The following is a 141460-nucleotide window of genomic DNA, read 5'->3' as shown; positions in this document are numbered from 1 at the left end:
AGAAGTTTTACTAGCTAAAACAAGCTACAAGTCATAAAAAAACATAATAATTACCGCACCACTAAACTAAATCAAACCTTAGAACTTGTGTTAATAAATATCACCACTTATTTATTAAATTAAATTTTGACTTTTTATTAAATCAAATTTTGACCTATATATCCCAATTCCGACTTGACTTGCCGCTTAAAGCTTGAAACCTCGAGCTGGTGTCGAACTAGGTTAGCTCCACCCCAACTACAAGCTATCTATTTAATTGACATATGACCTTAGCTAACTCCTCCCTTTTTCAAGTGTGTATATCCAAGGATAAAGCTTAGTACTTCACAAGAAATAATCACAAAAAACAGAACCGAAATATGATTTACTATTAAACACAAACCAAATTCAAAAGTTACACAAAATACATAATACATAACCAAAAATAAATAAATATATATATATATATATATATATATATATATATATATATATTTATATCATAACCTATTTTTTAGTACTTCATTTTCACATTTTTCCCAGTTGAATCGTTAGCTTCAACTTCAGTAATATTGCCTTCAACATCCATTCTTCCGACGTCGTTGAATGTCTGGCCGGTCATCTGATCGGCCAGTTTCAACGTCGTCGCAGTCTTACCTGCCCGAGTATCGTCCATGTCCACCACGATTTTCGATCCTCCTCCTCCGGTAGTAGTCTCATCGGTGGTATGTTTTGGTGCTAATATGCTTCCGAGCGCACCGAAAATACCACCGGTAGCAACTTTTTTATCATGATCATCACCTTCATGTATTTTCATTTCATCCATTTTTCTTCTTGTTGCTTCTTCAGTCTCATAATACTTCTCCTGCATTTGAGACTATCAACCATTTACGTGTTTATTAAAATTTAGAATTTCAATTTTCCAAGTGACATATTTAATTCTTCTAAACATAAACAAATTAAAATAAACTGAGCAAATTAAAATAAACTTAAGTATCATTTAATGTTTCCAAATTTGGTGCAACATTTTATTGATGGAATCCAAAAATCTACAACAAAGTGCATGCCATGGATTATTTCATTCTTATTCTAAATTTTAAAAAGAAAACTAAGCAAGAAGGCTATAAACGGCTAACCTTAGCAGCTCCCGCCGTTTCACTTGCCTTCTCTTTAGCCGCTTCCGCGGTTTCACTTGTCTTCTGTTTAGCCGCTTCAGCCGTTTCCGCAGCCTTATGCTGAGTTTCCTCCTTTTTACCCGTAAGCATATCCATCGCCCGCCTCGCGGCGTCAGCCGCACTGTCCTTCAGATCAGTCAATTTCCCCACCGTCGTATCTTTCCCTTCTTTAGCTTTTTCAGCCGTATAATCCTTATACTCTACGGTTTTCTGCATCGTCGTGTTCTTCGCTTCCTTTGCTTTGTCCTCTGCATACTCCTCGTACTCTACTGCTTTACGAGTTGCACTTTCTTTCGCTTCTTTTGCCTTATCTGCAGTGTAATCTTTGTACTCTCCCATTTTCCCTACTGTTTTATCCTTCGCCTCCTTCACCTTCTCCGCTGCATAATCCTTCGTTTCCTTTGCCTTTTCTACAGTCGAATCTTCGTACTCACCTGCTTTGTCTTTGGCTTCTTGTGCTTTATCTGAAACAAATGCTTTAGTGGCCTTACCCTTCTGTAAAGTCACATCTTTCGCTTGATTTGCTTTGTCTGAAGCAGATGCTTTAGTCGCCTTACCCTTTTCTACTGTCATATCAGCATACTCGCCCATTTTACCAGCTGCAGCGTCTTTAGACCGTCTCACATTTTCCGAAGTTGTGTCGGCGGTTTCCTGGGCTTTTCCAGTGACGGCATCCTTAGCATGACCAAGAGTACCTTGAACGGATTTGATTATGCTGCCAATTACACCGGGATTTTGCTCAACATCTCCTTGATTTTGACCCCTTCGTTCCTTATTCACGTCGCTTAGTTCATCTGCTGCTCTTTTTGCAGCAGCTTCTGCTCTTTCTTCCTTCACTGCTTGCCTTGACTCCATTTTTTTTTTCTTCTAACAAAATTAAACACCTTTTAATTTTATTTTTTTGCACTTATAGGATTTAAAGAGAGTGATGAATGGGAATGAAATTGGGGATGGTATATATGTAAAGGTGGTTAAGAAAAATGGATGGACACGTGGAAGAAAGGAGAGTTATGAGGTGACACGTGGATGGTGTTGTGGGTGTTTGACACGTTGTAATTGAGAGGTGTCCTTGTGATGTGTAAGGAGAAAGCTTAACGAGTAGGAAATGGTTCATTATTCGAGGTGAGTGGATAATAATAGAAGTTTATGGCTTACTAATCGATTAAAAGGTTAATTAACTCGCTAGCTCCTTAGTTTATTCTCAGTACTCCCAAGTCCTAAATCCTAACTTACAATATATAAACACGATTATGGGTATTGAAAGAATAAAGATTTTCTACATTAGTTGACAACTAAATAAGATTTATAATAGATAAAAATGCTTCTGTAATCCTTAAATCATGAATATCTAAATTATAGATTTTAAAAAATAATTAGTCATCCACTTTGTAAGAATATGCTGATTATTGTAGCTTATTCAAATTTCACTACATAAAAACTTGTAAATCTCTTAAACTAAAATGTGGAAGGAGATGACATAATAAATAAATATGATTCTTAATTTGGATTTATTCGGTAATGACCTTTTATTTTGTTAGTGCATAAGTAAACAATTTAACTTCTATAAAATTGAACTAATAGACATATTCATTCTATGTGACGTCCTACATGGTAATTTCATATCCTTAGTAGCGTTCTTATGTATTATGCCATGTAGGATTCGTGTGTCTCCTTGTTAAGTTTTTATACAAATTTAAGTGTCTACTTGTGCACACAAAATTAGAGGGCATAATTACCATCTGAAATCAAATTAAAGGGTATATTTATGTATTATGCTCGAAGAAAATTGACTTCATGTTCTATTGGGCTATACAAAATCGATCCATTGGCTTGAGGGCTGAAATGCTCACGAGGTGTATTGTTTGTTAATAGGCCCAATAATAAGATAAGGAGCCCAAGAGAGTTTGGGCCGGAGGGGAGTCCAACTCCCAAAGAGCGAAAGGGCATGAATAGCTAATTCTAGGGGGCGAAGTGCGCAAATATTTGTTTTTAGGATCCTCATTTAATTTAGAGATAAGTGTCAAAAACACATCTAAACTATCAAGTGATAGTTTATGTATGAAACTCACACTCCCAATAGTATAGGTATGAAACTCAAAAAAAGGGGATAATTTAGGTGTGTTTTTGACACTAATCTTTTTAATTTGTATTGAATGCCTTTTTTTTGTTTTTTCAAGTTAATCCATTTAGAGAATAACTTTAATATGTGATTAAAGTTGAAATTCACGTTTACCTTTGGATATATTTGTTTGTAATGTGATATTGCGAAGGTTTAACCTTGAATATTTTTGCCTAAAGTTTATTATAGTTTGTCAAGATCAATTTTAAATATTTTTGATTGAAGTGGATTCGACAAAATCAAATTTCAGACATTTGTTTATTGAAGTTTAGTATGACTTGTGGGTTATGGATACTCATTTGGATTTGTGAATAACATCTTTATTTTTTGACTTGATTAACGAGTCATATTGATTTAATATTGTTTGCTTTAGCTTACTCACTTAATATTGATGTAAATTGCCACGTCTCATCCCATTTTGGGGCTTGACATGAACTGCAGTTCCTTTTCGGGCGGCCTATAGGTGGTAGGGTAGGGTGGGTGGTACCGCTCTGCGGCCAATCTTCCTAATTGTGCATGAGTGGGGTTTAGAGCGCGCGAAACTCATCACTATTTTGTAAGGGCGTTGAGACCATAGCATGTTACACGAAAGCGTCGTTTTCTCTGTAGTGTTGTCACACAACTGCCCATCTAGAAGAGCAATTCGCTCTGTAGTGTTGTCACACAAGATAAGCACGCCGCCCGCTTGCTGGCCGGGTGAATCGAAGTTATCTTCTGGTCAACTGTCCACCCAGTTAAGTGCAAAAAACACAGTAGAATCACATTTATGCTTAAACTTCTAAGTAATTTTTATATAGATTTTTACTTAAAGTAAATGACCTAAAAATTATTATTCTATTTTTTCTTATATGTCGATTTAATTTTTTGTAGCTGTAATCAGTGTGCTTAACAATTATTTACTTTGTGTCTAAACTTCATAATTAGTGGCACTTGACAATTAATTTTGGAACTTTGGCGCCTTAATTATATTGTCAATTTCACTCTTGCACATTTTACATTCTATCTTATAGTGCATTTTCTCTCATTAACAAACGGCATAGTTCAACTCGATCTGTTTTTATTATTTAATTTTCTATATAATTTATTTAATTACTTAATACTTTATTTTAAAAACAATTATGATTATATATAATATATTACTTAAAAATACATCTCTTAAAAGAATACTTTTATAAAATTTCTCATGATTCAATTTAATTTAATTACATATTAATCTAATTTTTAAATGAGTTAAATTGGACCCATCAAAATGAAACCCGTTAAACTGTTAATAATTGAGTGGTCGACGTGCCCATAGTTGATTGAGTTAGATATGCCATGTTTTCATGGACAACTTTGGCCACCCTTAATTTGTTTCTTTCACGTGTTAAACCAATTGAAGAAAATAGTGAAATACTTGACAAATTACAAATTAACATAAATTTGGAAATACAAAACATCTGAAAGAAAAAAAAAAGCAACTTCATCAAGTATTTGAATTGTGATAGCTCCATTTAGATATTCCAATTCAAATTCTTGATCTACCCACAAGTAAATAATAGTACTATAGTAATAAACATCAAAAAGTAATAAATTACAAAGACTCATATGATTTGAACCGCGCTTGGTGAAGTAAGTGTGCCCGGGCTAAAAAGTATAGAAGAACACCATGCAAAAGAAGCCGGTGATAGAGGAAAATTAGCCAACGGACTATACGATCCAAAATAATTTTCTGATGGAATTTGAGGCGTTATATGTGATCTTTCTTGTTCTTCAAACGTTGTTGAATCAACACACATCTCAAATTGGTTGTTTGTAGAAGAACAAGGGCCAAGGAACTCGCTCCATTGTGCAACAATATTATTATTATTATTATTATTATTATTATTGTTGTTGTTATTATTATTATTGTTGTTGTTGTTGATGTCGTCGTTACTTCTTTGTAATGAAACTGGTAAGAGATCAAGTGGAGGAGGAGCAATATCTTGTAAACGCCTCGAATTAAAAGAATTAGAGCCAGAGATAAAGCCAGAGCCAGAACCAGAATCAGAGCCACAGCCAGAACCAGAGTCAAAACTAGAGATAGAATTATTAGAGATGGATTGGAACTCGGGAGATGAAGTGAGCATATGGACAACTTCCTTGAAATTCTTAGGATCAACTGTATAGATTTTAAGAGGTGTTGGTGGCAATGGTGCAATTGGTAGTTTAGTCATTGGTTTTGATGGGAGCCTTCTAACTCCATGAAGTGAGGAATGATATGAGGCTAATTTTTTATTTTTCTTCACTTTTTGTGGATATGTGGAAGAAGAATTAGAATTAGAAGAAGAAGAAATAGCATATGAATAAGAATCCATTTCACCTTTTCTATGTTGCAACTTGAAAGTTTGTCTTAATAGGAAATTGTACTAAGAAGAATACATTTGGGGCTTTAATTAATTGCTTGCTTCTATATATAGAGAGAAAGGTGACAAACTTTAGCAACTTGTCTTAAAGTAATAATACTTTTTTCCATCGAATTTATGTGATATATTTTTCTGGTTAGTCTTTCCTATTAAAACAAAATATTTGTATATTTAGATATAGTTTAGCTTAAAATTTTTACTTTGACTTAAATAAAATAATTTATAATCACATAAATTACTTAAATTTCATTTAGAATTATAAATTTTAAAAGTCATATTTTTTTCTTAAATTTCGTATCAAAGAGTAGTGATGAAATTTGTTTTTACCGTCGGCTATAGATGAATATGATGTAACATTACAACTTGCTATGTCTAGTAAACTTTATTAAGAAAGCTGTTCCACTATATTTGACCTCTATTATAAAGTTGCCTCCAATTTTGTTTAATACTTCCATAAAGTCACCAATTGTTAATTCAACCAAAAAATAATAATTATGCGCATTATTTTTTTCAGCAAATATGTGGGAGGTGTTTATTGATGATAGTGTAAGCTTATTTTCTTCCTACTAAGTGAAATTAATAACAAGAAAAAATTACAATTCCCATAAATATATATTTTGATTGAATCAGTAAAAAAAATTTAATATTTTTCTATAAAAAAATTAGAAAGTTTTTTACTATATCAATGAGAATATTTTTTTACTATATATTTTTTAAATGAATTGATTTGATAAAGAAAAATTATATTTATAATACAAATTTCTTACCAATTCGCGATGAAAAAGATATATTTTTTTTAGTAGTGAACTTTCTTGGATGATTGCTTCTACATTACTTGTATTGACAGTTCAAAAATTGTAAACAGCCAAAATAAATAAGCTTTCAACCTGTTGACTAAATCAAACATAGTCATTTTCCCTTGACCAAAGACTCAAGAGAATGCTTAATTAATTAAATTATTGTTCATGTTGCGTCTCATAAATATATATTGCAAATCAGTAAAAAAAATAATGGCTGCGAATTTTTTAAAAAATATTTAAAAAATAGTATTTCTATTGTACGATTATTCACATATTAGGGTATTTTGATTTAAGACCATTTGTGATGCGTAGTAATTTTTGGATATATAATGAGAGAGTGCGTCGACGTTCTAGTGAGGAGGTGTGAGAGGTTGGATTGGTACATCGAGGGGTAGGGGTAGGACGCTAAGATATTGGGGAGAGGTGATTAGATCACATGATATGGCGCAACTTCATATTATCAAAGACATGACTTTAAATATGAAGAAGTGGATGTAGGCTAGTAAGGACATAAGGGTAAAGCGTTGTCTTGCCGAGTGGATGTTTAGTGTCTGTCATACGACTAGTCATGTCATATGTTGTTTATCACTTTATTTTGCCGTTGTTACTGTTTTCTCTCTTATGTTGTCTCCATTATTTTCTTTTTCTTTTTCTTTTATCGGAATTTAATACACTTAAACTGAAGATTTTTCGAAAAGAGCTTATCAAAACGGATTAAATTAATAAAATTTAACTACTAAATTTGTCTTTATTTTTAGCTGACGGCTAAACATATCACCCAGTCACTTCATGCATTAAATTTTATGACGTCTCAGATATAATTGTTAGTATAATTAGTTTCTAGTTGTATAAGTAGTTAATGTTCTTCAAATCTATGTTTCTATGACATCTAAATTATGAATATATATTATAGTTATATATTGCACATGGGACCAAGTCTTTCAATATTCAAACTTGATTATAATTATTCAAACAAAGAACAATATTAGTGACTTTAGGTGAGCTTGAAATAATCCTAAAATCTTTCTAAAATCTTGTTATATATTATTTTATATTAATTCAAATATGTGACGACCCATTAAAGTGCAAATAAATTTGTGACAAAATAAAAATAAAAATAAATTTATGTTAAAGGAGTGATAGTGGTGACTAGTTCAATATTTAATTAGGCATCAATAAATGTTGTAGCGGACTAATCATTGAAATTTCTCCCAAGAAAATTTTGTTGAAAGTGTTTAGGATCAAACGCTTACCTATGATAAAAACTATCAGTGATAGCCTAATTTTTGGTATAGCGCCATGTTATGTTCGATTATGACTCCGACCCGGATCATTCTAGTCCCTCATGGGCATTGTCATAGGTAGAATATGACATTACTCAACAATCCTCCTCTCAACATCCGCCTCATGCAGAGCATGTTGCACTTAGGAATTGAACCCATGATCTTGATTCTGATATCACTTGTTAGGATCAAACGCTTATCATTATATCAAAAATTATAATCGATGACAAATCCATAATTTTTATTTCTTAACTAAATTCATGTTAAATTCATCGTGCGAGGCGGCTAGTTTTGTCCGTTTATCACGTAACTCAATTTGTTTTCAAGCTAAACTTGAATTTGTTGTACAAACCAAATCGTGGGCACACGTGAACTGATGTTCACAATTTCTCTTAGCTCATTTTTTTTAATGATCAATATATCTTAAATTTATTCGCACATAATATCGTACAATTTTATAGAAAGTTGATAATTTTATATCATGTGAGGGTTTGAAAATTTAATTCAAATATTTTAAATATTGCAAGACCTTAATAAATATGTTTTCATCATGGTGTAAAATTCACTCAATAATGTGATTTTTTTATCAGTATATAACATAAATTCTTTATAAAATAATCACACATTTAATTTGGATGCTTAATTATATGAGACATGATGTAATAAGATCGTCTTTATTTCAAAGTTAATTAATTATCAACAAATGGACCATCATATCCTCAATATTTATGATATAACAATAATGGTAGATAACATTAATATACCATTTTTAATTTCGTACTTAATATTTTTAGTTAGTCAAAGTAGAGAACTTTCACTATCATATTAATTACTTCAATCTTTTGAACAAATTACACCAAAAGACTTCCAGAATATTTCATAACAATTGAACAAAGAAAACTTTTTCTTTAAAATTTATCTACCGCAAAATATCATATATTCCAAAGTCCTAATTGTTGAAATTCAATTTTGATCAATTCATAACTATTTTTCGAATTGCTATCTTAATAGATAAATATTTCTCAAAAATATTTATTTATTAAGTAAGTGACTTTATATTTACTTTAACCAATAAATCGTATATTTTGGCATTCATAGTTTATAATATTTTTGCTATTTATTAATATTATTACTATTATCTTTATTATTATTATTATTATTATTATTATTATTATTATTATTATTATTATTATTATTAAATAACAAGCTTCATAAGTTCAAACATTTTTACATGACTATTTGTATATATTATGTATATGTATGCATTTTCTTTATATGAAAAAAATATATTACTTAATTAAGTTTATTTTATAATTTACTTATTTATATATATGTATGTATATCTATTTTAATACATCTTATGCACGTGTGCATATAAAAAGTTATTGCTTAATAAAGTTTATTATATATTTTACTTAATTATAGTAATATATGTATTATACATCTATTTTAGTATGTATTATATATATATATTTACATGATATATACATAAGTATTTACTTTATATATAAAAATTATTACTTGATAAAGTTTATGATTTTACTTATTCAATATATATATTATGGTTATTAATTAGATATCAATTTATTCAATTTTCCTCCATTTTATTTTAAGCATAGTCTTCTTTATCCGATTTATTAAAATTCTAATCAATCTGCTTCCAATTCATTTCAATTCTAGCCTAATTGAATTCTGAGTCAGGAAAAGTGTAGGGTGATCATGTGAATGATAGGAGGTCAAATATCAAATTTGATTGGATAGACTGATAGCCAAGATGATACGGAGCATTTACGGTTTTGCGGAATCGCATTCGGACGAGTAAAACTTTCAGAATAGAATTTAGCATGAATGGTATATTTTAATACATTTTGGGAAGAGGATATGCTGTTAAATGAGGGCTTGAAGCTCAAACTCCGAGCTCTTTGTTTCCACGCAACCCTCCAGGGTGGGGAAGACGTAACTTAAGTCGGGAAAAAATCCAAAATGGTCTTTTTCTGCAAAAACAATTCCTAAGACTTCAGGAGGCGACGTAGGGCAATTTTTATTGATTTCCCTCGGATTTTCACGCTTAAGATAAGGATTATACTCCCTAAATTCATTATTTGATTCCTAGAACCTAGAAACTATGGTTGGTAATCATTGGGGAGGGTTTGAACTTAAAATTAATGGTGGAAAATAGCCCTAGGCTGGGGTTAGGATCATGGGTTTGGCCTAGGATATGAATTGTGTTATATTTCATGATAGTTAGGCCATTGTGTTGATCCTTCATATGTATTTACTGTTTTCTAGACCAAGAACGAATCCGAAAAGGGAAGGCTCTTGCATTGTAAAGTTGTTGAAGCTTGAATTTGAGGTAGGTGATGGTTTAGTTTTCCGTATGTGTTTCATATGCTTGTTAAATTGCTTCATGATATGCATATGTGTATATGTGTAGGAAAACATGCTAGAGTATGTGTGAAATGATCACTTGCTGACCTGTTTTGTGATGAACCCGTTCTTGGTGTTATAACGTTGTAACTATTGAATGTGTTTGTGATTGTGGTATGTTTGGATCGGATGTCACGTTCCTACACATATTTGGATCGAGTGTCACGTTTCGATACAAATTTGGATCGGGTGTCATGTTCCGACACAGAGTTGATATTTTGAAGGTCCCTTGAGAGGACTCTAGTGTGAAATTATAGCATGTGGAAGATTTTGAGTTGTAATATTGCTGAATATGGTTGAACTTGAGATTAGTTGACTTATTCTATATATATATATATATGCCTATTTTGTTGAATTTACTCGTCTATGATCCACTTACTGGCTAACCGCGTGATCCTACCAGTACACCGTTGTTTTGTATATATATATATGCCTTTTGTTATGTACAGAGAATATTCAGTCGACTGAAGAGAGACATCATTTAGAAGAGTAGAAGCTTGTTCAAAGTCCAAGGGTGAGTTATTCTATCATGCTGCCGTGGGCTTTCCCATTGTCTAGTATTATGACTTCTTTATGGGAGTGTTTCCCCTTCTTATATTGACATGTGGTTAGAGTTTTGGTGCGGACGACTTGCAGTGCCTAGAATGTGTTACTTCCGCATATTTTGGATTGATAACTAGTTGGTTTCTGAGTTTATGGGAACTCAACATTTATTTGGATTTAAACCCCCTTCCGCATCCGTAAGCTTGTGTATACTTTGCGATTATTGTTGTTGGGCTGTTTAGAATGGTTCTCCCACTGAAGAGTTAGAGTGGGTGCCAGTCACGGCGTGTCGGGGTCGTGATAGTTTTGCGTTAAGCATGAGCATGTTAGATGAACTACATAGAGATGACAATTGGACAGGTTGGGTCAAATTTGGGCGATTCATAACCCAGACAACAAATGGATCAAGACCCAATCCTAACTGAATTTGCTTGGGTCAAAATGGGATGGCTCAAAACGGGTCAGGTAACGGGTCATAGAACGGGTCAAGACCCAATTTAGCCCAATTTTTACTAAGTTGAATTATTTATTTGTTTTTTAAAAATATTTTAGTACCTAATAGTTTTTTTTTCTTTATTATGACTATATATAACATATTAAACTTTAAAAAATGTTTTTTCAAAAAGATTTTGATAAGATTTTTTATGAGTCAATTTGGATTATATATCAACCCATGAAAAATTGGATTGAAATAGATTGGGTTAAAATAAGTTGAGCTAATAATGCAAATCAAAATTATATCATAATGCAAATGCAAAATCAAAATTATATTTATATACCTATATATTAAAAGATGTTGAATCTTTTTAACTTTTTCATATATTTATATATATATATTCAACCTCTTTAATAAAAATTCTGTCTCCGTTACTATTTACATATACTTATATGGAGATTATTCCTCCTCTTTGTTTCTGAAATGTGCCGGGAGTTTTGTTCATTCAAATGATTGGAGCAAAGAATCTAGAACCTAATGATTAAAGTTTCTATTTTGACTCGAAATATTTTGAGAACATACATGAACCAAATTGAATGCTGTCATTATCTAGCCATGCCAAGGCAATAAATATTGAGAATATGCTTTTATCTCAATCAATTTATATAATGACTCTTTGATGTATGTATCCAAAGTGAAAATTAATTGCATTTTACTTAATAGTGAAGGGAAGTGGTGAATTTATAGCCTAACTCTAAGTAACATTCTCCTTATTTCTACGGTTAAAACGTTATGTATGTGGTGTTATTCTTATTGAGCTGGATCTGATTAGATTTTGATTGTCATGTGTCACCTTTTGATACATTCAAATAATGTCAAATCCGCATTTTTATCCATACACAATTAATTCTATTTTATACTTGGAAAATAATTGTCAATTTTAACCTAATTAAGGTGACAATTATCTTGGAATAAATTTGTTTAATTAAAGTGACTCTTAATTTTTTATGAGGAGTAAGAAATTGTGAACAACATGAGTTCTCACTTGTGCACATGATTTGGTTTTCAATAAAGTCAAGCTAATTAGTTTGAAAATAGCTTTGATCATGTAATTATAAAACCAGCCGCCTAGAGGCTAGATTTGATTAGTCACTCAATTAGCACGGACTAAAAAGACTAAATAGCTAAAAAGTGTAAGAGAAGTAGATAAAATTCTAAATATATTACGTGTGTACTGACATATTTTCAAATAAATAAAAATGATTACACAAATCTCATAGTGTTAAAAGTTAATTTTTTTCTATCCCTATTCTTTTTCAAATTACAAAAATCCCTTAAATTTGATGGAATCCGGATACATTTCAAAATGTCTCGATAAATCGCGTAAAGTGATGTATCCGAGATTATATGAGAGAGTAGGGATTTTTGTAATTTTTTCAAATGGTGGAAATTTTAGCAAATATAGTAAAATATGTTGTGTATTTAGGTAATTTTTTCTAAAAATAATATTTACTTTCTGTGTCCCAATTTATATGACTATCTTTTTTATTAGTTAGCCTTAAAAAGAATGACACATTTCTATATTTAATAACAATTTAATTTTAAAAATACTCATTCTACCCTTAGCGTCAGACAAATTTAATAGCTAAATAACAAAAATTATCGTTAATTCTGTTTACCAACAATTTTTCATAAAAAAATGATTATCTGTGAAAAATTTAATGATGAAATCGCGATGAAATTCGTAACTAATTTCAATACTTCAATAATTTAAATCAAACTTGAAAATTGCACGACTTGGTCCCATTTGCTACATCATAACTATATATCTACAAAACTTTGACCTCATAGAAGCATAGAATTGAAGATCATTAAATACTTCTACAACTAGAAACTTATAAATTTAATGCAAGAGTTAAAAGGTAAATATTTGGCTGACTTTCGAAAAAATGGAGTGTTGCGCAAATCTTATTCTTATATTTTGAAAATAAAAAAACTATTTTTATTAGATTCTTTACTCAAGTTATGCATATTTAAAAAATGTGAAAACATCGCAATCAAATAAAAAAGTTGTTTATTTCCAAATAATAATAGTGTACTTATTTGTGGGATGGTCACATGAAATAAGTACAAACAGTTATCCAATAAAATTCATTTTAAATAAACTAATGAAGGTTCATTGTACCTTATCATAAAATTCAAATATATGCGGTTAACGTCAACCAATTGATTCTAAACTTATTGATCGACTATATACATGAATATGTTGCTTTCCCAACCCATTTAAGACATTGTTCTTCAGTTTATCTTTATAAGTTTCGAACTTCAGAATATGATAACTTTCACTTTTATAAGCTCGAACTCGAAATCTATTATGTTGAAATTTCAATTTGCAACCCTAAAAGTCGACCTAAGTTTAAATACAATGTATAAAATATATTTTTTGAATTTAAGTCGAAGAAGTTTCATCCCAAATTGGAAATTTGAATTTTTCAAGGACTAAAACGAACACCAAGTCATAATTTGAACCATCAAATGAAAACTTCTAAATAATTTATGAATTTTGATTTTCCCCAAATTATACCTAGCGCGCTTAAGCAATCAGCTACTACCATCCCCGTAATCACCTCCCACATAATTACGAAAAACATAAGAAATTTTAATGTCAATCCTACGCTAGGATGATTCTTCTTTTCTGATGAAATTTCTAAACAAATGTACACTGCTCTAAATTCTAATATTGCATGACACAGTGATATGAAAGTAGCCTTGTTATCATACAACAAAATTGATTCTGCACCAAAACCCTCCGCGACCCTCTAAGAGAGGCTGACAAAGAGCAAAGAACCCTAACGCCAACAACTTAGGTATTTCTAACGTCAAGCTAGTCTGTCGAAAATCGCAAGAATTGTATGGGAGTCGCCCTCGGAGGGACTTCCCGAATGACATGTAATTTTTGTTTGCTCTAATCTTAATAAGTATTGAAGCGTGTAATCATTCAAATATTTAATGCCTTAATTATTTTATATATATAATAACTTATCATGTTAGTCCCCTTCCTACTCCATCTATTGGAAAATATACATAAAAAATTATATCCTGAATTAATAACACATTATATTGTGACTTAATAATACAGAGAGAATAGAGCCATTCAAAGGGACTATATATATGTATGAAATAATTAAACAAAAATAGAGGTAATTTAATAATAGAGGTCAAATAAGAATATGGCAACTTGTAATGTTACGTCATATTCAGCCATAGCCGACGCATTAGACGAATTTCATTCCTTCGAACTCATATTCTCGCTCAGAGGTGGAGCTAGAGTTCTAATTCCAGATTCGATAAAACTCAGCAATTTTGATCAAAATATTCTTTTGATATTAAGAAATTCACTTATACGTATAAATAATTTATCCAAAATCAGTAAACTACTTTCGAACTTAAAAACTCAAAATTTTGAAGTTGCAAGCCTCTATATTGAGATATCCTAATTTTAAGACAAGTTGCTCTATTTATATAAGCAAAAACCAAGAGCAAAAGCAGCAACTTAATTTCTTTGTTTAGACAAACTTGCAACATACAAAAATAAAATGGATTCTTATTCATATGTAGCTATTTCTTCTTCTAATTCTTTTTCCACATATCCACAACCAGAACAAAAGAAAAATAAAAAACTAGCCTCATATCATTCCTCACTTCATGGAGTTAAAAGACTTCCAACAAAACCAATGACTAAACTACCAATTGCACCTTTGCCACCAACACCTCCAAAAATCTATAGAGTTGAACCTGTTAATTTCAAGGAAGTTGTCCAAATGCTCACTAGATCTCCCGAGTTTCAATCCGTCTCTAATAATTCTATCTGTAGTTTTGACTCTGATTCTGGCTCTGGCTCTGACTCTGTCTCTGGTTCTTTCAATTCGAAGCGTTTACAAAATATCGCTCCTCCTCCACTTGATCTCTCACCTGTTTCGTTACAAAGAAGTAACAACAACAATAATAATAAAATTGATGCACAATGGTTCGAGTTCCTTCATCCTTCTTCTTCCTCTAACAACCAATTAGTTGAATCAATCGAGTGCATTGATTCAACGACGTATGAAGAACAAGAAAGATCACATGTAACGCCTCGAATCCCATTAGAAAATTATTTTGGATCATGTAGTCCATTGGCTAATTTTCCTCTATCGCCGGCTTCTTTTGAATGGTGTTCTTCTATTCTTCTCAGCCCTAGCACGCTTACTTCACCAAGCGCGGTTCAAATCATATGAGTGTTTGTAACTTATTATTATAATCCTCATGGTTTAAAAAATGAGGACTACTACCTTATCCATCATTTTTATTGTTATCTATTGTTTCTTTTGCTTCGAGTATCGGATTATTTTTGTCGCTATTGCTCTCTTCTACTTTGATTTTACCATGACTTATTCATTACTCTATTTTCTTTTATACCTTATGTTGATATGCTTTACTCTCTACCTTCATGAGACAAGAATGAGACTTCGTACATACTACCCAGCTTCTCACATTCCACACGTGGAATTACACTAAATATATGTTATTGTTAATATATATATATATATATATATTAATTAGATTTACAATCTCAATAATATAAAAATCATTTCCTCCTATCACATTTTCTTCCCAACTACTAATTAAGACACAATCAATGCCCCTGCAGAAATTTAAAAAGAAAAATAATGTCTTGTCAGCAGCAGACGTTGCTTTTTAAAATTTAACTTTGAATCAACAATTAATAAGATATGGTTCTGAACAGGTGGAAGATCGGGATTGGCCTGGCCCACTAAACACTTAAACCAACTGGTAAAGAGTCCATTTTTGGTTTAATTCATAATCAAATTTCTCTAGCTAAATTAAACTTTCATTTTTATTGATTTACTTTCAAATTGAATTTAACCCATTTTCTAGCATATATAACTATGTTAAGTAAATAAAAGTGTATTTTTCCTAATAGTGTTGGTCATACACTTTAAAGTGGAAGTAGAATAAATACAAATATTGCAACCCTTCTAAAATAAATCTCGTATTTAGCTCATGAAAAATAATCAGACTATCACATGATGAAGAGACATATTGAAAATACAATCAATGAATCAAGTAAATATAATTATGATTTTTCTAACAACTTAAATTTCTAACTGAGATGATTATACACTTTAACAATATTAAACTTAAACTTTTGTATATGAGATGGTTATATATAGACTTCAATAATATTAAAAATTATACTTTTAAATGAAACAATTACACATTTGAACGACAATTACATTTTATTATATGAGAAATTTGTACAAAATTTCCAAAAATATCAAAGGATTTAATTTCAAATATAGTAAATGACAAATGTATTTTCATGTCTTATTTTTTTTAAAACATTCTAATATGTCACCTCACGTGGGGCTAGTCTTCAATATCCACTTGTCCTTTGGAAAGTGGAAAGTCTAGTGTGGGTGGCACAAAAAGCCATGGAAAATATCCAATTAAAGGATTCGTTTAACTTTGTTCGCTGGTTAACTTGCTTGTACTATTGTTCGCTTGCTCGATACAGTTTTTTTAGGTAGCTTGTTGTCGACGAAAGGGTTAAAAGGATGTATTTGTGATAATCCAAAAGTTGTGCAAGATTCACTTAATTTTGCTTACATTATCGATGTTAATATTGTTCGCTTGCTCATTCTATTTTCTGGCTAGCTTAGCTTTTTATTGACTAAAGAGTCAAAAATCATGTTTGTGATAATTCAAAAAACTATGCAAGATTCATTTAACTCCACCCTTATCGCGTGTTAACTTACTTGTACTATTGTTGGTTGCTCGACCTACTTTTTGGGTAGGTTATTGATGACGAAAAGGTCAAAAGGTTATGTTTGCGGTAATTCAAAAATTGTGCAAAATTCGCTAGCTTAACTTCATTTATGTTGCATGTTAACTTGTTTGTAATATTACTTAGTTTACTCGACCTGCTTTCTGGCTAGCTTTTTCTATGCAAACGCTCTGTACCCTAATCTAGCTATTTGTTCTAAAATCTTCTAGAAAGTCTTTACATCCTTCAAATGATTGAAGTAATTACTAATTAGGATATTAAGTCAAATAGTGGAAGTTCTTGCTTTTGACTCAAAATATTTGATACATTTACCAAGTTGAATGCTGTCATTATCTCGCCGCCAGGGCAACTAATTAATTGCATCGTTTTTTTATGTATCTCGATTAATTTTACGAGATATTTATTATTTTTTATTAATAGGTATCAGATAATTTTGTTCATTAAAACTAAGATAAATAAAAAGAAATCAGTTAATTTAAAATATGTCATAATACTGAGGATGTGATGACCTATTTAATTTCTTGATAATTGAATTTGAGACCAAATTCATAAGGGTATCCGAATTGATTGAACAGGTGAGCTCTCGTATAAAATAGAAGTTTAAGATTTGAAACCTTTTGTATATTTTTTCAATCGAACTTATCGTATAGGGCTTGTCTAATATAACTTGACTCTCATATATGACTTGCGAGCTATTATACTAAAGACGAATTCATCTCGTACGGTTGGATTCCTAAGAAACATGGGGGAAAAAATTGAGACAAATTAAAGACGTTACATCAAGTTATATAATGTCTCTTATTTAGGCGTCCAAGTGTGAATATTTGTATTCTTTTTTAAAAAAATATTTGTATTCTATTTATAGTCATATTTACACACAGAATCTTTTCATTCAAATATGAATAGTTGAATTCGATCCATATTATATAGTACTGTTTAGAAAAAACAAGCTAAACTTACATATAGTATTAATAAAGTGTTAATCGAGTGAAATTTTTGAAGACGTGAATAACATGATTTGATCATGGAGAAGTGGGAACTATAAGAAATACTCCCTCCAATCCATTTTAATTGTTGTATTTTATTAAAAATAACTCAAAATAATTATTATATTATAAAATTAAGATATAATTAAATACTTCGATCCCTTTAGTTCTCAAATTATCTATCGTAATTTTTTAAAAATAATTATCTCAAATTGTTTATCATTTTAAAAAGTCAAGATAAAAAAAGTCGATTTGCTTTATAAAAAGAAGATATCAATGAGCTTCTATAAAATGGTTTTACGGGATTCAGCCAATTGTCTTGATCGTGGAATATCATTGAGAAATAGAAATCCTGGTTATCAAAGGATTTCGATTATTTCTTTTTTATATCTTTATCTTTAGTAGTAATTGTTCTTGAAGCCAATCAGAAAGACCTCAATAATTAGTAAATATTAAAAAAAAGAAATTATATCTTAGGACATAAATGATGTATTAAAACAAAGTAAACCTCCTAATTAATTTTTCTTTAAGAAGAAGATAAAAGAGAAGTACGATAAATAATTTAAGATAAATAAATTAATAACTTTGAAAGAAAAAAACATTTTTATTAATAATCTCTTAAAAACGTGTAAAATAAAAACACCACAATTAAAATGAACCGAATTGGTTTGTAATAATTAAACTCAATAAGCTTAGTAAGAATTATTAAATTTTAAAATATATGCGCAACGCATAACGTATACTATTACGTAATAAAACAACAAGACCAACCGCCTACAGATTTTTTTTATTAATTAGTCTTATATATATACCTCATTCAATTAGCACTATTTATAAGAAAAAGAAAAGGACCAAAAAAATTAAATTAAAAAAAACAACTTGTAAATATATTACGTGGGTGCTGACATATTTTCACATAAAAATAATTTTTAACAATATTTTTGAAAAAAATTTAGGATTTCAATTACAAAAATTCAAGTAATTAATAAACTCCTATATAGATATCATCCCTACGTTATAATTATGTCATAATTATTGAGAATGTGATAGTCTGTTTCTTGAATAATTGACTAACTAAAAAACAGTTACCGTCCGTAGTTAAATAGAAAAATCAATCATTAATTTTATTTAGTGACAAATTATATTTAATTGGCTAGAAGCAATTTAGCTATAGATTAACGAAATTTGTAACTTTTTTTTTAGTGATATAATTATATTAAATTTGAGACAAAGATGGCTAATAGTGTCTAGTATAGTTTTTTGTGTTGCATATTTAAGAATTCAATGCGACTTTCTTTATTTATAATTGATTTTTTTCCCGTCAAACCTACCGACATAATACAAAAAATGTTTTACAGAAATTAATAGAGTTAATTTTTAACAAATTTAAAGGATCAAAATTGTTAAGCACATATTTAAGGAACTATTATAAGCCTACTCTCAAACATAAGCGTTATTTTTATCACTTTCTCAGATTAAATTAGTCCAATAAATGTGTTGTTGTAACTAAAAAGGTTAAACAAAATATTAAAGAATGTAGAGAAGAAGTAGAGATAAACTTATAATTATATTACGTGAGTGCTGACGTATTTTCACATAAAAATAATGTTAACAAGATCTTTGAAGGATTTCAGTTACAAAAAAAAATAAAAAAAATAATTGTTCTTTGTTTGAATAACTTATCCTATATATATAATCCAATTTCAATATTGAAAGGCTTGGTCCCATTAATAACTACTTTCAAGATGAAAAACATACTTACAATCATAGACTTGAACATTAAATACTTTTACAACTAGAAATTTATATCAACTAATTGGGGAAGATATGAGAAGTGAAAATATGGAATAGAAATATAAAACAGATTGAACAATGTGGTATAATTAACGTGTATAACTGTTAATTGTTATAGAGTTACAGTCATATTAGAACTGGGCTATTAAAAGTTGACTAGGTTGTTATGACTTGTACTAGAAGTCGATTAGAATAAGTTATATTTATAATAGTAACAGTCAATTCTTATTCTTGTAAATTATATATTTGTATTGTAGTAGAACTCAACAATAGTAAGCCTAAGACTCTACAATTCACTCTTATATAAGACGCTTATATAAGGAGCATGTACTTGTTTTTAATTATCAATACATCCTTAATTTTTTCTTAATTTCTTTAAGTGAAAGTTCTATAATCTTGAAGATAAGAGAAGCGGAAGATATGAAATAGAAGTAGTTCACACTTATGCACATTGTACCACGTTGTTCAATACTAATTATATCTTGAATTATATCTTGGACGTCACAAAAATTTAATGCATGCTTTGATGGTAAATATTGATATATGTATATTGGTGGTAAAATTAGTTCATAAAAATATAATATATTTAAATCTTTTGAATTGATATTCTATCGGAAATAACTTTTCTACCTCATAAAAATAAGATTAAAATTATCCGAAACCCTATTTAAAGAATTATATTGATTTGTTGTTGTTGTGTTAATAATGCAAGTATTGAATCTTATCCACTATAACACTATCACTACTTAGATTGTATAATCTTTTTAAACTATATTTCCAGCAAACATCTATATATATATGAAGTAACAAAAAAATTCTCTTATCATAGAAAAAGATAGTTCGATGAATAAAGCATCTTGCATTAACAAGAGTCGAAAAAAGATGGCACCTCAAAGGGGCAAACATTAATAATTACTTTCATGATTCAAAAATATAATTTATATATTATATGAAAATAATTTTATCGTTACTTCAAAACTTTCGACATATTATCATTAATTAACATATGAAAATTTGCAACCCTATTCATTAGAGAGGGATCTGGCGGCTAAGCAGTCAGCTTACCAACAGTAAACACCTCCCACATAATTGCTAAAAGTTAATTAAATGTATATAAAAACAATTAGATGTTGAATCAAATTGCAACTAAAAAAAGGAGTTTGACTCAGTGTATATCTTGACAAATTAGATTATAAACACTGTTTTTTTTTATTACTATTTAGGTGTTTAATAAATATAAAAAATGTTTAAAAGTGAAGGGCTTATAAGTCATAACTCAATCGCTTCGACCTTATGTTATATAGCCTGTAAGCATTTTTAATTTGACCATATCATTTATGAATTTAATTATCTCAAAACATGTAACTGATATTTATAAAATCAATTTCAATACTTAAAAGAGTATTTTTCAGCACTATATGCTAATTAGATATATGTTTAATCAATTAAATTAAGCGAGTTCTAAATATAAATATATGGAACAAATTAAAGGGTGGATGGAATCTTTTTAATTTGCTCTTAATTAAAGGTCTTTGAATAAAACCTCGAAAACTAGAAAAATTCTCCGCAATGAGCATTTCTCTCTTAAATAATTCCTATAGGATATGATTTTAAATCAATTAATCAGTAAATTTGATATTAAAACAAAAACAAAAACAAAGGGAAAAAGAAACAAATAGAAGATAGCTATTCAAAAGGACTATAAATGTAAGAAAGAAACAATAATGGAGGCAATTTTATAATAGAAGTCAAATATGAGCAGTAGTACAAGACAGACATGGCAAGTTGTAATTAACATTTAATTATATATGTAACCTTAACATACTCTTAATACAGATCACAGATATGTGGAACAAAAAGTACCTAACTAGAAATGTGGAATGGATGTGATCATTTTAATTTATTCTTAATCAGAGATATTATATTCAAATCTCGAAAATAGAGAGCTTCTATTAGAGTCCGAGAGTAATTTTTCCTTAAATGAACCCAATATTGCACAAATCTAAATTAGTCTATGAGTGGATTCCCGATACCATATAGATGGAGCATACTATTTGATGAAATTTTGCATAGTTGTTCAGTGAAACAACGGTAAAGTTATCTTCATGTGACCTATAAATTATAGATTCAAGTCATAAAAGAAACGACTTATGCTTGCATTAAGATAGGTTGTTTGTCTACATCACACCTCTCGAGAATATAACCCTTTCTCGAATTCTACGTAAATACGAAATACTTTATACATCAGACACCTTTTATTCAATTAATTCAAAGGGACCATACATGTAAGAAAAAAACAATAATGGAAGCAATTTTAAACAGAGGTCAAATATATGTGCATTCATCTTATGGACAGGCATTACAACTTGTAATGTAACACTGATTATATATATATATATATATATTAAACCAAAGCCGACGCTTAAAGACAAAATTCATTTTTAATTATTTTAATCACATCTATCTTTTTCAAGTTTCCTTTTTATAATTAATCTTCTTTCTCTCTTTATATATAAGCAAATGCAAAACCAATAAAATGTATTCTTACTAAAGTTTCTTGCTAAGACAAACTTACCACAAAAAAAAATTAATATGGATATTTTTTCATATACTATTTCTTCTTCTTCTTCTTCTAATTCTTCTTCCACATATCCACAACAAGAAGTGAAGAAAAATAAAAAATTACCCTCATATCATTCTTCACTTCATGGAGTTAAAAGGCTTCCAACAAAACCAATGACTAAACTACCAATTGCACCATTGCCACCAACACCTCCCAAAATCTATAGAGTTGAACCTATTAATTTCAAGGAAGTTGTCCAAATGCTAACTTCATCTCCGGAGTTTCAATCCGTCTCTAATAATTCTATCATTAGTTCAGATACTGGTTCTGACTTTGGCTCTGATTCTTTCAATTCGAGGCGTTTACAAGATGTGGCTCCTCCACCACTTGATCTCTCACCGATTTCATTACAAAGAAGTAACGACAACAACAATAATAATAATAATGATATTGTTGCACAATGGCGTGAGTTCCTTCATCCTTCTTCTTCCTCTAAAAATCAATTAGGTGAATCAATCGAAACATGCATTGACTCGACAAATAATGAAGCACAAGAAAGATCACACGTAGCACCACGAATTCCATTGGAAAATTATTTTGGATCGTGTAGTCCATTGGCTAATTTCCCTCTATCGCCCGCCTCTTTTGTATGGTGTTCTTCTATTCTTCTTAGCCCTGGCACTCTTACTTCACCAAGCGCGGTTCTTTAGCTCCCTTTGCCATTGCCTCAACCACTATGAAAAACAGGATTTTCACTGAAGAGGTTCAACATTTGTTATATATACATAAAGAAAAATAGCTAGCTCGGTCGCTAGCCTCAACTCATTTGAGAGTTTGTAACTTATTATGCTTCATTGATGAGAAAATGAGGTAGATATTCAAGAGTTTGAATTGGAACTACAAGATAACACAATTCAAACACTTGAAGCTGTTTTTTTTTTTGTTGTTGTTGTTATTGTTTTGTTTCATTTTCACTTTTACTTCCTACTGCAAATATTTGGTATTATTAATCCACAAGTATGGTTTGTATGTAATTAATTTGTAGCATTGACATTTTACTGTTTATTGATTCCCAAAAATGATCAAACTGATAACAGACTTTTTAAACAAGAAAGAGTAAATGTAACTTTTAAGGTAAGGTTTTTTAAAGCAGAATTATGTTATTCTTATTAATTTAACGGGGTTATGATATTTTTCCTCAACGATCAACTTGTAGAGAAATATGGGCTGAAATTTATTTGATGATTTTATGTTAGCTCTAAAGTAAGGAGACCAATAATAAACCCTAACTGGATAAAGAAAAGATATGGAGAAGGTTAAGTCATCACTTTCGTATATTCCCACTCCATGGCATGGCATGACACCTTTCGTTCATCCATTTTATTTGTTCAGACATGGCGTTCTTTCTAATTATCATTTATTGTCTTTTCTTTCTTCTCAACTATACACACATAAAGTAGTCGTCATATGTAGGCTCGACTTTGATTGTCAATGTTATAATAGGTAAATAATCCTCCTCCAAGAAGAATTGCGCTAGACACCCCACCCCTCCCCTCCCTACCAATCTTTATAGAACAAAAGAGCTGCAAGGTAATTTCTATGTTGCAGCAGGTCTAGTCGTTAACTCCTTGATTATAATATTATTTTACACTAATTAGGTTTACGGTTTCAATATACTAAAATACATTTCTTCTAATAGTCTTTCCAACTTCTCATCAAAGAAATTTAAAATAAAAATAATGTCTTGACAGCATACAAAACCCTTTTTTTCTAAAATTAATCATCAATATTATATTCAACTTTGAATGAAAAAATATTTTTAGTTAAACATCCATATATATATTCAACTTTGAATCAAGAAGCAAAACAAGGAACATTAATTATATGACTATTCTTTAAAAGAGCAAATTAATTATATGACTATTCTTTAAAAGAGCACAAATTTGTCCTTGTGTTATAGAATAATTAGTGCCGTGTTTGCTCTTGTGTTCTAACATAATAGACTCTTATTCTTGCCTCTATCTGCATACATCTTATCTTTCTCAAACTCACTTGTGAAATTATATTGGGTATATATGTTATTATTGTTTACGATTTTTCCAATGACGAAAATATGAAAAAACAATTGTCAACTAGTTGCGAAGTTAGGTATTTTACTTGTGTCAAGAGTAATTTTGAGGTCACTACTAGAATATCAACAAAATTAAAATATTTCTTAAGGGGGCAAATTATCCGAGCCCTAACCAACGTGGGACTCAACATTTCCAACACCAAGAATCGTGAATGAGATTTGTCCACCTTTAATCAAAAGTCTTAGATTCAAGCTCTGAAAGTGAAGAACTCAATGAGAAGCGCTTCCCCTTCAATATACCCTACGCATGCACAAATTTGAATAAGTCGAGCTAACTGAATTTCAAATATCAGGTAATCATATAGAAAAAAGGGCACAAAACTTACATTTTTATAATTTATGGTCTTCAATATCCAGTTGTCATTTGAAAGTTGAAAGTCTTGTGTTCGTGCACACCATGTAATAGAGTCTAAAAATGTCTTTTGAATACATCCTAGGTGGTGGTGTCCTATTATTTATTAATTAACAAGACATATTATTTGACTGATCAATTAGGATTGTAATGAAGTAGTAAGTAGTAATTTTTTATTCTTCACTAGACATATATCTCGGAGTCAAATTCTGAGTATAGAATCACATCTGTTAAGAAATATTTTACCTCAATATAAGATTTCTCAAAATTTCGAGTCAAGTACCAGAGATTGGGTGAGAAACTAAAAGAAAAAGAAATCGTTTGAATGCAACAGTATACTATATGGTTTGAGCATGTCTTAAGGTTGGATATTAATTATTATAGTGTTATATTATATAAATTATAACTAGCCTGGATAATTTTGCAAAATTCCCAATAATGGGACTTTTAGTATTTTAATGAAGTGTGTTGACATTTAAGTAATTTCATTAGGTAAATGGATGAAAAAAGGTACTTCAATATATATATATATGTACAAAGTATTTCGCATTTGTAGGATTCAGAGAAAAATCGCATTCCAAAAAATGTAATATAAACGGTCTATTTGTTAAAATAGTTGACTATATAAATATTACAGTCTATTTGTTAAAATAGTTGACTATATAAATAAAGACTACATCCAAATGTACATGTAGTCTGTATATATAATTTGGATGATCGTAAAAAATTAGATATATCAGTGTTATACAAAACTTAAACTCATTAAATAATTGTCTTTTAAAAAATAAGTAAGCGTTTCTAAATGTCATACTTATTCTAATAAAATATATTATTTCTTCCGTCTATTTTTACTTGTCCACTATATAATTTTGGGATGTCCAACAATATTTGTTCAATTTATAAATCAATAAATAATTTATCATGATGTGTCTATTTTATCCTTATTTTTAAATACTATTTATTTTTTAATATTTATATAACTTGTATTTAATAAGGATAATTTGATAAAATTATCCCTATCATTTACTGCTTCTATATATCCGTGGACAACTATTGTCTGACAAGAGAGTAATACTCTTAAGTAAATCTTGAGATAGATTCATAGAATAAAATCCCTACATTTTTCAAAGTTATCTTAAAGATGTGTTATTTATTGAGACATATTTGGCACTGGTCACCTTCTCATCATCTTTGATAAAATCAAGTCCATCACGACGATATAGAGTTTATTAAAAACAAATACAGTAAAGAAAATGAAGGGTTCGATCGATTTTGAACCATTGACCTCTTGATTTGATCGCTGAAGATATTTATAAACAGCTTTATCATAATTTTTAACGTAATAACCCTAATTTAGATGAAGTAGTACATCCAAGCAAAGGTTTGGATCACCCGCCAATGCTCTTAAACGACCGCTCAGTGATAAAAGAGGCAGAGGTGCAGACACTCAACATCATTTACAACTGTTTTTTATTCCTTTCTATAGATTTATCTGGTGCATCAAGACAGGCATTCAAGGGCGAAATTAGAAGATTGGAATTCAGACAAATTGTATATTTATATTTAAAAATTTATTAAATATATATATGAATATTAAATTCAAAATTTGATATTATTATTCTAAAATTTGAATCTATAAAGTTTAAATCTTGATTTCAGATATGCAAGCATTATAATAATTTGATGTATAACTTCAGGACAAAAGAAGAGTCAAGAGTCCCACAAAAAGGGAAGACAATTTTTTTTAAAGAAAAAGATAATGACCCCCACCCTACCCCCACAAATGGAATTGGCAATAGGCCAGTCTGGCAAGTCCATCTATATTGAGGTCAATCTGGGACAACAGAATATAAAACCAAATTAAGATATCATGTACCTTAAGTAGGCCCATTTTATGTTTTGACCACAAAAAAGAAGTAACAACAGTGATAATATTTTTTTATTCTTAACGAAAGTTTCAAGTTCGAATCTTATGAAGTCGTCTTTATTAGAAAATATTTTGCCCACCCTCACCCACCCCCAAACCCAATGTGACACTTCTCAAGTTGAATTCGAAGACTGAGTGGGAAACCAAAACGGAAAAACTCTCCCGCCTTCCATATTAAGCACATATCAACTCTCCCAATTTATACATCATGAACGTCTCAAGAAACACTAGGTGATTTCTTTACATTTGTCTTAGCCTTAATAAATAGAGTTATCTAATATATGTTGTTAATGAGAAATGACAAATATCTCGTGAAATTCAGTTGAAGTGTGCAAAAACTGACTCAAACACCACTATTCTACTAATAATATTTATTTATTTATACAAGTTTCAAGAATTCAAATACATGTTTTAACTTATTCAATTTTAACATTTTGATATAACACTCTTCTAAGTTTTCAATTGTTATTTTGGTGTGTTTTATTCACAACTACTGCTATAATACCCAAATCAAACTAGCGTCTTAGCTAGGGGTGTTCATGGTTCGGTTTGGGTCGGTTATTGATTAAAACCATAATCAAACCAATTTAATCGATTATTAAATATCTAAAACCATAACCAAATCAAGTAAAATAATAACCACGGGTTTGGTTATTATCGGTTTAGTTCGATTTGATTCGGTTATTCGGTTTATGACTAGCCGAGATAATTCAAATATTCTCTCTCTACATTCTTCAAATTCTTATGAAGCTCTTTTTTCCTCACGACCCACAGAGGTTCAAAACAGAAAAGGAAACAACTTAAACATTCGGAAAAAAAAGAAAACAACTTAAAATCAATTTAAAATTTAAAAAACTCCTTACAAACCTTCTCAAAATTTGACAATCTTATACTTTGGGTTGAGGAGTTGAGGTTGCTCTTGAGCCTTCACTGTTAGTCTATGACTGTGAGTCTGTGACTTTGTGAGAAACCAACGTGAGAGGAACAAAAATGTAAAAGGAAAACAGATACTAGGATTTTAAAGTTTTAACTTTTACTTTATGTTGCTGTCTGCTGCTCAAGTGCTTAGTGTTTATTAGAAATTTAAGATTTAGAATTGAGGATTTAGAATTGGGCTTGAGAGTTGGGCTAATGGGCTTGGATTGTTGAATTTGGACCGCTGTTTAGAGACTATTAGAATTTATAATTGGGCTTGAGAGTTGGGTTTGGATTGTTGGGCCTTAAAAATAAGTAGATTAATATTAAATTAATAATTAAAAGATATAAAATATCTTTAATTATTTATGAAAAACTAATATTATACATATAAATAATTATAAATTTTATGTATATAATTATCGATTTGATTCGGTTATTTATTCGGTTATTTTTTTCTATAACCATAACCAAACCAAATATTATCGGTTATTCAAATTTAAAACCAAACCAAACCGAATGTCGGTTTTTTATTCGGTTTGGTTAAATTTTCAGTTTGGTTTTGATTTTAACCAAAACTGTGAACAGCCCTAGTCTTAGCTTCCAATCAAAAGGTGTCAATGGAAGAGAAGTACTCCCTCTTTTCTAATTTATTACGTAGCATCGTTTAATTTGACACAAAATTTAAAAAGAAAAAAAAAGATTTTTGAAAATTGTGATCCGAAATACTCCTTCAACCATATGTGTAACCATAAATCATTTCATTAAGAATAAAAGAAAATTTTAAAATCAAGTTGCTTCTAATTATAGAAAAGCAACATTTTCTTTGAGACAGACTAAAAGAAAAAACGTGTCACATAAATTGGAACGCATGGAATAATACTTAATAGCAACCGACTAAGGAATACTCGTGTGAAGATAGACTTGCCTACATCACAATTCACACACCCACGGATTGCTTTATGCACCGAGCTACCTTCTCTGTCTTTATCCACAAACTAGGTATCATCAATCAGAACATCACACTAATACTTTTTGGCCTTCTATTCCTAAGTGTTGAATAATACCAAAAATAAGCTGTGTTTTAACTGACCAAATTACTCCACAAAAAGCAATTTAACATCTAAGGAAAGATGAGTAGATATGAACAATAACATTGTGCATAGAGCATTCTTCCTTCCTCGTTTTCATTTTTGGGGATAATCGTGGTATCTAGACCAGTTTGAGTATCCTTAGAGCAGTAAGAAAACTTAATCCATCTTCTGACATGGATATAAGAAATTATTATCAGGGCTAACTTCTATATTTCAAAAAGGAAATTTTCTATATAGCACCATTACATTATATTGCACTAGAATAAACATCATAGGCAACAACGACAACTAAAGGAACGACGATAAATGAAGGCACGAACATTACAAGCAGGTAACATATGAAAGTTACAAGCAGGCTGGTAATACATTTTATCATTGTGCGCGGGAAGAATTTTCATTTCATCGTGAAATAGTGTCATGAGTTCCATTTGACTATGCTCATCACCTCTAAGGAACCAAAAGATCAATATCATGGTAAATTTCAAGATCCTGGATAAGTATCTTACCTCACAAATAACACGGATGCTTTAGTTGAGCTACTCATTGTTCCAATAGTTTCGCAGCTGTGACATATGTAGAAGTAGCTCGTCCCTGCCCAAACCAGAGACACTACTAGTCATTATCCATGGAGGTTGATGATTGTAATTCTGCCTGATTAGCTCTTGGAAATCTCTAATATTTTGATCGGGCCTTTTTGCCTTCCCTCCTTTCATTTTGTCACACTTCGTGAAAACAAACGTAATTGGTATCTGTGAATGTGTTGCGTGAAAGTCAGTTATCAGGGGAAAAAGAGAAATATGTAGTATGAAAGTCAATAATGGTACGAAATAACTTACTTCATAAGTAGCAAATGGAATAAATGACTTCAATTAACGACATGAAAAGAATGGAATTGCTAACAAAGACCACGAAGATCAGCAAATCAGAAGCATACCTTATTGCGTCCAAGCCAATTAGCACAATCAAGGTCAATCTTCTGAGGAGGTACACTAGCATCAATTAAAAGCAGAACCGACACCAAGGTATCTCGATTCAAAAAGTAACCTTTTGTGAAGGAGGACCAATCCATTCTAGCAGCTTCAGAAGCATTAGCAAAACTGAAACAAGTAACAAGAAATACTTAGAAGTAGTCAAAATAATTGATTTCCATAAGTGATGGAAAAGCATAACTAAAAAAAACTAGTGGACAGAGGAAATAGGAGAGGGTGCAAACTCGCTACATACAGAGGGCTTCTACAACTATGCTCAAGTCAGAAAAGGGGAAGATAAAGGAGAAGGAATCAGATTCAATTACTTTAATACCCTTCTGGTTATTTTATAGGAGTCGAAAATGAAAAGGCAGAAGGAGATCCCTTCTCTTGCACATCTCCTCTAAACAAGGGAAATGATTACTTTCACTTCCATCGTCATTTATTCCTTACCAACCAAAATAACTCTTACTCCTCCACTGTTACTCCACTCCTCCCAACATTTTCTCCTTCTCCACCTAGCCAAAAACCAAAAACTCATAAAGTAGGCTCATCTAGGGTCAGGTTCTAGTTTCTACAGACTTGTAATTCATAAACAGTGGGAAGCCTATCGAGATCTATAAAAAGAACAAAATATGAAGCAAATACAGTCTTGGCCACCATTTGGCTGGTAGATTTGTAACTTCACAACATTTTATTTTACTTCAATACATCTTCAAATAAATGTTACAACAGAATAATCTCAACTGCTTTATCAAGATGTGCACATGAATGGACATGTCTAATTTTTTGGTTTAGCATTTACAACACTTCCACTGAATTAGGTTGATGCCAGCTGAACTGATTTGTATAGCCCATAGTATACTAAGTTACTAACTGTAAACTGAGTCTTGCTCTTCGGATCTTATCAAATATGCTAATTTCTCCCTCAGGCACTGTCTGAAACCATCTACTCTGCTGTCTAAAGGCTGTAAAAGTAATGTTTGACAGCAGCTTTCTCCTTCCTTTTACATATATTAGAGTTACCTCTGATAGCAGTTTATGTATGATCCCTGCTCTGTCTCAAACAAAGGGTAACTATGGAAAGTTATCTCTATGACCTGGTTTTTTGCTCCAGCAACTATGGCGACAAGGTATACTCAATTGTTTAGTGGAATAACATCACATGGTCAGAGAGAAGAAATTACAGCTTCTTGAATTGAAAACTTTAAAAAGACATAATTGGGCATTTGCACCGTGACGCTTTTATTGGGAAGAATGAATGATACTATTTCCAGGTAAGGTTGGAACCGTGATGCTTTTATTTGGAACAGCAGTAAAAACAGTAACATTCAAATAAATAGTAGCAAGTAAGCAATGCAAAAGAAAAGAACATAGGGCTTGTTTGTATTGCAAATCTATTGTTCATCCTTGGATAAGGCTGCAATGTGCTTTATGAGTGCTAGAACAGGTATATCTGAAAGTAAAGAAATGACACTCAATGTTCGACCACTGCAAGTTTTCTGAAATGTTAACAGTCTATGTGGTTGTAACTCCAACATGATGACGAAGACAAAATTAGATGGCTAGGATCAAGATGAGGTTTTTCTCATTTGAAGCTTTTTACAAAGATTCTGAAATTAAAAAAAGGGCAGTCTGGTGCACTAAAACTCCTGATATGTGCAGGGCCCGGAGAAGGGTAGGACCACAAGGGTCTATTGTACGCAGCCTTACCCTGCATTCCTGCAAAAGGCTGTTTCGACAACTAGAAACAAAGATTCTCAAATTCCTGGTGGAAAGTACTCTTTTTTCAAAATCCATCAAGGTTGTTCTGTTGTAGGGAAAGTAGTGGTTTCTCTTCCCTCTTTTTTTCTTTTTTTTATGTGCTGCTTGTAGTATCATCACCCTGCTCCCCATACAAACTAAAAGTTCATTGAAAAAAAACAGTTTAGTTGCTAGGAATGACAAATTGAAAGTAGCAGGACCAAAAGAGCACAATTCCTTCAACTTAACAAAGTAAATCACGTAGTTTACCCCAACTAGTTTGGTTTTGAGGCCCAGTTTATTGCATAATGAAACATTCAGTAGCAATTTATCATACCAAGTGAAGTCGTGCTACTACGTTCAAATAGAAGCATCAAGTGCGGTAAGCATTTAGTTGAGCTTACCATTATAGCCTACTAGCAGGGGCGGAGGTAGTCACCCATACTCGGTTCAGCTGAACCAGTAGCTTTTACTTAAAAAGTGTCTGTGTTAAAAAAAAAATCATTAAATATGTACACATATTAATTTTAGAAGCCAGTTATTAGCATTGAAATCATTGTTCTAAATTCCAAAACCCATAAAGTTGAAATCTTGCCTCCGCCTCAGCCTACTAGTCACCTACCAGCTAAGTGCAAACACTTTCTAAACTAGTTTTACCCAACACTTCTCATCGTAATGGTAAAACAGCTTCACCTATCAAAGGTTACTGACAACAGCAAAATCAAGAAAGGCTTACCCATAACCAGGCAAATCCACAATGTACCAACTCTTGTTCACCAAAAAATGATTAATCAACTGAGTTTTCCCTGTACATTTAAACATATTAACATCAGAATCCACCTCTAATCCATAGAAGTACCAAGTAAATACTAAAATCCAGCTACAACACTCAGAGAAAGCCATCTATTCTTACTTTGATGGATATGTTCATCCAACACACATACTGGTAGACTATAACCAGGGGAGCTAGCTGGGCGGAGCTATAAGCTACAAAACTCAGTAGCTTTAGCCCATGTCGTGTATTTGTTTTAAGAAATCCTCTTGACATATATATAAATAATTTATCCAAAACCTAATAAGTTGTCTCAAAATCCTAGCTTCACCTCGGGAAGCTAGGATGACACAAGTGTTGGGAAAAACGCAGACTAACACAAAAATATATATGATCAAAATAGTGAAAATAAAATGAAAAAATAATGACATCAAGAATTTTACGTGGAAACCCTTTTAAATAAGGAAAAAACCACGGGCCAAGAGGAGCAACTGATATTACTATAGTAAGGAATTTTACACCGTGTAGTCACGAGTACAATACTCAAAATGACTACTACACACTCAAAAGGAATAACACTCTTTTGATTTACCACCTTACTAAAATATCGCTCACACTTTATTTTTCTTCACACTCTATTTACTTATATATAGTCTATGAAAACCTCAAAGCTCTCTAAATATTTTTCTCTATGTGAATTGGTGTATTTATATGATGAAGAAGAAGTTCTCTAATTATAGAGAAATTTTCAATAAGTTGAGCCAATCAAAAGGATTGGTTAATTGCAATTTGCAACTACAAATTGCAACGTTCAATATTTGCTTGCAGCTATTGTCCATTCAATATTTGCTGCAATGTTTTAAATTCAACATTTGCTTTTGACAATTCTTGCAGCAATTGTTGACTAAAAATTTCAGCTGCGCTTTTGACAACAATTACAGTAGCAATTGTTGACTAAAAAATCCATAGGATGGGCCCCAAAAATGTCCCCCTTCAGTCTCATGCACCAAAAGGAGGTATCTTCATCTTCTCAGAGAGAGCTCATGCCTACAAATTCTTTGCAAAAATCAAACTTGTCCTTTGTTACCACTTTTGTCAGCATATTTGCAGGATTCTAATTTATAGAAATCTTTTCAACCTGCATAGATTCGTCTTCTATCTTTTCTCGAATCCAGTGATAACTCACGTCTATGTGTTTTGTCCTTGCATGGTACATGGAGTTCTTGCTCAAGTCTATTGCACTTTGACTGTCACAATAGACGACATACTCCTCTTGATGCAAGCCAAGCTCCTGAAGAAATTGCTTGAGCCATATCATCTCCTTGCCAACTTCAGTAGCCGCAATATACTCAGTTTTAGTTGTAGACAGTGCCACACACTTCTGCAACAATGACTGCCATGATATAGCTCCCCTTGGAAAAGTAAACATATATTCAATAGTGGATTTTCTGTTATCAAGGTCACCTACCATATCAGCATCTGTATAGCCCTTCAATATTAGATTTGATCCTCCAAAACACAAACATTTATCTGAGTTTCCTCTCAGATACTTGGGTATCCACTTTATAGCTTCCCAATGCTGTTTTCCTAGATTGTCGAGAAACTTGCTGACAACACCAACTGCGTGAGCAATATCAGGTCTAGTGCATACCATTGCATACATTAGATTTCCGACGACGGAGGAATATGAAATTTTGGCCATGCTCTTTTTTTCCTCTCTAGTTGTAGGACATATTTTCTTGCTTAACTTCATATGACCAGTAAGAGGTGTGCTAACAGACTTAGCATTCTTCATGTTGAAGTACTCTAATACACGTTCAATGTACTTATCTTATGACAGATAAATCTTCCTTTCATCTCTAAGACGAGTAATCCTCATGTCCAAAATTTGTTTGGCATGACCCAAGTCTTTCATAGCAAAAAACTTACACAACTCTTTCTTCAACTCGTCAATCTTGCAAATATTCTTGCCCACAATCAACAGATCATCCACATATAGTAAGAGGATGATAAAATCATTGTCAGAAAATTTTTGTACAAAAACACAGTGATCTGAGGAAGTCTTTTTGTAGCCTTGCTCCCCCATAATAGATTCAAACTTCTTGTACCACTGTCTAGGAGCTTGCTTTAACCCGTGAAGACTAGAGACTCATTTTGAGCTTGCACACAAAATTTATTTACTATTTACTTTGAAGCCCTTAGGTTGTTCTATATAAATCTCCTCTTCTGGGTCACCATGAAGAAAAGTCATCTACACATCCATCTGCTCAATCTCTAAATTAAAACTAGTAGCCAAACCAAGAACTGTACGAATGGAGAACATTTTTACGACAGGAGAAAATATTTCGTCAAAGTCAATACCTTTCTTTGACTAAATCCCTTAACAACCAATATAGCTTTGTACCTGGGCTTCAAGCTGTGTTCTTCAACTTTAACTTTGAACACCCACTTGTTCTTCAAAGCTCTCATGCCCTTAGGCAATTTTACCAACTCATAAGTGTGGTTCTCGTGAAAGGATTTCATCTTATCTTGCATGGCTTCAATCCATTGATCCTTATGCTCATATTCCATGGCCTCCTCATAACACTCTGGTTCACCTCCGTCAGTGAGTAGCACATACTTATTAGGTGAATAGCGAGAGGAAGGAATACGCTATCTTGTGGACCTCCTAGGAGAAATATTTGATTCATCCACAACTTCATGAGTAGGAGTATCATCAACAACAACATCATTGTTATTATCAACATCAACATGTTGATCTGGGATTTGATTCTGAGCATTACCATAATCATCAAGCCCAACAACGTCCTACACACTTTTATGAGGAACTTGATCAAGATGGACGAGTCCATCTGAACTCGAAGATTTTAGCTTCTCCGCTTTGTCAATATCCTCAATGGTTTGATTTTCCATGAAGACGATATTGTGGCTTCTCACAAGCTTTTTTTCAATTGGATCATATAGCCTGTAACCAAATTCATCAAGGTCATATTCAATAAAGATGCACTGCCTTGTCTTGGCATCTAACTTTCACTTCTCATTTTTTGGCATATGTACAAAAGCTTTGCAACCAAATACTCTTAAATGTGTGGGGTCCATCCCATGAATTTTTTAGTCAATAATTGCAGTAGCAATTGTTATCAAAAGCGCAGCTGAAATTTTTCATCAACAATTGCTTCAAGAATTGTTAAAAGTAAATGTTGAATTTGAAACATTACAGCAAACATTGAATGAACAATAGATGCAAGCAAATATTGAACGGTGCAATTTGTAGGTGCAAATTGAAACTAATGAATCCTTCTGATTGGCTCAACTTGTTGGAAATTTCTCTATAAATAGAGAACTTCTTCATCATAAATACACTAATTCATAGAGAGAAAAATATTTAGAGAATTGTGAGGTTCCCATAGACTATATATAAGAAAATAATTTGTGAAAAAAATAGTGTGAGCGATATTTTAGTAAGGTGGTAAATCAAAAGAGTGTTATTCCTTTTGAGTGTGTAAGTCATTTTGAGTATTGTACTCGTGACTACACGGTGTAAAATTTCTTACTAATATCAGTTGCTCCTCTTGGCCCATCGTTTTTTTCTTATTTAAAAGGACTTTCACGTAAAATTCTTGATGTCATTATTTTTTCATCGTATTTCCACTATTGCAGCAGCAATTATTGACTAAAAAATTCATGGGATGGACCCCACAACAAGGGTTTGTCTAAACCCCCTTCGTCGAAAAATTATGGTGTATTATTTATTTTTTATATTTTGAATCCCTTTAGTGAAAATTCTAGTTCTGCTAACTATAACAAGCTCAGTAATTTAACCAACAACAACAAGATACCCAATGAAATCCCAAAAAAGTGGAGTTCAGGGAGGGTTGAGTATGCACAAACCTTACCCCTACCTCGTGGAGGTAGAGAGGTTGTTTCTAAAAGACTCTTAGCTCAACTACAGCAAATCAAAGTATTTATGATAAAAGGGAATACGAAAGTAAAGAAAACATGTCAATTAACAAGCAGAGCAGTACGGAGCATCAAAAAAGAACACTAACAACGCTAAATAATGCAGTAACTTAAACACAATAGACAACAGATAGTAACATATATCTAAACCAAGACACTACATGTATAAGACTAGTACTATGACATACACGATGCTCCCAAACTCCCACCAAGCCTAATCCTACCGAAAAGCAAATCAAACTCAACTACCTAATAACTTTCTATCATGGTAGAGTTACGTCCTGTAACGTCTAATCACCTATATTCAATACTTCTACAGTTTACCTCCAGCTCTCCTCATACCCACTATATCCAACTAGCTTTTGCGAAGATACATACCACCTCCCACTATATCTAAGCTGAGTAATTCAAAAGATCCACAAAACTATAAAACTAAAGAGTATATTTTCAAATTATTCAAACCTGGTTTCTTAGAAGTAAGAGCAACTTCTTTCTTCTTAACCAAAGCATTAATAAGTGATGATTTCCCAACATTAGACCGACCCAACATAGCAAATTCAGGTCTTTCATCTTTAGGACAATCCTTAGGCTTATTACTACTCTTCACAAACTCAACCTCTTTAATCTTTGCATCACCCGCATAGGGTCCGACAACTATATTGGATCCGGGTAGAATCATATCTTCCTTAATATCTTCTGGTTCAACTCCAGGAGCCATAAAAAGTACTTTCTTGGCCAATATTGAAGCAGAAGAAGAAAAAGAAGAGTTAAAGGTTCTTGAAGATGATGCATAAATACTGAATTGGGGATTTTTGGGGATTTGGGGGTAAAAGGGGATTTTGGGTTTGATGAACTGAGGGGAAATGGAGAAGAAATGGAGATTGAAAAGGCGGCATTTTGATACTACTTGCATTTTTTGTTGATGATTTTGAGCTTTACTTCAATGGCTGCTCTGGTTCGAGGCTACGCTTTATCGCTCCCTATTTAGTTTTAGCTTAATTCTAAAATTGGAGTAGTTTTTCCGGAATGTTTTGAACTATTTGTTTTTAATCGAGGATTTGTTAGAAATATTATTTGTATCTTTTTTTATGATAGAAATAAAGTATGTATAATTATTTTTTTAGTCACTTTATGAAATTAAATTCTATATGTTGTTGTTGTAATTTGTAAGATTGGTAAAATACATTATCTAAGTACTTATTGGACGATTTTGAAATTAAAAGCTTGGAAATTTGATTTATCACATTACAATTTTTAAAAATATAAAGTTGTGTTTAAATATATATGTGGGGGGGGGGGGGGGGGGGAGATTTGTGTGAATCTATTTATGAAAATTTGAAAATAGAATGAAATTTCATGATCAAATAGATATAAAAAAGTAATTTTTTAAAATTTAATCTAAATTTTATGATCAAATGCTAGCGAACTTATTTAGACACTCGAAAACATCATATTTGAAACTTTTTTTAAAAAAAATAAATTAATATATATTAGATAGATAGATAGATAGATAGATAGATAGATAGATAGATAGATAGATAAATTATCACGATCCAAACTACACCTTAGTCGTGACATGGCGAATACAATTCCGAAAAATCCTCTAAAAGCCAATTGAAATATGCACAATGCTAAGATGAACAACGTAAGCAAATAATTTGAAAAGCAGAAGATAAGTCTTGACATAGTCAGATATAGCATAATAGGAATATCAAACACAACTCAATATACGCGGAACCATCTAATGTTTGAAAGCCTCTATCATAGACGAGAAGATAGAACATGTCTGTAGTTATCTCTAACATAAGAAAAATTGAATAAAAGTCTGAATAGAGTCTAATACGAATGTCCTCGAAGCATGAGAACTTGTCAATACTGTGAAAGCTGATAGGAGTTTGTACTAACCACAGGCCTGATAAGAAGCGTCGTGACCTATATTATAAAAAAATATAGGCAAAAGTATGTCAGTACTCGGAATGTATTGAGCATGAGGAAAGATGCATGAACATGAAAACATAGCATAATGTGTTTGAAAACATGATAATGCAATGACCAAGCTAAAAAAATGTCATAATCTGATGAATCCGAGTTAAAAGCATAATACATGGTCAATGCAATAATCATAAAAGAATCATGGTCATAACATAAATGAAAATCATAAGTCTTTGTAAGAGGTACTGTTAACCGACATAAACCATATGAGCTATAACATGGAGTCCAGTATCTTTCTCACACCAAAAAGAGATTATCCTACTTGCCAGGTGAGGACCATAAACATGAGTTATTGTGGATCCACTAAGCTTAAGATGATTTGTCCAATTGGGGCATTCTACAGGGGCACGTAGTTATGGAATAAGGGGACTGCTTCTAAAGAACTCCATCTCTACTAACGGGTGAACCTTCATTCAAAGTCCACTTGGTGCTAGGTAAACTCTCAATGAAATATTATACATAAACATATCAGTCTTTGAAAATAGTAAGAATCTAGTATTACCAAATTCATCATAAAATACTTAAAATTATAAGAATAACTCCTTTCAACATATCACGGTTCATAACATAATCAATTTATAAAAGACACTTATCTAAAGTATTTTAATCATGATAATCTTTTCATAGAAAATCACACTTCAATAGGAAGTGGCTAAACATGGAAATCTTTCATAATGAGAATACCTCAATTCGAAGCAACCTTGTTTTCATAAAAATCATATTGATACTTTATCTAAAAACCTTAAATCATAGTTTCTTCAATCATGATGCATACATAATCTCAAAACATAATTCATAGAGATAAGTGTCAAAAATACACCTAAACTATTGAAAGTGTGTGTTTCATACCTAAACTATCACTTATTAATTTGAGAAACACACCTCAGTGGCGTGTGTAGTACACTCTCTCTAATTTTTTGTATAAATCTTGTTAAATGACATTCCACATGGATAAAATATTCTACCTTGACAAAAATTAAATTAACTATTAATATTAATTAAAAGTTAAAGACTAAAATATTTTTATCCCTAAAGAAAAAAATATTTTTTAAAAAAATAAAATTTAAAATATTTTTCTCACCCACTCCACCACCTCCCCCATCCCCCCCCCCCCCACAATCCATGTCCTTTTATATTTTTTTAAAATTTCTTATATAAAATATTTTTTAAAAAAATTATACCTCACCTCCTCTCCCACTCCTTTCTAAAAGTATGTTATTATTTTTCTTTTTTTTCAAAAAAATAAAAATTATACTCACCCCATTTAACCCTCTGCTCTTAATTTATTTTTCTTATTTTTTTAATATTTTTCTCGTTTTGAGTTAGATATGTACATATATTTTTTCTACTTGCGTATCACATATAACAGAAATAAAATTTGTATTTTAAGAAAAGTCTTGCAGCAAGTAAAAAATACTTTTCTAAAATCATATGTATATATTTGACATAAAATAAGAAAATTTTCTGAAGGTGGGGCGGGGTAGAATTTTTTTTAAAAAAAATTAAAATAATATCTAGATTATTATTTGAAGGAGGGATGAAGTAAAAAAAATTAAAACTTTTATAAAAGAAATTTTAAAAATTAAAAATAAAACTAAAAAATTGGGGGGGGGAGATGTTATGATGAGAGAAAATGGTGGAGTGGGATAAGAAAAATATTTTATATTTTATTTTATAATTATTTTTTTAGGGAGGAATAGTAATACTTTAATCTTTAATTTTAACTTCTAATAATTTATTTAATTTTTGTCAAGGTGAAATATTTTGTCCATGTGGAGTGTGATGTGGTAATTTTTTTAAAATGAAAGAGAGTGTAGTATACACAACATGATAAGAGTGGAATAAAAGAGAGAGATGTGTTTCTCAAACTAATAAGTGATAGTTTATGTATGAAACTCACACTCTCAATAGTTTAGAATTGAAACTCAAAAAAAGTGAATAGTTTAGGTGTATTTTTGATACTTATCTCTAGTTCATAATTATAAAATAGACATAATGCATGGGTCATGAGAAAATCATTGAAACATGTAATTTAGATCGAATCATGCATAATAAGATCAAATAAGATGACTTTAGTCATAAACAATTGAAAGAAATGGTAGCTCGGTGCACTAAAGCTCCCGCTATGCGCAGGGTCCAGGGAAGGGCCCGACCATAAGGGTCTATCATAAACAATTGAACTCATAAGAAATTGCCAAAACTCTAGAAATTTGGATTTGGAAATCATGGAAGAAAGTAGAGAAACCTTTGGGACTTAATGGATGAAAATAATCCATTGATGAATTCTCACATACCTTGACTCAAAGCCCTAAGATAGCTCTTCATTGAAGAGTTAAAGCTTGAAGAACCCTAGCTTGCCTTGGGAGAGAACTTTGGAGAAGAGGAAATCAGGTTTAGAGTGAATGAGGAGGATTTTGGGTCTTAAAAACGGTTATATGACTTAAGAATATACCTAAAACGATATAGTTTACAAGTTAAAACAGTAGGAAAAGACCCAAATAGCCCTAAAAAATAACTATCAGAGGTAATCTACGGATCGTCCGTACGTAGATCACTTACTGAGACCAAACTTTCCAATCCAAACCATGAACCCACTCTACGGGCCACAGACTCTCTCGTCCTGTCGAAACCTGGAAATCCAACTCTCTGAATTTCTTCTACAAGCTCTTCTACAAGTCATATAACCCATCTATGAACTATCTTACTGGTCTGTAGCAAATCTTTTGAGACTTAACATTTTTCAACCTTTAGGACCTCATCTATCACTGATTTCTACGGACCGTAGGATCTTGTACGGTCCGTAAATCGGCTCGTACAAACTGGCATCAACAATTTTTTTAACTTTTTATTTTAATCAAACTTTTTAGCTTTCGAGGTGTTACAGGTGTTACATAGATAAATTGTTATTGATATAGTCTCGACTTAAATAAAGCATTTTTAATCAATTTGAAAAAATATATATATAAATGAGAGCAGTAACAATAATAAAATAATGCAAAATGAAAAATAATACACAACACAAACTTTTATTGAGTTATAAAGAGATTTTATTGACATTGAATGCAATCTTCTTTTTAAAAAGAAAAAGTTAATTTAGTCAAAACCTCTTTATAACAATTTTGTTAATTTTGTTTGTATGAGATTTTTTGTCTTTTATAGTAATTAATTGTTATATACCTGTAAATTTGATACTTAAATTTTATTTAGTTGTTATATTTATATCCCATTGACTTTTAAGTATTGATCTCTTATTTCTAATCATTTTTATTTTACATTTTCTTGTTTTAATTTATATTTTTTCTAATAAAAGCAAGATATATAACGAGCACCTTCTACGCTATTGACTGTCTTCAATCTACATGCACAAAGCCACTGGCCAATATGACATAAATATGTACACCTTTTTATTTATTTATTTATTATTATTATTATTATTTTTAATGAGTATTATTTTATTATTAATATAATAATGATCGAAATGTACAATTCTTCACAGAATTCCTCAATTTGTTGGCTTCCAAATCCGTGATGCAATGACCAACACCAAATTGGAATTTGTAATTTTAAAATATATGTACGGAAGTATTTTCAAAACGTCAATTTCCTCTAAAGTCTACAACAATTCCATTTAATTGTTACAAAACGTGGTAAACCATAAACACACACACAAAAAAGATACATACAAACTAATAAAAGGCAGTTCGATCTTCCACTAAGTGTATCAGGTTCAAAGAAGGCTGAACCACGGGGATCTATCGTACATGAAACCTCTCATAGGTCACAAATATTCAAGACCATGAAGCCTCATATTCAATCTTCTAAGCCAAACAGAATGAAGTATCATGTGGAACACATCATATCTTTTTGGAGTCTTGTTAACTTCAAAATGCCTCCTCACTTGTTTACCTCTTCTTTGCAACCTTATATATTGCCTTGTTGAAATCCCAGCTAGAATTTTCTTCAAGTCTTGAATTCGATCGATGGGGACTTCAACTGAGAACGATTTCCAGTTCAAAACGTCGCTAAATGGTGGCACGTAATGGTCCTTAAGGAGGACAGGGACACATCCCGTGTAGAGTGCTTCAACCATTCGCGGACTAGCAACTTCGTAACCACTAGGACAAAGGCAAAACTTGCTATTCCTTAGCATACCATAGTACGAGACGCCTTTTGGTAGGTACCTATGGACTTGGATGTCATCGTCTTTGTTCTCCCAATGCTCGAGAAGTATTGGGCGTATAGGTCCATGAAGCCCTCCTGCGAAAAACGCCAAGATTGATCGACGTGATGGAGATGGACCGCCAATTAGGCCATCCATCGTACCTCTCGGGAGGAGGATCTCCGGGAAGGATACATCTTTAGAAGGCCTGAATCCTTCCGAGGTATTAGCATTGCATAATGCTCGAATTGAGTTCTTGAATAGCTCCGGAACAGCCTTTGAAATTTCAGGCCCCTACAAAATTAACACATTTCATAACAATCATCATTCTGGTAAACAATTTTTTAGTAAGTTGCTAATTATGAATTATGATACACGAAAGACGGTCAATGTACGTAGTAGCTAGGAGAGGATGTAAGATTCTTACCCAATCATGGCAAGCGAGCATGAAATGATCTGCGCCAAGGCTTCGATTCCAATAAGGATATTTCCCAGAAACAAGTTTAATGTAATCCGAAAGCGTTTGTTTCATCGGATTCCAATGTTCTCTGGAGTTTCTATCATATATGAAGTGAACTATTGACGTCACACTGATAGGTAGGAAGAACACATGAGCTTTCTCAGGGTCTCTGGTCCGGAATTTGGTCGTCTCCATTTGATAAATAAAGTTTCCCTCCATCGCGTATATGCTTTTACATGGACCATTGTGAAAAATTGGCTGTTCTCCTTCTTCATACACGAATACCTTGAATTGCTTTTCCATTTCCAAGTAACTCCTGAAGTTAGAATCAAAATCTTACTGAATAATATACATAGCAGACTAATTTGACTCTGTTTTTGCTTTTAAATTATACGCGACAACATACTTAGTGCATCAACATTTAACATGACAAGGTCGACGATTTTTTTCTATTGCAAGAAGGCAAAATGAGAATATTCTAACATAACTATTAGTTAAAGCGACAACGACTAAACATACTTCCACCAAACGTCATGGCAAACAGTAGAATTTTATTCCATTTATATGTCCCCCTCAAGAGAATTATCTATCATAAAGAAGGAAAAATATAGTACCAAACGATCATATCAGACAAAAACAAAATAGACTTATCGATAACGAGGTGCCAAGTAGATTACCAAAAAAAAATCATGTTATATTAATGATCGAAAAAACAGAGCCACACCTATGAAAAGCATTGGCATTCCAGTACATTGAACCGGTTGGAACGTCTGGACTAAACATATTTCCACCAATATTTGTTATGACAACGACTAGAATACTATTTCATAACATGTCTACCTCAACAGAATTATCTAAACGCATATCACAACGACGGAAAAATATAGGACCAAACTATCATCTCGAACCAACAAAAAAAAAGCAGAAGACTTCTCGGCAACCAATTAAAACAGAGCCATATCTATGAAAGTATTAGCATTCCGATACATCGGATTATTGGAACATATTTACAACATGGCAACGACTAGAATACTATTCCATTAACATGTCTACCTCAACAGAATTATCAGAACACATATCACAATGACGGAAAAATACAGGACCAAGCAAACGATCATATGATTGAAAAACAGTCCCATACCTATGAAAAGCATTGGGATTCCAATACATTGGACCGGTTGGAATATCTGAACTAATCATATTTTAGCAATGTTATGACAATGAATGGAGTACTATTCCATTAACATGTCTAGCTCAACAGAATTATCTAAACGCATTACAACGAAAAATATAGGACCAAACGATCATATCCGACCAAAAAAAAAAGTAGAAAACTTCTCCACAACCAATAAAAATAGAGCCATACCTATGAAAAGCTTTGGCATTCCAATACATTGGACCGGATGGAACATAGTCGGAATCATCCGTTTGATTTCCAAATGTAGTGACTTCTTTGATGGCGGCTCGAGCTTTACCCAATTTGACTTCTAGCCTCCTCAAATTAGGAAACTTTTTCTTGATTTTGGGTTCAATTGGAAGAGCATGAGTTTCATTCAAAGAAGGCAACTCATGTTGTTTCTCCAATGAAATGTTAAAAGTTTCATTCTTTTGTGTAATAACCTACTTAAAAGATGCATCTATATTAATTATCGATCAATCTTCGATCCAAAAAAGGGGAAGATTCGTCCATGATGATCACTACAAAATTACCAAATTACAGAACTTGAACTAGCTCATCAAAAAGTAAACAATAATTGGTTTGTTCATGCAAATTATTTCCACACTAATATTAAGTACTAGTATTAATTAATAGTAATATTTGCTTTAAATTATGAAATCACTTCAAAATAAGGTAAAGTCAACAAAAATAAAAAGAAAAAGAAAGTAATCAAATTTGGCTTTTCTTCTTTTCTTTTCCCCGATCATGGTATAAAAACTAATACTTCTAACTGCCTGTTTGGACGAGCTAAAGTCAATCGCTATAAGTTAGAATTTCTATCAAAACACTTTTTAATCCGCTCCAAATACGGCACAAGTGCTGAAAAACTATTTTGACTTTAAAACGCCTAAAATAAGCCAATTCAAACCAACTCTTAAGTTTTAACCTCTCGATGAAATAGTAAAAAGTACATATTACCCTCCCTAGACACCACCGAGGAACTACACTACCTATGTTATTGTTATTTAAGAAAAACTCTGATTTCAGGCTCTACCTTTTTCAAAAAAAGAAATTCGTCAAAGTGAAACCAAAAAATTCCTCTAAAACATTAAAAATGGAAAACATAGAGGGAAAAAAAGTCATCACAGAGTGAAACCAAAAAACAGGTACATGCATATAATAAAAGAAAATTCTTCTAAAACATTAAAAGTAAGAAGAAAAAATATTAAAAAGCATCACACACAAAAAAAAGACACATGCAAAAAAAAAAAAAAATCCCCACAAATTCTTCTAATTAAAACACTAAAAATATTTTTATTTTTAAAAAAAAAACTTACTGGTTTCTCATTTTGTTGAAATTCTTCTTCAGATTCTTGATTAGCTTCAGCAGTAAGTGGAGAAAAACTATTACTAATATTAAACTTATAATCTTCCAAAATAGCCTCTTCACGGTCAGCGCCACTGTTGACCACCACCGCCACCAACTCCGGCCGCTCACCGCTGCCGTCGCCGGAATTACTTTTGCCTATTTGAAGAAAAAAAAACAGAAATAATTACCAAAATAACCTTTAAAACATTATTATACCACTTAAAAAAACATCAATATTGAACTAATAATAATAATATTAACCTGAACTGAAAAACCAAGTTGAAGTAGAAAAAGATGAATTCTTTAAATTCCCAAATGCAAAAAAAATAGAAACCAAAATAAATGGAATCATAATACACAAAAGTCTTGTTGATGCTGATTTAGTACACCATAATGAACAAATCTTCATTTTTTTTAAAACAAAAATAAAATAAAATTACTAACTAGGAAAACTATAGTACTAATAATTATAATTACAATCTTCCTTATATATCTATTGAAATTAAAATTATATATGTTGTGTATTTATTTTCTTGGGGAAAAGTGAAGAGAAAGAAAAAAAAGAGAAGAGTCAATTGGTGAGAAATGGTTGCAATATTCTCTGCCAAGCGTCTTATATAGTTTTATTAAGCCTTTATTTTCGAGTTCTTCATGCAAAAATACATTATTGTTTTTCCTTTTTTTTTTAACAAATTTTGTCTTTTTCCTTATTTATTTCCCAGAAAATAATGCATATTAATGGGCTTTTTGGTTTTGGGTTTTATAATTAAAACAAATTTCCAAGTTCATCACCGTCCCCTCTATTAAAATTCGTCATATTTTAAAGTTATTATTTATTTATCATAATAATAAAATTTTATTAATAAATTTATGTTTTGCGTTATAAATGTTATGTTTGGATGAACTTGGTACATATCATGACTTTGAATTCGTCTAGAATTGTACTACATCATTTTTCGATCTCTCTTATACTTTATTTTAGTGTTTTAAGTTCTATGTATATGGTATATTTATATAATTAAATCACTTAAAGGTAAATCTAAGCAAATTATTTAGTAATATTGATTAGTAATCTAAAATAGATTTAAGCAATATTTTCTCTAGTCTATATTAAGTGAATTTGTGAGTCAATATATATCTATTAAGAAAAATAGTTTAGGGCATAAATTAAATATCGTTTTCCACTTTTATTTTTTTGTTATTGTCAAACTATTCTTGAAAATAAAAATAATTAAAAGTAAAATCATAAATATCAGCAATTAACTCTCTAGAACTTATCACCTAAAAAATATTTAAAAAAGGCAAAAATAGAAAATATTCAAACATTGAACTTTTTGAACAATTTATTTATTTGGAATTATGAAAAAAAATCAAAATTCATTTAATAGGAAATAGTGGGAGTAACTTCTTGCAATACATTGCATAAATCTTGACTAATTTATTGAATTAACTGGATACACAATATTTCTATTAGCACAAGTATTAATTCATCTTCTTTATCATATCTAAACAAATAAAGAAAGAAATTACCTATTTTTCTTGTTTGAGGTGGCTATTTAATTATTCACTCTGTTTCATATTAGTTGATTATTATATTAAAAATAATTGTCTCATATTAATTGCCCACTTTATTAAATCAAGAAAGCATTCATTACTTTTTTTCTATATATTATTCTTGCAATTAATTCATTTTTAAAGCGTTCACATTTGTTTGTAAAGTTTCAAGAAGTTTTTAAATGTGTAAATTAGTAAAATTATCTTTTTATTTAAGATTTCTAAAGCATTGTATAAAATGAAAAGTGATCAACTAATATGAGTCGGAGGAAGTAATAGAGGTTAGTGAAGGGATGAATGTGAAGTTATTTAATGAGTATAATTTTTTGAATTTTTGAAAAATGGTATTAATAAGTTAATGGGGGTAATTAATAGATTCGTTTTTTTTAATGGGGGTAATTAATAGATTCGTTTTTTTTCTTTTGGAACCTGAAATGTGTAATTAGATCTCCATAATTGCAATTAATTGTTGTCATTAATTAGGTTATGACAAGAAAGTAGAGTATTTATTTAGGATGGGGCTACTCATATGACTAGGAAAGTAGTTTTAGTTTTCAAGATTTGCATTGAAGTATTTTGTTAAAAGTATGAAAAATCCAATTTACTACTACTAAAATTTTATAGGACATGTATCATGACATTTTTTTATCATTGACTATTTTGTTTTCCTTTTTCATACAAGGTAGTTGGGCCATGTTTATGTCCTCTATAATATGGTTCTACTTCACTTATCAAATTTCTTCAAATTTTGGTGTTTTTTTTCCTAAGAAGAGAAAGTTAGTGGTTTGGTTGTAAATTTGTAATTATAAGGAGTAATATCATGAGGTAATTATAGGAAGGCGTTAGCTTACCTTTAAAAAAATAATTATCCTTCGTAGAAAAAATAATAGACCTAATAAACCTTTCAACTTTTGCAAAAGAACGACTTATACGGTTAACTAACAAAAAAAATTATTTTATCGTATTAAAGCTTTATAAAAAGCATTTGACTCTTATCTAATTGAAAATGATCTTTAGCTCCAACGAATATTTGTCGATTGATATTATAAAAAATATCAAATATCGTTGCTCAAAATAAATTTAACTAGATAATCTGTAACCTTATTAGCCTCTGTGAAACCATGTGAAACAATGTTTATTAGCTATAGTATATAATTAGTTACAAAAAAAGTGAATATTATATAAATTTATTTTCTCTTTTGGTTTGTTTATTTATTAATTACATGGTTATGACCTTATTGAGAGGACTTGTAGAAGATAGGAATGAGGTCTTAATCACCATATAATTCTGTTAGTTAATATTTCGAATATAACATTTTGTTAAAATAATTATACGTCATCTGAATATAGTTAAACAGAAAAAAAAAGTACGATGAAGACTGGTATTAATGATAAATTAATTAATTAATTGGAGAATTTTAAATAGTTATCAATATAGTAAATCTTATGGAAGATAATCTTAATCCAATCATTCAAAAATAGTCATATACTTCTTTTATTCAATTTGTGTAGCACCGTTTAAATTTCAAACGTCAAATCTTTTAATTATCATAATAAATTAAATACATATATTGAAACGAAATATATATATATATATATACACTTTTCAACTAAAGCTAAAAGAGAGACTATAAATTTACAATAATTAAAATACTTTCAAAAACATATAAATATAATTAACTCTTAAAATTTGAAATGAGACGGACAAAATAAAACACACACATATATATATATATATAGTATGGTATATGATGTACATATTAAATATTTTTGATATTCGATATAGTATTTGATATTTAGAAATAACATACCGAAATATTGAACATTATATTGAAATATATAGTTACATAAATAACATATATATTATTAAAATACTAACAATATATGCAACCTAGTATTAGTATAAACTAAATGTTTAGAACTAGAAATTTTGACTACTCTATTTTGATTGAAAAATATTTAAAATGTAATTGATTAACAAAAGGAGTTATTTGTACTTTCTTTTGAATATATATTTCTACATGTGTAATGTGTTAGTATGATACAATTGAAACATTTATTTAAAGGAAAAATAACCTAATTACACTTCTTTATTTATCATATTTTCATTACTCCCATCCATTTCAAAATATTTCAAAAATCCCTTATTTTCATCCGAATACATTAATTCGGTAATTCGGATATATTAATTCTGATTCATAAATTATTTCTATGTTCAATGCATCATGCTTTAAATGTTATCTGCTGATACATAAAACTCTAATTAATGTATCCGAATTACTGAATTAATGTATCCGAATTATCATGTTTAATTTTAAGGGGATTTCTGTAAATTGAAAAAGAGTACAAAAAATGGTAATTAACCCTCTATACTATGTGATTCCTAAAAAATCTATTTATTTAAATTGTCGAAGTCATAATACTCTATTATACGAGTATATATTAGTCAAAATTGAACAAATTACAATTATCGATTTACCATATCGTAAATTACCGAGATTAAATTTTAAAATATCAAATTAAATTAATATGATAATAATATATAAAATTTAAAAATCTACTATTAAAATTTCCATACCAAAATTTTAAATACCGCACGGTACCATACCATACCCAACCTTACTTCCTTCGGTAAAAGCCAAAAGAAATGATATCTCATTATTTTATTTCGTTTTAACATTCGAAATAATATCGGTGGCACTAAAACAATACCGTCCATAGAATAAATGAAGTCTTACAGAAGCAGTCATATTACGTGTCAAATTTTAGTTCTTCTTTGATTGCCACCTATCACTTCCAAAACTTTTTTTAAAAAAAAAATATTCTCTCGATTTCAATTTATTTATTCTATTTTTAATTTGATATAAATTTAAAAAAATAAAGAAAATAAATTTTATAATTTTATTAAGGATATATAAATATTATAATCTTAAATATGACAACAACAATCCAGTGAAATTCCACAGCGTGAGGTCTGGGGAGAGTAAAGTGCACGCAGACCTGACTCCTACCAAGGTAGGACGACTGTTTCCGAAAAACCCTCGGCTCAATAAAAGCATAAAAGAGGCTAGATAAGGCATATATGAAAAAGCAAATAACGAGAACAACAGGAATAAAATAGAGTAATCAAAGTATAGAAAATAATAGATAATAACAGAAATCAGAGCACAAGAAATTATAATCTTAAATATGACACGTAAAAAATTATTTAAAAAATATTTTTATTAAATAAAAATTTAAAATAAAAACAAATAAATTAACACGAAGATAATAATAATAATAATAATAATCAAAATTTGTATCCAACAATTTGAGATGACGAATCATCTGCTTTCTTTATTACTACTCAATTCTAGCTGTTACGTCTTTTATTTTTGCTTTATACGTTTTCTGTCACCACTAAAAACAGGAAGAAAAAAAAAAGTTGAGGATTTTAATTTTAAATAATAAATGTGTCAACTTCTAAAACAATATCACTTTGCTGAATTCCGATTATTTTTTTTCAGGTATATTAGCTATGTGGAAATTACATTTTCAAAATGACTCTTTGTTATTTTTCGTTGTGTTTCAACTATTCGTAATTTAGAAGATTATATTCACTTATTTAAATTAAAATAACATGAGTTATTGACGACTTGTTAAATATTTTTTGATAAGTGCACAATAATCTCAATAGATAGATCATATATAAGAGAAAAGTAATAGGTTTTGAGGAAATAATGTCTTATAAGTAGTTGAAATTTGATATTTTTGAAACAAAAAGTTCTTTTATTTTATTAAAAGATCTCTTGTGAAAAAAAGTTATAAATTTTAAAAAATATTTTATAATAGATACTTTCAATAATTGAATTATGAATATGATAAATTGGGCCTTTTTCTATTTGGGCATATGTATGTGAAATGGGCTGTTGTTTCTCCAAATTGGGCCATAACCAAGGTAAAAGCCTGCAAAAGAAAGTGTTGGGCCAGTGGTTACGATTGTGGAAACGGCTACTCCCTTACTTTCATATCTCTTTGTTTTTAACTGTTAATTCATGTTTACTATTTGATACATCGGAATATATATACATATATACTCTAATGTTATCAAAGAGGAAGAAACAATTTTTCTGTGAAAACACAATTCAGTTACTCCTTGATACCATTGTAGTATACATATAACACGCAGTGTCTCAATGAAAAGATTGTTCAATTATTGTTTGATATAATTAGAGTATATAGACACCATTATATCAAAGATAAAAAAAATAGTGGTTTAGTGAATAGAACAATGGGGCAATTGCGTAAATAGTTTAGGTCGTGGGTCTAATCAGGGTAAATAGTTTGAGTTGGGTATAATGTGAATAAATATTTTGCCTAATAGGTCCAATTTATGCAGTTTTTCCTTAAAATTGATATGCCATTACTTTGAGTCGTGTTTAAATAAAATAAAATAACGATATATATTTTTTTTCTATAAGTTTATGCAAATAGTGGTGGAATTAGGACTTTCACTTAGAAGGTTCAAAATATATAAGATAAACATATAAAGAAATTAAAGAGGAATCAATATCTAGTATATATACACTAAAAAATAATTTTAATTATGCAAATGGATGAACTTTCTACAATTTTATGTAAAAAGTTTCTTAGTGTCCATTTGGATTGGTTATTTTAGGTGTTTTAAGTCAAAATAACTTTCAAGCAGTTTTTGAAGTATTTGGATAAAGTTAGAAAGTGAATATAAACATTTATTTTAAGTCAAAACGATAAAAATATGCCAAAAATCAATCAAAACATGCTCTTACTTTTAAGTTTAATCTCCTATTTAATATATAGTCGTCCCTTAATTTTTTAATCTAAGTTTATAAAATGTGATAAAAAATATCATAATCAAACAAGTAAAAGGTTTCTAATTAGATTTTTCGACCTAATTTAAATCACATCATTATGTGTTTGAGTCGTGTAGTGCTTTAATTCTAGCAATAAAGTTTATAAGAAAAAAAGGCTTCTTTTTTCACTTTTTTTTTTGTTTCCTTGCTTTGATTTGACAAAATGTCAAACGGAGGCTCAACTTTCATAAGGTTCTAAAGTATTTATTGTTAAGATCTCCCCAATTTTATTTGTTTAATTTAGAAAATTAAAAATAATTTATTATTTTATATGTATGTTATTTGTAACTTGCATTTGAACATGTGAAGTCGTGATTTTAAAATAATACGTGGACAAGCAATTTATAATCACAACTTCAAATCTAAACTTCCAAAAAAATATGATTTAAAATTTCAAATAATGATTTATTTTTTTTTTAAAAAATGTAAATTTTGCTTCTATTTATATTTGGGATAATTATTGTTATACCTCAAAAAGAAAAACTATTTATCATTGGATACTCCATTACCTTCATGCCCCAAAAAGGAGTTCGCGCGCATCATCAAGGAAAAAACACTGCAGCAAAAGACACTGCTCAATTACTTCTTGATACCATCAGAGTATATATATACTCTGACAGTATCATGAAGGTATCAAAGTTTGAATAACACTGCAGTGAAAATGTTTAATTGTCCTTGATACCTTCAGAGTATATATATATATATATATATATATATATTGTATTGTTATCAAAGAGCAAAAAATAACTAATTATTGGATAAACTTTCCAATTACTTCTTGATACCATCAGAGTATATATGCACTCATATATACTCTAATAGTATCATGAAGGAAAAAATACTGCAGTAAAAACATTGCTCAATTATTTTTTGATACGATCATAGTATATATATATATACCCTGACAATATCATGAAGGTCACGCGAAGACGGAAATGGGCCTGGTCACTCGAAGAAAGGGCGGGGCAGTGCTGTAATTACTTTAAGCCTTTGGTCCAATCAGGATAAATAAGTTGGGTAGGTACGGTTTAAAAAATAAATAGTTTACTCTCTTAGTCTATTTTGTATAGTTTTTTCTTTATATTTTGTAAAAAAAATACCATCATTTTAAATTTTACATTAAAAAAACTTATGTTTGATGTGAATAAATTATTCAAACTATTAAAGTATTAGTTACTAAAAATTGTTGACTAGTGAATCGTTATAAAATTATGTGTATTTAAAAATTTGTATTCACAACATTTTTATTTATAGAAAGAACATTCATATATGTGATTTATTAAGACGGCGTAGTAGGATATTCCGATATCTTATTTATAAATTATGATTTGCTCAGTTAATAAGATTGTATAAAAATTGAGAAAAATTTATTTGTATTCACAATTTGTGAGATTTTAATATTTATGAAAAAATACACTATTTTAAAAAATTCAAATTACATATCTAAACAAAATTTCAATTTCAAATTAATCTAGTTTCAATTATGCTTCTATATCACATATCCAAATGAGCCCTTATTATTAATATTTTTAATCAATATTAAATAAATTATGATAATTATCAGTAATAAATAAAATTATTATTTCATTATCATATGAATTTGTCGATTAAACATGAACAAATAAAGACCAACAGGTATTTATTATACCCCTTCTAGAAATGATAAGAGAGTATAAAAAATGCATTTTCTGTTAGGAATCGGGTCAATAATAAAACCCGCTAAACCAATTACTATCATATTCCCCATTATTCTCAATTCATCTCACGATTTGCCTCAGAAGTTAATACGCCATGAGCGAACCTCGAAAGAATCAGGTTCTTCTATATAAGCACAATCATCATCATTGTTGTTGTTGTTGTTGTTGTTGTTTATTGTTATCCTTTTCGGCGAATTTGATCAAATTGATCGTTTTTTTTTGCATGATTTGGTTGAATTTTTGTTGTCCGTTTTGATCAGGTTTCGTTGCGAGGTTCAAGTGCGAAAGAGATTTCGAGGGATGTGCTTTTGGAAAAAGTTTCACAAGAGAGAGCGTTGAGGAATTTTACTCGGCGAGCTACTGCTGCCGCGCTCTTAATTCAGGTCAGTGAATTGGGATTTATTAGCTTAAAAATTAGAAGATTTTGTTTTATTTGATTTGATTGTGAAGTATGACTTCATTTTAGGATACTGTATATTGGATGTGTTATTTTTAAGTAGAAGTTTTCCGTGCTTGTAAAGTGCTAACGACATGTTTTGAAAAGTTGGAGATGATCATATAATTATAAGCTAAATTTAGTGGCTTTTTCAGTGACACTGTTAAATTACTGTGTCAAAAGCACCTTAAAACCTCAAATAAGTTGGAGATGATCGTATGATTATAAGCTAAATATAGTGGATTTTCATTTTCACAACTCACAATAGTTAAATTACTGTGTCAAAAAGTGTTCTGAGAAGCGAGAAGCAGAAAAAAGCGCTATTTAGTATAAAAATAAAAAAATATTAAATATGCATAGATAAATAATCAAGTAGTCAATAGAGGTAACATATTAAGCAAATTTTTCAATTTTTTGATTAAAAAGTAACTAGATAGTCAATAATCCCCATAAGTCATAACATATAAAGTAAATGCATAAACAAATCACAAAGGGAGCAATCATTGGAGTTCCATACACCCAAGCTGGATCCCTTTTTTGTGCTATCGAATAAGAATGTACAACTTACTAAAATAAAAAACAGAACAGTAACTCAGTCACAGAACAACAAAAAAACAAAAGGAAAAAAATAGAGACAGAACAAAGCAGCAAAACAAAAAAAAAAGAAGAAAAAAGCAGAGCATGGCAGTAGCATCAGAAACAGGCATACACAGTAACTGAAAATCTAAAATCAGAAAAAAAAAAGAACAGAGTAAAGCTACTTAAGTAGCATTACAAACAGAAAATTGAAAAGAAGATAAGAGAAGAAGAAGACAGAAGAGAAACATACGTAGCAGCGAAACAAAAAGAGAAGGAGAAGAGAAGAGGAACTAACCTTAGCAGCAGTAGCGCAGTCACAACAGTTGATAAAGGAGGGAAAATATTTTGGAAAAATTGAAGTATTTTTACTGAAATTAAAAAAAAACACCTAGCTAGCGTTTATCTTGCTTAAGCGAACCTTTTCTCACTTTTATCAAAAGCGCGCTTCTCGCTTCTTGGACAGAAGCGCTTGCTTCTTCAATATCACCTCGCTTCAAGGCAGTAAAACGCAACCCTGTCGCTTCGCTTCGCTTCGCTTCGCTTCGCTTCGCTTCGCTTCGCTTCTCTCTTTAAGCGACGAAGCGCTCGCTTTTAATAACACTGTCAAATGCACCTTAAAACCTCGAATAAGTTGGAGATGATCATATAATTCTAAGCTAAACTTAGTGGATTTCCATTGTCACAATAGTTAAATTACTGTGTCAAAAGCACCTTAAAACATCAAATAAGTTGGAGATGATCATATAATTATAAGCTAAACTTAGTGGATTTTTTTGTTGTCACAATAGTTAAATTACTATGTCAAGAGCACCTTAAAGCCTCGATTAAGTTGGAGATGATCATATAATTATAAGCTAAACTTAGTGGATTTTTCACTGTCACAATAGTTAAATTACTGTCTCAAAAGCACCTTAAAACCTCAAATAAGTTGGAGATGAGGGTGATGAGTTTGATCAAAGAAATATTGGTGAGAGATGATTCGGTAAGACAAGAAATAGTTGCAGTTTATCAAGGACATAACCTTAGATAACAAGGTGTGGAGGACACGAATTATGGTAGAAGATTAGTATGTAGGAGTGCATCCTACTAGCAGGTAGGAGTGCTTTGTCTTGTTCCCTTACTAGTAGTCGTAGGGTTACTCTTGTAGTTTCTTGTTCTTCGATTCCTGTGACTATCTATTATTTCATGTAGTTTGTTTGTAGTACTATTTTGTTATAGTATTGTTATGTTACTGTCTGTTCTTTTGTTACTATTTATTATGTATTGTACTTCCATTATGTCTTTTCCTAGTTTGCCTGTCTTGAGCTGGGGGTCTATTGGAAACACCCTCTACATCACCTTTGAGGTAGAGGTAAGGTCTGCATACACAATACCCTCTCTAGACCCCACTGTGTGGGACTACACTGAGTATGTTGTTGTTGTATGAGGGTGATGAGTTGAGATCCTTTTAAGGCGGGGGCACACGGTTATGGTCTTGTTACCTTATGTTTCAGAGTCAATTGATCCTAGTCCTAACTAGAAATATCTTAAGAGACCAGCTTTTGTTTGAGCTTTACTCTCCTTGAATTAATAACAAGCAAAGGAGTTATTATGCCCTGATATTAATGTATATTTTTTGCTTATAATATTTGTGAAGTCACCTAGGAAAGAAAAGAAAAGGCAGAAGGAAAAAGTTCATTTTGATGAGGTCTATAGTTTTTCCTAAGGGGTTAATGTACCTTAGTATTGATAGCAATCAAATGCAGATAATCGGGGGTTGAAAACTTGGGGAATCCAAGTCAATAATCGGGAGAAAGAGGAAGGCTATTTAATATTATTTGTTGACTATCTTTTTGCTTTTAGCATTTGATATGTATTTAGCTATTTGGATGAACTTCAAAAGTAAAATTAAAGCTTGAAAAATATGCTATCACAATGGACTAGCAAGAACTAATAGATACTCGGAATCTGTAATCTCTTTCTAATCTCAAACACAATAAATCTTTTTGTGGCTCTGTGGTTTGAAGGTTTATCATTTGTTGATATGCACACACATCACAAAATTTTTATTTGTTGAGTTCACTTTTTTGTAATACAGCAGAACTAGTCTTGTGCTTTCTTTCATTATGAACCTTTTGTTTTTTAAAGTTTCTTTATAAACCAGTAACATGCTGAAAGCCTTACAAGAAAACAATGTCATGATCTCATCTTCAAGTGTGATTTCTATGAACACGACTTCTTAAAATATGTGCAGAGAGCTTGGCAGCGGTACAATGTTAAAAAACGTATATCCCTGGAGTTTCAGCAGCAGTGGGAATCATTGATAAAGAGTCATCTTGCTCCTCTAAAGAAATTGTCTATATCCAGCCAAGTTCTGAGGCCTTTTCTTTTCTTTACTACATTCTTGTTGGCGCGATATCCAAGAATCCAACCCAGAGAAAAAGATTGCATCAGGAGTTGCTTTAAAGTTATCCTGGAGAGCATAAACTCAACCAGTATGCTATTCTTAAAATGTTCATGTCTCTAAGTTTCTATGCAACTTTTATAGTCATGATTGTCTTGCTATAAAATTGTGTTTTGCAAGTCTTGGCAAGAAAAATATTCCATGTCTCGACATCTCGTTCTACATTTTATGGATTCATATGTAATACAGCATAAGTTGACTTTCTCTGTATAATTCTTTGCTTTTTAGATCCTGATGAAAACTTTTGCTCAATGGCTACTGGAACAGTGGAAGAGAGAAAAGTTTGGAATTATCAAGCAAAGAAGTTGATTACCATTTGCTTGTTTATTTTAACAGAATATGATAATTCTTGTCACAAGAGTAATGATGTTTTACTCGCATCATTGGCAATGCGCTTGGCAGTAATTCTGACCGACGTGAAAGGTTGGAAGTGCATCAGCAATACCAATATACAGGGTGCATTAATGGCTGTTAGGGATTTAGTTCAGTTCATGGGAAGTATTAGAAGTGGACTATACAATTCTGTAAGGAAGTACATATGTAAACTTGAGGCTCCTAGTTCCTTTCAGTCGACTTTGTCTTCTCAGACAGATGAGCAGTTATTGATAACTGCAAGTGCAATTACTTTAGCACTACGGCCATTTCATATCGCAAACCTAGTTGCGGATAATAAAAATGAATTACTAGAAGTTCAGAGTGCTGCTGAGCAATACTGTATTTATCTACTCACAATACCTTGGTTTGCTCAACGGTTACCAGTGGTGTTGATTCCGCCTTTGAAACACAAGTCTGTGTTAACACCTTGCTTGAGGATCCTATTGGTAAGTTTGGCATAGTAAAGGGAATAATTTACTGTTTCACTGTTGCAACTAACTATATGAGTGTATATGCCTTACATAATTTTAAGGCAATGTGTGTCTATGGGACGATATTATTTTTTTTAATTTTACTGATATTTATTTTGAATTTTGGGATAGCATTGTTTCTGTTTGCAACTTATACGCCTAAAGTATGAGGTGCTTGTATTACCCCCTTGAACTTCCCTTTTTTTCACACTAACCACATGAACTGTTTAAACACATGGCATCTTTTAAGAATTAAATAATTTTTTCTTTTTAAACTAGTGACTTTTTACTGATACATTGTTTGTTTAAGTGGTTATTGGAATCCATTTTCCCCATCAGATCTGTGAAAAGCTTGGATGCGGTTCTATTTCATTTGGATCAGATCCAGCATCCTAATAAAATAAAATAAATAAATGAGAGAAGTAAACAAGAAAAAGCAAGAAAAAATACACAGTTGGAACAAATAGTTGTTACCATGTGACATTTACTTCTTTTTATTAAATTTCTTTGCTCTCGTGTGCCACACAAGAGTTGAAACCACTTTATGCCACTTGGCACTTCAAGGTGTTAATAGATAGGTAAAAAGGAAGTTCAGGGGGTAATATAAACACTGGATAGTTTAGGTGTGTAAGTTGCAAATGGGGCCAAATTTAGAGAAGTTTTTATGTATTATTCCTTGAATTTATGATGACTCACATTATCTAAATTGCTGATTCAGCCTGCATTTAAACTTACCAATTTCATTTTGGTGATCATCTCTATATCTACAATTACTTTGTGCAAATTCCTATATTGATACCTTTCCAGAATTGAATTAGCAATCCATATTTTGCGTTATTTCTAATGCACTTATGTATATTAGAATGCGAAGGGACTGATCAAACTGTGACAGGTGATGGCAGATGTCAAAGGAGCAAATTCTAAAGGATATGTCAGATATGGATCAGATGACAAATTTTTCTCACAACAGGGTGATGCCACCAGTTGGTTGGGCTCTTGGAAACTTTATATACCTTGCTGCAGGCAGTGAAAGCAATATCTTAGATTCTGGAAAGTTAGTGTCTGGTTTAGACCGTCAATCCTATGTTCGTGTAGTGATTATGCTGGCGGAGAAATTGTTGTCTCAGATAGAAAGGGCTGGATGGGTGAGAAAAGAGAACCAAGAAGTTCAAGGTGACGGAAATTCTGTTGAAGCCGAGACAACTTTTGGATCCTTGAAGATGTCATATATGGGCCTCTTTAAGCCTGTTTGGCTGCAGAGGCACCTGATGGAACTTTTAGTGTTGGAGAAAGATGGTCTCTTTCAGAAAGCTGAAAGTCTACCCTCATGCGGAGCGGAATCTTCTGGGAGCTGTGAATTGCTTGATGTTGCTTACTACTATTCATGGATGCTCAGAATATTTTCTATTTTGAATCCGGTGCTAGGGGCAATGCCAGTCCTCAACATGCTATCTTTTACTCCTGGGTTTCTTTCTAACCTGTGGGGAACCCTCGATGAATCACTTTTTCAAGGAAAGAATCTTGTCAGTAGGGGCAAATATTTGGATGAAAGTACAGTTTCTGAAAACAAGATTCTTGAAGTTTCTGAGAGAAAGCAAAAGCATTCTTCTAAAGATATAGGCAGCAAATGGGCTAGTGTATTTCAAAAGATTACTGGGAAATCACAAACTGAGTTCAAAAGTGTGGATCCAGTTGGTGGAAAATCAAATACAGTGCACATTGACGAGCATTATTCTGATATGTGGGACATTGAACTGCTAAGGCAGGGCCCTGATGGCCTATCACAAGATTTGTCTTGCTTACTACATCTGTTTTGCGCTAGTTATTCACACCTGTTGTTAGTTCTTGATGACCTGGAGTTTTATGAGAAGCAGGTCAGATTTCTCTTAAACTTAAATTGTTCATGCTATATTTGATTTTCCAATGTCATTAGAATGATATTAATTTGTACTAAAAGTAAGAGTTATGTGAATGTAGGTCCCCTTTACATTGGAGCAGCAGCAGAAAATTGTGTCGGTGCTGAATACATTGGTTTATAATACAATGTCGCACAGTATTGGTCCTAAAAGTAGACCTCTGACGGATTCTGCTATCAAATGTCTTCATTTATTGTATGAAAGGGATTGCAGGCACCAATTTTGCCCTCCTACTTTGTGGCTTTCACCAGGTAGAAATAATCGGCCGCCCATCGCTGTAGCTGCTAGGACTCATGAAGTTTTATCAGCTACTTCAAACGGTGATGATGCCTCAACCTCTCCGTGCATGGGCTCCATCATTACTGTTATTCCACACATCTTCCCTTTTGAAGAAAGGTAGTTTTGACATGAAAAACTCATCATTAGCTGTAATATTCATCATTCATTTACCTTTAAGTTTATTCTGACAGTTTTTAATGTCTAGAGTTTGTCCAAATGCTCCTTTCCTGTGCTTGACATTGACAGATCATGGGTTTTGTCTGCGACTCTCTGTGCCTTTCGTCTTTTGTTGTTCGGGCGAGTTATATAAGATTCTTAACTGTTTGTTCATATTTTTGTTTTAGTATTGCTCGTCCACGTTAAGATATATGGTACTCCCGCCGTCCCAATTTATGTGCTGCTGTTTGACTGGGCACTGAGTTTTAAGAAAGAAAGGAAGACTTTTGAAACTAGTGATCTAAAACAAGCCTTAACATTTGAACGTCATCATCATGTGCTTAAAGTATCTTCTTGAAGCCCCTGCTGGGGTGAGGAAGTGAATGACACCAACGCCTCCAAATTTGATTTGGGCAGTAGTATTTTTCAACGCCGACTGTTATTGCCTTTAGCGCCCTTGAGTATAAAATTCCTATCATGAATTGAGGTAGTTCACTCTTCAGTTTTTTTGGTTGGAGTTTTGGGGTTCGACCCTTAGTCTACGATATAAATACATTAACCTCCTTTTTGTGTTGCCAATAAGAAGCTTTATGGACTTATGCTCCGCCTTTTAAATATTTGAATGTGATAAATACATATGCAACATTGTTGTGTGAATTTTCCGAGTATTCCATAATAATTAGGAATTGTACTTATATGTTGGTCACCAGTATATAATGATGTTGCATTTTGTGATTCAAACCTCCGAGGTCATTCTCACAGGTCCAATGTAATCGTGCAAAGAGTAATTTGCTTTTGATTTCTAGACAAAGAGATGTTGCTATGCCGACTTACATTAATTCAAATGTGTACTTCTTGCATCAGGGGTATAATTTGGAATCACACATGCAACTGTTTCTTGCTTTTCAAATCAAAGGGTGCCCATTGTTTTCTTCTGGTCTCGCAATGATCTAAATCATTTCTGGTTCTTGGCAGGGTTGAGATGTTCAGAGAATTCATCAACATGGATAAAGCATCAAGAAAAATGGCTGGTGAAGTTGTTGGACCTGGTGCACGTTCCGTCGAGATAGTAATTCGTCGTGGTCATATTGTTGAAGATGGATTTCAGCAGCTAAATAACTTAGGATCAAGGTTAAAGTCCAGCATCCACGTCTCTTTCGTGAATGAGTCTGGTCTTCCAGAGGCTGGCCTGGACTATGGTGGGTTATCCAAGGAATTCTTGACAGAAATAGCCAAAGCAGCCTTCTCACCTGAGTGAGTTGCCTTAGCTCATGTAGTTATCAAGTTAGCCATCTCATTTTGTGCTCTCTGAAATGACTCGAGGTCTTTGTAATTGGTTCTATTTTGTAAGGTATGGTCTGTTCACTCAGACCTTGACTTCAGATAGACATCTAATTCCTAATACAGCTGCAAGATTTTTGGACAATGGAATTCAGATGATCGAGTTTCTGGGGAGAATCGTTGGCAAAGCACTCTATGAAGGAATATTGCTAGATTATTCCTTTTCACATGTTTTTGTTCAAAAGCTGTTGGGCCGCTATAGCTTTCTTGATGAATTATCTACACTTGACCCTGAGCTATACAGGAATCTTATGTATGTTAAGGTAAATGCTTCTAATCAATTCCAGAAATTTCATTCGTAAGAGTTACAGATGATATCTACTAAACGACAAGCAAAAGTGAGTAGCTAATTACTCCTTGTGATGGTTACTTTGATGTGCTCTAGAAGAGCTGTTGAAAGGGTAGGGAACTCAATCTACCCAAAATCAATGTTGATAGAAGAACAGATGTTTCTATTTGCATTTAACAGAATGTTCTAAAACTCTTTAAGCACTTTATCACTGACAAAAAATCTAACTCTTTAAGCACTTTATCTCTACTATATTTAAGCAAATAGTCCACAAAGAAGTTTATACTAATCTATGTTTCTATCCAGACCACTTGTTGCCTAAACAACCTTCTATTCTGTAATATTGCTAGTGAAAGAACAAAAAACACAAAATGTAAATTATCTATAGAATTCATAGGGATCCAATTCCTTTGTATGCTGAAAAGTGGCGTGATTGGTCTTTGAGTAGATTTAGATTAGGGCTGAGAAGTAAGTTGACTTCAACATCCATTTCCAATTTATTTTGTTTTTAAGTGCCTTTCACCGTTTAAAAGTCTCTTTTTTCCTTTCTGTTAATTTATCAAATCAAAGCACCTTGAGATTTTGGAAGTTCGAGTTTCACCATCACTTGTCAGGAAATATTTTCATGTGTTTGGCTGAAGAAAAAGAATTAACCCTGCATGTGATGGAACGTGTTGGAAACCTAGAATAATTAAATAAATGTGCCCATGTTTGTAATTCTGTAAACCATCTCTACGTGCTCTGATTCCATATTGAATTATTGATGAAGAAATAGCATAGATTTCTTTTTTCACAAGAGACTTGTCAAGAATAAAAATTGTTACCAGAAGTAGAAAGGCGACAGTAAGCTCCTGAGTTAATGACTTAAGGTCAAAGAGTGGAGGACCGGGAAACACAAGGAATATGATTACTGATTTGAATGTCATATAATAATGTGGAGACGACTGTTTAAGTGTTTGAAACTGAAGGAACTTAGTGTAATTTTTGCTACATAAGTTGTCAATCTTTCAAATAAGTGAATTCCATGTTTTTAAGAATTGCCTAAATATGTCATCAGAAAAGTTGCAAAAAGGTTCTGGTTATCAGAAAATTACAACAGTTGCTTGATATAGTGGCCTAAATAACGGGTGGAACGAGGTGACACTGCAGGGCTCGTAACCGAAAAGAGGAGTGGTGTTTTCAGAACATTTGTCGAAGAAGGCATTGGAATTTAAGATGAATGGTGCTGCTGGAACTATAGCGGGAAGTAAGAGGGAAGCAGTCAATAGCTGAAGTTACTTAGATCTCTTATAAGATCGTTACCAATCGAAGAAGTCGTCTCCTTAAGATCGTTATGGCTCCGATAGTATATTAAAAATTAAGGATAAAAATGTATTAGTGATTTGATTAATATGGAATATAGACACACCTATTTGTAAGTATACTAGTGATAATTATCTAACTAAGACAGTAATGTTACCATTCTCAAAAACAAAAAATAAGTTATTACCATTCTCAAAAACAAAAAAAAAGTTATCTAAGGAGGACAGAAATATAGTTTCAATCTAACATAATCAACAACCCCAAGCCTCTATATATCCATATCCAATTTTAATGGAACTATGCAGAAGACTTATATTTGGTTTCGGTCTATGCAGCACTATGATGGTGATGTCAAGGACCTCGCATTGGATTTTACAGTTACTGAAGAGTCATTGGGGAAACACATTGTTATTGAGCTTAAACCTGGTGGCAAGGATATTTCTGTAACGAAAGAGAACATGTTGCAATATGTTCACGCAATGGCAGATTTTAAATTAAATCGGCAGGTACCGATACTTGTGATCCTACATTGAGATCCCCATTTTGCAGGTATTGGTGACTTATTGTTTCCGGCACTCAATGGCAGATACTTCCTTTCTCAAATGCATTTTATAGAGGATTGACGGACCTTATATCCCCTTCCTGGTTAAAGTTGTTTAATGCAAGTGAATTTAATCAGGTAATTCCCTTTGTGCATATTTTAGCAGAATATTGTGTTTCAGTTTTAGTAGCTCTTTGTACAATTTTCTTTCCCTATTGTTCACCCCTTCCACATATACTGTAGCAGGTTATAGCCTGACTTTTCATGTTAAGCTTGACTTAGGAGGTGGTTAGTAGACCGTAGATCAAAATCTATGTTACATGGACTCTTCATTTGACTTAATTTAATCACATCAAACAGGTCTGATATGGGTATGAGTTCGGATCCTTCAAAACACAAATAAAACCTGCTAAATGAAATCCACCTGTAAGGAAAAGTCCTGCTGTTGTATTGGATGCATAACCATGTCTCTGCTAATGTAACATAGAATTTGATTGCATACCCTGTGATTTTATTGTTTCTAGCAAAATGGAGGTGGATGCCTCTCTAGTTCGACTTGTGCTTTATTACAGACGCATATATACTTGCATGTGCATGTAGTCGCTATGTGTGTGGGCAAAGGAGAGATATATATGTGCTTACTCTGTCATCCTACCATCAATCCATATAATGTTACTGTATTCCTCATGGGGTATGAGATTCTACTATCAACTGATCTCTCCTTGTTCTTTCCATGCTAGTTTTAGACTTCCTTATCTCTTTGCTTATTCGAAACAACGATTGGCTTGTAAATGCTGAATGTGTCGGCAACACCTCTGCAATTTTTGTTTTATCTTATCTGGTTGACTGGTTCTCCACATTTCTTTAAAATTAAGGAATTGAATGTGACATGACATGTAGACAACAGAATGAAAGGCATAAAGAAACTGCATAGAGTGCATGTGCTTTTTTGTGGTATGAGATAAATTTGGAAGCCGCATGAGTCACAAAGGCTTTCCTTTGCTGGACTGCGTGCTTTCATTTCAACTAATCCAAAGTTTTATCCAGTTGCTTTCAGGGGGAAACCATGATATTGACATTGATGATTTAAGGAAAAATACGCGCTATACTGGAGGTTACACAGAAGGGAGTCGGACAGTTAAACTCTTTTGGGAGGTATGCATGAATTATCCCTCTCCTTCTCTTTTTTCTTTTTATGTTAAGAAACTTCAAATGTGATATCCATCATTGTTCTACTTGAACCATCTCAAACAAATATCTCTCAACATCAAGGAACTTGGTCTAAGCAGAGATCTTTTATTGTTTTGTGTTATCTAGCCAAATGTATGTGGTGGCAAATGTTAAAGTAGGAGAATAGCCATTGAAGACAATTAAGCATTTCTAACTAATTGTTCTTGTGGTTTAGGTATTTGCGAGTTTTGAACCAAAAGAACGGTGTTTGCTGCTTAAGTTTGTGACAAGTTGTTCTCGAGCTCCTTTGCTTGGATTCAAATATCTGCAGCCAACCTTCACCATTCACAAGGTATGCACTTTATCGCCCCCTCCCCCCAAATCCTGAAACCACCCAGCACACATACAACAACAACAACAACCCAGTGAAATCCCACTAAGTAGGGTCTGGGGAGGGTAGAGTGTACGCAGACCTTACCACCACCCAGCACACATGAAGATGATAAACAGATAAGAGGGCTTTTATTACCAGATTTTGTGCACCAAAGGTTAAAAATGAGCACACTGTAAAGTGGTAAATAGGCAGTGCTAATTCAAAATGGTCAACCGACAATGGTGAAAGTATAACAAGGGGGTAAAGTTATTGAGAGTTAAGCTGCCAAAAGAACCCGGAAATAGGAGCTCAGGGAAAGTTTCTATTGGTAGGTAAACTGATGTGAAACTGGCATCTCATATATTGGTAAACTGCCTCCAGTGTTTCACTTTGGATGGAAAATGCAGGATTGACGATATTTCTGCAAAATCCTGATAAAGAAACAGGAATTTGTGGCCAACAGCCAGATTTTATCTTCTCCGTACGGAGAGATTGGAAATTTGTGTGGAACTGAACAGGAGTCAGGACCCACGTTTCCTAATAGAGTTCAACCCTAATGTGTTAGTGCTGGGATACAGACCCATGTCTCCTAATAGAGTTCAACGCCTAATGTGTTAGTGCTGGGATACAAACTTTCTCCTGTAAGCGACTGGCTGACAGTGATAGTGTTGCAGAGGTGCAAATGTGGCTGAGGTTCGAAGCTTCAGATAATGCATTGTCGTATCCAGATGTCTGGATGAGTTCAGATACATTCAGTATTTCGGTATCTTGTGCCTTATTGAAGCTGAAAGGAGTCGGTTTTGATTTCGGTTGAAGTGGTTATAGACAGTAGACAGTGTGAACAGAGAAATGCCAATAAATGAATGTACCTTTCTGATGGATACAATCTATCATTCCCTTGTAGAAATGCAGGATAAGGTTGTGTACGATAGACCCTTGTGGTCTTACCTTCCCCTGACCCCGGACTTAGCGGGAGTTTAGTGCACCGGGCTGCCTTTTTTTTTTTTTACAATCTATCATTTCCATGATTTTCTATTTACTTCAATGGTTTGAGGAAGGTAATGCAGAGAAAACTCTTGTAGATTGTCCGGCCCTAACAATAATAAACTAAAACTAATCAGAAATGCCCTTCCCTAACAAGAAACCTATCAAATGTACAAATTGTAAAAGGAAACAAATGCTTCACTTGATATGGCCACATTATGTGTCATGCTGTTTTCTTTAAATTAACAATCGGCAAAAATATTCCTTTTTTCTTTAAATTAATATCCGAAAACAACTTAATTAACACATTATTAGTAACTATAAAGAACATTTTTAGTAACTTTCTGGCGTTTATCGGCATGGTGTACTTGTTCTTGTGTGTGAGTTTTCTAATGTGGCTCCCCATACATACTCTTTATTGATTACAAGCTGTTTTTGCTTCACGTCTTCCCAATAATCACTCAACACCAGCATTGCTAAAAATCTTACTCTTCTGGCTACCTGATGTTTGTTGCACTTCCTTCTTACTTCTTTATGTTTTTTATCTTGCTGTTTTTCATTTTTAGGGTGAAGAGGGAGGGGGGAAGATGAACACATAAACAAATAAAATACCTAAAAAATTGTGAAAGAAAGGGAAGGGAAAACTAGAGAAAATGTACATACCAAAAATTTAAACGGAATGCCTTGATTATTAGTAGTTAATAATGGTGAAATTTCGTAAATATAGGTTTCTTGTGATTTGCCACTATTGGCAACATTCGGGGGACAGGATGTTGATCGGCTCCCTTCAGCTTCTACTTGCTACAACACCCTCAAGGTACATTCTTAAATTAAACCACGTTAAGTTTGAGGCATTGAATGGGCCTAATCCAACTCATATTTTGTAAAATTGAAAATCAAGGTAGCTTTCAACAACAGGATCTCTTTTGACTCGAACATATTGCAATAATATCTGTATTTTTCCTTCTGCCTTGACAGCTTCCAACATACAAACGCCAGAATACCTTGAGAGCAAAGCTTCTATATGCTATCAATTCCAATGCTGGTTTTGAACTTTCATAACCATTGTGCAGGTAAAGTGGTTCTCTCTTTGTTTGTAAACACAAGAGCTAGCAAAAGATCACCCCTCTCCTTCCTCGACACCAAAAGAAAGAAGATACCAGAAGATTAAATTATTATTATTTTTATGACAAATGGAATGCTTAATAACTTACTTTAAACAAGTCCGTCCTTTTTTTTTCTTTTAAAAATCTGGGTAGGAAATCAAGTAGAATATATAGTGTTGACTAGAGCTCATCTCATGGGACGACTCAAAGACATACATAATACTGTTCTTTCCGTTGACATCAAATACCGAAAAACAGACGTGTTGTACTTTACTGTAACTGCTTTTATATAGATATATGAAATAAGACTGACTAAAGCCTCTTTCAATTTTAAAAGTAATAAGCAATATCATACAAAGTAGACAGTTTCTGCAGCTTTGAGGCTTTAAGAGATGAGGTCAAAGCCCTGTTCCAACAGGCTTTGGGCTAACTTCTCATTGGCCGATTCTGAGGGATGAAATCCATCCCAGAAGACATAATTTGTAGCATTGGAGCATGTTCCAATGGACCTGGCATTACAAAGGAATGATGTTTCTATTGTACCAGTCCCGCAGCAACCCTTCCTTGATTCAAAAAATCCTGGAAAAGAGGAATATTATCAGCAAAAAACTTTCGTAATTGACCTTTTTGATTTTAGAGTACAGTAGCAGGAAACCCATTTTAGAAATTTACATTTCTTCCTAATGTCAAGTTTCAAGAAATGAGACACATTTTTTTAAAAAAATGTTGACAATAAAATTCTGTACATATTAGTGCTTTGCAAAACTTTTGAAGGGTAAGCGAGTTTGAGAAAAAGGGAGGAAAAGGAGAAGGGAGAAATGGTTTCGGCATCTTACCTCTTTCTGCAGGTTTTGTGATCAGATCAAAGAGAGGCTGGTAGATGTCGAAGACTACGAGCTTGATGCCAGGAAGCTTGCTCTTTAACTTTTGAGTTGTCCTGTTGAGCTTAATGTTGAAAGATATTGCATCTTTGTTCAGTTTTGCAACACACTTGTTGGTTCCTCTACCGAACAAAGTAATGGCAGCTGGCAAACAACCAGTTGGTGGCAGAGTTGTGACCCCAATCCTCCTTGCTCCCAGATCATAGAGGTTCTGTCCATAGATCGCTGCTGATATTAACATGCTGATTGGCTTGTGTATAATTGAACAATTTACATATAATATTTCTTAGTTTGTGATATATAAATACAGCTTGATCTCATTTCTTAGTTTCAGGATAAGTCTACCTGGTGCTCAAGTGTATGCCATTTTTGTACATCCTGTAACAATCCCAATTTTCTGTAATGTTATAAGTGCTTGTTATGATTCATGCATGGGCTAGCTTGCTACCGTTTGTCAAATGAGAAATGGAACTTAAATTTATTTTCCAGGGTTCTTACTATTGTACTATTCCAATGATCTTGAGTTAGGACCATATAATAGGTTAGTCCTAATTGCATATTCATTTGATAATGCTCTTGTTATGCCTAGTAATTCCGTGCAGGTTCCTCGGATTTAAGAATTAGTTTATGGAAACAGTTGAAGAAGTGATAACAATTAATACAAAGAAGAGGAAGCTGGACCTGAACGAATGTAGAGTAATACTTCATGAGGATATCTGAGAACTGATCAGGTGAGTAGACTCTGTTGAGTAGTGGATTTATATAGTAGTTTTGAATGAAATCACTGGTTCCTGCACTAATAAGATGTATTCCTCCTGAGAAAATGTTAGTAGCCTTGGTCCTTCCTACCAGATTCACTACTTTCCTTTGCCACAACCTGTAATATTTTAGTTGACGTGTCAACGTTAGAGCACGCTGCACAAACCATGTCATTTCCAAGTGAGTCATCCTCAAAAAATCGGCAAACTACTGTTCTTAGACATATTCGAGTACTTACAAACAGTCGAGCAGTCCTTTCATAATAACCAGAAGCAGCTGAGGCAAAGTTGACACCAGTGAGAATTCTTTTCCCTCTAGCTTCTCTGCTTAGGTAAGCCGGTGGGTATGAAGTGAACCCAAGATATTCAGCTGTGGATAAAAAGATGCATGTGTGAGAAACAATTAAGGACATTCTTGAAATGTTTTAGACATTACCAGTGAAGTCTGTAGCCAGCTTTCCATTGCAGAACCTCCCGGTGGGTCTATGGGTAACAAAATCTCTTCCATAAGGTGGAAAATTTGCCTTGATGAGAGTGCTCAAGTTGTTATTGTTTCCAACATCAACTACAGAGTCACCAAAGATGCACAATGCTGGAACCAAAGGGTCTCCATTAGATACAGAAAATACCATTGCCAGAAGAAAACCACTTAAGAGACACCTCAAGAAACTCATTGTTCTCTTTTCCTATAGTGAATAATCTCTTCTTTTCTTTTTGGTATGAGAATTTTGAGGACATTTGAATTTAAGGTTGAACTAAAATGACTGTTGGATAGAAAGTTGCTCATTTCCAGGTGAGGAGGCATGTTTGGCACCTCATAAAGTTAATAGTAAAGTGAGATTATTGGGATCAAAGTACATGTTTAGGTAAAAGTTTTTTCTTTTTCAATTTTGTCTATTTCCGTGAGTTCATTTAGGAGTATGGTTATTGGCCAAGTGTTAATATAAAAGGTTTTAACTTACTTTGCAGAAATTGACCATTCCTCGAGCAAGTTCATATTGGTGAAATTGTGACTCATCATGAAATTGTAACTAGGAGTCCTACACCTAAGACCAATTTTTATATCGACTGACATTTCTTGATGTTTCAATTTTCATAGCTCATCACTTTGAATCGATAAGCAGCTTACATTTTCATTTTTCTTCTCCCTACAACTTGTTTATTACATTTTTTTTTTATTCTACATTTTCTTTTGCGTTATCCCCAAATGTAGAAAAAATAAAAATAGATGACATTGCTTTGAGGCAGGCGATTTATCGGGTCTTGTGGTGCACTTTGTTATGAGCATGAAATGATGTTTCAGCTTTAACTCGAGATAAAAACTTCTTACAATTCGAACCAATAGTAGAGTTGAGATCCAACTTAATTACTTGTGCGTTTCAACACCACCTCAGAATAAAATTATTTGCGTGCAGTAACGATGAATCATATTGTATTGTACTGTACTGTTTTAATGAATACAATATTCGAATAGATTGTATTTTTTTTCTATCGTTATATAACGTTACACATATCAATAATTTGACGGATAAAATTACAAGAAAAATAAGGCATGAGGTAGAGTTACGTAATATAAAAAAAAAGTAGGGTAAAAGATAAAATATAATTATCAAATAATAAATAAAGACAAAATGAGAAGCAAAATAAGGTAACAATGGGATCATATCAAGTCGTTTGTTACACAAACAGACCTTTTTTGTCGTTATCTAAGAATAAATTTAATGATTTGATATAATAAACTTTAAATAATAATCAAAATAAATATTATATTTAAACTAACAATACAATACAGTACTAACAACCATTCAAACAAATGATCTAAATTTACGTGCATATTATATGTATGTTAGTTTTCCAAGGGAAGTGAGTTCCTACCTCCGTCTCATATTATATGAACACTTTCAACTTTACACGGTGATTAAAAAATTATTAATACATTGAAAGACTTTACCATTTTGCCCTTTATTTATATCAATGCAATATATATAGAGTATAAAAATAGCTAGTATTGGAAATTATTTACATTCAAAAGACCATATTAATTGTAAGGGTAAAATAAGAAAAAATCAATAAATTCTATGTTGATTTAGTAAGTGATCAAGTAATATGAGACAACATTTTTAGTAAGATGCCATCTAATATGAGATGGAGGTAGTATTTTTTGTTAATTGGACTAAATGTGCTTAAAATTTGTAAATTTAGAGAATAAATAGTGTTCATGGTCATATTTAGAGGGCTAAGTTACATGGACTAAATGTGCTAAAATTTTGGCTAAAAAAACTCTTTAAATAAATATTTTTTGTCTCAAAGTAAGCAGACCAAAATCGCCCCCAACTTTTCCGGCGGAAGCCATTGCCGGAGAAAGAGTGTTTTCCGTTCACGCACCATGGAGATAGAAGGTGGTGGTTCCTTGTACAAAGTCAAAGAGAAGATTTTTCATCCTTTCTCAGAGTTTATGCTTAGGTTTATTCACCACTCTGACTGCCGTTCTTTTTTTTTCTTTTTTGGTCAAGAAATTATTCGATAGATTATTTTCACAAATTATTCATTACTTTTCGCACTTTAGTTCAATTGGGTGTATTTCAATTCGCGTTTATGATTCAATAAATGGCCAAATGGAAATTTCTGTAAAAAAAAAATGTAGTTTTTGAAGGATTTTCAGCTAAGGGGTTATGTAGTTTTTGAAGGATTTTCAGCTAAGGGTTCATCATCTGCTATATATACATAATTAAAAAAAAATTGACCTTGTATATACAGTGTGATTTTCCGGCAAAGAGGTTCGAATGAACCCCTCTTGCTCCTCTAGCTCCGCCCTGGTGTATCACTATGTCCACTAAGGTTTAAACAAATAGTAAAGAATTCACAATGTTGACAAGGGTTGACATGTAGGATTTTGTTTGAAAATGGTTCTATGCGGTAGGGGTAAGGATAGAAGGTTAGTAGGTAGTGGAGTTTTGCCTTGCTTTCATGGGTCCAGGCTTGTTTGTGTTTGTTGTTGTACTAGCCTTATTCTTGTAGTTCTAGTTTTTTTTATATCTATCATCATCTGTTTACTGGGTTTTAACTACTGAACTATTTTGTTGTTGTTCGTATTCTTTCTTTTAGGCTGAACACTGCTTCTCTTATTAGTTATCATGTTTTGTCACTGTTTTCTTCTTCTTTATACTTGAAATTGTTGAACTTGAGCGGAGGGTCTTTCGAAAACAACCTCTCTACCTCCATGAGTTAGTGGTAAGGTTTGTGTACAGTCTATCCTCTCAGACCCACTTATGGGATTCCACTGGATATGTTGTTGTTGATGTTGTTAACAGTTCTGCAAAGTCCCTTTTGTCTATGTACTGATTCTCAGGCTATTACTTAGGTTACTTTTCTCTATATTTCAGGATTACAAAATTTGATGAATTAACAGAAGTGGGAAGTAGATTACTAGTTGGATTTCAGCAAGGACTCGGTGAGTATTGTATCATCCATTTGAATGAATCTACTCCAGGAATAAAATTAATCTTTTGTGTGCTCTATAGTGAATATAGCTTATTTCGCTTGCCTGCTTTTCTCAGAGTATCTGCGGCGCGAAACTATTGAAAAGAATTCTGAATTGGTCGAGCGTATTATTAGAGATAATGAAAGCAAGAGGCTTTCGTCCTACATAGAAGCTGGATGTATGAATGCTCATGATACTGTACAAAAGATGTCCAAGTGTAAGTGTCATAAATCTTGAATCTTGCTATACTCCCCCCCCCCCTCCCCTGAACATGAAAAAAGAACAGTTAATGTGAAGGAATTATATGAGATCGTGCTTTTCAGAGTAAGTTTACTAGATGCTGTGGAGTTTCCTCTCTTGTTTTTACGACGATTTGAGTTGTTTGCATTGATGCATATTGCATACCTGCTACTTATGCATCGATGATAGTGTCATTTCTTTGTCACTGCCTGAGTGTAGGTTGTATAATTCTCTCTTGCTTATATCATTTCCATTTGGTAGACTATTGAAACATCTTGGTACAAATCTCTCACATATCTATATTAACAAGAGGCGTATAAAATTGTCTTTATGATTTGATTTTTGTTGCTGTTACTGTCTTTACATCATTGGCCTATGTACATCTAGTCTAGTCGAATTTCTCCTTTTTGTTTCCAGTTTTTTCTTTAGATTTGTTTTGGTGTTATTTCGATTCATAACTTGGGTTCTCTTCTGCACAGAAGTACATGCATGCCACCTTGGACTTCAGAATCACGTAAACGAAGGTATTCCCTGTCCTGAATTAATTTTTTCCTCTATCATCTTTATGTTGTTACTTTACCTTGACTAGCAAGAAATTTCACTACCAGTGTATCCATTCTATGCTAAGGTCATGGAGCGAACAAAATCCAAAATGTAGTCAGCACTATTAACAGGGGTGAGATAGTTCCAACTAAAAGGCTAACTAAGGATCTAGTTTTGAGGGAGTAGGTTGGAGTTGAGATGCCATCAAAACAATTAAGGTTCCTTTCCGAGCACATACACCAAAAGATAGTTGCTGAGACATAGCTAGTTTAGGAGTTACTGGTTCGTTTGCATTTATGGATTTATCTTGCTAATTCTTCATCGGAGAATTTTCATGAGATTAATTAATCCCTATTGTTGGATAGGTGGGAAGTCTGAATTATACCAAACTAACTAGCAAAGAAGTGATTGGAAAGACTCCTGATCCAACTAACCTTGCACCAAGTTAATTATCCATGCTAATGCACGGTTAATTATTGCGGTATTGCCGGTGAGATCTAGAATGCCATCCATGTATAGCTGATAGAAGTATGTTAAGCGCTGCCTTCTTCAGCACCACACGCCACACATGTTGGCTTGCGTTAAGATTATCATGTTAGGGATAAAAGGTTAATACAACTTATGAAATCAAATAAAGTCTCTTGATTTGGAGCATATGGTGCCCTTATAAATTTCTATCATTCCTGTATTCATACAGATCCTCATCAGCCAATTGGCCATTAGGCAAAGTGCTAACACGGGCATAGAATAATTTCATTTACAGTTTTTATGTTAAGTGAACAATTACGTGATTTTCCAAATGGATTTGGAGCTTAGATTATGAAATGCTGATATTTAATTGCAGCGAAGTGTGTTGTTGATGAACTTGCATGTCTTTTAAAGGATGCGGAAGCTGTAGTTCAATCGATAAATTGCAGTTTGGCTCAAATGGAAGGACTAAATGTTGACAATGGTACAGATTCATTGGAAACCTCTCATGATGAAGTAAGATCCTTTTTTCCTTTTAACTCGTAATGTTCACTCAAATTTCTGATTTTAATTACTAACACAGACATGGTCTATTCCTGTGTGCTTATTTACAACAACATACCCAATGTAATCCCACAAGTGATGTCTCGGGAGGGTAGTGTGTATGCAGATTTTACCCCTATCTTGGGAGGTAAAGAGGCTGTTTCCGCTAGACCTTTGGCTTCCTGTGTGCTTATTTCTTAAAAGGAAAAGAATATTTAAAGCAATCATGATCTTTAAGCTGACCTTGAGTGTATATATGCTTCCAGACTAACTGATTTTTGATAATATGGCAATGTAGGCAGAAACTCCGTCTGTTGATCCTCTGAAACATGAAATCACTTATATTGCAATAATGATGGCAATAGTATACTCCATGGTAAAAAATGACTCCACAATGCAGGTAATAATCTTTTTTCGTTGGCTTAGAATTAGCTAAGCGCATATTGTTTAATCCTTTTTTGCCTATAACAGGAAAAGATTGTTTCTTCCCTAAACCTCACTTCACCTTCTGGAGAATTGGAGAGCTACTCCAGCATGTGGTCGTTGCGCCCTTACATAGACGATGAAATCATGCACAAAGCTTGGAAACTTGTCCGTTAACTCGTTTCTCTTCCTGTTTTTTATTGGGGAAAGATCATCAAATATCTTTATCAGCAAATTGCCATTTGCGATACGAAAAAGGGACAAGAAATGGGAAAAGTACTGGAAATTATAGGAGTTCTTGGGAGGTGAAGAAGATGATGATAATGTAGATTAGTATTATTATTTATTGGTTCAGGTTATATGACTGCTAAATTCTGCTATAGCATTGAGTCAAGTGGATGTACACATTTACTTCTTTTCTTTTGGAATTTACACTGATATTTTGCTTTCACTTTCAAATACCTTTTGCTAAACAAAGTCAATTTTTGATAATGGTCACTGAGTCAAGACTCTAGAGAATTTGATCGATCTTACATTCTGTCGTTAAGGGGTAGAACAAATTCAAGAATTCTATGATCATTATGAGTTAGATTCGACAGTATTTGATCAATCTTATATTTTATTATGAAGAGGTAGAACTAATAAAAGAATTATATGATCTGAGTTAGAGTCTATACAATTTGATCGATCTTTTATTTTGTTGTTACGTGGTACAATTGATTCAAGAATTCTATGATCATTAGGAGTCAGACTCTACAGAATTTGATCAAGCTTATATTCTGTTATCAAGGGATAAAAATGATACAAGAATTCTATGATTATTATGAGTTATACTCGAGAGAATTTGATTCAATCTTATATTTCATGTTAAGGGGCAGAACTGATTCAATAATTCTACAATCATTGTGAGTCAGACTTGATAGAATTTGACCAATCTTATATTCTGTTGTTAAGGGGTAGAACTGATACAAGAATTCTATGCTCACTATGAAGCAGACCTAATAGAATTTGATCAGTCTTATATTCTGTCATTAAGGGATAAATCTGATACAAGAATTCTATGATCACTATGAGTCAGACTCGATATAATTTGATCAATCTTACATTTTATCGTTAAGGGGTAGAATTAATCATGACATTTTTAACGGCAATGCCGATGGTTTTACCCTTGAGCCACAGCCACCCATGTTACGGTACATTTTCATGTCACGGAGAGTGGTAGTAATGCGATCGGTAGAAAATGGTGTAAATTTGGGGCTGCCGGTAAAATTATTTAATGGGGCAAGACAAAGGAATTCCATATTTATCGTACTGTATTATATTTGATCCAAAAACTTTATTCACTTGAAAAATATTTGTTTTATGATATGATCACTTACACTAAATAGAAAGGGGTATATATAGGTGTAAAATTACAAGCAGGGGAGTTGCGTGAACTTCAAATTGATGTAACGTGTAAAATACTAACATGTGCAAAACGCCCTTCATAGTACATGTGTGGGTGGGGGACTACGAGAAATTTTTTTTAGCGGTAGACAAGATTTCTTAGCTAAATAATAAAAATTTTATATGAAAAAATTAGGAAGTTTTTTATTATTTGAGTGAGAATCTGTTTCCCATAATGTATTTTTCTAGTGATCAGTTGGTTCAGTGGAAAATGAGTAGAAAAATTATGATCTACAACATAAATTTCTCCACTGATTGGCGGTGGAAAAAATCTTTGTTTCTAATAGTGTTAGTAACGGGGTGTATAAAAATTCAATTAGCGAGGAGCTATTTTACGAAGGTTTAAATAGGAATTAGTGATAAATTCCGTAACTAATTTCATGTTTTCTAGTAGCGCGAGAAGGGTTAGGATTTTCGACATCAATTATATGATTGTACAATGATCATTGATTCATAAATTGTTAGCGAAAACGTGAAAATATAAAGATCAAGGAAGAACAATAATATTTAACGTGGTTCGGATCAGAATGATCCTACGTCCACCAGAGAACAACTATCTTTATATTAACAAAGAAAAGGGAGAGATCCCAAATACAACTAAGAAAATTGCTCTATCAACTCTCTATTCTTCTAATGTATTTTGCAAATGCCTTAGAATATGAGAAGACAAGAGAAAAATATTTTTAAGATGTGTTTCAAATGAATCAAGAGTTACCTATTTATAGGAATAAATTCTTGCTTTTGATGTCATCCATGACACCACATTTTGTGAAGATGTCAAAATTTACCAAACTTTCACCTACCAAATCGTTACATTAAGACTATTTAAAATCTTGTCAATTTTAACATAAATTATAGAAGAAATCTCACATGGGATGATAAAACTTTCCCTAATAAAGATGATTTTATATTCAACAAAGCTCAAATCTGAAATCTTTGATTTAAAATAAATAAATACTTATTACTCTATCACAAGCTTTATTGATTTTTTTTAGAAGATAATACTATGAGTAGAGGAATAGATGTTACATGAAGTCCAGTTTCTGTGTTTATTTTCTTTTTTCTTTGTGGTTTTTGGAAATAGGTCCACAATTCACGTGACTCGTGAGTATAAAGTGACCTATCTCAAATTAAGTTTTGTTTTATATGAATATTCAATGTACATTTTTATATCAAAACTTAATAATATTCAAAAGTCCAAAAATATCAATTCTCTAGTGAGTGTTACATTAATTTTCATAGTGTAAAATATTTGAGAAAATGAATTTTGGAAAAAGATTGGTGTTGTGACGCAACCACTATAACACGTGATGGGCAGCGTAACGTGGTCACTCAAATTTTTTTTTTTTTTTTTGCTTTTTCTCAAATACCTTTTGCTAACCAGTGTCATTTTCTGATAGTGATCACAATGAGTTAAAAGATACTAGAGAATTTGATCGATCATACGTTCTGTCGTTAATGGGTAGAACTGATTCAAGAATTTTATGATAATGATCACAATGAGTTAAAAGACACTAGAGAATTTGATCGATCATACGTTCTGTCGTTAATGGATAGAACTGTTTCAAGAATTTTATGATTATTATGATAGAATTAATTTGATCAATCTTATATTTTGTTATCAAGGGGTAGAATTGATACAAGAATTATATGATCTGAGTTAGGATCGAGAGAATTTTATCGATCTTTTATTCTGTTGTTAAGGGGTAGAATTGACACAAGAATTCTATGATCATTATGAGTTAAAACTCGATAGAATTTGATCAAGCTTATATTCTCTTATTAAGAGGTAAAACTGATACAAGAATGTAAGTGGAACATTCTTTAAAGCTTTCTTATATTGAAATGTTTGTAGGCTCAATTTTCTTTTGCATTCAGTACCCATTTACGGAGTTTCAAATTTCACAAGTAATCAGTAAATACTATTTCTATCGACGCTCTAGCAAAAGATCACTTCAACTTACAGCAATAGTTCAGAAAAGTGGTTGACAATAATAAATTGTTATTTCCTAATGGATACATGCACTATTATTTATACAACAAGATGAAATTAACTTACAACAAGTTAATTCATCAATTATTTCTTAACAACTGATTCGTACAAGACGGTTATTCTTTTAAAGAAAAAAAAATAGGATTTGCAATAATTGCAACTTAGAACACGATTTTTTTTTCTTCAATCATTCCTTATAAGCTTATAAACCTCATCAAGATTCTCAAAACTATATGCATAACCAAGATTATTAGCTTGATTTTGGAATTCATCCATCTCACTTTTTGGAACTTGGAATCCCACTAACACACTTGCATTTATATCTCCCTGTCATGGCAATAAAAAAAAAGTTACAATAATTCCTCCCAAAATATACAATACAAATTATTATTTTAGCTTCTATACACTGATAGATTTTTTAAAAAAAAATAAAAAAAGTTACACTATCAGAAAATTCACCTAAAAGATAAAAGTGTAAATTTTATATATCGATAGTATCAAAAATATTTACACAATAAAATCAGCGTCAAATATAATTTACTACACTAAATTCATATGAATCTAATACTTTCGACATAATGCATATGTGTAGAAATCTATTAAATTAATTGAATTATATGTCCTTGAGTCGGACCATTTATAAAATAATCACAAGTAATTTCTTTATGATAAACAATGATTAGTAACCTAGTAAAAATGGTAACATATTATCACACGTTAAACTACTTAACTGCATTAATAATATAATAAAATTTTATACTGTTAGTATATATAACTTACCTGTTCACGGTAACGGAACAAAGTTATATTCCAACGAGGGGAGAAAGCATATAAGAATTTTCTTAGAGCTCCAGCAATTTCAGGGAAAATAAATTGACAGAGAATCTCATCACTAGGATTTGATGCGCCACCAGCCACCTATATATATAAAAAGTAATAAAAACAATGTTAATTCGAATATAAATATATAAGTAAAATTTACATATTTAAAAATTACATAAAACATATTAACACTCTCAAAATAATAATAGTATCAGATAATATAAGAACGAAATATTATTATTAGTAATTATTAAGAATTAATTTAATAATAATAATAAAAAGACATTACCAAATGCCTTAGGTGTTCATTGGCCACATCATGATGTGAGAGATCAACAGTATGGAATCCTTCTGAATTCAACTTCTCAATTATTGCTTTAATATCCGTATTTTCATCAATATCAACACTGCAAATTCAATAAATAAATAAATAAAATAATCTAAACAATATTGAATATAATAGTAAATAATAAAAGAAATCTAAAATTGAAGGAAACAAATTTCATTACCTGTATAGAGCTACAGCCTTTTTTCTTTCAGCACTATATCTGTATGTGAATTCAGTAATATTGAAAGAGCCCAACTGTCATTCAAAATTAAAATTTCAGTTTCTATCCCAAAATAAAAAGGAAAAAAAAAGCCATATACTAATGTAAAGTTGTTAAATGAATTATGTCAAAATCGACTGAATTAATATATGAACGGGTCATTAATATCTCAAAAGTTATTTGGATTGAGATGAATCGAGTCAAAACGGATGAAACATAGGTCATATGATATTTTTAATGAGTTCGAACAACAATGCAACTCGTAATTTTTATTTTTAAATTCCATAATGAAAATTCTAAATTCACTACTGATATTAAACAATATTTTTAGAGAATTGGAATAACAATGCAAACAAGTAAATTTCTCGAACCTTGTTAATGAAAATCCTAGATTCATCTAATTTCACTTAATTATATTACCACAAGATCGATATTTTTAAAGAGTTGGAAGAACGACTTACAATTTGAATGAATTTCAAGAAGCTTCCTTGTTCTTCTGGCATAACAGTAGCTAACAAAGCTTCTTCCCCTGCACCAATCGCTGCATAGTCTGCAACTAATTTTAGTTTGCTGAAATCCATATTTGCTCCACTTGCAATTGTTACAATATTTTCATTTTGGATGTTATAATATTTGCAATATGCTTGAGCTCCAGCTATGGAAACTGCACCTGATGTCTCTAATATGTTCCTTCCTTCATCATACACATCCTATTTCAAAGTAACAATTTTTTTTTTATTGAATTCCGACTTGAAATGACTGAACTCAACGTGTTTAAATTCTTCGAATTTTTTTTGTCTAATCTTTAAAAGTCAAAAACGTTCAAATTTATCCTTGTACTAGTCGATAAATATGTCACGTGTCCTAATCAATATGTCACATATATTACTCGATGCTAATTCAGATAAAGCAAAAGTCTCAAAATAGATATCAAATATCGAAAGATATATATAAAAAAAGAAAAGATAACATGTGTTGGCTAACCTTTATTGCAGCACTAATATCATCACGATGAACAAGTACCATTCCATCAATTAACTCTTGACATTTTTGAAAATTGTATGCACCAACTTGTGCAACAGCTACACCATCAGCAAAAGTATCAACATTTTCCAATTTTATTCTTTCACCTTTATATAATGAATATGTCATTGAAGCTGCACCATATGGTTCAACTCCAATAATTTTTGTATTTGGGGCAACTTGTTTGAAATAAGCAGCAACACCAGCTATTAGACCACCACCACCAACAGGCACAAACACGGCATAGATGTCCTTAAGTTGATGGTTTATCTCCATTCCAACTGTACCTGAATGTCATTGTAGAATTTTTCGTAAGCGACCATAATATTTAAACAAGTAGATATTACCTGAATTGAACTTTCATCTTGTTGTCCCCCCTCCCCCTCCCCCCGGCTCTTTTTTTTAAAAAAAAAAAAAATTTTAATAGCTCAGTTGATTGACTACTTGAACATTACTTTGTTGGTAAGTACTTGATTAAATAGGGAAAAATAATCATTTTATCTAAGATGCACCGGACCGGATTAGTACCTTGGCCTTTGATGACTCCTGGATCATCGAATGGTGAGACGAATATGTACCCATTTTCTTCAACCAACCTCAGGGCCTCTGCTTGAGCTTCATCAAATGTCTGACCCACAGGTTTTATCGTAACATAATCACCACCTAAGGATCTAACCGCCTCAACCTGTAAAAAAGATTTTAAAAAAAACATAATTGTTAAAAAATAAATAATTTATTTTTTTCATTTTAATTAACGTGATACTAAAATAAATAAATTACTTTAGTATATTTTAAGAAAAATGATGATCGAGTTTTAACTCTTATCTAAGTGATGGGGTTTGGGAAGGATGTAAACAAATTTTGTCATATTTCCATGGATTCGTTTAGTCACACTATCTTAGACTTCAAAACCACAGGAATATTACACGTACGCTAAAATAACATTAAAGACATAAAATTCAAAATATCGTAACTTGATAATATCCAATCAAATCGATTCACATAAATTATTACCTTGATTTCTGGGGTGGTCTCAGGCATGACAATTGTAGCCTGACATTTAAGTGTTGCAGCACTAACTGCAACACCTTGTGCATGATTTCCAGCTGATGCTGTTACAACCCCTTTATCTAATTGCTCCTGTGAGAGGCTACTCATCATGTTGTAAGCTCCTCTAATCTTGAATGAAAACACCTATATATCAAATATTAATTAATTAGTCTCACATTATATATAAGTGTCGAATACCAGACAAACTAATAGAGCATATTATATGAAAGTACTGATAGTTAAGAGAAAACATACATCCTGTTTATCCTCTCTTTTGATATAAAATTTAACTCCAAGCTTATCTGAAATCTTCTTTGCAGGCTCCAAGGGGGTTACTTTCGCGACATTGTATACTGGTGATGCCAACATGTCGAGCAAATATTGCAATAATTCATCTGGATCGTAAGGAATTCGTTTATTTTCTATCAACTGTCCAGGCTGGACGACTGGCAACGATACTGGTTCACTCACCGGTAAGACGGCTGAAGAATCGGAAGGATAAATTAATCGTTTTAAAGGCAATGCCAATGGTTTTACCCTTGAACCACCCATGTTACGGTACATTTTCATGTCACGGAGAGGGGTAGTAATGCGATCACTAGAAAATGGTGTGAATTTGGGGCTGATGGTAAAATTATGTGATGGGGCTAGACAGAGGAATTCCATATTTATCGTACTAATGTATTATATTTGATCGAAAAACTTTATTCACTATAACAATAGAATACAGAGAAATATTTGTTTTATGATATGATCACTTACACTAAATAGAAGGGGTATATATAGGTGTAAAATTACAAGTAGGGGAGTTACGTGAACTTCATGCACACTTAATTATGACTCACCTAAAATTGATATAACATGTAAAATATCAACATGTGCAAAACGCCCGTGATAGTTTGTGTAGGTGGAGGGCTATGAAAAAAATATAGGAAACTCACGTAAATATTTACCATTTATAGCAATAAAAAAATAATTTTATTGAACACTTATAATACATTTATAATACAGTTTTAATACATATTGCAGAGAACTATTTATAAAACATAGATAATACAAGTTTTATAGATGGATAATACATTTATCACATATTTTAATAGACTTATAATACATTATGTTAGTTTCTTACTACACAACCATAATATATATTTTAAAACACTTATAATACATTTATATTATATGCATAATTCACTTTTAATACAAGTGTAGATTTATCATAATATTGCTATAAATGGTAATAAATAAAAAATATCGCTAAAATCAGTAATTAATTTTTAAAAAACACTCAATCAAGTAATTTTTCCAAAAATATAGCGGCGGACAAAATTTCATGCTAAACAATAAAAAAAAATATATGAAAAAAGAAAAAATACTAATATTTTCTTATAAAAGTTAGGAAGTTTCTCACTAGTTCAAGTGAAAATCTGTTTCCCACCATGTATGCATTTTTTTAGTGAGTTGGTTCAGTGGAAAAATCATGATTTATAGCATAAATTTATCATCGATTGACAGTGTGAAAAACCTTTGTTTATAGTAGATAGTATTAGTGACGAACTATATGAAAATTCAATTAGCTAGGGGTTATTTCGTGATGGATTAGCTAAAAATTGCTGATAAATTCTGTAGATAGGGGATAGGAGGGGGAGGATGTACGACATCAATTATATAATTGTACTATGATCATGAGTTGTAGAAGCAAACATGTCAAGACGTTATATGAATGTTTGACATCAATTATATGATTGTACTATGATCATGAGTTGTAGAAGCAAATGTTTCAAGACGTAATATAATTAAGTAATAAAAAATGTGTATATGTTCTTTAGATCTTTAATATTTTAAACCTTAATTAGGGGTTGTTAAGTTGAAAAGATAAGGGATAATAATTCCTCAATAAAACTCCTACTCATCAAATTGGAGAAGAAACAAGTGGTCAACAATTCCAACTTGCTAGGAAACTGCAGTTTTAATATATTATAAGAAGATGTAATTATTTAATAAACGTAAATCTCGAAAAATTTCCCTTTAAAGATATAACCATACTGTAAAATTATTATTTTTTGGTTTAATTATTTTTTTCTCAAAATTTTTGCCCCGATTAATCTTGATTTACATTGGATAGGGCTCTCTGGAGGCCAAAATGCTTTATAACAAAATATTTTTTATTTTTCAACTCAAATTCAACATCTCTAATTAAAAATAAATTATTTTTCCCCAAATCTCGACGATATTGCACAATTAATCATTTAATCACATGATACGTACATTATATTTATTAATAAAAAATAAAATTAATTTCACTTTCTCTATATTATCATTAAAATGTAAAGCATGATGTGCCTATATTTGATTTGCCAATTTTTTTGGTTTGGATTACGAAGAAAAAGGCTAAATTGATACTATGGGGTGATTTTAATCCCTCCCTCCTTAATCAAATATTTCGAATTAGAATCCACAAAAAATTAAAACATCTTTATGTGGAGCGCTAGCTGCTCCCAAAAATGTATCGTGCAATATATTGTATCGAATACCAAAGAAGAAATCAAAATAATAATAATAAAAGGATCCTATCAATGTATCAATAATTATTATTCATTGTGGAAGAGGAAAAAGGTGAAACGTTATGTGATTCAATTACAAGGAGAAAAAGTTTAAAAAGTATAATTCAATAATTGCAGACATAAATATATTTTTAATCTCAATTTTTTTATTTTTTTTTATTAAAATGAATTATTATTATATAAATATTTATAATTTATTTTATATTTTTTTAAAATAATTTTTTAAAATTGATTAAATAGTTTTAGTCGATAACACACCTTTTCGACTGTTCACTATCAGTCTATTATCACGTTTCCTTTTTGGAAATAGGACCACAATTCACGTGAGTAATTGTGACCTATCTTAAATTTAGTTTTGTTTTATATGAATCCTCAATGCACATTTTTATATCAAAAACTTATTAATATCACAATTCTCTAATGAGTGTTACATTTAATTTTATACGTCTTTCTTATCCGTTGGTATAGTTATTGTGGATGGAGGTATTTGGAAAATGCGGCTTAAATATATCTGTGATCTAAAGCTAATATTGATGAAAGGCCTTATATTTATTTAAAATTATTATAATCAAACTTTATTAATTATAACGGTTATTTGTTATAATAATATTTCACTATAATAGTATGATTTTTTTCAAAATCGATTTTTATGTTATATGTTACTTCTTATAACAACATTGTACATATAATTGCAGTACATAGATATACAATATTAAGAAAATATTTACCATTTATAACAATAACATTTTTATTTTCAGTAAACACTCATAATACATTTATAATATAGTTTTAATAATATTACAGAGAATAATTTATAAAACAAGTATAATATAATTTTTATTGATGAATAATACATTTATCACACACTTTAATACATTTATAATACATTGTGTCAATTTCTTATAAAACAAGCATAATATATTTTAAGAACACTTATAATACATTAATATCACATGCATAATTCACTTTAATACATAGTGCAGATTTATTATAGTATTGCTATGTGTTACTATAAATAATAATAAATAAAAAATATCACTAAAATTAATAATTATTTATTAAAAAGTACTCACTCAAGTAATTTTTTCATACCTAAATAGGCGCGATGTCCGGCCTTTGTGGCGCCCACAATTCAAAACTTAATAATATGCAAAACTATCAATTCTCTAAAGAAAGTTACATTTATTTGTACGTACATTGATTGGTGCACCGCGACCACTATAACATATAGCCTAACGTGGTCACTACACCGCCCAAATGGGCGCGATGCCTAGTCCTTGTGGCGCCTAAATATATCTTCTGAAAAGACACATTCAAAAAAATTACAATTCGTAGCTATAGTTATAATAGAGTTTGTATAATTCGTGCATTATTTGTATATTTTTGTACAATTTGCAATACAATTCGCAATTTTTGTATAACGTTTGTATATTTCATTATACAATTCATGCACAACGTTTGTATAATTCGTTATACAATTTTTAGTGTTTGTATATTTCGCTATACAATTTGATTCGTGCACAGCGTTTGATAAATCACACGAATTATACAAAACTCAATTGTATAATCGCGTGAATTATACAAAACTCAAACTGTAATTACAGCTAGATGTTTATCGCGAGCCATAATTAATTCAAACTATATCTATGTTAGCTAATTAACGAGTATTTTTTTGCTTATACACGTAATTCCTTCAAAACGTAGCACATCGAACAATCTATAATACAGAATTGTTCATTTTTTTCTCTTACTACTCATTACAAATCTTAAACTCCTTAAGGATAGAGATATATAGAGATTTACTCTATCATAGTCGAATTATTCAATTCCCTGTTGTAACGACTCATTAGGTCGTTTTGAGAACTAGAGCTTTTTATTTCATAAAAGAATTATCCCGTAAATTTTTAATGGATATTTTGGACTATTTGATAATGACGATTAATTAGTTGAGGGTGATTTTTAGATAACTAATTTAGTTGGTGGGTTAAATTAATAATTTATTTAATACCCTAAACCAATCTATTTATTAAAATAAGTACAATGGGGTTTGATATTTTTGAGCCACCAGATTTTTTTTTGCAGCATCTTATGAATTAAGAAGACTTGAGCACATATCGTTGGGGAAAATTGCTTCAGGTAGAAATCTTAACCACTCTTAAATCTCTATATTTATGAATATAGATATGGCCAAATTATCATTATTACTTTGCTTGGATTGTGAAAGAAAAAGAATAATAGAAGTGAATTGGTTGCAGAGTGGATGTTTGTGTCTTTAAACCAAGTTTTAGTGGGTAATTATATCACAATGATTAGCTAGTGATTATGTCATGATGAGAAAATAAGTAAGAAAGATAGATATGATTGAATTGTTGTAATTAGTAAGCTTCTGCAAATTGTGGTCGCAGTGCGACATTAGTTTCATAGCAGTTAGTTCTGATCTTAAATTTTTATTTAGTTATTACATTATAATTCAAGTTTTGATATATTAAGATAGGTAATTAAATAATAGATTTATTATATTATACGAATATCATTAGATTTATGTTATTGGGGGAATTAAGGCTTAACCCTACGCTTGAATTTTAGGGAATTAATTATAGAATTAGGTGAGTTGTTGGGTCTAGGTTAAATATATATACATACATATATATATGAGTGTTTACGAACTCGTTTACTTACGAATATTATATACTTATTAGAGTGGAAACGTTCTGAGGCATCGAAGAAAGAAAAATCACTGGTGAATTAGCTTGCTTGACTTTGGTTCTTCGGTTGAGGTAGGTTATGGTTTATTCTATATCATAGATAGACTCTTAATAGTGATTGATAATCATTGAGTAATGTGTGAAGTTTACTATGCATTTAATTATTGTGGTTTGAATGGTTGATATATTGTTGTGATTGGTCTGAAATCCCAAGACCGTGAAATTCATAATCTTGAACTTGTCCTATCAAAGGTAATGCCTTGAATAAAGAAAGTTTGACCAAATATTGTTAAATGAAGTGAAATGTGATAATAAAGAATGATAAATTAATTATATTTGGATCGGATGTCACATTCCGACACGGTATATTGAGATCAGATGTCACGTTCTGCCACGGTATATTTGGATCGGATATTACGTTCCGATACGGTATAGTTGGATCGGGTGTCACATTTCGACACAGTATATTTGGATCGAGTGTCACGTTCCGACACGATATATTTGAATCGGGTGTCACGTTCCGATACGATATTATTGGATCAGGTATCACATTCCGACATGATATATTTGGATCGGGTGTCACAAGATGACACAATATTAATGGATCGGGTGTCACATTTCGGCACGATAATAATAAAGAAAAATAAATTAAAATGACTTAATGCTATCCAATCTCAAATAACTAATTTCCCAAAAGAGCGTGATGTGGAGGCCTGAGTCCTCATGAGTGATCTTGATATTGTTGACTGATTATGTAATTGTTCATTCTGTTGTCACTCTATCTTGATCTTGTTGGTTGTCACCTGTTAAGTGTTATGGTTGATTTTCCGCTATTACTTTATGTATATTGATTTCTATTTCGAGTCGGCCGATGATATCTACTCAGTACTTGTTGTCCTGTACTGACCCCTACTTCTATTTTTCTTTGTTTTATTTTATGGAGGGCAGTGAGTGTTCCATCGACTTCGACTTGACCTCAGCTATAGCCGGTGTCCAGCACATCAGGTTCCAGGGTGAGTTATTCATTCTAGCTCGTGTTGAATTCTCTTAATCATGACACGATGTCCTTAGTTTTCATACACGAATTATGTTATTTATTTTATTCTAACTTTGATATTTTCAGACTTAGTATTTTAGAATTAGATGTCCTTGATGTGATAACTTTCAGGTTTTGGGAAAACGTATCTAATAGATTTTAGTGGTTTTATTATTTCTTACTTTGATAAATTGAGCTTCAGCATTATTGTCATATTTTATAAGTTGGGGTTTGTATCGTTGATTCTCCCACCTAAGAGGTTAAGTGTGGGTGTCACTCATGACCCATTTTGGATCGTGACACCTGCTTTTGTACTCTAGATTCTAATATAATCTACTCCACATATCAGTTGTGAAACATAAGATATAACGTAAGAATATTATGAACGACTAAATTTTAATTTCAACTAATCAGTATCTCGACTATATAAATATGCTTCTTATTTATTTTGTTTTTTATCACTAATTTCAAATATATATTTTTTTAAAAATGTATATTATTTGAAATAATTCAAACCAAGGTTGTAATCGAAAAATGGAAGCCGTTGGTGTCATTTTTAAAACTCAATTTAGTACATACCAAAACTGCGTATACAAATATCATGAACAAAATGCCAATAAACATATAGAGCCCGTTTGGATGGACTTAAAAAAAATAACTTTTATGTATGAAGTGCTTTTAGAACTTTGAAATGCTGAAAGTTATTTTTATAAATAAGCAGTTGAGTGTTTGGATAAAAGTGCTTATGATGTGAATTTTAGGGTTAAAAGAATAAAAAAAGGTAGTTTGGAAATTTAGTTAAAATATAAGGGATATAAAAGTAATTTCTATAGTCAAAAAAAATGACTTTAAGCACTTTGAAAAAAAAAGGTTAGGAATCCTAACTTTTCATTTTTGACTGACTTTAAGAACTTTATGGCTTAAAGTCAGCATTAGGCAAACACGTCCAAAAGCTAAAAAGGGGCTTTAAGTTGGTTTAATTCAAACGGGCTCATAGTTTCGTGATGCTTTTAAATTTGTACCAAAAAAGTTGATTTGAATTGTACGGGAGTAGGGGGCTAAAATATTAAAGAAATAATTTAATTAGAACATGTGGCTATTCACAATTTAATTTTTTTCTTGTTCTTAAAATACTTATTCAATTCACATTGGTCTCAAAAGATCTTTTTGTTCTTTTCTATTTTCGAAATTATCATGATAGGTTCATAATCAATAATTATATGGACCAACATAATTAAAGTGTCTGATTAATAAACCAAAATTATTGTTTAATATTTCAAAAGAATCATTATGTGTACACTTAGAGCTATTAAAACGAATCGATTTAGTTCAGTTCAAGCCTCATGAATCAAGAAATTTGATGGAATAGAATGGATCGACTCTTCGTTTGACCTTAATTTAATCAAGCCCAATCCATCATTTTTTAGGATTGCGGGTTGAGGCGGGATAGCCTTTCGGATTTTTTTCAATCTTTTTTTTTTATAAGAAATGTTTTTTCAATCTAAATCAATCGTAGAAGTAGGTTAAGTTTTTAACATTTCTAACTAGAGAAGGTTAACGTAATTTTTTTTCTAATTTGGTTCTACAAATAATTTATTTTCACAATATCTTCACTATATTCATGTATGCTATTTGCATTATCTATTGATCTTTTTGTAGTGAAATAGACAAGAAAAATTAAGCTCGATAATATTTTGATAAGATTTCTAGTGAATTAATTTGAGTAAATATGATCAACCAAAGTTTTAATGTGCTAAAAATGAATTGGACTAGAATGAGTTGAATTGAAATGAATTAAGTTAACGAATGGGCAGATTTTTGAAATGGTTGAGTGGGTTAGCTATGATTTTGCATCCCACTTAGAACTAAATTGGGTTGTCTTTTTTAAGGCCTTCTTAATGAAGAGTTAAATCTGTCCTAGCCCATCAAAATCCAAAATTTGCAAAGGTGAAATGGATCGGTTCATTTTACGGCTCTACTTAATATGCCTTTTGTATTTCTTTCTTTATTTTCTCTCGATCAACTCGTTTTAATAGCTCTACTTAATATGCCTTTCTTATTTCTTTCTTTCTTTCTATTTGGTTTGTTATTTCTTAATCACTTTCCTCTTCCAATATCTCATCTGTACAACCCTAGAAAGTGGAGATCTTGCAAAAGGAAAAGGTTGCCCCACTATTTACTTTCATTACAAAATACATACGCGTTTACACATTGAAATGTAGTAAGTTGGAGAAGAAAAGGACTAGTGGAAAACAACAACAACAATAATATACACATGGTAGTTTTACAAAGTAAGGTATGGGAGGATAAAGTGTACGGCTATACACAAATCTAATTTTCATTTTAGAGATAGAAAAGTTATTTCCCATAAATACTCAACTCAAAGAAAAACAATAACGAGCAGTCCATAAAAAAAATAACAAAAGTATAAAAAATAACATATAATAACAAAAAATCAATATATAATAACAAAATATCTACTACAACAAAACGATATAATAATCAAGAACAAAACGATATAATAATCAAGGTGCATAGAAAAAAATTAGTGGAAAAGAATTCAAACACTAATATATAGACAAAGAATTCAACACTAAATCAATATACTATTCCATACACAATATCACATGCATATCATGATGGAAATCAAATCAAGGGAAAAAGCAAGTTAATAATATTAAATATTAATGCCATAAGGAATTAGATTCCCCAAAAAAGAGCATATGTAAGGGACTATTGAGTAGTCAAAAAGTAAGCAAAAACACTGTTTTTTTGACAAAAGATAGCTTAAAGCAAACACATAGGTAAAGAATCTATTAAGCTTTAAATTTTGTTATTTACACCATCATTTCTTCACAATGACACAACACACCAAACAATCCATTTATAGAATCTTGATATTTCCATTTCAACTCTCAAAAAACTTTGGATTAATTCATTAATTTGAATTCCAATTCACGAACATGGAAAACAATAACACAAAAGTAGAGATGATGAAGCCAGTATTCCTCAAAGCTGGAATCCCAATAGCCATCACTATAGCTGGTTACATAATTGCCAAAATCACAACTGGAAAAATCTCAATTTTTCAAATTTCACCAATTCAAGAAAATCCTCATGAGGTCTCTACAATAGATGAAGATGGTCATCAAAATCTTGAAACTTCAGAATCTTTATCTTGTATAGAAGCTGATGATTATGATGATGATCATTGTTCTACAAATACCCTTTACAAAGATTCATCAGAAAGTTTTGATCTTTATCAAGATAAATGCAAATTTCAAGAAAATTCTCATGAGATCTCAAGAAATGAAAGTGGTCATCAAAATCTTGAAAATTCAGAATCTTTATCTTGTATTAAAGCTGATTATAATGATCATTGTTCTACACATACCCTTTATACAGATTCATCAGAAAGTTTTGATCTTTTTAAAAAAAAATCCAAATTTCAAGAAAATCTTTATATGATCTCAAGAAATGAAAGTGGTTATCAAAATCTTGAAAATTCAGAATCTTTTTCTTGTGTTGAAGATGATGATGATAATGATCATTGTTGTACAGACACCCTTCATAGAGATTCATCAGAAAGTTTTGATCTTTATCAAGAAAAATGCAAAATTCAAGAAGATATTGAGGCCAAATTTCAACAGTATACTCACTTGAAAGAGAAAGAAATTGCACTTATGGATATGCAATACAAGTTGTTATTAGAGATCAATAAAGTTGAGTTCTTTAGTAAGGAAATTACACTAATGGAAGCAGAGAGCCAAAGATTTCAAAACATGGTAATTGAATATTTGAGAATTATGGAACTTCTTGATTTGTCAAAATCAGAAAATAGTTTGCTTCAAAGAAGAGTTAAGAAGCTTTTGAAGAAGATTAAAGAACATTCAAGAGTTATGAAGGAACAAAAATTTCAACTTGAAGCTAAGGAAATTGAAATTTCAAGAAATCAAGAAGGGCTAGAAGTGAAAGATCATGTCATCAAGGAAATGAAATTGGAAATTCAGCAGCTGAAAATGGAGCTGGAATTGGTAGAGACTTCAAATCAATCAAAGGTAGGCACTTTTAATAAATCATGATTTCACGGGCACTTTTAATTATATCTACATATCATAAAAAATAGAAAAGGTCATTTCCATCTCCAATTGAGACATGAGCTTGATCAACCTCACGCACATGAAAATGTATAAAATTGTCATTTAAGTATAGTCACTTTACTTAATATCCACTTGGCACCACCTGGAAAAAAAATCAGCTTACATAATATCTACTCACCTAACATCAATTTTGGTATTTCCCTTTTTATTTGTGATAAATATGCTAATCAAGTTATTTCTCCGTTATAAAAAATAATTTTATAACTCTGGTACAATAAATTAAAAGTTGAATGACCATCCACTAAACTAATCCATCAATTCACAATTAGATACATGAGATTGTGAATACATTGTATATGTGTATTGAAATGTGCCTTGCTTTGCAGAGTGATGTGGAAGTGGTTACAATAGAAGACTACAAAGAATTGGTGAATGAACTTGAGCAATTACAAAAGGACAAAGCTAGTGAAGACAAAGAGCTAATATACTTAAGGTGGTGCAATGCATGTTTAAGACATGAATTAATGAGAAGAAACCAAGAACAAATGGAACAAAGGAAAAATCAAGAATTGAATTTGGGAGAAGAAAATAGAGAAGCTGTTGAAGAATTTGTACCACAAGTACATGATTTAATAATCAAGAGGAGTTCATCAGTTGGTCACAATGAATCTTGTTTAAATTCACCTATTAATGATCATTCAAAAAGGAGAAAATTAATACAAAAGTTCAAGAAATGGGTAGAGGGAAGTGATAAAATGAAAAATGAAACAAATTGCTTTAGGAGGCATTCTGTTTCTGATCATACTGAGGATTTAATGCTTCCTGCTAGAAAATCATGTTCTAGTGCCTAATTCATGTGTATATATTTGTAATAATTCCTTCATATTTGTTTGCCTACATTGTGGAGAATATAACATACGTAGCTCCCTTTATGAAATGATAAGAAACTAATTGACTCTTTTGAATTACATTTTATCTCCATATTTAATAACACAATTTTTTTTATGATTGTGTGTCTAGATAACTTGTGCATACCTCGATTAATTCATTACTATTAAAAAAAAAGTTCAACAAGTATTAGGTGCTTACATCAAATTTGTTAATAAAGTGTTTTTCATACATATATCTATTAATTGGTAAAACAATAATTGGGCAATGTATTAAAAGATATTTCTATAATGAATACCTCTTTTGAAGCCATATTGCGAATCTCTTATCTTCTAGTAAAGGGTCTAAGTCAATCCACAAATTACTTCCTTTCTTAAAATTAGATATATGTATGATCACTTTAATTTGTAGCTGTTAAAGTTAAATGGATTGATTTGATGCAAAATACTCGATCCATATAAGTTCTTATCTTATAATGTGCTAGTACAATTAGTTACATAAATAAGTTCAGTATAAGTTTAAAAAGTGTGCACTCAAGGGCGTGGCTTATTATAAATGATTTCTTTCATCCGTTTAAGTTTTGATGGTCAGATTTGTTTGATATATCTATCAATAGAAGATGATAAATATTTTGCGAAATTCGTTGGGATACTCATAAATTGACCGAACACTACCTTTATAGGAAAAAATAAGTTGTAAGCACGTTGCGATTGGAGGAACGAGAGGAATTGTCATGGGTATCCTAAATGATACTCTCTACGTTTCAATTTGGTTGTCTTGACACAGAGTTTAAGAAAATTAAAAAATATGTAGATCTTATGACCTTAAACATATCACGTGAAAAGTTAAAATAAAAAAATTATCAAAAAATGAATTTTTTTTAAGGAAATAAAAAGTAAAGAAATTGAAACAGATGAAAGTAGTTATGTACAAATTGTGGTTCATATTGAGGGTGTTATCTCTATTTTCCCTCTTCTTTTCTACTTGCTCAACTGTCAAGAATGGATCTTCTCCTTTGCCATCCTTTCAAAGCCACCCCTTTTCTCCACTCTCTCCCTTCAACTTCCTTCTCAGGTAACTCTCCCTCTCTCTCTCTCACACACACTCACAGAAGATGAAAAGATTACTAATTGAAGCTAAAGTTTGAATCTTGAACTTCATGAAACAGACCCAAGTTATCAATTGAAGTTGAAGTTTGAATCTTGAACTTGTAGGAAACAGACCCATGTTACTAAGAGAAGCTAAATTTTGAATCTTAAACTTACAGGAAACAGACCCATGTTACTAAAAGAAGCTAAAGTTTGAATCTTGAACTTACAGAAAATAGACCCATGTTACTAAATGAAGCTAAAGTTTGAAACTTGAACTTACAGGAAACAGACCCTTTTCAGCCAACTGGAGTAGAACAGCTTTACCTAGTGTTTGCTTGTCAAAATCATCATCTTTGGATGCTCCAGAAAAAAATCTTTCTCAGCAGAATGAAGGAAGAAGGGCAATTATGGGCTCTCTTCTTATAGCTGGTAGCTCCTTCACTTCTGTTTCTTATTTTTCAGTCTTTACATTTCATCAATTTAAAACACATTGACTAGTAGAATACTAGAATCAATGTGTAGATGTTATACCCCTATAGATAAAACTTGTAAGAGGGGTTCATAGAAAAGTACCCTCCATAGTCCATCCTGCCAGTATCCGGACACCACCGTTACAAAAAAACCTATCATTTTCCTTTCTTGTTATAGTAATACTCTTGCATTCTAGTTTTTTGTAATGTGTTAATTGGTATTTTATTGTATGACTGTCTATTCAGAGTATTGGTAGTTGCTTCAGATTTCTTTTCAAGATTCAATTTTTTTGATGGATCCTTATTTATTTTGCGCCACCTTGGGGTGCGGCCCTTTCCCAGACCCTGTATGAACGTGTGCATCAGTTGCTTTTAAATTGTTACTTATTTGATCTTTTTCACTACTCAGCTGCTGGCCTTTGCCTCTGCGATGTGGCTGGAGCTGCTAGCACAAGCAGAAGAGCTGTAAGCATAACTTCCATCTGTCTTATATGGGTATTGAGAATGCCCTCTTCTGTATTTATGGAAATTTTTCTTGCTGCAGCTTAGGGGAGCAAAAATACCAGAGAGCGAATACACAACCCTTCCAAATGGTCTAAAGTTAGTATACAATTTTGAAGCATTTAAATACTGTTTTCCCTTCATTTAGATTTCCTTTTACATTTGGTTGTTACACAGATTATATATTCCCTTGGACTTGCAACAACATTAATGTGGCTACTCGAGTCTACGGACCCAATTTCTTAGTTCAACATATAATGTACACATTTTCTCATGCAACATTGTCCTCCTACAATAAAGCAAAAGAAAAACGTAGCTTCGTCCATCTCATTTTGAGGCTAGAAGCAGTAATATGAATTGTGGCTCTCCTAACTTATTTGTGGTTTATTCACTTTATTCGTCGATATAAATCTCTCAGGTATTATGACTTGAAGGTCGGCACTGGTGCTGAAGCAGTGAAGGGATCTAGAGTTGCAGTACGGTTGTGCTAAAGTTGAATTGAGTATCTAAGTACAATGTTTGATTTATCTCTAAAAACATGTTTGCATAAGATAAATATGTAACATCACATTACTGATAATCCACCATTATGTGTATTGTATAGGTAAAATGTACCTTCTTCGTTTGAGCTTCTAGATAGCAGTTCCACAGCTTCCAAGTTTTTCTAGTTTGGAGCAAAACACAGTGAGATCATTGCATCACATATGATATACTAATATTGACCCATAGGATTTATATTAAGAACTAATCAGGCAACATGATGTAATAGATTGCTGTCCTGTATGGAAGTTTCAGGGGCTTTCATTTGAGGTTCAAGTTTCCTACAGAGCTCCCAAAGGGTCTTTCTGTTATGGTGAAATGTTGCCACTTGTCACTTCTCATTCCATAACCACTACTTGTCTTGCACCTCCGCAATGCTTTTCTGAATTTTAGGCCAGCACGATATCGTCACTCATCAGAGTGCTATTTAGGATAAAATTATACAAGAACTGAAATAACCAATCATGTTGATCCCACTACCAATAAGTCAAATGAAGCTAAAAACGACATCTCAGTGAATGCTTCATCAATCTAAATTATTTAGTTCGTAGGTTACAAGGAATGCCTTAGACCTTTGACGAATTGTTTAATGGTATTTGGTGATGACTTTGTTTATCGGTACAGTTAGGCATGTTACATGTCTATGTTGCCCCTGAAACCTTATATTTTGAGTCTTTTTATGATATATTTGAAAATTTAACTAATGAAGTCTCTCTGTGCTTTGCAGTTTCTTTGTTCATACTCAAGTAGTATAATAATTTATCTGAGATCTAGATATACAGATTGCTTCTTAAAATCTGAATTGTATTATGTTATAATTGTAGATCCACTATGTTGCTAAATGGAGGAACATCACATTCATGACTAGCAGACAAGGAATGGGAGTTGGTGGTGGAACAGTAAGACTCACCTGCTTTATTTTTTCCAGCCTGTAGTCGGAGTTTGTTTGGCAAATATCAGATACAAGTTTCAAGTGTGAAAACCTGCTACATGAAAAACAATGAAATAATATTGCATGACCAGTCAAGATGCACCTTGGAAAACTACCAATTACTCCCTCCGTTTCAATTTGATTGTCTAGTTTTGACTTGACACGAAGTTTAAGAAAGTAAAAATGACTTTCGAATCTTGTGGTCTTAAGCTAAAGATATGTAGAATGTACCAAACTGTCCTTTAATCTTGTGGTCTTAAACATGTCACGTGGAAAGTTGAAATTAATTAGTTGTCAAAAATGGAAAGAGACATTCTTTTTTAAGCGGACTAAAATGGAAATTAAAACAAACACATTGAAGCGGAAGGAGTAGTACATTAGAACTCAAGCACCTTCATTTAAAATGTTTTGTATAGAACTTCCTTAGGGATAATTGTGTTATGACATTCCAATTAGCTTAATTGGTAGATTCATGTCATTTCCGTACTTCTGAACAATGCCTATGTAATATTTCCGCTTCATGTATATTTAATAGTCCTTGATTTAGAAGTTTTGTCAATTCTCGCAATCTAGTTCTATATGATTATGTTGCTCAAAATGTAGGGGGATAAATTTGTCTTTGTTGGTTTTCTGAACATCTATCGTACGTGGAGCTATGTGACTTACTTTTTCTGTTTTTTGAAATGCCATCATGTTTCTTATCCAATATCCTTTACTTCCTGTAGCCATATGGATTTGACGTTGGTCAATCAGAGAGGGGAACAGTCCTTAAAGGATTAGATCTCGGTGTTCAAGGGATGCGAGTAGGAGGACAGGTGATACAATCAGCTTAATTGTACTTTCATCACATTCATGATATTTGTCAATTGAACTGCATAACCTTCGAATGGAGTTCCCTGAAGAGAGGAATATGCTAAACCTTGTTTTTTTTTATATATTTTATTTTATTCTAGTTTGAAGAGTCAACTTGATGTGTCGTCGCTCCACTGCTAAAGTTTTCTAAGCTTTTCAGTGTTAGCTTCCTCAAAATGAATAATGGGAACAATTCGAAATGAAAATACAACACTTATTGCTGAAGTCAGATCTAAAGAAGAAGAAAGAGAAGAAATAAAATAGGATAGCTCAAAATGAAGGAATGATACTCAATTTTATTTATTCATATTAAAAAATCAAGAAGATATCAGACAAACTGAAATTGAAGTTCCATTGAGCGGTTCTAAGACGAGTAATGTTTTATGAGGTGAATGTTGGGCTTCTAAGGCGCAACATATGCTTAAGATGGTTGTCCTTAGAATGTAGATGTTAAAATTTGATGTGCATTCATACAAGATTAGAAATTATAACATCTAACAAATTTGCACAAGTAGCATATATATACACGATAACCTGAGAGAATGCTGCCTAAGATGGTCTAGTTATGTCCTACATAGACCTACAAATGCATAGATCCAATAGGTGTGACAATATGATTATTGAATGTGCTAAAAGGAGATGTTGTAAACCTAAAATCAACATTGGGGGAAGTTGACTCAAGAGACCTGCAATCTCTAGGATTCAGTGCAGACTTAACGAAGAACTAAACACGATAAAAGAAAAAGATCTATATAGGTGATGCCAATTAGTTGAGAATAAGACTCAGTTGTTATTATTACACTCACATTAGGTTTGATATTTGCAGGAGTCTTTCTTATCTAAATAGAGATTTGTATATCAATATAAGAATAAATGTGAGATTATAGAGAATCTCTAGTTTTAGAGAAACTTTATTTTCTTTGAAATAGAAATTATGTAATATTTATTGAAATGAGATGTGCTCGAAAAGAGCAAACATGGATATAAAGGATTCATATAGCCACCATAACTAGTTTGGAATGGAGGCATAATTGATTGGAAGTATTTGTGGCGTCCCATTAATTAGTATCATCGCGCACTTGATACTCAGTGCAGAAAGAATTTCCAAGTATATGTAGGATTTATTATCAGAATGTACTTAAGTTTCTAGTTTTTCCCTGAGCTTAATATGCTGGACCACAACTACTTGGTCCTAACTCAGTGTGTCATGCCTTCTGACCACGAAATTTAACTACCATAGTTGCATCAATAATGATGGATTAATTACTTCACACGGAGGCGATAAACATTTGAAACGAAAATATTCTGTTTTTGCAGCGTCTGCTCATAGTTCCTCCCGAACTAGCTTATGGGAAAAAAGGCGTGCAGGAAATTCCTCCAAATGCAACAATTGAGGTATCATTTTATTATTGCATTCATGAAAGACTACTCTTGTTTATCAAATAGTTTCTGAAGGCCATTTGGATTCGACTGTTTTTGCACCTATTATGGTCTATTTAACCTTTAAGTTGGTCTATGGAGTGCAAAATGTTGTCTTACCTTTTCACTATGAAAGATCATCATCATCACTCTTTTAGAATAACTTATCAGAATCATCAAATATGTGGCTAGTAGAAAACCTTTCTAATGGGAGCCTTCACCGTGAACTAGAGATTTATGCTGATAGAAATATCTTGTTGGCATCTAACAGATGCAGAACATTCTTATCAACAGAAAAGCGTATTCTGCACATATGGAATTTTCTCTTTCTTGGAGAAGCATGTGTAAACCTCCGAAACAAAGATAGGATAGTCTTTAAAATATTCCTTGTTATGTGATCACTTGTTAGCTTTGTTCTTTGTAAAATAGAACAATTCAGAAGAAATGTCATGCGAAAATTCTTTTTAAGTCTTTTTCCAAACTGCGTGCCATGCGCTTGGGCAAAACCTTTTAGAGAAATGAAAAACAGAAAGTCTGCTCTCTCCTACACAGTCCACCGTTGTGATAATGTGTGTCATCATGTTTTTATAATATGGCTACAAAATGGTGATATTACAGTAGCCTGATAAAACTAGCAACTTTGTAGCTTGAACGACAACCTCAAACTGAGAACAAATGTTAAAATTTGTGTCAAGACTGTAATGTTATATATAACCCCCACAATTTAGAGCTGCACATTGGAAATCATATCCAAGTAGTAGATATTAAGTGGCTACCCTCACAAGTTACAACATTATTTCCTAACATCTAATAGGATCAGTTTTCTGCCCCAGTTCCACACAAGCTATAGCCCAAACACCACCTCTACCCAAAAGAACGAAAATATCAGTTTTCCGCCACGCCTTTTTGCAAGTTTTATCTCTCATAATTTACTTTTTCTCAAAATGGACGGTATTATCTCTAACATTATTATACGGTCATTGTATCTTTATTACTTCTCTCACCTACTGATTTTTTAATCTACAGATGGATATTGAACTGCTGTCTATTAAACAAAGCCCATTCGGGTGAGTAGTCAGCTTTTAGAACATTCAAAAATTTATGGAATTATTTCTTTGATTGAACTTCATTATCATCAGCAACTTATGTATTTACTGTACATTCTTTTCTTTTTTTTCTTTTGGTACAGAACTCCTGTAAAAGTTGTTGAAGGATAACCAGTGTTCATCTACTTCATGTTATATTGATTCATCACCTGCAAAAGTGCTCAGCCTATTGTATGAGCTTTTAGAATACTGAGAGATCTGCTTCTGATTTGGTATTTTACCAGTAAAACGTCTCTAAATATGTTAATATTGTATAGTTCAATTCATTTTCACAATATGAGATTCAAATTGCTTTGAGCATGTTAAAGTGCTGAAGGACTTGCTCAAGAATAACCCCAAAGAAATGCCAGTGAGAAAATTCTGATATAGATAATTGAATCAACCAGGAGGGAAGCAACTAGTTCCCAGAGATATAAATAGTACAAAGAATATTAAGACTTAGTTTAGGACAAATTCAGCTCTGTAGAAGTCATTTAGGTGTCAAATTTCACCGTCTTGGACAAATCCTTAGCTTCTCATTGTCTAGATTATGACATTTATAGTGTCTACCAAGATGGCTTATACTTCTCATTATGGCTTGCGGTTTTCTCTCTTTATAGATTTTAGTTACTGAATTTTATATTGGCACAGCCGCTCACATATTTCTTGCAGGCTGCATTGTTAGACAATGATGAAGTAATAGTGGACTGCTACTCATGTATATCTGTTGACAACTTGCTAATTAATTATGCAGAACTGAAATCATCCTTAGAAATTGTTTCTCTGTCGTTATCCTTCTTAGGCAAGTTCGTTCTTTAATAAGCAAAGAGTATAGACCTCTTTCTAGGCAAGTGGCAATTGAATTGCAGGTATGATAAAAATATTCTAGAGGAAGAAATACAGAGTAAGACTGCGCACAATAGACCCTTGTGGTCTGGCCGTTCCTCGGACCCCGCACATAGCGGGAGCTTAGTGCATTGGACTGGCCTTTGTTTGGTTGTCACCTTAAGATAAGAATCCCTTTGCCCAATGATTGACAAATCTTTTTGCTTTAACTAGATTCCTTCAAATACCTTTTTTCCATTTTTCATTCACTCACTTTATTCTCTTTCCTTTGCCTATATTTACCCACTTATGAAATCCTTTCTACCATAATATTTTCAACCTCTTCTTTGCTCTCGCAAAATGACCATGACTATACTTTACAGGAGGAAAACTAACCTGTATATCTTACTGTTACTCCACTTCCTTTGTTACTCTTGTTCCCAAAAGACATGTCCAAACTGTGGTTCTCTAGAAGTTCCATATCCCTTGAGCACGAATCCCAACTGTGGCAACCCTGACTATTCTATTCGTTGTGATCCTCATTCTCACAGGCTCTATCTTAATACCCTTAATGGAAGCTCTTATGTCATCCTCAGAATTATGGCTTCGTTCCAGCATATGGTGGTGCAACCATCACCTTGGTTACCTGGTACCTGTGTTACACAAGACATGTCAGTGAGTGAGGGACTGTGGTTGAACCAGACTCTTCCGTTTAACGTTACTTCTTCTAACACTATATTCTTATTTAACTGTTCTCCTCGGCTTCTAGTATCCCCTTTAAATTGCACATCTTCTAGCTTGTGCCATAAATATCTGCATAGCTCTGGACATGTAGATACTAAAAGGGAACTTCAGTGTGCAAGTGATGTTGATCCATGTTGCACATTTATTGCTGGCGGTATGCCCTCAGCATACAAGATACGCCTGCATATCTCAGGTTGCCAAGCATTTAGAAGCATTCTACACTTGGATGCTAAGAAGCAGGCTAATGAATGGGAGGAGGGATTGGAAATTCAATGGTCTCCTCCACCTGAGCCACACTGTAAATCACAATCTGATTGCTCTGGTGCTTCGACATGTTCACCTTCTGGTAAAAATGGTGTCTTTCGCTGTTTTTGCAATCGTGACTACTATTGGAACCAAAGTCTAGGAAATTGCATGAAGAAGAAACACTCAGGTTCTGTATTAAATATATCGATTGGGATTGCCTTGTTTTCGGCTTTTGCTGTTGTGGTGATTGCAGTGGCTTTGAAAAAATCAGGAAGATTCTCAGCCAGGGCTAGGCTTGCCAAGGCAAGAGAAGACATTCTAAAATCAAACAACAGTGGAAAACCGTCCAGGATGTTTTGTCTTAAGGAGATGAAGAAAGCTACAAATGGATTCTCAAAAGACAGAATATTGGGCCATGGCGGTTTCGGAGAAGTTTATAAAGGCGAGCTTCACGATGGAACGATTGTAGCAGTAAAGTTAGCCAAAGTGGGAAATGTCAAGAGCACTCAACAAGTACTCAATGAAGTAGCGATACTTTCTCAAGTCAATCACAGGAACCTGGTCAAGCTTTTAGGATGCTGCATAGAAGCTGAACAGCCTTTGATGATTTACGAATACATTTCCAATGGAACCCTCCACGATCATCTACATGGTAAGTACTCCACCTTTCTTGACTGGAAAACAAGGTTGAAAATTGCTTCACAAACTGCAGAAGCATTGTCTTATCTTCACTCAGCTGCTTACCCTCCCATCTACCATAGAGATGTCAAATCTACAAACATACTCCTGGATAACGAATTCAATGCCAAAGTTTCCGACTTTGGGCTATCAAGATTGGCTTGTCCAGGGTTGAGTCATGTATCTACTTGTGCTCAGGGTACGTTAGGGTACTTGGACCCTGAATATTTTCGCAATTATCAGCTAACTGATAAAAGTGATGTTTACAGCTTTGGGGTTGTGTTACTAGAACTTCTTACTTCTCAGAAGGCAGTTGATTTCTCACGAGACGAAAATAGTGTCAACTTGGTTTCTTATGTCATTCAGCAAGAAAACCATGGTTCAGTTATGGAAGTAGTGGACAGGCGCTTGCTTGGCGAGGAGCCTTTGACTAATGTAACGACTGGTATGGACTCGTTCTTGGCGCTTGCACTTTCGTGTTTAAGAGAAACGAAGGCAGAGAGACCCTGCATGAAAGATGTTGTTCAGCAACTTCACTGCGTAAGTGAAATAGTTGATCAAGAAGAGCTTATTGAGGTTAGTTAGAAGTATCATAGTCCTAGAAAAAAGAGTCAGTTGGTCTTAGTCTTTGAATATTCATATTAGTGTAAAGAAGAATTTTATAAAAGGCATGGATCTTTTTTGTTTTACTGAAAATTATGCCTGAAAAGACTGTATGTTGTTTCGTTACACTGGAAAAAGTTGAGAAGATATAGAGGTTTGAGGTTTGGATCAGATGCTTCTTTTCATTACACTGAAAAAGTTGAGAAGGGGTTTTGGCGTAACTGGTAAAGTTGTTGTTATGTGATTAGAAGGTCATGAGTTCGAACCTCTTGCAGAATGCAGTGTAAGTTTGCATACAATAGATTCTTGTGGTCCGACCCTTCCCCAGACCCGCACATAGTGGGAGTTTAGTGCATCCTACTGCCTTTTTTTTATTCGATGTCCAATACCCACATTGGAGTCCGACTTTCCCAGATTGACACCGCGTAAAGACGATTAAAGCAAGTAGGAGCTCCATGCCATAATATTTTCCATTCAATGGCTCGACCCTGAGACTTCTGATGATCAAGAGTCAAGAAATTTTATTCATCCCACTATAACTCTCCATGGGATCAGATGCCTTATTTTGTCCAAAAAGCATGAAAGACAAAGAAGTTATAGATTCCAACTATATGGTAGTTGTGAATTTTGAATAGAATTTAGTACTATATTTGGTCATGCACTTTGCAAAAAAAAAAAAAAAGTAAATCAGCTTCTTTTTTTTTTTATAAGGGAACAGACCCTACACGAGGCTCCCACCTCTCGTGCACAGTCAGGGATAAAAATGTTACAAAAAAATGTTCCAAACTCAAATTATAAGTTGTCTCCTCAGCCTCTCTAAAAATGTTAAGAGCCCGTTTGGATTGGCTTAAACCAACTTAAAGCCCCTTTTTAGCTTTTGGACGTGTTTGTCTAATGCTGACTTTAAGTCATAAAGTTCTTAAAGTCAGTCAAAAATGAAAAGTTAGGATTCCTAACTTTTTTTTTTCAAAGTGCTTAAAGTCATTTTCTTTGACCATGGAAATTACTTTTATATCCCTTATATTTTAACTAAATTCTCAAATTATCTTTTTTTATTCTTTTAACCCTAAAATTCACATTATAAGCACTTTTATCCAAACACTCAACTGCTTATTTATAAAAATAACTTTCAGCACTTCAAAGTTCTAAAAACACTTCATATATAAAAATTACTTTTTTTAAGTCAATCCAAACGGGCTCTAATTCTCCAAAAGAGGTGCTTGGAAGAGTTCGCCCCCGAAACGCCTTTTAAAATATTGATTATTACATGTTTTAAATTAACATCATAAGATAACAACATAGAAGTCAACTAACATTTTTACTTATATTGTACTGTATTTATTTAGCAGGATTATAATTCTTTTATATTTTATGGGCTTTTGGGTGGATTCCCAATTTGAGAGGACCACAAGTCCACAAACTCCAATACTTGTCCAAGTGCTAATAGTAAAAAAATCAGTTCATCCAATTGTAGTTTGACACGTAGTCAATCTTTTACGTGTCAATCTTTCCCTTTTTTGTTGGGATAATTAACGTAGAAAAGAATAGTTATTCGGTGTATATTCAGTGTATATTTTATGTATAAAATATATCATAATATATATTTAGTATATAACTCATGTATAAGTAATCTATATTGTATAGTCAGTGCATATTTTCTATGATTTTTGATAAGTTATATTGTATTCATCGTATATTTTCTATGATTTTTGACTATTTTAATAAAATATGACTATATTTGTTGTAAACTAATTAATTTATTGTATATATTTGAAATTGTTCATTTTTTATTTCCTCCTTGATCTTCGGTACACGCATTGAATTTTGACAAAATCCAAATTCACGCATTGTAGAGCTTATTTCTAAGGGCAATGTTTTTACACTCTCAAAATTCAAATTTTGAAACGTCAAATTAAGGGTGAAAGAACCATGTTTGGTCAATCTTTTCCCTTTTTTTTTTAAGAATATTTGAAACGGTATAAATATTCATCGTCACAATTTGACAAAACAATAAGAGGCACTCATCACAAGTGTTGGGAAAAAAACAAAAAGAAGGCATAAGCTTTTGAGAGTGGACATAATTAAGAAAATAAAAATTACTAAATGGTATAATCATGATTTGGTTTTGCTTAATATAATGGCCATAACTTAATTACTACACTATATTTTATGGTTAATGTGTTATTGGATTTTTAATTAATAAAACTCCGTAAAGATTAAGCAATCAACTTCCTTTTTTAGGCAAGAATACTATTAGTTGGCTTATTAAATTACTATGGATTTCTTACCAAAATATATGGCCAACCAAACAATTTACACCATATATAGGTCTACAATTTTGTCACAACCCGAATTCGGGTGTGATGACACTCATCTCAACCCACCAAGATAAGTCAACCTAAAATCCAATGAAAATTAAATGCGGAAGTAAATAAGATAAAGCAAGGTTTAACTTAGTCAAAAACAAGTAAATAATCTCAAAATCCCCTCACGTGTACAAGCCACTAATACATTACCGGAGTACAAAAAAAAACGCAGTCACGATGTCTTTGTCTCTAGAATAGGACTAAAACAAAATGAAAGAGTAAGAGGTGTCCGCTGGATGGATGTAACAGCTACCCCAACACTCGAAATGATAACCTCGGATTGGTAGAAAACCCTAGGAAATCAAGCAGGTCTGGGCTCACAATCTACGCAAGTGTAAAAGAAAGGGGTGAGTACCAAATAATACGGTACTCAACAAATGGATAACTAAAACTAAGCAAAGCTCAATAGATACAAGTACTCCTATCCTCCCAACCGAACCTCCTTCACAACAACCTGTATAAAACCAGCCCAACTCTACACTTGTACAATAATAACAATAATACAGTTCACGAATACTTATCAATAGCCTCATCAAATGAATCATATCAAGTCAAGTTCAGCATATACAGAGCAATAAAGAGGTAAACACAAATTTACAAATATCATAAAGATGCAATGCAATGAAGTAATGCATGTTTGTCCTATTGGTACACATCCGCTGAATCACAGTCCGAAACCCATGGGAAATATTTCTGTCTATGTAATCTGTCACGGAGCGTGTGACCCGTCGCCTCAATATACATATCCTACCACGGAGCATGTGGCCCGACCCCTTGTGTTTCATAATACCTGTCACGGAGCGTGTGGCCCGATCCCTTTGTTTCATATCATTTTCAGTCTCATCACAATATATCAAAACCAATGTAATCAATCCATGTCCATACCATTCACAAAAATAACATGATTAGTAATAATTCTCACATCTCATATCAATATAGACATTTCACATGTCCAAAATAAGTCAATAATCTCATCACATCGATCACACAAAATACTGATCATTAGATTGTCATTTTATACCCCTCGTCTCTATTTTTAAGGTCAATCAAACAGTCAACAACCCAGTCCAATTCTCATTACTCTCCAGTGCACATAACAAGGAAATAAAACATCTACAAGCTTAAACTGAGATTTAGAAATTCATTTGCCTCAAATAATCAAGCAATCACTTCGGAACTTGAGCCTTCCCTTTCTGAATAGTATCCAAAACACTACAATCTAATCAAATAAATAATCATAATAAGATTTCGAAACTAACATCACATATATTACTATACGTGTAGCCTAGACCCAAAGACTTACCCAAATCTATAATCACATTTTCAAACTTGATGTCACTTAATTTATCATGTCTCATATTTCTTATTTAAGCCCAAGGTTAGATCTTAATTCCTCCAATTATCATAAATCTAATGGTATTCATATAATACAATACATCCAATATTCAATCATGTATACTAATTTTATCAAAACTTCAATTATAATGTGAAAAATAAAACAAAAACAATAATAAATGAAATCAATTATTCACGGACCCGTTTGCAGAACTTAATTTTCATGCCCTTAAACAATTGTATATTCTCTAGTGTTGTCCAAAACTTTAAAAAGAATTGACTTACAATTGAACATTCTATTCATTACTCAAATCACTGGCCAATCATTCTGGCTAATTCACTCCTTTGATTTCCAATAAAAAAAATAAGTCCTCCCTCAAAGTTTTCTCCCTTTCTTTTCCACCAATAATATCATGCGTATAACATATGCACACAGAAGTAAAGTTTGGTTGGAAATCTTACCTGAACTAATTAATTTTCCTTTTTCTTTCTTGTTTGCAGGTTTCTCTTTTTGCAGTTCGGTGACAATTACTACTCACAATGATAAAATAATACTAAATTCTATTAACTTGTTTTTAATATGTATGGCCAAGTGGTATAGTGTTTTAATTAAATCATTAATTTAGTCCACCAACTAATTAATTATCTAAAATCACCCATCAACTAATTAATCGAAGTTACCGAATAGTCCAAAATTTCCATTTAAAATTTACGGAAATGATCTTTTATGAAAAAGAGAAGACTAGTTCTCAAAATGACCTAACGGGTCATTACAAATTTACACCTAAGAATTTATATTTGTTTGAGTTGTGAAGATAATTGTAAATATATTTTTATCTTCTAAATTTTTTAAAATTATCTATTCGTGAAATCAATTTTTTTTTATTTATTCCTTCTAGACGATCTAATAACTGAGGGTTATGATGAGATAGATAGATCTCTCCATCTTTAATGGAATGTTGCGAATTGGAATGAAAATGGTTATTTGTACAAACCTAATGACCTTAAGTCATTTAAGTGCGCATAAGAAAAGGGAAATAAAGGACCAAAACTGAATACTCCTATTAATTAAGTGGGGTCTTGTTGCCTCTATTTTAAACTTGTGAAGTCCAAGTGTAGTTTCCGAACTCTATTTTAAATTTATATATATTTTAGTTTCTGAATTTGGCGGCTAATTTTGGAATCTTGAAGAAACTCCCGCCAAAAATCATTCTTGAATCAAATTTTGGCGAAGCAGAAAACAATTTACAAAAATTACACTTCAACTTTCTTGTCTGTAATCTTCAATCCGAGCAAAAATTAAGGTGCGTAAATAGATTTCGATTTTTACCTGAAAGCAATTTCTGTGTTTATGCATATTACATGTTTGATGAAATGCTTCAGATAACTCAAATTTTCATTTTTTTCACCATTTTGACAATTTTTTATTAAATCTGAAATACCCAAGAGATTTTCGAAGGATTTAAAGCAAACCCAGATCCCCAAATTTTGAAATTCAACCTATTCTTAGTGATTTTTATGGGGTTTGCTAAATTTGACTCGGCTTGCAAAATGGGATGACCCAACTGAGCTCTTTATGTGTTTGGCTTTCAAAGACATCAACTTTGCAGTTCCAAAGCTTGATAGTATAGTGACGTTGCCTTCCGGATGTTTTTGGAGCTGTTTTTTTTTCCTTCAGCTGTTTCCTCTATTGGTAAAACTGCATGTTTTAATTCAGTTTTAGTGTACAATTAGTTGCTATTGATTTTTTTTGGTTATTTATGTATGCAACTCTCATCCGAGAGACTCCGTTACATGTTTTAGGCCTTTGCTTAGGTGCTATAATGTCATCTCTTTTCTTTCTTTTCCTCTGTAACAAAAGTCCATGAACAGCTAACACAAGCTCACGTTTCACCCGAGTAACCTTAACTTATACTTGTTTTTCCCTCTTTTCTCTGAACAAACATTCTCTTTTTGTATTTGTAACTCAATTTACTGTCACTAGATCAGAATTGTGCCTTTAAGAAAAAACATGACTTTCATAACTCTTTAGAGATATTATTTGATATTAGTTATGTCAAAAATATTCGAAAAAATTGGAATCCTCTTATTCTGACCTTAGAAAAACTACTTGATAGAAACTCCGATATAAGAAAATAGTTGCATAAGTACTATTTCATTTTCCAATTTAAAGCTATTTCAGAATTACATGTTTGAGGAATGCTTCAGTGACTGCAGGAAAATATTGATTAGTGCTTGACCCATTTGAATCGGAAGAAATGTACGGGAAGAAGGGGAGAGAATTAGTTCAAGAATTTGCAGAGAGTGAACCTGGGCAGCTTGCAGCTTTTAATGTATGCAATTTATTCTATATTTGATTCAGCTTACTAGAAATTAAATTGTAGGTAGCTTAATCATTTGCGTTATTGCCAGGTAGGTTGTGAAAGAGATTTGACGTTATCTTCTTGTACCTATTGTTATGAATGCTAATAGAAACATGAAAACATCTTGCATTTAGAATATATGGGTTCACACTTGAGAAATAAGGTAACCAGGTAGATGCTTGTCATTATCATGCATGTTGTAATGCTGTAGTGGGTTTTTCGTACATCCAAAATGTTAAATGTGTGGTTTTACTTCATTTAAGGAGTTTTATTAGAAAATGAGTGATCATGAGTGCTTCTCACATTAAAATAAAGTTGATGTTCTGTAGGGTCAATTTCTTTGCTGCTACTTGAATCTTATTTAAATTTTGATTCATCACATATTTGGTATGGCATTTACTTAGAGTTTTATATTTAAAGAATAGTTTCTTGTTCGTTGCAGACTGACCTAGTTACGCAAGTACTTGAAGAATGTAACAGCCATTTCCTGCACCTCAATTCCTTGGTGAGGTATATTTAAAGCTTTACTTATGTTAAGCTTTCTTTGTTTGTTCTTCATCTATTTCTGCAATCCCTATTCCTGTATAACCCATAACATGCTAGTTGTCAGGTGAGTTTTTTTTAGTGATTCTTGTTGTTGCAAATAATTTACAGAACAAAGTATATCTCGTGTATTTTCTTAACTGCTATCCTGAAGTCTGTCCTATTTTACCTGTTTTCTTGTCCAGTTTGCTTTTGATCTAGGCCTTGAACATAGATACTTCATCAGTGCTCTATCGTATGCTTTTCTTCTCCATAATACTTGTATGTCAGCATGCTGAATTTTCTGAAGTTTTTGCTTTAATGTAAAGATGGTCCAATTGGAAGTTATGTCTTGCTTCGGCGCAGCAATTACATTCTTTCGGTTAACTCTCTTTAAGCTCTTATTTTTGTCTTTGCCTGTGCTGTCCCCTTTATGTATTAACTCAACCCTATTTCCCTCCCCCAAAACCGTGTGGGGAATTCAATGGAGTGTTAAGGGCCTAAGAATTTTCAAATGTACAATACAATGAAGAGTCCTTTATTTAAAAAATGTACAGAGCTATTTATAATCTCCCATATTATTACAACATATTTAGAAAAAATAAAGAAAAAGTTGTCTGCCTCATTGATGTTTCAAGTCCAAACTATCTAAAGAACTAGAACTAAGAAAACCAACTGGTGGAAGGAGAAAACAAAGGGATTGGGTATAAAGAATAAAAAAGAAAAAGGAAATAGTAGGAAGAAAGTAGTCTCTCCGTATCCCAGTTAAAATCCATATCTATTCTTTATATGTCTGTCCCAAGAAACTTAACGTCTACCTTGAAGATCAAAATGAAGGTAAATGGCTCCTTGGAGAAATCTAAATGACAACCAAGAATTTAATTGATCCATCTTACAAACCTAGATTATGGCCAAGCAATGAGAAACATAAGATTAAGATTTTGAATAACCATTAACAATAAGCAAGAAGATATTAAGAATCCAAACTACACATGAAGATCCATTACAGTCCTAAGAAAGAGGAATTAATTCTGTCTAAAAGCAAAGAACATCCTAATGAGAATCTTTAACATGAAAAGATAAAGAAAAAGGAAAGAAAGTAGAAGACGAATTCAAGTTGAAATAGATCCTTCCCTCTTTTTTCCCTCCTGCAGTGCTATGTTCAACCCTAAAAGGCTCTAAGATCCAGTATTTGTCTGATAGCAACTTGGCGCTGTGCTCCTATTTGTCTGATGGCATCTAGGCTTATGGTCTGGCACCTAAGTACTGGAGCCTCAAGGTTTGTGCCATGCTAGTGCCTAGGCACGAAGCTCTCAGAAGATTTGTGTCATATAGCACCCAGGTGCTATGTTAGTATTTTCTGAAGCTTTCAACTTTGCTGCTTCTGAAATCTGATGCGTGCTTGTCCTCCCAACTTTCCATTCCTTCCATTAAATTGGCTACATCTTACTGCATGAGTATCCTAATGACGAACTGTTTGATTTGAGGTCCAGTTGTACACTAGATTCCAAGGTATATAATTTCATCAAATATCACACATCAACTTGGATTAGTCTCAGTTCATTTCTGAAATTGAGTCAAATCCAGCATGTTGACAGTGTGTTTCACAACAAAAAGTCATTCTTTCCTTACTCATGTGTATTCTTCTCTAAGTGCCAAATGGTGTACAACTTTGTTGTCAGACCTTATCCATCTTGAGTTTGACACAGGAAAATGAATGCAAAAACTCCTGCAGAAAGTTCAAGTGCAAACCGACCAACTCAAAATGATGCAGTTTCAAATAACGAATCACCTGATGACAACGAGCCACCTGAGGCTGATAGAAATGCCAATACAGAGCTCCCCAAAGACGATAATTACCATGGGCTGCTTATCCATCATCAGTCTCTCACTCGCAACAAGCGTTGTCTGATGGCTTATGTGTGAGTAACAGTTAGCTTCAGCGTTGTCCTTGAGAAAATATCATATATTCCTGATCTTGCCTGTATCTCTAATGTTTGTTGTCAACTTTCTTTCTTGTTCATTCTTTAGATATAATCGAGCAGAAGTTGTTCGAAGATTGGGATGGACCCTTGAGCGTGTCCTCCCAGAAGAAATTGAAGAGAAGCTTAGTACCTCAGAGAAAGAATATTTTAAGAATCATGCTGCAACTATCCAATCGTACATGTCAAGACTTGATCTCGATTTAGGGGTGGTAAGTGTTCTTCTCATAACATCTTATTTGTGTCCTGATATATTGATAAAAGACTATAGTGAATTGACTTTTGCACACCTAACAAATACTAATTATGCCTGAAATTGGAGAAAGTAGACTCTTGCTTCTAAGTCCTAACCAGGATATGTTATCTTGTTTTGATAACCAAACCAGGACATGTTTTCTGTACACTTGGAATTCCTAAAATAGTATGATCTCCTAGAAGAAAATTTTGCATTGCCCTCCTTCGAAAAGGTTAATTATTATAATATGTGACTATTCAGGAGCAATATGTGGAATTGCTAAATTTTGTTTTGGAAAGAGTGACATTCTGTAGGTCTTGACTTATTAGTACTTGAATCCAAACTGCAGAAAAAGGGTAACTGTCCATTAAACGTCTCTTGATTCACTTCTAAATAGTGTCTTGTTCTGTTTTCTTTTGTTGTGTAGATGCAAATATTTAGTGCCTGTTTTGTTTAGCTCATGGATCTCTGGTTCTTATGAAGTGTCAGTAAGTCTGAAAATTGATATATCTGAAGCTAAAGTTATTTCTTGAAGTTCGTAACATTGAGGGGTCCTGGCCAAACGATGCTCTCCAACAAGTACTTTTTAGCTCTAGGTGGGTGCAAAAGAAATGTCACTCTCCATAGCATATCAGCACATTTTCCCAATTGTTGCACTCTCATCTATGTTGCTGTGGAAAGGAAGCTTGGATTGGAGTGTGAATGGTGATCTGTTAGGAGGGTGGCAGATTTTCCTTTTCTGTTTCTTTCTTTTATCAAATTTGCTCATTGCATTTAACTTTAAGCTTCGGATAACTATATCAATGATTGGACTAGAACTATCTCTGAAAAGATTATCAGAAGTTCAACGTGCTCAAATAAAACACTACAAGCTCAAGCTTTTACAAACTGAAAGATCTTCCCGTTCTAAATAAGAATGAGAGTCTTTCAACTAGATGTGCTCCTTTGGCTGGGTTTGAGAGAGAGCTTGAAATAGTTGGTCTAATAACTAGTCCAACTTCCTTGTATCTTTGAAATTGAGCTTCTCTTGTCCTGGGAAAGTTGCTTCTTTCTTTGACTTGGTTTGCCCACTTCAAAAGGTTTCCAGAAGACCTTATCCCTTAAACCTCATGTGGAAAGAGAGATTCCTTAGGTTGCTGTTTGAGAGAATAGATATCCACTGGGACGAAGCTGCACTACATTGACAAGCACAAATATGATATCACTCCTTCGTGTGTGATTTTTCTTTTCTTTTTTTCCTTGGGATTGGGATGGTGGGGTTAGATGTAGGTGATTTGTGAATGTTCAGGGAAACCTTCATTCTGCAAGGGACTGCTTTCCTTGTAATTTTTTTTGGGCAGTTCAAATGATAGAGACTTGGCCAAGTTCCTTTGGTTTCCTTATGTTTGCTTTTCACAGGATATGGTGCCTCCAAAAGATCCCTATATTAAAGTGAGAGTGCTCGATGACATTGGTAATGTTGTCCTCAGCGACCAACTAGCCAACCTTGCTCGTCATGCAATTCTTTTCATTAGGCGAACTGATGCAGAGCAGTATATTTCTCAGGTGATTTCATTTACAACACAGAATTGTGTTAGAAACAAATGCATCCACCTTTTTCTCAAACTTCTATCCTTGGCTTCTAATGACAGGGCTTAATGGAAGAACTTACGAGTTGATTCCAATGACTACGAGTTACAAGCTGATTCTGATTGTGCATTGCTTCTACACAAAACCAGCTGTGTCAGGGCAACTGCTATCTAGAGGTTGAAGGTGAGTGCTAGCTATCTCAAAGAGGAGCAAAACAAGTTTGAGAAGTCATTGGAGAAATAGAGGGAATCATTGATTCATCATCGCCATCCATGCGTCTGATATCAAAAAGGCTTTGTTGATTTTACTAACATCTAAACTAGAAGTGGAATTGTGATCTAGACTTAAAAAAGTGAGTGTATTCTGAGAGCTTATTGCTCTTGGGCGAACAAAGACCTTTAAATAGAACACAATTTACTTGTCTTGTACATTAAAAGTCTTCCCTGAAACATGATCAATAAGAACAAAATGGAAATAGCACCGTACGCTCTCGTTTATTTTCGCTTGCAATAATTGTTACTCTCTACCAAAAGAACAAAAAAAATACAAATACACAAAACATCTGTAGTGCATTTATTACCAAAAACAAGACTTGACGTGCGGGGAACTTTATTGAATTGAGTTTGATGTAAAAGGTTCAAGCAAGAAAGAGGGGGACTTTTTTTTCATCTTTCCTAACACACTAGTAGACTTCAACCTTATTCGTAGAATCAATCTTCTTTCTCAAATATCATCTGACAAAGACAAAATGAAATGGAATACGCCTATAACATGTAAAAGAAATGAGAACTTCAAAACATTGTGATTCAAGTCAGATCTTGATAACATTGCGGACCGAAATGCTATAGCAGTGTATCCCTGTTCGATGGAGGACATAGAGTAGTACCATTAACTACAATGATTTTGTTTCTATAGTGTCATATCAGATAGAATGCCTGGATAAGTATTAACAGCCATAAAATCAAGATACAAGTAGCCACCATACTTACACTCAGCTAGCTTTATTTCCTAGTGACACAGACTGATGGAAACTTCTATCTTTGCGGAAAACAATTTTTGCATAATCGTTGCTAAATTGACTGCAACTTAGCAGAGAGAAGATTTGGAAAACATGAATCTCGAGCAGAAACTTCAGTCTTGGGGAGCTTGAGCACCTCAACTGCTTTTTGCACCATAGCTGCCAGAGATTCTGGTGACTTGAACAATGATAAAAGCTCTGAGTTGTCCATTTCCAAGAGCATTCCCGTAACCTTTGCAGCAAGATGGGGCTACAAAAAGCATATTAGTTTTGTTAATTCTCAGGGTAACTGGAACCATAGCAAGACCAATACAGAAGCCAGACCAGCTCTATATATCCAAAGGATAACGAAGCACAAAACTAAATGGCTTCAAAGAGCTTCTTGACTGATCACCCACACCAACATCAGTAAAATTGTCAGAGATGGATCAAGCCCTCTTTCAAATGTTTATCTACCCCTTGGGTTCTCTATGAAGAACCAAAACAATTGTGGCAGACAAATCATTTTGCATTAGTGGCATAGGGTAGCTATTATAGAAGAGAAAAGGAGGATTATAAAGGATAGAGAAAAAGCAAGAAATAAGTTCACCTTGTGTTGACTAATTAGAGGATAAAGGTGCTCTCCAAGTATCTGTTTCTGCTGCTTAGGAGGCGCAGCAGTAAGCATGGCACTCAGGTTGTCTGAAACCTCAGACAATGATCCTTTTGTACTGGTGCCAGCAGAGGAAACAAATCCTTTGTTCTTACCACGACCATTTGTTGCATATTTGACCTGCCAAGCATACAAATTATGGGGTTACTAAAACAGGGGTGCTTGCTGTGATCCATCATTCAAAATAAAATTTTAATTTTCTCAGGATACTTCTCACCCAGGAGAAGGCATGCACTAAAATTAGGAAGCTTGAAGCTCATCAATGTACACATATTAGTGAATGAAAAAAGAAGCACTGAGACTTAGTTATGGTTTACAACAATTTGAAACAGACTACAATTTATTTTTCATGACAGGATCTTATTCATAAAATTAAATGAAATAAAGGAAGACTATTGTATGTTCTTATCCATATTTACTCCTTCAGACGAATAGAACAGGAAAAGGAAGAAATTTCACTAACCAGCATGCAGATTTTGTTAGCAACCTCAGGTTAATCAATTAGCTAACTTTTAGCTGAACCCATTTTGGGGATTTATCAATTCACATGCTTTAATTCGTAAGAAGAATCAGTGCAGGCAGAAGTTTAGTAACAAGATGATAATCGAATGATGGGAAAAGATCTAAACTTTTCAAATGCATAGTGCTAACAATTTTGCATCATATAAGCTAAGAAAACCAAAAAAATGCTTGAGTTAAATAGAGAAAATATGGGCTGAATGATTTATGATACTGTAATACTAGTAGTTACAGACTTACAGTTGCAACAATAATTCAAATCAATCAAACAATCTCCGGCTAAAAATCAGAGACTTAACACTAATTAAGTGAAGGCCTAGTTTTTCAAATACATGAATAATGATCAGAAGATTCAGACAAAAAGATTATATGAAAAACACCAAAAAAAGAAACATAAATCAGTACACGGAATTGAAAACCAAATAAAAAAATATTGACCTCATCCTAGCAAAAGGATTAATAACTATTCTGAATAGGCATTTGAGGACATTATCTTTTCCCATTGAGGTAAAAAAAGGCAAGTAACACATTTTCAAGAGAGGAGTGTTAGAAAAACATTCAACTTAAGCATTCTAAATTGGAATTTTGAACAACTCCGCTGAGCAGATCAACAAATACAAAACTCAGTCAATCAAGATTCCAATTTATGGAAAAAGGATAGCAAGAAGTTTAACCATTTGGGGATAGCTAGATTGTTTTGATGATGCCACTGATTGGGCCAATTGCTGCCAATAAGGCACATCTGGAACTGGCATATGACCGTTCTTCTTTCCCCTATTCTGCCTATATTGTGAAGCATTAGGAATCTGAAAAAATGAGACGAAAGTGGTAAGCAATTTCATCATAGGTTTAAAACTGAAACATGCTCATGCAATCTAGTGCCTCCGGACTACTGCTGAAAAGTTCAAGATTCTAATTATCCAATTTAGCACCATATCAATGACTACTTAATGAAGTGGTAAAATTGCCAAAGTATTATGACTATTTGCAGTTGGACTAACCAAGGAAGTTTGATAAGAAGGTCTAATAGAGTTTGTGAATCCATTAACCATCCAACCGTGACTCATACCCAGAGGCTGATACAGCAGCCCGGGTTGTTCAGATACTTGTAGATCACCAAGGGATGGATAGTACAGAGGGGGATATCCACCAGGGAAAAAAGCAGAAGATCCGGTGAGACCTGCAATTCCTTGTGCATGCTTAAGCTGTAATTGAGCTTGCCTTTCCTCTTTCCTTTGAGCAATAGCCACATACAATGGCTTTTGGCCAAACATAAATCCTGTGGAATGTCTAACAACATCAATATACTTAATAGGACCTTAAGAGAAATCTTCTAACTTTCAGTACAAAGAATTTTGAGGCCAGACTTCTACAACGATATCATCTCATCTTGTACTGACTCAACAAGAACAAGTAGATGGACTAAAAAATAAAAGAAGACACCAACTTACTCATATGACAAATAAATTATAACATTGGAAGAATATAAGTCGCCAAACGGAAGAACAGATGAATAATATGAGAGAAAATTGAAGGGAAAACGAAATGGAAAGGCATCTGTTGATTTTCTTTCAATGAATCCCTTTATTTTCTGTGTTCAATTGAGACACATAAAATAGCAGTAAATTTTTTGTGTTCATGAGAGAGAATTGTTGCTGATGCAAGCATGGCATGGCATAAAAACATCTTGTTGTGTATCACTACGTACTTGACTAACTAATCTAGGGAAGCCTGGCAGTGATTTATTTTTAAGAAATTAAGTTTATTGTTTGGGAATGTCTTGGAATAGCTTTACTTTTCTCCAAGATTTCTGTGTTTCATTCCTCGTTTTTCTATTCTAGAAAAAAATTCACTTACAACTAAATTAAAATGCTACAACACTAGGAAACACGTTGATCACAGATTTCAGAATAGTAATTAAAAATAAGAGCTTAGAAACTGCCATGATGAAGAATACATGTACCATCCACGAGACTAGTCAAAGGTTAAACCCTTTAGTGCAGAGGTATTAAAAAAAAGCAGAAACCAAAAATCAACTGTGTTCATGCAGAGAAAAGAAGGGAAAAGGAGCCATAAAAGAAGAAAAACTAGGTTTGAAATTTAGCATCATTGAGAAGCCTAGTCTATTGACAAGTGCAGCAAGCACCATAACTGAACCATATGTGGGACAATTAGCCCCAACTCAATTAGAACAACCAAACAACAGAAAATCGTTAACATTTAGATTTCTTGCCCGACATGGTACCCATATAGGCATTACGGGATCAAAAGTTAAGTCATGAGGAATTTGGCAGAGACATGCATTTCTGCACAGCAAAATAAATTTCTGCATTAAAATGCTGGAGTTCTATAACCCCTTAACTCTGAATTTCATGAGTATATCCATATTGATAGAGTCATTCAGGAACTCTATCCACCCTGTAAGGCTTCATTATTTCTGACACCTCCTTTAGAAAGTTAGAAAACAGTGTAAAGTATTACTACTAATTTACTTAAGCTGTAATGTGTGCTCAAAAGCATAATAGGAAAGAAGTTGTTAGATAGCACCAAAATTTATTGTAAGTGCTAGCTCATATGAAACAAAATTCAGCGCCTTGGCATTCACCATGATCTAGACCGTGTAAAAAGATATATAACTTACCATGAAAAGTATTCACTGCTTTATTGGCCTCTTCTGGTGTGGAAAAACATACAAATCCAAAGCCCCTACTGACTCCTTTTTCATCTAGCATAAGTTTTGCAGAAGTGATTTTGCCACATTGACTGAACAATTCACGCAACTCATGATCCTTGACATCACCATCGATATTTTTGACGTACACATTTGAACCCTATGACGACATTAATCGTGATCAAAAGGTGGAAAATACAATACAGTAACGCATCTTTTCTACAGTAACATATATCTTTTGAATGAGGAAATGAGAAACAAAGATACCTGGAACTTAATAAGTTGTGCCTTCCTTCTCTCCTCAAACAAACGCCTCAATATCTGTTCGCGCTCTGTTTTCTTTTGTGCTCTTGCTACATACAAGATCTTGCAGCCTGCCCAATGTATACAGGTCATGTACAGATTCTTGAATACTCTAGCTGTTAGTTACATTTGAGAATACAACAGCAAGACAAAGTCAAAACCTACCAAGTTTTGTTCCATTCATAGCTTCCCTTGCTCTCCTAGCATCATCTGGATTCTCAAAGTTTACATAACCAAAACCTTTTGAACCTCCATTCTCATCTTTCGTAATGACCAAGCTAATAATTTTCCCAAATTCAGAGAACTTCTCTCTAAGATGCTCTTCTGTAATGTCAAGACCCAGGTTCTTGATGAACAAATTTGTATATTTCTCATCAGGGCTGGGCAGAATCCGGTCACTCTTTTTGACGAACTTACCTACATACCTATCCATAAATGGATAAAAATTTGGGGACAAAATAGGATTAAAAGCGTGCAAGAAAAATAATTGTTTCTGTATACTCTATCAAAGTTCATCAGGTTCACTATAAATTATAACAGAGAGAGAGAATTGCACGTACATCTCCTTTCCTCCAACCACAGATCCATTGAGCTCCTCAATAGCAGCGCTTGCACTGTCCTCAGTCTCAAACTGGACAAAGCCATATCCTTTACTCCTTCCATCCTCAGAAACGGCAACTTTACAGGATAAGATATTTCCAAACTTCTGGAATATTTCTTCAAGCTTCGCACTGTCAATTGTATCATTTAGATTCTGCAGAAAAATCCCAAATCATTGATCAAAGTGATAAGGAAAAAAAAGTCTATTAATTTCTCAAAATGAATGACTGCTATCCAGTCCTAAAAAGGTACCTTGATGAACACATTTCCAGTTCCACTTCTTCTCACATCAGAATCACGACGGGACCAACTAACCCTTATAACTTTTCCATTGAGAGTGGAATGATTTTTCACCTCAATAGCACGCACAGCTGTTCACAGTTTAAAAGACAGTAGAAGCTTTCCAAGTGAAAAATAAACTCACACAGAATTCCGAGGAAAAGAAAGTCAGACATACACAATAACAAATCAGAAGCAACCAAAATTAGACAAAAGTTCTGCGTTTGCAATCATTGTCCCTTGAGTCGCTGGTCCAGAACATGAAGCTTGATAAATGCTTACCGCAAAAAAAGTTCATGAGCTGATTTGTTCCTCTCACAGAGCAGGAAAACCACAGCTTTCTCAGGCAATTAAGAAAAAAGATGATACAACTTGTACAATTTTAAAAGGTTAGTTCATACTTGAGATAAAAAATCATAGATCAGATCATACGGACAATGTTTCTTGAACGGAAACAACATTAAGTGACAAAATGTAAGAAGAACAGTGAATGAGAAGACAAAATGAGCAACTCACTGGTCCTCAACATTCCACAAAACAGAAACTAGACAACAAATTAATCAAATTAAAATAAACAAAACCAAGAAAAATCATTCAGATAACCTCCATTTAGTGAATTCACCAGTGTTCCATAAAACATCAAGGCTGGCGTAACAGTCCATCAAAAGACCACACTACTCACTGATGGACTTCATTGAAAGAACTACCAGATTACTCACACCAAAAAACAAACAACTTGACCAATTATAGCAACAAAATCTCAAATTACAATTCATTATAGTCCACTGAAATGACTCACAGCAGAGAAGATCATTCCATTACTAATCAACATCATAAAATCCTCAATATTTTCAGTTAATCTTCCCTCGATCGCAAGATATAACCATCATATAAGTAGATGCATAGCTTGACGAAATAGCATGCAGGAGCAACCACAACAAAATAAATAAATACTAGTAACAAACAAAGAACTCACCAACCAGCACTATAGCTTCTTCCTCTAACTCTCAGACAATCTGATTGTTTTATTGATCTATTCTCAATGATTCGGGATGAAATTGACCCTTCCCCAATCAATCCAGCCAGACAGGGGAGGGCTCACTGTAAAGACTTCATTTCTGGAGTCTGAAGTCTGAACACCATCCTATTTCCACTAAATACAACTCCATCAATGAAATCTACATTCCTTACATACGAGTGGAAATCCAATCCCGTCATTGTCCTTCATATTTCATATACATAAACAAAAAAGCGCCAACTTCTCCTTATTTTGCAATAACATAAAGAAATCTAACCCTGTCGTTTTCCTTTTATAAATGTATATTCACAATCAGGTGCATAACATATTTACCTAAACCAATAGGTTCTTGAGTGAATCCCACAATTAGCCTCAAGGAACAAATTCATTTACACACATATAGGATGCATAATGGCGGATACAGAAACAAGAAAATAAAAGTAAAGAAAAACTGCATTTCGCACAATTTCTTAGGAATAAAATTTAGTACTACTCCGTAAATACATATCTCAGTTCGAACCTCCGCCTAGTCATATAAAAAATCAAAACACGGAATTCTTATCGGAATCCGTCATGCAAACAATCGTCAAACTGAATTTCGCACAAAATTCGAACGAAGAAAGCTGAACAGAAAAATTAACAGAACACGTGTTACAAAACAGTACAGTATATACCGTAATGAAAAAAATCAGCTGCATTCTTAGGAATAAAATAGCGTAAAGTAACTACTCCGTAAATACATATCTCAGTCTCGAATTTCCGCATTGATCAGTCATATAAAAATCCAAAACACGAAATTCTGATCGGAATCCTCCATGCAAACAAATATCAAACTGAATTTCGCACATAATTCGAAAGAAGAAAACCGAACAGAAAAATTAACAGTATATACCGTCTTCAGGAGAAATGAAGTTTACGTAGCCGTAACAGAGGGAACGTCCGGTAGAAGAGTCGCGACAGACGCGAACTGAAGCGAGGTTTTTGAACTCCGAGAATGCTTCGAAGAGTTGGCCGTCGGTCACGGAGTCGTGAAGGTCGCCGACGTACAGCGACGCCATTGTTCAGGGGAAAAACCGACGTCGGAAAATTCAGTTACGTTTTTGTGTAACAGAGGAATGTAGCTAAAGCAAACTGAAAATTATAGAGAGAGAAAATGCGTTAGCGAATTCTGTTAGTAGAGAGAGAGTGAGTGAGTGGGCGGAAAATCGTGCTTTATATGCTGTGAAAAAAATCAGTTTAGATTGTGGGATATTGGGATTTGGATGGAAATTCACAGATTACATAAATCTAAAACGTATATTTTGTTATTGGTAATCATAATTTATTTTTTCCCGATATAAATTGGATTAAAATATATTATAGATTATGAGTATCGCTTAACTTAATTAAGTGAATGCATATAAGCACATCTAGATTATTTATTATAGATTGAGTTAAAATTTATTATAAAATAATACATAATATATTCATTTTGCTTTATATAAACGGAGTATAAACCTCAATTAACATAAATATGAAATTTATAAGTTACTTTATATAAGAGTCTAAATCTCCAAAATCACTTTATATATTCTCTAAAATTCCTCAAAATAATCGAAATATAAACTCCCCCAAAAGACTCAATTTATTATATTAACACCCCATTTAAATAAATAATAGTTTTTCAACTGATTCTTTCAAGTTATTCTAGTGGAAAATATTTATTATCAATACTTCCTCCGTATGGTGTGTTCTTAATTTCCCCATTGTCAATAAGAAGTGAAAATGGTTAAAAATATTTTTAAATTATTTGAAATGAATAAAAATATCCCTTATTTATAATTTGGTTCAAAAATATCCTTTTCATCAATACTTTGGTTAAAAAATGTCCTTATTGTTATTTAATGGATAAAAATATCCTTTTTAAATAAATAATTTTTTTTTTAACACATTTGTTTCTTAATAATATTTTTTTTATTAATAAATGTTTATTCTACTTCAATTAGAAAAAAATTAATAAATTAAAAATATTTCTTATTTTATTTTAATTATTTTCTATCATTGTTCATTTTAAATAATTTAAGAATATTTTTAATTCTTTTTCCTACTAAAAATATATGTCTCAAATTACTTATCTATTTACTAAATTAAGATTAAATTAATGTATCAAATCTTGTATAAAGTGTAATACTTGTATCAGTTCTATATAAAGTGAAATATCTTATATAAAATGTAAAATAGGTATTTATACACAAATAGTCAAGTGTGTGTTCATATATAAAGTAAAAATTGCATGACGTAAATATTTTTAAACATAGATATAAAATGTAATTTATCGTAAATATAATATTTATGTGATTACTGAAGGCCGGCTGTAGTTAAACCCATTGTGAACTCTTCATTCCGCCCCCCAAAAAGAGCTGGGAACAATACATCTACTACTGCAAAAAATCCTCTCTCAGATCTAAATTTAATCGCCATTAGCTATGGCGATTAGAGCTTTTCTTCTCTGTATCATCTTGTTTTCTTCATCTTATACGTCCTTCGCTCTCTATGAAGATCAAGTCGGACTCATGGACTGGTAATTTTTTTTGCAATTTCTATCATTATACTTAGTAAAAGATGTTTAATTATATGTTTAGATAAGTATTTGAGTGATTTGTGTAGGCATCAACAGTATATTGGAAAAGTGAAGAAGGCAGTGTTTCAAACACAGAAGGCTGGAAGGAAGCGTGTTGTGGTATCTACTGAAGAGAATGCAATCGCAGCTCTCGATCTTCGTCACGGAGAGATTTGTGAGTTATTATGGGATTGTGTTTGTTGAAATTAAGTGATTTTATTATGTAACATTATCCGATGCGAATTTGTTGAATTGAATGTGTTACTGATTTTGTTCAGTCGCGTTGTTTATCCGATGTGAATTTGTTGCTGATTTTGTTCAATCACGTTTTTTTATTTTGCAGTTTGGAGGCAGATTTTGGGAGTCAATGATGTTATTGATGAAATTGATATCGCCCTGGGAAAATGTACTACTTTTTTTTTGTTTCTCTTACTACTAGTTTTAGATATTGGAAAATTTAATTTTGAGTGAAAAGATTTACTGTTTTGCTATGTTTGTTTCATGCTACTTGGATTACTTACTAAGACTAGGTTGCTAGTATCTTTTTGTTTGGTATAAAGTTTGGCTGCCTGCTCAAGTGTGTGCTATAGACACAATTACGAAGAGTTACAAATATATGCTCCTTTTATATGGTAATCTAAGTGGTTTTATTTAGGACTATATAAAAAGTAAACTACTTGAGATAGTTGAATATGATGCCTCTGATCATTAACGAGGGACCATGTCAAAGACCTTTTATGTGGATAAGTTAGAAGGACAATTAAGGTCTGTAATCTTTCACGTTACTTGGATTCTCTATATCTGTTATTAGACATAAGTAAGTAGCATTAATCTGTTAGCGTCCTTGCTGCGAAGAAAGAAAGACATCTATATCCTTACTGCTGACTATTCTCTTTAATTAGAGAACTCACAAGAATAGTTTTCTGTTCAAAGTTTAAGAATCACAGGCTTGACATCATGGACTCTCGGACAAAGAATGAAATAATTGCCCCTTTTTTTCATCAGTAGTTTAGTTTTACTGTTTCTTTTGATGGGACAACTCAAGTTAAATCTGTTCATGTATCCTAAAACTTTAATTCAGTCGATTCTAATAAGAAATTTCCCGCTTGATGCACCTTAGTCTTTGGAGGAAAGGGTGTGCAACCTAATTTTTTTGGTGGAGCAAATATTCACATTATCGCTATGCGTTGTAATATCATAATATTATTTGGTACAGGAATTGAATGCTTATAGCTACTGGACTTTTTATTTCTTTTCAGACGTTGTCACCCTATCATCGGGAGGAAGTGTCTTAAGAGCTTGGAACCTTCCTGATGGACAGATGGTGTGGGAGTCATTCCTTCTTGGATCAAAGCCCTCAAGATCATTGTTGTTGACTCCAGTAAGTGCAAAGAATTCTGATTTACTATTTATCCCTATTACAAATATTTGTGAAATGTGTATGACACCAAAAACCTACCCTTTGCATGTTTCACCTTAGAGATGATTTTAAGCTTAGTAATTTCTGAACATACTTGAAGAAAATGTCGTTTTTCATGTCGACGAAGAGGCTGAGAAATCAGTGAGATCGATATACAAATTTCTTATTTTCTCTTTCAGACAAATTTCGGAGCTGCCAAGGACAATGTTATTCTGGCTTATGGCAATGGTTGCCTGCATGCTGTTTCAAGCATTGACGGTGACATCCTCTGGAAGAAGGAGTTAGCACAGAACGGGTTAGGGAACCTTATAAAACTAATTTAATGTTCTTTTGACCTGTATTTATGAAAAGGTCCATCTAATCTGTAGTTTCTTTAAGTGCAGCATTGACATTCAACATTTGGTTCATCCTGAGGAAAGCGACACGATATACGCTTTAGGAATTGGTGATATATCCCAGTTTGAAGCATATGTAATCAATGTTAGAAATGGTGAAGTGGCGAAGCACAGTAGCAAGGGGTTTCCTGGTGGATTTTCTGGTGATTTGTCATTACCTACAAGTGACAGAGCAGTCGTGCTTGATTCATCTGGGTCAATTTTAGTCTCTATAAGCTTTGCTGGTGGAGAAATTAAATTTCAAGAGGTCCAGATTTCTGATCTTCTTCAGGGTTACTCAGGAGCCGCAATATTATTACCTTCCAAACTTGCAGGAATGGTTGCCGTAAAAACCGACAGATCTTTGTTGTTTGTTAAAGTGAAAGATGAAGGCGCACTAGAGGTAGTTGACACAGTTCCTGATGTTGAAACTGTAAGTGATTCCTTGTCTTTTGCTGAAGGCCAAACTGCTTTTGGTCTGATTCAGCAAGATGGCAGTAAAATTCAACTTACTGTAAAGTCTAGTAATGATTGGAAGAGCCATTTTCTCAAGGAAAGTATTGAATTCGACCAACAAAGGGGACTTGTGCACAAGGTCTTCATCAACAACTATGTCCGAACAGACCGAACTTATGGATTTAGGGCATTGATTGTCATGGAAGACCATTCACTATTGTTGTTACAACAAGGTGCTGTTGTCTGGAATAGAGAAGATGCACTTGCTTCTATTATAGATGTAACAACCTCAGAATTGCCCGTACAGAAGGATGGTGTCTCTGTTGCAAAAGTGGAGCACAACCTCTTTGAGTGGCTTAAGGTATGAAGCATGTGAAAAGTGTTTAGATTTGGTATATCACAAAAGAATCATAATTTGCCCAAACTTATAATCTACCTTGTAATTTTTGCAGATCTCTTTATTACTATTCTAAGAAAAAAAACATATAATTAGTTTTTGTTTTATTTACTTATCTTTTCTGCTTTTCTTATGGGCCTCATGTGAAACTCTGTTATGTGGCAATTCACGAAAGTTTATGTACTCAGTTGTCTGTATACTTGAGGTTATAATATCTGGTATAAGGATTTTAGTGTATCATCCTTGGTTGCATACAGTAGGCATAGCCGGGTAGTAAACATAAACAGTGAAGTGCAAACTTGTGTTGTTCGATTTGATGATTACTTTGGTATTGTTATCTTTCTATTTTGTTTAGTATCTGATTCGTTTCACTCTGTATTATTTTGTTGGAAGGGACATTTGCTGAAACTAAAAGCGACTTTAATGCTTGCAACTCCTGATGATGTAGCAGCAGTTCAGAGAATAAGGTTACAAAGTGCTGAGAAAAGTAAGATGACCCGAGACCACAATGGATTTAGGAAGCTGCTCATTGTCCTTACACGAGCAGGGAAACTTTTTGCACTTCACACTGGAGATGGTCGAATTGTTTGGTCTCGACTACTGAATGCTTTCCATACATCAGGAACTTGCGAAAGTCCAAGGGGGATTAAGTTACATCAGTGGCAGGTGCCCCATCATCATGCATTAGATGAGAACCCATCAGTCCTTGTAGTTGGTACATGTGGACATAATTCAGATGCATCTGGTATTCTCTCCTTTGTTGATGCATACAAAGGAGAGGAGCTAAATTACTTAGCACCTGTTCATTCCATTACACAAGTTATTCCTCTGCCATTTACTGATTCAACTGAGCAGCGTCTGCATCTAATAATAGATGCTGAGGGGTATGGCCACCTGTACCCTAGAACTCTTGAGGCAGTTGACATTTTTCAAAAGGAGTTGGGAAACATATATTGGTATTCAGTTGAGATAAACAATAATCTCTTAAAGGGGCATGTGGTGAAGAAAAATTGCAAAGAGGAGATAGGTGATGGCTACTGTTTTGAATCCAGTGACCTTTGGTCTGTTATATTCCCCTCAGATTCAGAAAAGATCATGGCATCTTCAACCAGAAAATTAAGTGAGGTAATGTTTTGCTTCTTTCTTTAAAAGATCATAGCAACTTAAGAAAAAAAAAATTAAGTGAGGTGTCTTGGTTAAAGTTACCGCAGATTGTGCTGCTGAACCTTCAGATTTGTAGTTTTATATTCTTCTTTTCCCTGCATCTCGTTCTTTTCAGGTTGTTCATACGCAAGCTAAAGTTAACGCTGACCAGGAAGTATTGTACAAATATATATCTAAGAATTTGTTGTTTTTGGCTACTGTTACTCCTAAAGCAATGGGTGACATTGGATCAGTGACCCCTGAAGATTCCTGGCTTTTTGTTTATCTTGTTGACACAATAACTGGCCGAGTGCTACTCCGTATGTCTCATCATGGCTGTCAGGGACCTGTACATGCAGTAAGTTTTCCTTGGCTCAACCCTGTAATACTAAAATAATTTTTGCTTGTGAAGATAGTAGCTTTCTATCTTGATGTTCTTTTCTACTAATAAGTTACCAAGTATCGTGACACGCCTCTCTGTGTGAAGGTATTTAGTGAAAATTGGGTTGTCTATCACTACTTCAACCTGCGTGCACACAGATATGAGATGTCTGTTGTTGAGATCTACGATCAGTCTCGCGCGGTACATTTTGCCACCAATTTTAATCTTTCTGTTTGTTCTCTGTAGCACTTACTTTTTCTTTTTGTAACCCTTGTTTACCATACTTAAATATTTGTAGGACAACAAAGATGTCCTGAAGCTTGTTCTTGGAAAGCATAATCTTAGTGCGCCTGTCTCTTCCTACTCGCGTCCTGAAATCATGACCAAGTCTCAATCTTACTTTTTCACACACAGTGTGAAATCAGTAGCAGTTACCTCAACAGCTAAAGGCATTACTTCCAAACAGCTGCTTATTGGCACAATTGGTGATCAGGTCAGATTTGCCAATCACTTGTCCAAACACTTTTAGCTTTACTTTCATGTTGTTTTCTCTTGGTTAATTGGGGTTGTCATTTGTTATTTGGCGTGTATCTCTTTTGTGGTAGGAGTCCCATTGTAAGAAATATACATTCTTTATTTTTGTTCAAGGATGACAGTGGCATTCCTTCCTTGTTATCTTAGACATTCCATACTCCATATGTTGGTATAATGCAGGTTTTGGCACTTGACAAGCGTTTTCTTGATCCTCGCCGAACACCTAACCCTACTCAAGCTGAAAAGGAGGAAGGGATTATACCTCTTACTGATACATTGCCAATCATGCCACAGGTGAGAGCTTCCTTTTTAAGCTTGCTGCAAAGGAAAAACACATTAGATTTTCTTGATCAATGAAATAGTCCTTTACACTGAGGATGAGTTTTAATAGATGGAACGGCAGTCACAAATTATTTCCATTATGTGCATTTATATGCATCCAAACCCCACGTTGTGGGATTACACTGGGTTGTTATTGCATTTATATGCATAGAGTAGTATAGCTACTTGATTGAAATGATAAATTCAGTGAATCTGTATTTCTAAATCTATGTACCCCTTTGTTTGATTGGAGTAAAAACAGGAGGGGCTGGAGGAGGGGGAAAAGTGGTAGGTGTGGGTCATTTCAGTTATTGGTAAGGAAGTAAAATGGTTGAGTATTCTTTCATGTCAGATTTTTCAATAACTGGATGGGAAGGGAGTATATTATATTTGCTTCAATAGTTCAATTCCAACTTTAACAAAATACTGCAAATAAAATCATCAATAATTCACCAAAGGGAAGTAATTCATTTCCTTTCTCCTCCCATTAGAAATCAAAGATTAAGCGATTATTTTTCGCTTTGGCTTATTAATAATGTTCACTGTGTTATCCAACCATGTTTGATAAAAGCTAGAGATCAAACTGATGCTAACCATCACGTGGCAGTTCTAGTCAGAAATGTAGATTTCTGTAACTAAGTTTATGAGCATCTTTTCTTTATAGAGCCTTTTGGCTAGAATCTCATAACGGGGCCAGTCAAGAGGCCTTAGTGATCATAATAATCCTAGTTAGTGGTGTTTCTTGAAAAAGAGCATTTTTGCATCATAAACTAGAACATATGAGCTAAGTTTTAAGCATTTGACACAATCTACTTCTAGACAAGGAGTACGTGTAGGAATCTAGTCCGAGTTGGTTTCTCTATTAAGACAAATGATCATATCATTTGGAGGAGTCTGGTATCTTTTTCTCTCTAGATCATGAGACTTGCTTGGTCTTGGTGAAGCTCTCACTCCTGTTTTAAATTTTGAGACTTTGGTACACTTTTACACCTTTAATGGCTTTTTTGGGGGGCTAGGATAGGATTGAAGGTAGATTGAGTCACATGTTTACCATTGGCACATAGTAGATCTTATATGCTGATATATGAAAGGTCTTTGATCAAACAGAGATTTGTATCCTCGTGTCTTTTTTATTTGTGTAGCTCTCATTACCATTTAAAATTTATATCGGGTCACATACTCACATGTATACGAGTTGAAACTAGTAAAACTAAGTTTCGATGGGAGATCTTATATGCTAATATAAGGTTCTTTGATCAAACAGCGGCTCATTTACATGTGTTTCTTCAGAACTTATGCTGTTCTCATTTCTCTAATTTATTTCATGGTAATGTTATTATACATGCATCTTACAATTTTTTAGATAGGAATAAGAACTTCAAAAACATTGATGTTGGCAAAGAAATGAGAAAATGCATCTCTCTCTTGTATCATATGTTGGTCTGGAAAACTGATTTGTCCTTCGAGATATTTGAATTGCATGCTTACAGAATTCAGAACGGCTAACTTTTAAGAACAGAAGGAGTGTCATAAATCGTCATTCGAGTCTTGGATTCCATATGCTTAACTATTAACACTTGGTTCTTCATATTGATTTGATGGTTGCTCTGGCAGGCTTACGTTACACATGCCCTTAAAGTGGAAGGCCTTAGAAGCATAATAACTATTCCTGCAAAGCTAGAGTCAACAACCCTCGTCTTTGCTCACGGAGTTGATCTCTTTTTCACTCGGCTTGCTCCTTCAAAGACATACGACTCTCTCACCGATGATTTCAATTATGCTTTGCTTCTCCTCACCATAGTTGCCCTAGTTCTATCGATTTTCGTAACGTGGATTTGGTCTGAGAGGAAAGATTTACAGGAGAAGTGGAGGTGAGCCTTTCAACCAACGAAGTGGAGGCGAGTCCAAGGCCATTACACTTCCTTCAATCGTTGTATTGTTTTAGTACTCAACCATTTTTGTTGGCACGTTAACTTAAATCTTCTTAGCTTAGTAAGTTAGGTTAAGCTGTATCTTTAGTAATTTTGTAAAATTGGCCCTTGTTTAGTTTTTTCTACAGGGAAGAAAATTTGTGAATTGATATTTCATTTTGATGGCAAGAGATACAAAAAATTCACACATAAGTAGCTTGTCAACAGTACCATTTTTGGGCTTTCCATTATGCTATATTATGTATTGCTCATTAAATTGTGTTTTTCTTCTCATTAGTGCTCTGGTTATATTAACATTTTACCACTAAGCACGAAGTTTAAGTAAACAAATGGAACTTTTGCAACTTGCGATATTAAGCATGTCACTACATTTGTGTGATTATAAGTAAGGCGAAAAGTTGGTGATCTCATAGTTTCTAAAGGGTGGAAATGATGGAGTGGAATTGTCATACGAACATGAACCAGAACTTAGTTAAAATAGCTCATAAAAAAGCATCTATTCATGTATATGTTTGTGTTGGGGGGTGGGGGAAGCAGATTAGTATAGTACTTCACACTTCCCATTATACTGAAACATTCTAAAATGTATTACACTGCCAATATGACAAATAAGAACTGAAAAATTTAACAAGCAGCAATGCTTACAACTGCAAATTGCTTTTACAATGATGCAATGTGCATACAGAGAAAACCAGTGTTTTACAAGAAATCCAGGCTTTCAAAAAAATTTATCTATTTTACCTTCTACAACAGCTTGACCAATATGAAGCAAAAAGCACAAATTGCTCTCGTCTCGCCTCTAGTCATGCGTCTTCACTTTACCATTCTTAACTAAGAGGTTATTTACATGGCGAGTCACGATAGAGACGTCCAAAGGACAAATCTTTTCAACGTCAGAACGAACATAGAGACCCCTTCTCCTATACATGTGCAAAGTCATGACGGAGATGACATCTAAAGGACGAAACTTGTGAGGTCAGAATGAAGGTAGAGGCCTCAATGAGGAAGGAGTAAGCTCAATGGAAAACTTAGTGATGACACAATTGCTAGCCAACTACAGCAATATTAGTCGGCGAAGCTTATAAATTACCAAAGGAAGTCAAAACTCAATTAAGTTAAAAATGGGGAACTAATCATAAGCATCAATAATAGCAGAAGAGAACTAGTTCTTGTGTGCTGCATATTGAACATCGCACAGCCTGATGCACCATTCACGCTGAACTGTCCAGCATTGATAAATTCACCCTTGCCAGAGGTTATGGACACATTCACAGATGAGGAACCTATGACAAAGACATCAGTCATGAGGAACATGTTACATAGAGAACAAATTCAAAGGGAAGAGCCGAGGAAGCAAGCCATGAAAAACCCCCACAAAAAAAAGTGAAGTGGAAAAATGCTAAACATCAGATATGAGAAGAGGGTACTTACAATCATAATCTGTCCATCCAATTCTTTGCCGAGCCAAGTCATACACAATGATCTTGTCTTTCAGAACAAGATCTGAAAAAACAAGAAAATACAGTAAGCTCAACCTAGATTCTTGTTTATCTATGGATCCGGAATACTTAAGACAAATGAAGATGCAGGGCAATGCAATAAGTTAACTCACAAGGAATAAATGGTTCAAATGCCAAAGCATAGATAGACAATTTTAGAGCATTTATACTTTTATATCATTCAGAAAAGTTGATTCGTGGAAACGGTTTGCCTTGGGCTAATGGTGTTAAAAAGTTAAATCTCTTAACTTTAGCTGACACGGGATTTTATACCGATAAACCAGAAGAAGAATTGAATAGCCAAATTTAGTAGAATGCTTCGGAGGGATAAGGAAGAAAGCTCAAGGGCATTTGCATGACAAACAAAATTTGCACTGGGGACACATATACTAGATCAATTACACTATGTTCCAAACTAGTTAATCAATTACGCCTTTATTCCAAACTAATTAAGGTCTAATATTTAGATCATCTGTGACCATTCCACTCTATTTGACCTATTTCATTCCGATAGTAGATACTCGCTCTATTTCAACTTATGTATCTTAAGTTTCTTTTAGTCTGTTTCAAAAAGAATGTCAATTTTACATTTCGGAACTCCTTAATTCCAACATCCTACCTGGCAGGTTTAAGACCACCGGATTCAGACGACATTTTGGTACATTAAACACATTTTAAGTTTAAGACTAGAAGATTCAACGGTCTTGCTTACTTTCTTAAACTATGTGCTAGTCAAATTAGGACACATGAAATGAAGCGAAGGTAATTATCTTTTAAGACAAATTAGGAGTTCTCTACATCAAACTTATAACAACACTAATAAAAGTATATCTAAACAAACTATAAAGACTCCTGAAAAACACTGGACTCAGTAGTGCAAAATCGAGCCTTTTCTCAACTAATCATGTATGATTGCAGACCATCTACTATCCACCTTTTTTATCACTGGAAGAGCCAGGATTTTGAATAAGAGTGTTCAAAATCTAAATAAGTAGACACACGAGCTAGTCGAAGGGTGTTCAACATCTACTTTATATACATAAAAATTATTTTAACCATGTATAAATAGTATAATTTTCTGCCGAAGAACCCCCTCTGCACAAGGTGGCTCCGCCACTGCTTTTTACGATATTCAATTAGTGGACATGTAATGTTCACTCTTATATATTATTATTATAGGTCCCGAAACTGTTATACTTGGTTTCAATTTGCTGGGAATCATTCTATCCTCTAACAATCAAACAACACTCTTTCATCTCAACCAACATATTTTAGTTTTTTGTGTCCTTTACTCATCTACCTCGAAATTTCTCTATTCTCCTGGAAGATTTGAGCTCAGATAACTTAATTTTCTGCATTAAGGCACCATAATCCTATCTACTATTGCTTCACCTTAATACTTTTTAGGCAGGGACGCGGAGTAAAATTGCATTTGCTAGATAGTGTCTTGCTTCTATTTAATTTTAAAACCTCGCTCTCTTAAGAGTATTTCACCATAGGGAATTTTTGATTAATTTGCTAATTAACACATCTAAATTAGCATGCACCATGAAACCTCACCATTTATGCTACTGGTTAACTCATCCATAACAAGTAAAGGTCACACATTCAACACGAATATAATGCACGGACATCCCCCCCCCCCTTCCCAAACAAAAAAAGAAGATTAATACCTTTCACTTAATGTTGGTCATAACTCATAACATTGTGCTTGGTTTAGACTTCGTAACACACAAAAAAGAAAGACAGTGGTTAACATCTTTCACTTAATATTTTATCATAAATTATTTTTATAACTATACATTTCTTGCATATATGTGTGCGTGCGTGTGTGAGCGTGCATGTCCAAATCCTTTCACTTAATGTTGGTCACAACATTGTGCTTGAATTAGACTTTAGACATACATGCGAACTAAGAAATAGACAGTGGTTAATACCTTTCACTTAATATTTTCTCATAAATTATGTTTATAATTGCAGAGGACTTGCATATATGTGTGTGTACGTGAGTGTGCATGTGCAAGTTGGAAACAGAGAGGATTAGGTAACAAACACTTACTAAGAAGTTAGCAGGCATGAATAATAGACCTAAACCTTGAAGCGGTTTGGAACTCAACTCTTAAAGGTGGGTTAGCCAGCAGCAGTGAAAGCGGAAAGAAACAACAAAACACAACTCAAAACGCATAGTTAACTTAATCCCTAGAGTCTAAGGCACCCATTTCAAACCAATTACAAGTTGAAATGGACCAGGAACTATAGATCATACCGTGGGTACTAGTTTGGATGTCTAAGAAGGATGCCTTTCTGCCGATTAAAAAAAAAACAAGAAGTATGTCTTATCTAAATTGTTTATAATTCAGATTGAAAACTATGTAATGGACTCCAACTTCACATCTACTTTCACAAGTGCTCCAAGCCTAAGATCGTCAAAACTCTCGCCTACGCCTTAATTTATTTTCAACCAGAAGCCTCTCATGCCCAACAAACGCATCTACCCCTTTACCTATTTTGCAACCGGCATGATCACTATACCTATTTTGCAACCAGCAAGATCACTAAAGAGGAATGAGAATAGTGCACCCTGTCTAGTAAACATGTTCTAAACATACAATTTGAGGCCATGAATGAGACTGTCCTTTAAATGCAACTCCAACCTTAGTTTAGGATTGCACTCGCGTATCCAGTCTAACACCCTTTTCCATGTATTAGACTTCCTATGAATTCCCCCTGTTGTCTTCAACGTCAAAGTAGAAATCACTGCCTCTGGGTCAACAAAACACTCTGTAGCATTCTTAAAGGAGGAGATAGAGTCGAAAGTACGGGTTCAGAAGAACCTAGTAGCTTTGGTCAACTCATATATTTTTCTTTAAAAATTCATTTGATATGTACAAATTATTAATTTAGAACTCAGTGACTCAAAAGGGATAGAATCCAGAGCCCTTAAAACTTTGAATCCTGGATCTACCTCTGAGCATTCTACCCAATCGCAAATGAAAACTGAACCCAAAGCAAGTAAATTTGACATAAAAATCGGAAGACTAGGCAAAACTGGAAGTACAAATTTCGCAGCATACTTTGGAACATATCTAACCCAATCGTTGGGTACTACAAGTATACCTATAATCTGGTCAACCATAAACTGAGATTAGACAAAGGGACTGAAATTTTCTAGCTGCAAATTAATATCCTAATATTCCAATAGAAGTTATATTTTAAAAAATTAAGAAAGATAGGTATAGTTAGGTCCTTTTTAGTTGGTTGAGTGATGGAATGCTTAAGCACCCACAAAGACACTAACACACGGAATGATGCAGCAGATATGAGAAGTAATCATAATCCTAGCAGATATGTTGATAAATTAATCATGGAACTAGCTCGGGGTTTATGCATAGATGTTATAGTAAACAAGGAACCAACCTCCTAAAATTGTGACACCTTGATCTTGTTTTTCAAAGCCAATGCACCACATAGCAGCACCTTCCTGTTAGAAACATTCAATTGAGTCACTTCGATTTGTAGGTCATCAAAAGCTATGTTGCTCGGACTCTTCAAAAATGTCGACGAGTGCATATTGGGTTCTCCAAAAGTGGTGCATTTTTGGAGAATCCGATATGGATGCGGCAACATTTTTGGAGTGTCCGAGCAACATAGGCAAAAAGATCAAGGTGACTCGATTGAATGACGTGAGTCTCAGATGAGACTTCAAGAAGACATTCAAACACAAATACAGATTCCAGTACTCACAACAAAACCCATATGCACAAGGTAGTCTGCTGGTCTTAAAGCCATTGACGCACCACCATCAAAGTTCAAAGAAACTGGGGGAAATATCTCAGCTATGCTGTTTCAGAATGAAAAAGGGTGTCATATTCGAGTCACCAAAGCAGTTGGGTAAAGGTATTTTTGTTGTTAAGAGCTCAAGGCTCAAAGTAAATATCTATTCAACTATAGAAGGATGAACCTTGAAGACACTAGAAAGCACGGTCTTGTTCGTGAGACAATTGGCCTAGCTGATTGTGAAACAGCAGCAGCTATCTGCAGATAAATCATAAAACAATCTTCAGGATAAATGCTAAATCAGCTAATCAACTTTCCTAGCAAAGACACATTCCCCGGATTTAGACTTAAGTAGGGTTTTGAACTATTTTGATCGGGATAAATGAAAAACAAGTTTAATCTATTCTTCCATTAGTCCGGGAAAAGAAAACATTAGATTATTATGTGGATACTTGAGCCTAATCCATATCACATTTAACACACGTGGAATTGGAGTAGACTCATACAGAGTAAGGCTGCGTACATTAGACCCTTGTAATCCGTCCCTTAGTCTGACTTCGCACATAGCGGGAGCTTAGTGCACTGGACTGCCTTTTTGGAGTTGGAATGGACATGAATTGAAGGTCATCTTGTCAAAATGTTTTTTAATAACCCTAGAAATAAAAGGTAAAAAACACTGTGTGGTTGCAGTTTTTCCTTTCATATGGCATAATATACACAAAACTTATAAATTATATACACAATCCACAATAAAACGGACAACACAGTTTATTGTCCTTTTGAGACTTGGAACAAGAGCTAATATTAGAGTTCAGGATATGAACTGTGTAATAACAATGGTGTGAATATTGGTTTTATGATTGTTCTCTAGTGGAAGAGACTAAAAGTGAAAACATTATAATGTACACTATGGACCTTCACAACTTTGTTCTCTAAAACATATGCAAACAGATTTTTGTTGACATGTGGTCAGATTTTCCTAATTAAGAGACGTGGATATAATTTTGGTCTACATAAAAAGAGCAGTTGGACATTCAAGTTGAGACGGAGGGAGTAATTGTGGAACTTACAGCACTAATAAAGGGATCATAAGCTTCTGTGGCAATATAAGCCAAAGTTGTACCAGAATCCACAATAGTTCCTCGATTGCCGGATGTCGCAAACACTGATGGATCAACAGGCACCAACTGTCCATTAACAGCAATGCTTTGCAGATATACATTGTAATGAGCCCTGCAAGAAGGGAGAGCGGATAAATCAAGCTTGCTAAAGACCATTTTCTTTCCTGGTGTCCATCCCATCGCCGTGCTTATAGTTAAAAGGCGAAAAATTTAGAGAAACATCAAAATAAACACAACCAGGATATGTTTTCAGTACATCTTATTTTAAGTACAACAACATACCAAGTGAAATCCCACAAGTGGGGTCTAGGGAGGGTAGAGTGTACGCAAACCTTACCCCTACCTCGTGGAGGTACGTAGAGGTTGTTCCCAAAGGACCCTCGGCTCAAGTGCAGGCCATGCCAATTTAAGTGAATGGTAGAAAGTGTGTGCTATTTAATATTAAATAGGGAGCATGTGAGCACATACATCGACTATTCTATTTGTGGAGAACGGAAAGAAAATAACGATGAAAACGGATCTCACATAATTTTTGAGTTATATATGTACATAGTAAAGCTTCATTGATATCATCTTCGCAATATCCCAAGACTATGAATCTATAGATGCAAAACCAATAATATATCGATAAAGTATCATAACACTCGGGATGTAGAAAAAATGAGATGATTTTGGTACATTTCACATGCTCAAGACAAATCATAAACTATCAAGAACGTGACTGCTATATCATGTAGCACAAGGCACCCTAAATATGAAACTATTGTATCTCTATACTCGGTATAAGCAAGAATAGAAACTTCATTGTACTGTAACAATACGTACTGTGACGGAACAAGGGGACTATATACGATTCTCGGATCCAAAATCTCACCAAGGACTAGTATACCTCCACCATTTCCCTCTCCTTTCAAGCAATGTGAAAATACTTTAGGAGTAATCCCACGAGAAGACAGTTGAGATATTACTGAGAGACCCTGTTGACCAAACCCAAAAATCCCATCAATTGCTCTGTCCGTCTTTGTCAAGTCCCCAGACTGAGAAGTGCTGCACCTGTTTTGATTCAGATACAAGTATAAGTTTCGGCTAAAAGGTATATGCATTCAGCTAAAGCCCAACTATAAGAGAAAGATAAAAAGCAAAAGAGTAGAATCTAAGGTCATGAAAGAATAATGATGATCTAAAGGATACACACACGTCAAAAGCATTACTCAAGTGACACAAATGTGAAACACCATAGCACTGGTGAGATGAGAGCTCAATATCCTTAACAGTACCCCAACCATCAAAGAGAATAGATTACTCCTGCACCACTAAATTTTCTGGAACTACATAACCATTATCACCACAAGACCATCACACGTCACCTGAAGTGAACCATGGTGATACCTAATTACCAAACTTGATCAGTTATGAGATTGAGACAATCCTTCATTTGCATCTCAATAATCAAACAAAAATGAGTTCATCAGATAAAGAAAAATAATGAAAAAATTAGAAGAATTATTGAATATGCAAACTCAATTAAGTTATACATGAGAAGTCTGCTGACACTCGATTTTACATGCAATACATGGTACATTCAATCCAAAAGATTTTCTATCACATCTCTAACTTCATTTACTTCTAACTTATCTGTAGCTTAATTGTACTAATTATTCCTATCTAGTACTCCAGGATCTTTTCTTTGTTCAGTAACTATCTTCTCTGTCTAGATACCTTTTAATGGATATTGTTGATTGGTATTCTTAAAAAAAAGAAAGATATTGTGATTTGGTTCACACGAGTAGGTGTGATTAGAGTCTATCTAAGCAATAGCAGCTCACCCAAAAACGATTGGTGCTGAAGAGTTGGCAATCAACGAGGTTCCCAGGACAGTATCGAAATATAATAAATCGGCTACATAATGACCAGTTGTGCCACTCCCATCTCCATACTGAAAGGTGTAACCACACTGATTGGTTTCTGTAGAGCACTCAGCAGAGGCAGTTTGAACTATAGAGGCGCACACTTGGTCCGCACAAGAAATGGGAGAAGCAGTTGATGAGACCGTAGCATCATAGAAGTTGAGCTCGACCTGAGTGCACATAACAGTGTCAGAAGCTTGGAACAGAAAGTAATTCTTTTACCACACTTCTTTACGAGAAAGTAAAGATGCAATAACAAGATGAAAGGAAGATGATTTACCCCAAGTCCACTTGTTCGAGGACAATCGTCACAGGAACTGCAGGTGACCCACAGGATATCACTGCCAGTATCAATCTGCACATTGTATTCTCTAGGTGGAGTTCCCAGTCTCACTTTTGTAAAATAAAGGCTACAAACACAACAAAAGTATAAAACGAGAGAAAGGGAAATGATGGTCAACAAAATGATAGTGTAGAACAACACATACATCTACATATTATAGTAAGCACTCAAAATCAATAACATTGGCCATCATCCTCAAAAAACAGAACGTGAATGCCAAGACCAAAGCGATATAGCTAATGTTCGTATTTTTAGGCTTTTAGCAACACAAAGCATATCAATCTTACTTAAATATCTTAAATCAGAATAAGAAACAATACAATTTAAAGCAAACAGAACTATCACTACGACATCAACATCAACATCTCACTTAAATATCTTACATGAGAATAAGAAACAATACAATTTAAAGCAAACAGAACTATCACTACTACATCAACATCAACATCCAATCGACAATTCACAAGAAAGCACCTAGAAAAGAAAAACAGCATGATAAAATTCCTTGCATTACGGGTATTTCAATACACTGGAAGTCAATATCTTTTCATCCCACAACCATGGTGTTCCGACCAGCTTTTCCGCACCATGGGTTACCTTTTACCAACACCAGCATAGGTAACGAGTAACTGTTGGATAAATAGGAAGAAATCACCTACTAGTATTTTAAATTGAATATCAATATCTCAAAGAGAATCCATACAGATGTAAGTTCAATTCTCAAATCCTTAAATCCTCACTTAAAAAAAAATAAAAAATTCACCTCACACTTCGTGAGACCAAATTCACAAAACAAATAACACAAACACACTATAGGCCATAGCTTCCATACATTTCACAGAAAGGTCAAGTTTAAACTTCATGAAGAATCAAACTTTCCAAATAAAACTTGCAATATGAACCAACCAAAACTCTAAAAATGAAGAAAACTGATGAAATAATTACCCGACAAGATAAGGGTCAGAAGAACCGACAACAGGAAAATCAACAATACCACCACCAAAACTCTGCAACATTCGAGCATGTCTAGCTTTATCCCTAGCTCTAAGTTCCTCCAGCTCCACTTTCCCGTTCACCGGGAAAATCCTCTCCAAACTAAGCACTCCCGCAGGCAATTTCTCAGCTCCGACACCCACCACGGCGGCGGCGGCGGCAACCACCACCAAAACTACAGTCAAGAATTTCATGCCAGCCATCCCATAAACAAAAACAGGTTCTTGAAAAAGCTAAAATAATTATTAAAGTCTACAAATTATATAAAAATGAGTACAACCCACTTCAAGAAACACTAAAACGATTGGATTTTTATGAACAAAATTGTTGAACAAGAACAAAAACAGTAATCTTTATTTGGGATTTGTGCTTCCAAGAGAGAGAAAAGAGGCTGTCTTGTTTTTAATTTTTTTTTTTTTGAAATTTTGTTTATCGGAGTGCTGAAAAAAAAAATACAACTACATGAACAATGAACACTTATATACTGTTATTTAGTGTATAAAGACAGAGTGAGTAATCAAATGGGGGGGCTTGTGTGCATGTTTGATTTGAGAGTTGTTACAAGGGTATATTGGGAATTTTAATTTTACGCAAAATACATTTTGAATCGTTAAACTTGTCAATAAATTTCATTTAGACACTTAAAACTATATCATTGAACATATGATAAAGTACTCATATTAAACAGTTTAGACTCAAGCTCAACTTTTGAAAAAGAACATTCATCTAGTAGATAAATCATTATCAATCGCATGAAATACGCTATAATTTTTAGTTATACACATCAATCTTTAGAATAAGTAGGTTTTATAGCTTGTAGCGGCTAATGTATATAATTAAAAAAAATGATAAACAACCTATTTACGTAATGAATACTTGAGAACACACACATGCATTAACTTTTTCAAAATCTGAAAAAATATCAAATAAAGATATTTTACTATGTGTTCAAGTGCTCAGTTGAAACATATCGTAATTCGAGTGTCAAATTAAAATTTATCGACATATTTAAATATAACTAAAAAAAATGATAAACAGTCTATTACGTAATGAGTACTTGAGAACACACACATGCATAAACTTTTTTCAAAATCTGAATCGAAAGTATCTAATAAATATATTTTATTATGTGTTTAAGTGCTCAGTTGAAACATATCGTAATTTGAGAGTCTAATTAAAATTTATCGATAAATTTAAGAGACTATCATTATATTGCGCCTTTAAGTAATGAAAATTCAGATAATTTAAATGATTACTATTTACTAATAAGAATAAAAAAAAAAGTGGACTTAATAAGTCTCGAAGTGAAGTAGGATGTCAATATAAACAATGATGGAGTCATGATTTTCGTTTAGGAGATTTAAAATATGAATAAAAAGAAATTCAATAATTACTATATATATATATAAAAAAAACACAATTTAATTATATATATAAATAATATAATTTTTTACTAAAAGAGATCGAATAAGCCTCTCGATCTTACTTGATTCCGCTTATGATTATATGGATAGAGGCCATGAGTGGGATCGATGTCAAAAGATGAGTGCGTATTTGTTACGCTTTTTTTGCCGTGTGCTAACCTTATGAGATTACGTAGGAAAAAGTTGAGAAATTATTTTGAGTTTCAATTTTCAAGTAAATTGAAACTCTTTTATGATACATTGATTTGTGGAATACTATTTCATACTTAGCATAAAGTTGATTATGGATAGGGTTAGCAACATAAGTTATGGCTGAGTGAGAACTACTCTATAATCGTTAATCAGAGATTTTGAATTTGAATCTTTCTAAATACGAAAATTGAAGTTGTCATATCGAATAGAAAATCAAAAAATAAATATAAGGTTTAGTATGAACTGTGCGGTGAGATGAATATAATGAATTAATTAACTAGTCTGGTATTTGTGTTTTGCAAATGAAAAACTTTTCGTATGGAATAATTTCTCTTTTAATAGGTCGTATACACTATGAATTTGAATTAATCACAAATAAAATTATTTAAGTTCCAATTTTACAAGTAAATGAAACTTTTTTTTCTCTCTTTTTCTTTTGCGTCCATTTTCTTTTATGAATCATTGATTTGAGGAATGTTGTTTGATAGTGTAATACTAGCA

The 141460-nt window shown here is 32.8% G+C and overlaps 17 protein-coding genes across 25 annotated transcripts; 9 read left to right on the top strand and 8 right to left on the bottom strand.

The window, feature by feature from the left end:
• Window positions 1-484: 484 nt before the first annotated feature.
• On the bottom strand, window positions 485-2015 carry LOC129881403 (embryonic protein DC-8-like). The gene is made up of 2 exons (XM_055955612.1): window positions 1116-2015; window positions 485-844 (listed from the first exon to the last, which is right to left on the bottom strand). The coding sequence occupies exons 1-2, from the start codon at window positions 2007-2009 to the stop codon at window positions 494-496; spliced, it is 1245 nt and encodes a 414-aa protein (XP_055811587.1). The 5' UTR covers window positions 2010-2015; the 3' UTR covers window positions 485-493.
• A 2686-nt stretch (window positions 2016-4701) lies between these two features.
• Window positions 4702-5655, bottom strand: LOC129881402 (uncharacterized). The gene has a single exon (XM_055955611.1). It carries the CDS (start codon window positions 5607-5609, stop codon window positions 4857-4859), a length of 753 nt encoding a protein of 250 aa, XP_055811586.1. The 5' UTR covers window positions 5610-5655; the 3' UTR covers window positions 4702-4856.
• A 9043-nt stretch (window positions 5656-14698) lies between these two features.
• LOC129881401 (uncharacterized) lies at window positions 14699-15564 on the top strand. The gene has a single exon (XM_055955610.1). It carries the CDS (start codon window positions 14743-14745, stop codon window positions 15421-15423), a length of 681 nt encoding a protein of 226 aa, XP_055811585.1. The 5' UTR covers window positions 14699-14742; the 3' UTR covers window positions 15424-15564.
• Window positions 15565-22366: 6802 nt separating this feature from the next.
• LOC129881400 (uncharacterized) lies at window positions 22367-23089 on the top strand. Its single transcript, XM_055955609.1, has one exon. The coding sequence runs from the start codon at window positions 22367-22369 to the stop codon at window positions 23045-23047; it is 681 nt and encodes a 226-aa protein (XP_055811584.1). The 3' UTR covers window positions 23048-23089.
• Window positions 23090-24509: 1420 nt separating this feature from the next.
• LOC129882074 (GTP-binding protein At2g22870) lies at window positions 24510-37225 on the bottom strand. Of its 3 annotated transcripts, none has more exons than XM_055956218.1 (5): window positions 36662-37225; window positions 32204-32273; window positions 29691-29853; window positions 29263-29505; window positions 24510-24709 (listed from the first exon to the last, which is right to left on the bottom strand). In XM_055956218.1, the coding sequence occupies exons 1-4, from the start codon at window positions 37110-37112 to the stop codon at window positions 29293-29295; spliced, it is 897 nt and encodes a 298-aa protein (XP_055812193.1). In that variant the 5' UTR covers window positions 37113-37225; the 3' UTR covers window positions 24510-24709; window positions 29263-29292. The 3 variants fall into 3 exon arrangements, with proteins under 3 accessions (XP_055812193.1, XP_055812194.1, XP_055812192.1); XM_055956219.1 differs by lacking the exon at window positions 24510-24709 and adding an exon at window positions 24898-24916; XM_055956217.1 differs by lacking the exon at window positions 24510-24709 and having other exon boundaries at window positions 28968-29505.
• Window positions 37226-41756: 4531 nt separating this feature from the next.
• Window positions 41757-45887, bottom strand: LOC129882073 (probable glycosyltransferase At5g03795). The gene is made up of 5 exons (XM_055956216.1): window positions 45600-45887; window positions 45307-45494; window positions 44177-44430; window positions 42778-43126; window positions 41757-42644 (listed from the first exon to the last, which is right to left on the bottom strand). Exons 1-5 carry the CDS (start codon window positions 45745-45747, stop codon window positions 41970-41972), a joined length of 1614 nt encoding a protein of 537 aa, XP_055812191.1. The 5' UTR covers window positions 45748-45887; the 3' UTR covers window positions 41757-41969.
• A 7585-nt stretch (window positions 45888-53472) lies between these two features.
• LOC129882071 (E3 ubiquitin-protein ligase UPL7) lies at window positions 53473-68529 on the top strand. Of its 3 annotated transcripts, none has more exons than XM_055956212.1 (15): window positions 53473-53578; window positions 53721-53843; window positions 56709-56949; window positions 57147-57739; window positions 58666-59637; window positions 59741-60075; window positions 61090-61368; window positions 61466-61718; window positions 63382-63552; window positions 63633-63725; window positions 64635-64742; window positions 64993-65109; window positions 66842-66931; window positions 67093-67187; window positions 68069-68529. In XM_055956212.1, exons 1-14 carry the CDS (start codon window positions 53555-53557, stop codon window positions 67174-67176), a joined length of 3483 nt encoding a protein of 1160 aa, XP_055812187.1. In that variant the 5' UTR covers window positions 53473-53554; the 3' UTR covers window positions 67177-67187; window positions 68069-68529. The 3 variants fall into 3 exon arrangements, with proteins under 3 accessions (XP_055812187.1, XP_055812188.1, XP_055812186.1); XM_055956213.1 differs by having other exon boundaries at window positions 67995-68529; XM_055956211.1 differs by having other exon boundaries at window positions 67093-68529.
• On the bottom strand, window positions 67606-69533 carry LOC129882072 (GDSL esterase/lipase At5g03820-like). The gene is made up of 5 exons (XM_055956214.1): window positions 69296-69533; window positions 69099-69229; window positions 68783-69016; window positions 68057-68312; window positions 67606-67799 (listed from the first exon to the last, which is right to left on the bottom strand). Exons 1-5 carry the CDS (start codon window positions 69531-69533, stop codon window positions 67606-67608), a joined length of 1053 nt encoding a protein of 350 aa, XP_055812189.1.
• A 1627-nt stretch (window positions 69534-71160) lies between these two features.
• On the top strand, window positions 71161-75016 carry LOC129882070 (uncharacterized). The gene is made up of 7 exons (XM_055956210.1): window positions 71161-71322; window positions 72243-72310; window positions 72417-72557; window positions 73063-73104; window positions 73968-74107; window positions 74433-74534; window positions 74606-75016. The coding sequence occupies exons 1-7, from the start codon at window positions 71246-71248 to the stop codon at window positions 74732-74734; spliced, it is 699 nt and encodes a 232-aa protein (XP_055812185.1). The 5' UTR covers window positions 71161-71245; the 3' UTR covers window positions 74735-75016.
• A 2959-nt stretch (window positions 75017-77975) lies between these two features.
• Window positions 77976-82203, bottom strand: LOC129882069 (threonine dehydratase biosynthetic, chloroplastic-like). Its single transcript, XM_055956209.1, has 9 exons — window positions 81695-82203; window positions 81404-81583; window positions 80918-81074; window positions 80351-80676; window positions 79828-80076; window positions 79328-79401; window positions 79108-79225; window positions 78777-78914; window positions 77976-78323 (listed from the first exon to the last, which is right to left on the bottom strand). The coding sequence occupies exons 1-9, from the start codon at window positions 82103-82105 to the stop codon at window positions 78180-78182; spliced, it is 1797 nt and encodes a 598-aa protein (XP_055812184.1). The 5' UTR covers window positions 82106-82203; the 3' UTR covers window positions 77976-78179.
• Window positions 82204-90377: 8174 nt separating this feature from the next.
• On the top strand, window positions 90378-92806 carry LOC129882068 (protein CHUP1, chloroplastic). Its single transcript, XM_055956208.1, has 2 exons — window positions 90378-91799; window positions 92228-92806. The coding sequence occupies exons 1-2, from the start codon at window positions 90705-90707 to the stop codon at window positions 92690-92692; spliced, it is 1560 nt and encodes a 519-aa protein (XP_055812183.1). The 5' UTR covers window positions 90378-90704; the 3' UTR covers window positions 92693-92806.
• Window positions 92807-93657: 851 nt separating this feature from the next.
• Window positions 93658-99914, top strand: LOC129882067 (peptidyl-prolyl cis-trans isomerase FKBP16-4, chloroplastic). Its single transcript, XM_055956206.1, has 10 exons — window positions 93658-93803; window positions 94103-94249; window positions 94700-94755; window positions 94835-94890; window positions 95210-95267; window positions 96156-96230; window positions 96988-97077; window positions 98432-98509; window positions 99560-99600; window positions 99723-99914. The coding sequence occupies exons 1-10, from the start codon at window positions 93731-93733 to the stop codon at window positions 99748-99750; spliced, it is 702 nt and encodes a 233-aa protein (XP_055812181.1). The 5' UTR covers window positions 93658-93730; the 3' UTR covers window positions 99751-99914.
• An 87-nt stretch (window positions 99915-100001) lies between these two features.
• On the top strand, window positions 100002-102885 carry LOC129882066 (wall-associated receptor kinase-like 20). Of its 3 annotated transcripts, none has more exons than XM_055956204.1 (2): window positions 100002-101620; window positions 101705-102885. In XM_055956204.1, the coding sequence occupies exons 1-2, from the start codon at window positions 100804-100806 to the stop codon at window positions 102694-102696; spliced, it is 1809 nt and encodes a 602-aa protein (XP_055812179.1). In that variant the 5' UTR covers window positions 100002-100803; the 3' UTR covers window positions 102697-102885. The 3 variants fall into 3 exon arrangements, with proteins under 3 accessions (XP_055812179.1, XP_055812180.1, XP_055812178.1); XM_055956205.1 differs by having other exon boundaries at window positions 100002-102310; window positions 102381-102483; XM_055956203.1 differs by having other exon boundaries at window positions 100002-102885.
• A 4690-nt stretch (window positions 102886-107575) lies between these two features.
• LOC129882065 (uncharacterized) lies at window positions 107576-113577 on the top strand. 3 transcript variants are annotated; one of them, XM_055956201.1, is made up of 7 exons: window positions 107576-107719; window positions 108633-108748; window positions 109221-109288; window positions 111010-111222; window positions 111332-111494; window positions 112916-113062; window positions 113149-113577. In XM_055956201.1, the coding sequence occupies exons 2-7, from the start codon at window positions 108674-108676 to the stop codon at window positions 113173-113175; spliced, it is 693 nt and encodes a 230-aa protein (XP_055812176.1). In that variant the 5' UTR covers window positions 107576-107719; window positions 108633-108673; the 3' UTR covers window positions 113176-113577. The 3 variants fall into 3 exon arrangements, with proteins under 3 accessions (XP_055812176.1, XP_055812175.1, XP_055812177.1); XM_055956200.1 differs by having other exon boundaries at window positions 107577-107719; window positions 108624-108748; XM_055956202.1 differs by lacking the exon at window positions 107576-107719 and adding an exon at window positions 108041-108108.
• Window positions 113578-113885: 308 nt separating this feature from the next.
• Window positions 113886-121355, bottom strand: LOC129881399 (polyadenylate-binding protein 7-like). The gene is made up of 10 exons (XM_055955608.1): window positions 121039-121355; window positions 119102-119220; window positions 118810-119003; window positions 118415-118674; window positions 118214-118320; window positions 117917-118106; window positions 116277-116554; window positions 115950-116081; window positions 114694-114876; window positions 113886-114354 (listed from the first exon to the last, which is right to left on the bottom strand). Exons 1-10 carry the CDS (start codon window positions 121202-121204, stop codon window positions 114157-114159), a joined length of 1827 nt encoding a protein of 608 aa, XP_055811583.1. The 5' UTR covers window positions 121205-121355; the 3' UTR covers window positions 113886-114156.
• A 1133-nt stretch (window positions 121356-122488) lies between these two features.
• On the top strand, window positions 122489-129980 carry LOC129882064 (uncharacterized). Its single transcript, XM_055956199.1, has 12 exons — window positions 122489-122706; window positions 122793-122920; window positions 123089-123151; window positions 124005-124126; window positions 124345-124460; window positions 124549-125356; window positions 125786-126517; window positions 126672-126893; window positions 127023-127118; window positions 127216-127410; window positions 127632-127745; window positions 129387-129980. The coding sequence occupies exons 1-12, from the start codon at window positions 122612-122614 to the stop codon at window positions 129645-129647; spliced, it is 2952 nt and encodes a 983-aa protein (XP_055812174.1). The 5' UTR covers window positions 122489-122611; the 3' UTR covers window positions 129648-129980.
• Window positions 129981-130247: 267 nt separating this feature from the next.
• Window positions 130248-139875, bottom strand: LOC129882063 (aspartic proteinase 36-like). The gene is made up of 10 exons (XM_055956197.1): window positions 139296-139875; window positions 138288-138417; window positions 137927-138177; window positions 136926-137153; window positions 136050-136212; window positions 135164-135237; window positions 134947-135043; window positions 134620-134683; window positions 131135-131206; window positions 130248-130986 (listed from the first exon to the last, which is right to left on the bottom strand). Exons 1-10 carry the CDS (start codon window positions 139544-139546, stop codon window positions 130814-130816), a joined length of 1503 nt encoding a protein of 500 aa, XP_055812172.1. The 5' UTR covers window positions 139547-139875; the 3' UTR covers window positions 130248-130813.
• Window positions 139876-141460: the final 1585 nt, after the last annotated feature.

Source organism: Solanum dulcamara, chromosome 3 (genome assembly GCF_947179165.1).
Source record: "Solanum dulcamara chromosome 3, daSolDulc1.2, whole genome shotgun sequence".
Lineage (NCBI taxonomy): Eukaryota > Viridiplantae > Streptophyta > Magnoliopsida > Solanales > Solanaceae > Solanum > Solanum dulcamara.
Note: the sequence above shows the minus strand (reverse complement) of the source record. Positions and strands in the feature narration are given on the sequence as shown.

What these genes read in the sequence shown, in the direction of transcription:
- LOC129881403 (XM_055955612.1), bottom strand. Translation starts at nt 2,009, where the DNA reads ATGGAGTCAAGGCAAGCAGTGAAGGAAGAAAGAGCAGAAGCTGCTGCA. An exon ending in AAACGGCGGGAGCTGCTAAG is followed by an intron (nt 845 to 1,115) that starts GTTAGCCGTTTA and finishes TCTCAAATGCAG; the next exon opens with GAGAAGTATTATGAGACTGA.
- LOC129881402 (XM_055955611.1), bottom strand. Translation starts at nt 5,609, where the DNA reads ATGGATTCTTATTCATATGCTATTTCTTCTTCTTCTAATTCTAATTCT.
- LOC129881401 (XM_055955610.1), top strand. Translation starts at nt 14,743, where the DNA reads ATGGATTCTTATTCATATGTAGCTATTTCTTCTTCTAATTCTTTTTCC.
- LOC129881400 (XM_055955609.1), top strand. Translation starts at nt 22,367, where the DNA reads ATGGATATTTTTTCATATACTATTTCTTCTTCTTCTTCTTCTAATTCT.
- LOC129882074 (XM_055956218.1), bottom strand. Translation starts at nt 37,112, where the DNA reads ATGCAAGTAGTATCAAAATGCCGCCTTTTCAATCTCCATTTCTTCTCC. An exon ending in TCTTACTTCTAAGAAACCAG is followed by an intron (nt 32,274 to 36,661) that starts GTTTGAATAATT and finishes TTAAATGTACAG; the next exon opens with GGAAAACTCAGTTGATTAAT. An exon ending in ATTGGCTTGGACGCAATAAG is followed by an intron (nt 29,506 to 29,690) that starts GTATGCTTCTGA and finishes ACACATTCACAG; the next exon opens with ATACCAATTACGTTTGTTTT.
- LOC129882073 (XM_055956216.1), bottom strand. Translation starts at nt 45,747, where the DNA reads ATGAAGATTTGTTCATTATGGTGTACTAAATCAGCATCAACAAGACTT. An exon ending in AATGCCAAAGCTTTTCATAG is followed by an intron (nt 43,127 to 44,176) that starts GTATGGCTCTAT and finishes TTCTAACTTCAG; the next exon opens with GAGTTACTTGGAAATGGAAA. An exon ending in TGCTCGCTTGCCATGATTGG is followed by an intron (nt 42,645 to 42,777) that starts GTAAGAATCTTA and finishes TTAATTTTGTAG; the next exon opens with GGGCCTGAAATTTCAAAGGC.
- LOC129882071 (XM_055956212.1), top strand. Translation starts at nt 53,555, where the DNA reads ATGAGCGAACCTCGAAAGAATCAG. An exon ending in CTTGCTTGAGGATCCTATTG is followed by an intron (nt 57,740 to 58,665) that starts GTAAGTTTGGCA and finishes AGGTGATGGCAG; the next exon opens with ATGTCAAAGGAGCAAATTCT. An exon ending in CTTGCTACAACACCCTCAAG is followed by an intron (nt 66,932 to 67,092) that starts GTACATTCTTAA and finishes CTGCCTTGACAG; the next exon opens with CTTCCAACATACAAACGCCA.
- LOC129882072 (XM_055956214.1), bottom strand. Translation starts at nt 69,533, where the DNA reads ATGAGTTTCTTGAGGTGTCTCTTAAGTGGTTTTCTTCTGGCAATGGTA. An exon ending in AAAGGACTGCTCGACTGTTT is followed by an intron (nt 69,017 to 69,098) that starts GTAAGTACTCGA and finishes TGGTTTGTGCAG; the next exon opens with CGTGCTCTAACGTTGACACG. An exon ending in ATTACTCTACATTCGTTCAG is followed by an intron (nt 68,313 to 68,782) that starts GTCCAGCTTCCT and finishes ATCTATGGACAG; the next exon opens with AACCTCTATGATCTGGGAGC.
- LOC129882070 (XM_055956210.1), top strand. Translation starts at nt 71,246, where the DNA reads ATGGAGATAGAAGGTGGTGGTTCCTTGTACAAAGTCAAAGAGAAGATT. An exon ending in TCAGAATCACGTAAACGAAG is followed by an intron (nt 73,105 to 73,967) that starts GTATTCCCTGTC and finishes ATTTAATTGCAG; the next exon opens with CGAAGTGTGTTGTTGATGAA. An exon ending in AAAATGACTCCACAATGCAG is followed by an intron (nt 74,535 to 74,605) that starts GTAATAATCTTT and finishes TGCCTATAACAG; the next exon opens with GAAAAGATTGTTTCTTCCCT.
- LOC129882069 (XM_055956209.1), bottom strand. Translation starts at nt 82,105, where the DNA reads ATGGAATTCCTCTGTCTAGCCCCATCACATAATTTTACCATCAGCCCC. An exon ending in AAGGCTGTAGCTCTATACAG is followed by an intron (nt 79,226 to 79,327) that starts GTAATGAAATTT and finishes TTGAATTTGCAG; the next exon opens with TGTTGATATTGATGAAAATA. An exon ending in ATGAACACCTAAGGCATTTG is followed by an intron (nt 78,915 to 79,107) that starts GTAATGTCTTTT and finishes TTATATATATAG; the next exon opens with GTGGCTGGTGGCGCATCAAA.
- LOC129882068 (XM_055956208.1), top strand. Translation starts at nt 90,705, where the DNA reads ATGGAAAACAATAACACAAAAGTAGAGATGATGAAGCCAGTATTCCTC. An exon ending in AGACTTCAAATCAATCAAAG is followed by an intron (nt 91,800 to 92,227) that starts GTAGGCACTTTT and finishes CTTGCTTTGCAG; the next exon opens with AGTGATGTGGAAGTGGTTAC.
- LOC129882067 (XM_055956206.1), top strand. Translation starts at nt 93,731, where the DNA reads ATGGATCTTCTCCTTTGCCATCCTTTCAAAGCCACCCCTTTTCTCCAC. An exon ending in ACCCTTCCAAATGGTCTAAA is followed by an intron (nt 94,891 to 95,209) that starts GTTAGTATACAA and finishes TAAATCTCTCAG; the next exon opens with GTATTATGACTTGAAGGTCG. An exon ending in GGATGCGAGTAGGAGGACAG is followed by an intron (nt 97,078 to 98,431) that starts GTGATACAATCA and finishes CTGTTTTTGCAG; the next exon opens with CGTCTGCTCATAGTTCCTCC.
- LOC129882066 (XM_055956203.1), top strand. Translation starts at nt 100,804, where the DNA reads ATGACCATGACTATACTTTACAGGAGGAAAACTAACCTGTATATCTTA.
- LOC129882065 (XM_055956201.1), top strand. Translation starts at nt 108,674, where the DNA reads ATGTACGGGAAGAAGGGGAGAGAATTAGTTCAAGAATTTGCAGAGAGT. An exon ending in GGCAGCTTGCAGCTTTTAAT is followed by an intron (nt 108,749 to 109,220) that starts GTATGCAATTTA and finishes TGTTCGTTGCAG; the next exon opens with ACTGACCTAGTTACGCAAGT. An exon ending in CACCTCAATTCCTTGGTGAG is followed by an intron (nt 109,289 to 111,009) that starts GTATATTTAAAG and finishes AGTTTGACACAG; the next exon opens with GAAAATGAATGCAAAAACTC.
- LOC129881399 (XM_055955608.1), bottom strand. Translation starts at nt 121,204, where the DNA reads ATGGCGTCGCTGTACGTCGGCGACCTTCACGACTCCGTGACCGACGGC. An exon ending in CTTCATTTCTCCTGAAGACG is followed by an intron (nt 119,221 to 121,038) that starts GTATATACTGTT and finishes AACTGTGAACAG; the next exon opens with CTGTGCGTGCTATTGAGGTG. An exon ending in AGCAGTGAATACTTTTCATG is followed by an intron (nt 116,555 to 117,916) that starts GTAAGTTATATA and finishes GACATTCCACAG; the next exon opens with GATTTATGTTTGGCCAAAAG.
- LOC129882064 (XM_055956199.1), top strand. Translation starts at nt 122,612, where the DNA reads ATGGCGATTAGAGCTTTTCTTCTCTGTATCATCTTGTTTTCTTCATCT. An exon ending in AAGGAGTTAGCACAGAACGG is followed by an intron (nt 124,461 to 124,548) that starts GTTAGGGAACCT and finishes CTTTAAGTGCAG; the next exon opens with CATTGACATTCAACATTTGG. An exon ending in ACCTCTTTGAGTGGCTTAAG is followed by an intron (nt 125,357 to 125,785) that starts GTATGAAGCATG and finishes TTTTGTTGGAAG; the next exon opens with GGACATTTGCTGAAACTAAA.
- LOC129882063 (XM_055956197.1), bottom strand. Translation starts at nt 139,546, where the DNA reads ATGGCTGGCATGAAATTCTTGACTGTAGTTTTGGTGGTGGTTGCCGCC. An exon ending in TGCTTTCTAGTGTCTTCAAG is followed by an intron (nt 135,044 to 135,163) that starts GTTCATCCTTCT and finishes ATTCTGAAACAG; the next exon opens with CATAGCTGAGATATTTCCCC. An exon ending in TGGATGGACAGATTATGATT is followed by an intron (nt 130,987 to 131,134) that starts GTAAGTACCCTC and finishes TCTTTGTCATAG; the next exon opens with GTTCCTCATCTGTGAATGTG.